The following is a 144,179-nucleotide window of genomic DNA, read 5'->3' as shown; positions in this document are numbered from 1 at the left end:
AGTGCAGACAGTGGCGTAGCTAGGGTTTTTGGGGCCCGGTGCGGAGATCGATTTAGGGGCCCTCAAAATTAAGGTGAATGCCGTTTAAATGGAAAGTGCTATTGTGAAATCGATGGAACTTAAGTTGATATGTTGTTGGTGTAGTTTGATGGCATAAACGTCAATTAATGAGCCTACAGTTCTTTTTTCCTAAATTCTTGTTCAGAAAAACACAAGTTTACTGAAAATCATCGCGAAAAAAATCATTTGATGAATTACCATGGAAGAAGAAATATACAGCTCTGGAAATCAATGATTCGAATAGAGCTTTAATTGTGTAGGTATTCTAGGAAAATTTGGACGATTCCTAAATTTTGTATTTATGAGTCGGGATTGCTTATTAGATTCTTGACGAAAGAAATGCCTTAAAAATGAATAAATTTGCCCAACGTTTTCTTGTAATAAATTTCAAACAACATGAACTCCAAAAATTTTTTCAGAAGTTCGTTTTGTAATTTTTACGATCTTCCTAAAGGCACTGTTCAAAAATTAAACGTGGTATTTTTCAAATGATTAACTTAGAAGTTACCTCATGGTTCTTTCAGATTTTCTTTTCAAGAAAACCATAAGTACTCTAAGATTGTATTCAATGATTTGACCATCGTTTTCTTAAAATTACTGTCATGGTCCCGTTTACAGCATCTTCAAGATTTCAACAAGTATTTTCTCCATGGATTTTCTAGAATTCCGTTCAAAATTATCGTTCAGATTTCATCCAGAGAATTTCTTTAGGAATTACTCCAGAGACTGTTCATAAGATTCTTTCAGGAATTATTCTAGAACTTCTTGGAGAAATTTCCCAAAGATGTCTTTAAAAAATGTCCCCAATCATTTTTCCCAGGAATATCTCCAGAAAAAGGGGAAGGATTCTTTTCAGGAATTATTGGTGATATTTTTCAAAAAATCAGGAGATTTTTCAAAATAAAGTATCATCTGACGAAATTTGAACAAGTTTGAAAGTAACCCATGATGAACTCCCACAAAGCTCTCTGAAGGTACTCCAGGGCTCTTGAGAAAGACTTGAAGGAGTTCAAAGATAAATTGGTTAGATGATAGGAATTACTAAATTATTTACTGTAGCATTAGGTAGTTTTGGCAGGTGTGCAATCTGAGATGAACTTTTAAAGAAACCATGAAGATTTTACTTGAAAAAGTACACGAGAAATTGTTAGAAAGAACCGCAGAAAAAATTTCGCATGAAATGTTGCCTTCATGAAGAATCCTAAATCAAAGTTAAAAAGGAATTCTTGGAAGAGTATCAAATATATTTTCTTGGATATCCCTGGAGCAATTCCTATGGTAAATGTGAATGCATCATTGAAGGAGTAAAAATAATACACCTAAAAGGATAACTGGAGAAACTGGCATAGAAATTCTCGTAGATCTTTTTGTAAAAATCTCCGAATGAATTTCTTTAAGAATTACAGAATTTTTTTTTCCTTAAAGAACTCCTGTAGGAAACTTTGGAGATCTACTAAAGTTACAACTGGGAAAATCAAAATTATCAAGAAAAGCGTTGTACTGCTCATGGATTTTCTGGAGCAAATTACGATAACAAAATCCTCTATCCATCCCTTGAAACAACGCTGGAAGATTTTTTGGGAAACCTGGTGGTGGAATCAGTATAGACATTTCTGAACGAGATCCCAGAAGTATATCTGAAGAGATTTTTGTAGCAATCACTAGAAGAATTCCTGAAGTTTTTCCTCGAGGAATATGATAACAAATTCCTGAAGAAACTGTGAAATAGTCTCTGAAGGTCTCCCTGGGACCTCTTGAAGCACGATTCACTTCAAGCTTAATAAAGAAAAAAGTGACTTTAGAGACCATTTTGGTTAAAATAGACTTTTAAGACCTTTTGCCAAAAATAGAAACTTGCATTAGAATAGAGACTAGCCTTTAAGAAGATATCTGCTATCAGCCTTGAATGTGTACAAACCATGTCCCGAAGATGGTAACTAGTTTATTAGGCATTTCACGGCGAATTCCTCTCTCTCTTTTGCTCGTAAACAAAACTTGAAAACAATGGTGCCAGTACCTGTAAACTTTGACAGGTACTGGCACCGTTGTTTTTACACTTCCCGAAGGAGAGAAAGAGAGCGATTTTTTGATGACGTCACCATGCAATGGGCAATTGTTTCAATTATAATGGATCATTGCAGGTCACTCATTTGGCATTCACCTCATCACAACAGCGGCACCATCGTATATGGGATTAAACATTGTGAAAGCATTGCTGTTCTGTGAAACACACAAGTCTATGGTGGCACTATCTATGCATTTCATAGCAGCCGTTTTGGTTATTGAAATGATTCATTGAAATGAAAATCGGCTTGTTTAAGAATATAGTCTGTAAATTTGGAGGCATGTTCCGGATACGATTATGGGCCCGCATATTCACGTAGATCCGCCTGAAATACAAAAGTAAACCGATTTATCGAGAATTAATTTTCAATATGTATTTAAGCTACTCTAATCACTATACCATTGATCATGGGACTCCTACACATTGCCGATCAAGTTCATCTTTAAACTGAATTTTTATCTACTTGTTTATGTATTAGCTTTCTAGAAACCAAATTTATAATATTAAATGAAATTCTTTTCAGCATTTGGGGGCCCCTATGAACTCGGGGCCTGGTGTGGACCGCACCTACCGCAACCCCCTAGCTAAATCAGTCAAATTCTCTCGACGCCACGCTTGAACGATATTCAGCGTGTGTGCCGGTGTACCGTCCTGTTGAAAGACGTAATAATCCTTCCCGGAAAGGTCCCGAAGTCCCGGGGCCACAATCTTCTCTAGAACCTCTGTCTTATCACGTTTTTCTCGATGAACACCTGTAGTAGCTTCCCACGCCTGGATACGAGCCCCCCAAGTATCATCGAAGCGGCGCTTTGGAACCGCGGGATGTTTATGAGGTACGGGGGGATGCTTGCAAATGTCGGCGCACACAGACGATCATTTTAGCATTGAGAGTTTTTCACCAGAAAACACGAAGTCTTGACCTGCATGCCGCAAAAGTATCAGTTTGGCTCTGTGCAGCCTCTTCTTCGTTATTGCCTCCAATACTCCGTGAACCTTGTGTTTATTATATGGCTTGTATCCTGAGATCCTTCGTCATGATGGTGTGAGTAGTCCCGATCTACACATCCATGTCAGCAGCGGTCTTCCGGATCAAGCGGTTCATTTTTCGGCGAACCCGCTCCCTCACCACCTTGATGGCTACTGGCGTCCTCGTTGAACGCGGCCGCCCGGATCTCACGAGGTTCTTGGCCGAGACCGTCTCCCGGTATCGACGGATGGTGGTATAAATGAAATTTTGCTTCACCCCGTGGGATTTCAACAGGCGGAATGTGTCACTGAGTCGCTCATCTCTCGCAAACAACTTTACTACGACGTGGCGATACTCTTTAATCGTGCGCGGTAAACAAAGAACAAATGACAGCAGGTAGACATCATGCGAGACGGTTAGCCTACAAGCTAACATGAAAGTACCCATTAATGGGTAAAATGGTACCCATTCCTAGAAAAGTGACTTAACTCATTAAAAGAGTACAATACCCATTCAAAAAATGCGTATTATTCACTCCTGGCTTCACAAATGAAAATGAGTAATAGAACCCCATTATTTTATGAGCGATGCTGGCAGGTTTTAATTTTTTTATGCATGGATTCTATTAATGAATTTCCTTTGCATAAGTTACAGAGACTTCAAGCCTCTATTGAACATATATCCTGTAATCGAATGACGAACGAAAAAATGAAAGTGCTGCATGTGAGTGACAATGTACCATTGAAGCATCACGGGTATGGCTGCAGCTGGCTATCCTCGCAGTCATCCGAAACCTGCTTGAGAAAATTGATTTTTATAAAGATGAACTTCCCAGAAAGTGATCAATAATACTACTTACAGGTCGGAACATAGCATGTTCGAAAACGTAATTTTCACTGTCAAATAGTTCTTTTCTGTTCACACCGAAGTAAGAAACTGGAGCTAAAGCATGGCGCTTTTGCTGTGAAAACAATCATGAACTTTTACACATTATTGATTCTAGTAAGGGCACTTCATAATGAGGTTAAGGTACCCTTTTTATGTCATTGAAAAATACCCTTAATTTGACTATTTCACATTGGCTATGAAATTGGGTACTAGGAACTCATTAAATCGGTACTTTAATGTTAGCGTGTATATACTAGGCTAAAGATGACAGCAATACCAATACACATAATGCACATGGTCTGCACAACGATGAAAAATTGTATTCGAAATTATTGAACACCCTGTATATAAAATAATAAGTACAGTGAACTCCGTGAGTCAATGTCCTTCTCTTGGCATGAAAATTCAAGATAATCCAAGTTTTTTTTTTCACATTTTTCTGCATCGAATGATTTTTCTTCTCATTCATCAATAGAGATTGATCCTTCTTATCTTAATCCGATGTATTTGATCTCTAAGCATAATTGGATGACTAAATTGGATTAGAAATTGCAACTTTTTTTTTTTTGCCGACAGCGTGAACCAAGTTTCAAAAAGCAATTAACCTTTACAGTACTAAAATCTAGTCTGATACACGATACAGAAGACGATTTTACAATTGAATTACGCGTATCTGTCATAGGATACAAACTCTAGTGGAATTAAATTGTGTAGTAATAAATTGTATGATAATTTATTCAAAGGTACTCCAAGCTCGAAGGTTTATTATTTATACAGTACAGATTGTCGACATCAAATTATTACTACTCTATAACTTCGTTATCATGTGATTGACTATGATGCAATATTCAGGAAAAATCACAAACAAGTTATATATATGAATATTGGTATTAATACGGGGAGGGGGGGGGTGGTTTACACAGATCATACACCGCCCTCCCCCCTTGGAAAGTTCAAGGATTTAGGTGCAAGCTTGTCTGGGTACTGGTTGGATAACAAAATATCGAAGGAAATAAATTGTAAAAAAGTCGAAACGAGAGAATTGGAAGTGACCAAACATTTATTGAAAGAATTGTTTTCTGGCTAAAGATCAAATAGTTTGACATTTTGTATCTTTCGATGTTTCGGGATTGACGTTATGACATTCGACCTTTTGAAGTTGACAACGTGTCGAAAGACAAAACGTCGAATTCTAAAACGAAAGGATGAAAGGTCGAATAGAGAGAATGGAAAGAAAATTAAAATTATGTAGAAGAATGATTCTCATTGGAAAGTCTAAATAATTCATTGTGTGTGAAAAATGAATGACGTAGCATATTGTAATTTTCACGAATGATTAGACTTTTATGACGAAATTGAGAAGCTGCCAATAATGTACTGATGGTACATTTTCGAACAGCATCAACCTTTCATCCTTGATTTCAGTCACTACCAGTTGGTTTTGACACAAGAACACGATGAGCTGGAGCATGAGAACAATGACGATGACTGTAAACATCGGACGACCAGCTGGTTTTGTTGTGTACACAAGACCAGCTGGTGAGTCGAGAACGAAGAAAAAATAGTAAACATTGAGCCGGCCGAAAAAAAAACTGTCATGAACATCAGGGCAATTGCATGGGCGGCGGTGATCGAAAAGGGGCAGAGAAATCTGAGAAAGACGAAATTCAGATCACTAAAGTCTTAGTGGTAAAATAAATCGCAATATTTAATCCAAAACGATGTGGAAAAATAAATCTGTAGAACATTTCCAATTAGGTTAATGAACAAAATGTCGAATGCAAAACATCGTATCCCAAAACGTCAAAAGGACAAAATGTGGAAAAAACATTTCATTTTGTCGTTTTGCTCTTCGACGTTTTTTCCTTTCGACGTTTTGGCATTCGACGTTTTGTCATGCAACCTTCCAAATCATTGTCGAAAATAGGCTGCTTTCGACGTTAGATCCCATTCGACGTTTTGGCATTTAACGTTCTGACTTTCGATATTTTGTTCTTAAGCCGCAAAATTAATCAAATAATAAATGTCGAGAAGAAAATCAAATGAGGAAACGAAATTACTTGGATTAATGATTCTTTTTCGAAAGAATAAATAATCCATTATGTGTTAAACCTTATTAATGACATATTCAATTGAATCCAATATGAAATAAAGAGGTCTGGCTATCACGTTGAAAATTCATCGCTTTCAACGTTTGAAGATTCAACGATTTGGCAATCGACGTTTTATCGTTTGACATTTTGTCCCTAAACCTTTTGGGGCGCCATCACCGAACGGGTTGGAGGACAAATCGACCAAAGACAAATGTCGAATCCCAAAACTTCAAACGCCAAAACTTCGAAAGGACAAAACGTCGGAGGGACAAAACGTCGAATGGACAAAACGTCGAAAATAGAGAATAGGAAGGAAACGAGCATTTTTTAGAACAATTGTTCTCTTCGGAAAGAATATATAATTCACTATGTGCCAGACGTTATTCATAGTATATTTAATGGAAAAAGGCATTTAGAAAACAATGTTGAAAATAGACCGCCTTCAACGTTCTGTATTCGACGTTTTGTCTCTGAACCCACCGAGTGTCCGACAATGGTCAAAAACACTTCATAATTCATGACATGATATGTTATCGCTTCTGGGTAAAAATCACATATGTCATCAATCAAAAGCTGTATAATTTCATATAAGTGTCTGTTTAGGGTCCGATATCCGGTGACCTTGTTCTATGAATTCCATCGAATAGATCAATGTTCCATTTATTTTTTAAATAATTTGATGAGGATTCTTGCCTTAATTTCCATATTGAAATACCTTTGGTCAATGCTGTAAACATTCGACATGTTTCGCGACGATCGTTTCGCTTCCATAGTCAATTGATTTTCCACATTCATCCGCTATCGCCACCCCTCATACACAGCACAAGCGGTAGAAAGAACATCGAAGAACACTAAAACTGTAAAATGAATGTCGTTGACATGATGACATTTTTATAAATCATAAAATATGCGAAGATTTCAGAAATGCTTTAACAACAATGATAGTTCATTTTTATGCCAAATATGGCACACATACAGTGAAAACGGGAAAAATATAGCAATAAATAAAACCGTACCGTTTTCTTGTGATGCCAGTTGCATTCATTTGACATTTTTTTTTTTCATATTTCGTTTGACCGCTCGTGTTGTGAATGCTGGAGGCAAAGGCTGTCGAATGCAAACGATACCATGTCGACTACCATTATTGCTTACATTACTGTCTTTGGGGTCATGCACAAATTACGTCACGCTCTAAGGGAGGAGGGGAGAAGGTCAAGCCATGCGTGACAAATCTTACAAAATGTTTGGAGAACTCATACAAAAAACGTGATAAAGGGGGAAAGGGTCAAAAAAGTTGAAATTTAGCGTGACATGATTTTGTATCATCTATTTGGTACCCCAATAAATTTGAACCGGAATCATTTCCGAGTTAAACATTTTCAATCCGTGAATCAAATATATTACTAATTTGTGATTTTTCCTGAAGATCTCATCAAACACGGTCAAACGATAGCAAAACTAGAGAATTCTGAAAGATTGATGTCAGAACCCAGCATTATAAAGGTTAATTGATGGTTAATTGCGTTTTTTTTTGTCGTTTTCGGAGTCCGATACAAGTTTTTGAAGTTATTTGGTATCTGTGTATTCTAGAACCCGATTATTAGACAAATGCACTTTGGCTGGCACTAAGACAAAAACAATTTATTTATTTTTTTTTTTTTTTGAGACAATTGTAGTGATAGCGATTTTGGAATTGAAGATAAGGATTTTAAAAGAATTCTATGACACTGATACCCTTTGGCGTAGGAACATGGTGCCCCTCCATAAATTTAGATGATGATAACAAAAATAATAATTAAAAATCAAATCACATTGTGAAACATAAACTTCTGATCAATTTACATGTCTTTGATTATTGATAGAAACTCTTCAATAATTGCGTTCTTTTATTTTGTACAACATTAGTGGAGAAGCTTTACTTGTCGTTCACATAATAAACGTAGCGGTTCTTTCATCGCATCGTGACAAATAAATGGAGGATGGCCTTCTCGAGTTGCCCTGTGATGATGATTACCCTTATAAGAAATCATTTAAGAAATTCATACATACAACCAGTGTTGTGAAAAACTCAATTTCTCACACTAACTAACGCTTGAGATTTTTCATGCGTGAGTTGTCAACCATGCAACTCAGCAGTCAAAAAATCATGGATGAGTTTGCTCACCTTTTTAACTCATTGTCTCGTATTTCCATAGTTAACTCACACACGGCAATAATTTCTTGTTTGTCTGGTAAAAATATGTTAATCCTTTCTAACGTAAACAACATCATTCGGGTTTCAAGAGTTTTTGCCGGGTTTTGCGACTGAATCATTTTTTACGATTTGAGTTGATTGAGTTGATTTTGCATCAAAATCTCAAGCGTGAGATTTGCGAAGCAGATCTCTAATGAGTTTGCTCTCACGGGAGAGCGTATTGATTGAGATTTTGAGTGTGACAAAATAATTAAAAAAAATAGGCCAAATTTCCGGAATATATTCCCGGATTCAACTAAAACAAACCTTAGCCTTAGCCTTTTAAAAGTTCAAAGTTTTTCCTGTTCATTGATCCTGTCAAATCTTATACTTCGTTAAAATTTCGATTATAAATTCCTTCGTAAATTCTTAACCCCTTCGAAAAGCTTTCCCAATATGTTTATTACAAATTAAATCCAAAGTCCTGCGGAAATACTCTCAAAATATTTCACAAATTTTTCTATGATTTTTTTTTTTGTGAAACTCTGCTTTAAATCCCACGGAAGAATTGTTTATGAAAAATCTTTTCAAATGTCTCTTGATTGCAAATCTTCAGAGTAAATTCTTTGAAACACCCTCAGGAATATTTTGCTTCCGATATTTGCATCGCGGTAAAGGAAACTGTGGAGAAATAATGTGTAAAAAAAAACTGGATTGGAAGACGATATTCATTGAAATATTTTTAAAGAAAGTTGTAATTGTCGCAGTGGTATCATGTCCCCACAAAGGAAAAAAAAAAAGATCTTCTCAAAACATGTCCTTAGAAATATTTTTTCAATTGTTGGCAAAAACCATATTCTGTAATAATATTCTTGTTCAATTCCAGGATGGTATTCCAAGAGGCTTTGTTTACACACCAGAAGTCAAGGAAGGAATTCTAAAAAAGATTCTCAAGCAATCTCTTTTTTTTAATGTTTTAGAGATTCTTATTGTCCTATAATTTTTCACCTCTAGAGAAAAGATTATAAATAACTACTTATCTTTCCATGCTTCGACACTTTTTTGAACAACTTCATAAATAAATCCTTTCAAACTGTTAAAAAAACATGAAATAATCTAATAAAAGAGTAAATTCTAGGAGTTCTGCTAAATTTCAGAATTCTTATACGTATGGTTCCTAATTTCTTAATTTTCAAACGAAATTTCTCAACAAATTTTCAAAGTATTTCCTCCAAGATTTAAATTTAGTAAAGCTTTATGTAATGAATTCTAGCAATGTTCTTTTAAAATGCCAATATTTTCGCGTTAATGTTGTACAGTTCTTACCACAATAACACAATGTGTTTTTACACCTTTACAAAAATAATTGGAATTTCTGCAAATATGCCAAAAAATGATTCATCATTATTCTGTTCACCATAGTATCATGCAAAACATTTTCTAAGATACCTTGGATAACAATTCCATTCCTTTTAACGCCAATCATTTTTATTACAAACGATGAATAAAGCAATCAAGAATTTTTGTAGTCAATCTTACAAGCCACTTTAGCTTTTCTGCCAGCTATGTGACTTCCAAGTCGAAGAAGAAGCAAACAAATAAATAAATACATTTTATATCATATGAAATTTTATTTAAAAGTTTAAGAATTCTACTTTTAATTCTTGAATTTGTTGACATGATTCTGTTTTTTTTCCAAAATTATCTGAATAATTTCTTAAGAAGTTCTTGAAAAAAAAAATCGTTTGTGTTACTCTTGACATTTTATATGAATTGGATATGGATATGTGGTGATTTATTTAGTAATTTGTAAAGAAATCCTTGGAAAAATGATTCAGGTTTTCTGGAAGAATCGTTCATCGTACCTGAGAGAGTATTTGATGCAATTTCTGGAGAAATGTTTTAGAAGTTCTTGAATGAAATACAAAATCCTCAGAAGAATTGCTTGTTGCTGTTTAAAGAAAAAATCTCTTGAGAATACTTTGATGCTCTTTGGTCATTTTTTTTTGGAAGAATCCTTGGACGACATCCCGGCAGAACAATAATATAATCATTTAAAGAATTTCTTGAACAATTGATTGGGAAATTTTCCAGTATTTTCGCGGAAGAGTTCTCTAAGGTATTCCGCAAAAACCTAGGAACGTTAGAAATTTTAAAAGTTTTCTTGGGCAGGCAGCTTTGAAGAAATTTTAAAATAATATTTTCGAAGATGTTTAAAGAAACGCGGGGAGTGACATCATTGATATGTAGAGAAATTTCAAGAGATGATTGTCTGTAAAAAAGAGCTAAACTTTCAACTCTTCACTAAATGCACTCTGACTTATCGTCGACCATTCAAAAATAACAAAAATATAAACTATTAGCTAAGTTTTGAAACATTATGTTTTGAACATTTTCCTCAAAGTTGTGTCAAAATTCTATCTACGATGATGTGCATGATCATGCTTCATTTATGTTCCCCATTATGCGGTTGTTAAGGGAATTTCTTAAAATTTCGTGATTTATAGAAGTTTTGCAGCGTGTGATTGAAAAAAAAATGTAAAGATTTACGAAGGTTTTTCGTAAGAAGTACCCAGTGCAGTAAGTCACATAGAGAGGTGAGAGAAAATTTGAATTGTATCATGGCGTGGCTTAGTCGATCGCTAATTCAGATTTTGCTCGGTACGTTTTCGTCCATACGATTTCAGAGAAATGTGCAAGGCAAATAATTAAAATGGACTTATTTATGAATTTGTTTGTGACATTTTTGGTGCACAAGTGGACAAAGTATTACAGCTTTCACGAAATTACACTTGAAAATAATTTATATTGAAGGTAAGTTCGAATCAAAGTTCAACTGCGAAAAAACTACGAAAAACTGTAAAGATAGCCTGTTTATTGGCGCAGTTAGATATTGAAGAACTAAATCCTCATATTTACAGATATAAATTCCATTTGAATCATCACAATTATAACAAATTACGATTTGTATTTTATTTGTAGTATTAAAAAAATAAAGATTAATGATTTTGATGATTTGGATAAAATACATAAAATAGTTTAATAGGTTTCTTTTTTGTACTTATGTTTTGCAATGATTGTTGTAGACTCGATCAGAATATTGAGCTATCACAACACCAACATTAGTTTCCATTAGTTTCCATTCCCTGCTCGGGATAACCATCTTCACACAGAGACCGTTCGACGACGGATGAAATGGAAAGTGAAAATCTTGCAAACCGTTTTCCGCTAACAACGCGTTAAAAGCGAGCACACGGTGCCAAACTCCTCCAACGCACCCGTCGTCCGACCCAAGCCGGAAAGTGACTTGGGGGAGAAAGATGATTTAAAAATTTCGGATAACCACCACCAAATTGCTCCAAAGTTATAATCGATACACTTTAGTAGCTGGTGCTGCCGCGGACTTGCCCAAAGCTTGCTTGGAATGGTAACTTATGGACTCGGATAGGAAATGAAGTCCAGTTAAGTTAATCATATTCACGTATAGCATTTAATTAGGCACTCGTTTGCGCTACCCTGGCGGCGGCAGCTGCTGCTGGAAAATGGTAAAGCAAAGTGCTAAAATGGAAAGCGAAAACAACGGTGCCTCTCCTCAATTATGGCTGGGGAGGGAGCAAAAAGCGCTTATGCAAATTATGTGGTCTAGTTGCCATTTTTTCTGTAACGAACTAACTTCTTGCGAAATTATGTACAAATCGATGGAAGAGCACTTTCCTCGGGTAATTAACTATATTGGGAATTCAGTTCAGTTTATGAGGAGGGGTTTAAAAAAATAATATATTCAAACGAGGTAATGATTTATTTGCGGACTTGATTGAATGGTTTATTTAGCTGCGTTCTGATTGTTGTTGGTTGTATTTTTTTCATGTCTTGAAGTTTTACCACAAATTTTAACAGTTATGGAACCGAATGCACGAAGGTCAGAATGAACAGTTAAACTAAAAGAGTATGTTTTCCACTATCTGTGGATACGAGTAACTGACACTGAAGAAGGCTACAACTGGTAGTCGAAATACGCGTATCTGCCAAAGATAAGCAATTAAGGCGGAGTTGAAAGGTACAAGGTACTCCAATCTACTTTTTTGATTCTCTATTGAGATCCTGCTCAGAGGGTTTGAATATATTAAAAAGAGTTTTAAATTCATTTGGTCAGCAAACTGAGTTTTCCTCCACGTTTACTACATTGTCACTCACCCTAACTAATACCTAATCTTTCCAATTTCCATTTTCAGTCGCTACCCACGGTTAAAACCGCATCCATCTCCGGCCGAAAACAAGGTCATTGAAAAGTGAAACCAACCCTCTCTCCGTTACAACAAGGTGGTATCCATCCACCGGAATCGGTCACTATCTCCAAAAGTGTCGGTTCGAGATTTGCTACGGAGAGCTAATTGCAGAGTAGGTGGATAATTTCGCCGGCCTCCCAAGTGTTTGAGCAGAAGTAGCAGCAGCAGCAAAAATCAAAAGTGTAAAATCATCATCATCCGCCAGTGGCAGAGCATCGTTATTCAAATCACCGAACATGTGGTCAACGGTGGCAATGGCCATTGAATGACCCTGAAAAGTGCACCCTGAGTGGTAATTTCGTGAATTTCGGTGAAAGCGCGATCCGTCTAGCAATTTGAGGTGCTCGTTTTTTTTTTGTTTTGTTTTTAATTATGACATATGTAGCATGATGTTCACGGAAGAGATTTTGCTACCTTGTGCGCCAAAATGGGACGCTTTTTGTCCGAACAGTTTCAGTGATGTGTGTTGGGAGTTGAGCGTCCAAGTGGCCGCGTAAATTTGAGGAAAAAAAAGGCATACTCCACTTATCACCGGAAACAACTGTTCTGTTACAATTTTTTTGACATCGTTATTGGGTAAAAAAACGTTTTGGTCCAAACCTTCCCGTGTTTAGAGGAAGAGAATTAAATTTGCATCAACTGCAGCAACAAAAAAAACGGAATCATCATGGAGTCCATTTACGGAACAAACAAGAACAAGTACATGCAGAGTCTGAATGCCGGAAGTGACTTCTACAGATGTCCCAGTACACTAAGACCGATGGTAAGTTGAGAATCAATAAAATTCTATTAGTTTAAACCTATTTTCAGGACAGTTTCCTTATTTTCACCAAATGATCTATTTTAAGACAAATAAGCACAATATTTTGATAACTCTTATGAATAGTTAGGGGCAGAAGTAAAATTAAAATTCAGTATACTTGTACGAAGGATTCAGAGTTATATGCCAAAATACAAAACGATCCAGAAACAACTGCTAATATGTGTAGATCTCAAGTCAAGAACCAAAAACAGCGGTACGAATCAAAACGATACGCTGTTCACTTATGTGAATGGCTACCCAAGTAACCAGTAAGCATTTGAATAAGCCGTGCAAGAGACTATTGTCAGCATCTGAACTGCTTGCTGCTCTATCAAAGCAGTTTGATTGCTTTGCTGCCTTGAATCAGCAGAAGCACTGCTATTGAAAAACTCTATGCTGTTGATAAGCATTTTAACTGCCCGAACTGTTTTAGTTTTGAAGCAATCAAAATGCTTTCTTGTTGCTGCATGAATGCTATGCTAGAGACGTACAGATAATATGTTACTGGTTTGAGAGTATACCTTGTCTCTGTCGCACGCTTTCCTCGTTTATATAGACTAATTTTGTCACCTCCATGACTAAAAGAGATCGCAAATCGCCCTCACACTAACAAGAAACGTCGTAAGGAACTGTCAACATGTGCGAGAACAAAACGCAAAAAAAAGTTGCACCTTCTCGCTCACAAAGCCAAGGAAAACTTCAGCACCTCTGAGTTCAGAATAACCGATACCGATAGGGGATATGATCAAAATGAACATTAATGGTGTGAACCAGCCAGCGAAAACCTTTCACTCTTTTGCTTTACCGGGCGGAGGGTTTTATCGAAAATTAAACATAACCAGCTTATCTTCTATGATTTCTGTTTTATTCACACTGCAGAAATCAATGCAAACAAAACGTACCTTTTAAAAGGTAGAAAATCTTCACGCAGCATAAAATCCTCTGTAGCATATCCTGTCGCGTGGATAGAATATCACCAAGGCCACTCTGCGAAACACCGGGTCGTTGGCTCAAATTCCGAATATAGATGCAGCTAGCAAAAAATATGTACAACAACGAAGAGCATCCAATACCCAAGACAAAGACCAGCGCGGGAGAGAAAAGGATAACATAATTTTATTTTGTTCAGCTCTTTTCAGGAGGCGTTACATTTTTTGACAGTAATTGCAACGTTCCTGAAGGTGTAGCATTGAAGCAGCCCGTTATTTCGCCAAAAGCTGCTTTGAAGCAGCACTAAAGGCAGATATAGGGGAAGTGGTGGTAAAATGAACAGGGGTGGTAAAATGAACACCGTGCCTTTTACCGAGAAAAAACGAATTTCGATAATTTTTTTTCACGCACGGACGATTTAGAGCATAAATCTGAGTGTTCGAGTTGATACGGAGGTCAATTGAAGTGAAAATATCAACGAAAACTAAGATTTTAGAAAACCACGTTTGAAAATTAGAACTGACGTAACTTTTAGCTCGGAAGACTTGAGGTTTTTCAGTGAGGTGAATATCGTTATGATTTGATGTCAAATCTGATACCTTTAGAATTCTTTTTCAATGTGTTACAATCATTAATGGATGTATTTTCGGTGGGGCAATGAAAATTTTCAGAAATATTTGTTTTGCTCACGTTTTTTGCATGGTGTTCATTTTACCACCAACCGCTGTTCATTTTACCCACATAGTGCAGGTAAAATGAACATTTGCATCGATTTTTGATAGCGATGAAAATATGTGAAAATTTACCTATTTTAGTCTGAATCCATGTCGCTGCTATAGATTACATCCCTATTTTTGATGTTGTGCGATATAACTATACAAATTCCTCGTTTTTCTATCCGAAACAAGATAATTTCCTTAAGGTGTTCATTTTACCACCCCTTCCCCTACGTTTTGCGAGCATTTAATACTTTGCTTTGTAGGCGCATATAATGCTGAATGAATGCTTGTTTAACTGCTCAATGGTTACTTGGGTAAGAATCTGTGTCATAGTCAAACCTTGCCAATAAATCACTGGTTACTGTTTACTTATATGAGTAGCAAGGGGTTTGTGCCATACTAAAAACCATGAGAAGATTGAAGTTGTTCCAGGAAGTTGTTGAATAAACTAGAACATCAGTTGTACTAACTAAGTTGCCAAAACGGTGATAACGGCGATACAAACGGTTCTTAAATATCAAAAAAATCTTCTAGGGTCCAGTTGTATAAGATTTTCTCCTTCTTAGAAATGATTAATTGATCTCCATTCACTCATGCCCAAACTCCAAGGAATTCTTGGAAGACCTTAATATGTACACATTTTAGCCTGATTAAGAATTAAATAAATCAGTACTATACTTAGGTTACTGAAATAGTATATTTTCTCGAGAGGAAAAAAATATTTTAGGAAATATAGATCCTTCGTTTCACGTACTGATTCAATACCCCGATCTAGATCGTATATTTGGGTTGCAATGTTTTTTTTACGAGGAGGAAATCTGCAAACAGACGACTTGGAAGGTAACTCAGGGAGTGTGGGATGCCGCATCATCGACAACCCACTAAAGGGCTGGGCTCAGACCCTAATTTCCCTTACGGTATTTCTTCCGAGAGGGGCCAGTGCATATAGCATACATGTGTTAAGTGTAGCAGAAGTGGCCTAGGCAAACTGCTTCTTCTAGCCGACAAGGGACCAGCCTAAGCAAGGCTAATCCTCTGCAGCCAACTCTTGGTTGTCCATAGGCGCTGCAATTCTAGCATAATGTGGGTGACAGCCGTAGTTACTGTATTCCAGCATTCGGCACCCGCACACATTCTCTCTAACAGGTAAACAGGTATAATACGCCCCCCCCCCCTAAGGAAAAACTACTCTATCACAGTAGCAAATGCACTACTTCTATAGTTTTCAGTGTCAAAGCGTTATTTACTTAGTTGGTCATGCTCTGCATGCAGCTTTCTCTTGCCAGCTAACTTCTAAAAAGAGTAGAAGGCGTTTTCTGTAAACGGTCGAAATCTTGACGTTTCAAAACAAATCGGGCAATATGCCCCTCCCGTTGAAAAAAGTTCCGCAGCGTTTGTAGAAATGTTTCCAAGGATAATTCCACCACTTGCTAAGCTTAAAAGGATCCATTGGCAGTCGTCTTCCTGTAATAGGTATTTGTTATAAGTACAATAATAAAGGATGGGTTTCATTTACAACGAGGCTTGCCTGTCGGACCCAAAGTTTAGCGGCCAAAAGCTGATTTTCGATATTTTGGGTATTTCTATTGGTTGTTTATACTTCACAAAGATCTAATATGCGCAACATCATTTTTTTCGCGGATATTTAAGATATGCTATCATATCTACGTGTTGAATAAGCCTCAATCCCTTGACAATGAAGTGGGGCGTATTGTCCGGTTGAGGCGCATTATACCAATTTACCCTATATTGTCGGGGGACGTGTCCCCTCCGCATGTAGCGAGCATGCGATCTCTCACAATCACTACTATGAAACGGAAGCAATCGAACACGACATGCTCCGCTGTATCCTTCACAATTGGAACACGCGGAAGATTCGGAGTTCCCGAACCTATGCAAGAACTGCCTAATAGCGTGGGACAACATTTAGATTCTCGCTCCAGTCCATTTTTTGGATTGCATTTAGGTCACATTCATGGTTCATCCGCCTTCTCCACGTTCCGTCTTCCATGTGCACTCCGCCGTAGATGGTCCGCAACACCTTCCGTTCCATGTCCATGTTTCGTGCCCATAGAGGAGTACCGGTCTAATCAGCGTCTTGTAGATGGTTGACTTTGCGCGATGGCGAACTTTGCTCGATCGGAGCGTTAAAATCGATGAATAAATGATGTGTGGGTACATTGTATTCGCGGCATTTCTGCAACACCCGGCGGATTGCGAAAATCTGGTCCGTTGTTGCTCATTCACCCATAAATCCTGCCTGATATTGTCCAACGAATTCTCTAGCAATTGGTGATAGACGGCGGCATAGAGTTTGGGGGAGTATCTTGTAGGCGGTGCTCAAAATTGTGATCGCACGATAATTGGCGCAATCCAACGTGTCGCCCTTTTTGTAGATGGGACACACGACACCTTCGATCCACTCCTCCGGTAATACTTCCTCCTCCCAAATCTTGGAAATAACCAAGTGCAGCGCTTTTGCCAGTGCATCACCACCGTATTTTAGCAACTCGCTCGGTAGTTGGTCCACTTCAGCGGCTTTGTTGTTTTTCAACCGTCTAATCTCCGTTTCTACCTCTTGGAGATCTGGAGGCGGAAGTCGTTCGTCGTCCGCGCTTGCTCCCAAAGTTTTTTCCGTGCCACCTACGCTACTGGCCACATCACCATTAAGGTGCTCGTCGTAATGCTGCCGCCACCATTTGACCACCTCAAGTTCGTTCGTGAGAAGATTTCCGTCACAGTCTCTGCACATGTCGGCTTGTGGCACAGAGCCTTTGCGCGAACGGTTAAGCTTCTCGTAGAACTTCTGTGTGTCTTTGGCGTGGAACAGCTCTTCCATCGCTTCGCGATCTCGTTCTTCTTGATGGCGCTTTTTTCTCCGGAAGATCGAGTTTTGTCTGTTCCGCCCATGCTGCATTCTTCTCATTCTTCAACTGCTCGCATTCACCGTCGTACTAGTCGTTTCTCTGATTCGGGGCCGCTGAACCTAGTGCTGCTGTTGTGGTGCTACCTATGGCGCAACCGAACATCGACGCCCAATGACGATAACTTCTCCGTGCTTCGCTTCGCCTTCAACACTTCGGCGTATTTCGCTTCTTCCGTGATAACGAGGGCCTCGCCAAAATACCTACGTTACGCTGTTTTCGGATTAACATTCTCCTTGAGATCCGTTTTCGGTTTTCTCCTTTCTTTTGCCGACTCGTATCCACGGATTGCTGTTGCCTTGCGCCCGTTATTCCTGTGGAGCACTGCCTGGTTCGGGCTATCCCGTGGCTCTTTTCTCTCGGCTTTCTTGACCTTAGGCTTGGTGTTGGCCTCTCCACCGTTGCCATGTCCTCTTGATCGCGGGTTTTGGCTCGTGCCAGCTTTTCCGCTCTGGAGGGAGGCCACGTAGGTTTTTTTCCCTTAACAACCATACGTCTTATCGCCAAGTATTCATTAATATCATCAAATATATTCACGTTACCTGTGAAAGAAAACACTTCAGTCTGACACGACTTAGTGTCTCTTTTGCCTCCTACCTTGCCAAGTTGTGCCTTGACTTTCTGGTAGTTGGACTGTTTTCGCAATTTCAGTAAACTTGTTTTCAAGTTTTGCTCTTAACAAATTCGATGATGATATCGAGTTGCTCAGCAGCAACCAGTATTCTCGGGAGGTACTCCCTATTACGATTCATGGCCTCGATTAGTCCCGGGCCATCAAACACCTCACATGTTACACTGGAGCGGTCAGTGCTTGCCGTTTCCATAGTGTCTAGGCTTTTGCCCAAACTGTTCTCACTTAAGTTGTTGTTGGTTACCTCCTTTTTTGACGGGAACCTTAGCCAGTTACTGATAGGTCCAGAAGCCTCTTCTTCACATTCCGCTAGTTGTTTGTTTTGATGGATCATCTCTTATGAGTCCTCCTAACAGCCTCGATCCATCTCCGCTGGAATAGTCGCCTTTGTGATCCCTTGGTTATCTATGCAAGTAGGGAGGCCATGCTAGGGTTGACATAGTCCTTCATGGGGTACGTTGTTCAGAGCCGGACCGGCGCAAGTCAAGTAATGGCATCTGAGACAGCTACCGCCCATTGGAACAACCAGGCGATGGATTTGAAACGTACTTTAAGGCGTGCCGCGATTTTACGGGACGGGGGCAGCCTGCGCCACTAACCCAATCGCCGTTTCGGGCCAGTATCTGTCAGCCTCAAAGCATATTATCCAGTACATATACAGCCATTCCATGAAAAATCGATCTAGTAGGTCTCCGAATTCCGTGCAAATTTGCTATTTTGTTCCTTATCCGAAATGAGGATACACGTATTTTTGGATTTTTTGATTAGGGTGACCAGAAAAATCGCGATTTTGCAAAAAACAAAAAAAATATATTTTTAAAAAAATTATAACTTTTGAACCGATGACCGATTTTCAATCTTTTTGGACGAAATGAAGGCTAAAGATTTTGACTTTTCGGGAAAAATATAAAATTTCACAAGAAGTGTGTTTTTTACATGGAAAAACTCAATAGTTTCCGTTTTTTCGTGTTTTGAAGGCCTCTGGACCAAAGGGGCTATTGCTGTTCTCATTTTTTTTTTTTTTAAAGTTCGGAAAATTTTTTTACGTTCACTGTCAAATTTTCAGCGATGTATGTTTTTTAGTTTTTGAGATATATTTTTTTGAAAATAAAAAATCAGTCATTTTTCATCGGCACACACTGTAGATCTCAGCGCATTAAATTTTTAATGTTTAAAAAAAATCATAACTTTTGAACAGCTCAACGGATTTCCAATCTTTTTTTATGGAATGAAAGCTTAAGATTTCAACTTTTCAGAAAAATAGTAGTATACGTAATTGGGGCCGTACAGGCATTGGTCCCAATGTGCTCAAAGCACTCCTACTCGTAGTTCCATGCCATGTCCGTTTGTATCGCGACCAGTATGCCATAATCAGGATCAAACTGGCATCAAGGTTCTATTCCATTTCCCGGAATGACCCATTTCCCGGAAAATCATTTCTCGGAATACCCCGATTCCCGGAAAAATATTCAAATATGATTGAAATAACCAACATAAAAAAAACAAATGATGTGCCGTCGTTTGGAGAGGCATTGAGCCTCAAGGGTGACTATGGACCACTATTTTTAAAGTAAATTAATATCAGAATCATGAGAACAATGTGGCAAGTTACAAGAAAACATCGTTAATATTCACTGGATTGTCATAGATTAGTTTTTTGACGTTCATTCTAGCCATCAAAATGGGTGGTCAAATGGAACTGATCTAGTGTAGGGGTTTGAATACACACCTCTCACACCGAGGTCCTGGGATCGAAATCCATTTCCGTGATGATCACTTATAATGAAAGAGTTATAGTGACGACTTTCTTCGGAAGGGAGGAAAAGTCGTTGGTCCCGAGATGAACTAGCCCAGGGGTAAAAATCTCGTTGATAGAGATAGAAAAAAAATGTGTAAAGCTTCCCCACCTTTGGAATGAGACCTTGACATGACCTTTATGCTGTTATAAGATTTTTTTTTAATTGATATCATCTTTTTCTTTCTGGCATGACGTTGCCACTGGGATAGAGTCTGATTTTCGGCACGGTTCTAAACCATATTCGGGAAAGACATTTCCCGGAAATCATTTCCCGGATATCCCATTTACCGGAATAACCCATATACTGAAAAATCATTTCCCAGAATACCCCATTTCCCGGAAAGATATTCAAGAATAATTAAAATAATCAATGTCAATGAAAACTTTTAAACAAATGATGTTCCGTCGTTTGGTGTGAATTTGGACTACTATTCTTTTCTACAGCAAAATAATATCAGAATAATTGAACAAATGGGGCAAGTTTCAAAAATCCTCTATAAACAGCCACTAGATTGTCATAGTTTAGTTTTTTGACGTTTATGCTTGCCATGAAACGCTTCAAAAAGGGTGGTCAAAGTCATACCACACGCAGGCAATATTTCATTGGTGTACCGTTTATAAAATCCATGCTTAATTGCATCCTCTTCTATATATGTTGAATTGAAATATTTAGAAATTCATCAATTTGCCAACAGTCAACGTGATTTTAATTTCTGTTCTCCTCTTTGATATTCTGATTTAAATTAAATATTTGCAGTTATAATGATTCCATCCACCATATACAGGGTGTACGAAAATTATCCGTACAAACTTTGAAGTCATGGCTCTATGCAACTAAGCGGAATAATGTCAGTATTCTTGCATGGTATAATACATTGACCTATTATATTCTTCAGCAGTAAGTTTCACACATTTCCGATTTCAAATATTTGTAAAACCAAGACAAAAGTGTTGAAAGGTCTTAGAGAGAGCCGTTTTTCGAGCTTTTTGACGAAAGATAAAAGTCCATAAAACTCACAGGGTTTGAACTGTTTCATTTTCTATTTCCAACCTAAATTGAAGCCAAGGAACTCTAGATTGCTTCAAATAGTAATAGAAAATTTGGATTAATCTATTTCAGATTTTAGGGAGAAAACATCTCTTAAATGACTAGCGGCCCTCAGGAATAACGTCTCCGAAAAATTAAAATTTGCCTATCTCAGAAAAAAGCAATTATTTCTAAATTATTTGAAATTTTATTTTGTGTGAACATATGGATGTATTAAAAAAGGAACACGGTCATTGATTACTGAATCGTTTTAAATGTGAGATCATCTTTCCCATATTGTGTTGTTCGGATAATTTACGAACACCCTGTATTCTGTTAGTAAGCGAGGTTAAGAGTTGGGTTAGATTTGTTTATTAGATCGAGAATTTGTGCGGGTAGGATTTTTACCAAACAATCCGATTGCAAGCTTAATTTAGTCTATTAATATATCATGCAGACCAATTTTCTGGATCGCAAACTCCTTCCAACTGTAGACTTACTTTAAAACTAAATAATCTCATGACGTTTTACACTACTATGGTACTATGTGCAGTCTGTGAGGAACTTTTCTGCCAATCTATTTTCGAGTCATTCTGGTAGAGTTTATATTGTCTATGTTCATTGGATAGTTGTCCTTCTTTCACACAAAGGCTGTTCTTTCAATTTATGCCATAGGGACAAATGGCAATGTTCAAACTGATAAACAAATCCATAAACATGAATTCCAATTATAGGTACTGCCATCTTCATAGAGAATCACCCTTATTTTGAACTTTAGCCGTTCTTCCGAATCATACCGACAGAAAAATGTTTGGCGAGAAGGCTGCTAATATTAAATATCATATTTGTTTCCTTCTTTCAAACTAAGGTTATTAAGTTAAGTCATTGGATTATACACAAATTATTTCACACAAAAATTTGACATGTCAATGATCTTGTCAATTTTGTAAGGCTTATGACGCTTCCCACAGCTCCTTTCCCACCTTTGGTTTGAGATATTAGCATGAGCTTTATGCTGTTATGTGGGTTTTCAATTAGTATCACCTTCTTCTTTTTCTTTCTGCCATGATGTTCTAACTGGGCCAGAATCTGCTTCTCGGATCAATGTTCATATTAGTACTCTGACTGTGATTAACTGAGAATATTCTTCGCCAATTGACAAGGATACTCCCTGTCGAAATGCCCTCGAAAGTAGAAGAATTTTCCAACCCGAAAAGATTATTGACCGGTGAGATTAGCACCCGCGACAATTGGCTGTGATCTTGCTGAATAATTGTACGTTAATCTTCACAAATATTACAAGCAGGCAAATGGACTATCGAAATACATACAAACCCGTTACGAAAATTCGCTACGAGATATCGGATTGAAATTCATACATTTTTCTTATAAAACCAAGATTTCAAAACAAAAAATGTTTTGGCGGTAACCTGAATTCGAACCAAGGACCTTGCGTACACCACTTTCCTATCGACGCCTTGATATGGAGCGATGGCAAAATATATGAATTTCGACAGTCCAGTTCGCTGCGTGTAGGGATCTTTTAAGCCTTTCAATTCTGACATTCACATCGCAAAAAAAACATCTGCGAAGGCTCATTTTTGGTGCATTCCGGGAAGTGGCATTCCGGAAATTGGGTTTCCGGGAAATGGGTCATTCCGGGAAATGAATTGCGGGAAACGGCATTCCGGGAATTGGTTTTCCGGGAAATGTCATAGAATCTATCGGCACATTATTCATATCAGCACTTCCACATTGATTAATTGACAACATTCTTCGACGTTAAATTCACAAAGAAATTCTACGACTTCAAAAGCAGAAGAATTTTCCAACCCGAAAAGATCCTCGATGTGTAGTTGCGCGTTTATCGTGTTCTAACATGGCCATCGCAAAAAAAAAAAAAAATTTTTGGTTCATTTCAGAAATAGCATTCCGGGAAATGGTTTTCCGGGAAGTGCAATTCCGGGAAATGGTTTTTCGGGAAATTTCATAGAATCGACATCAATTCTGATGTGCCGGTTGGCACTCTTGTTAGTTTGGGCTAGGGTGCTTTGGTACTTTAAGCGGCACCGGTCGCTTTGACAAAGTTGCATTCGGATATTTGTGGTTTATATGAAGGTTCATCAGAGTTCACTGTGAACTCCGCCACATCCTGGGCAATACCCCAACTCGCAGAGATTCTGAGGGGTTCCGTTAAGCCCCTGGACTTTCGTCCCTGTTGCCCCGGTAGATCTCACCTCGTAACGCACCACGTAAAGTTCATCTACCTGCGTTAGAGGAAAATGAAAAATTGAATGGGTCTTAAGATCATTGTGCACAAATTGAGAGATCAAATTTGCAAAGTCAATAACGGCGCTGGCCATGTACTTACGATCATAGGGGAAGGGTAGGAATGTTAGCTAGACCACCATTGTTACTAGAGATCGAGTACGTATACATCTGCATCTCCACAGCTTTCATGGAAAGGATATTGGGCTAGTGGGATAAGGGATCTGGGAGTCACCTTTGGTTGGTGATGTGATCCATAAGAAATTCACGCCTAACTGGATTTTATATATAAATGAATAAATAAATAATAATTTAATAACCACATTGTACGCCGAACAAGTGATCGTCGCCCATCCTCCCAGGAGCAAGCTTCACGATCAAAAGATCAAACACTATTAACGATCTGCCGATGTAGATAAGTATGAATACTTCTCTGAAAGTTTGTTCAATGGCATCGATCGTGTGAAAAAAAAAATATAAACGAAAGTTAGCTCTACGGCAATTTTCACGCTTCAAAAAAGCCATTCAGTTAATCAAAAGCTCGATCGTAATCGATCACTTCCGAAACAGACCAGGTGGACTGACTCACCTGCCATCAAGTAAAAACCCCATTGCCTTCACCGAACAAAATGCTCAGATTTCGTTTAATCAATCCCATCAATTTTCCGTCGAAAATTTTACCAACACCAGCCGATAAACCACCCGAAAAATAAAAACTTTCCTTTTCTATCACGATGCTGCTGCAAAACATTTCCCCTTCGCTCTTGTAGCCCTGTCTTAATCTAAAGCAAATGAAAGTGTAACGAAATTACCGCGCAGAGATCATCGACTGCCCGAGAAGCGTCATCATTACAATCACGAACAGCACCGGAACAAGTGGTCTTGTAGTTTATTCGGTTTGACCCACTAAGCATTGAAACGCGTATTCAACGGCGACGCACCGGCTAGCTATGGAGGGTTTGTGAGGAGGGCTGAGATGGCACTTTAATGTTGCGGAGCAGCCGCGTGTCGTGTTTTATCTCATTGCATCTCGCGTCACATGAGGTGGATTTCCCGGCAGGCGGATCGCGTAGACGACCGACCGACGCCGCATAATGGGACTATTGCAGGAAAAGATGAGCAAAAACTTCAAGGCAACTCTCATACTGTTTTGTCTTCGCCTCCTTGAGGTAGATATTTTTCCTTGTGGCTTAACATCAAGCCTAGTACGGACACTGAAGGCTGGCTTACAGCTGAGGTCGAATTTCGCGTATCTGTCCAAGGATACAAACTCTACTTGAATGACATGGTATAGTAATAAATTCGGTTTTCATTTATTTATCCTCTGAACATGTTTTCTAAAGGCACCGATGCTCTAAAATTCCATACATAACCCCTCCAAGGTTATGATCGCCTTTTTCAGAAATGGTCCCATTGTGCCCCGGTTGATACCATCTAATATCAGCCGCCGCTGATGGTGAAACGTCTGGGGACACACGCATCTTGTCGAACCCGGTGAGAGTCTCTAACAACATGCATAAATTTTTCCCTCGGCGTGGAAATGTACCGATAGTGTTCGTCGTGGTGGGAGATTTCTGGTCCCACTACTGATAGCGCTGTCTAGCTGGAGACACGTTCCATCGGTGGTGTCGGTGGTTCGTGACATGCGTGTGCGTTTCTGTGGTATGGCTTTGATGATGTCCAAATGTCCCAGATTCTGAGGGAACAACAACAACATCAACAACAACAAGTGCCTGCGGTGGACAATTTGCATAATTAGACACCACCTTGATTAGATGATAGTAGTTAACAGGAATCGACCTCAAAGCAAGCACAAGACACGTTTAGATCAGGTTAGATGAGATGGTTGTGTCCTTTGGAAAGCTGATTGATTTGGGTCGTTGGTATCAAGTGGAAATTAAATGATTTAAATTTCCTGAAACATGGAAACTTTAACTATGATTTGATTGATTATCCGATGAACCAGCTTATTAGGTAGGAAAAATATGAGAAAGCCTTTTTTTCATGCAAAATGAAGAAACACAGATCCTTTTAAGGGGGCACGATCCGTCATTGATTTCAAAATGTTCGAAAGCTGTTTTTTCGTTCAAAATCAAGAAAACTTAGACGAACATGGTTTTACTCTATTTTACTTTCTAACCGAAACATAGTGAACGAATTCTCATCGAATAAAAAAGCGAAGCATAATCCTGTCGACACTTTTGCAATAACATTCATAAGATTTTCATGGCGTGTTATTTGCGAAATCAGAGTTGAGATTTCAATGTCATTTCAGAAACAATCATGATCGAAAGATCAATTGATGGACCATTCACTTCGTAGTTACTTCTCCGCGATCAATCAGGACCATTTTCACATTTGATGTACATAGAGTTCTTAACATTTTCAAATTGCTAACAGCATCGTTCACGTCCCGAATATAAACCTAGTAGACGAATTAATGTTAATTAGTTAGATATTGTTACTAGAAAACCGGAGAGTCTCATGTATTTCCCACAGCTACCTTGGGAGTGCTTTGTTCGTGATGGTTGGGGTATTCGACCTTACAAGAATTCTACTGTGATGAGCGATTAAGGCGATTTTAATTCTGTTTACTGATGAAAATTGATTCCATCATCGAGAATAAAGCAGATATATAGGGAAAGATAGCTATTAGGAAGAATGTTGAATTGCACTCGCGATCCTGCTTTGAAAATTATATGGCAGGATTTGCAGAAAGAAATCAAGAAACGTTTTGCTCAATTAGGAAACAAAAATTTTGAAAATAAAATTTCTCAATTGGACCCTGGCTCTAAGCCCTTTTGGAAATTATCTAAAATCTTGAAAAAACCTCAGAAGCCAATACCGGCATTGAAAGAGGAAAACAAATTATTACTAACTAATTGCGAAAAAGCTCAAAAACTTGCTATGCAGTTTAAAAGTGCGCACAATTTTAATTTAGGACTAACTAGTCCAATCGAAAATGAAGTTACTCAGGAGTTCGAAAATATTCTCAATCAAGAGAACGTTTCCGAAAATGCCTGGGAGACTGATTTGGAAGAAGTGAGAACTATTATTAAAAAATTCAAAAACATGAAAGCTCCTGGCGATGATGGAATTTTCTACATCCTCATCAAGAAACTTCCAGAAAGTAGCTTATCATTTTTAGTTGATATATTTAACAAATGTTTTCAATTAGCATATTGTCCTGACAAATGGAAAAATGCTAAGGTTGTTCCAATTTTAAAACCAGACAAAAATCCTGCAGAAGCTTCTAGCTATCGTCCAATCAGTTTGCTTTCCTCCATCAGTAAACTTTTTGAAAAGGTTATTTTGAACAGAATGATGGCCCACATCAACGAAAATTCAATTTTTGCCAATGAACAGTTCGGATTCCGCCATGGACATTCGACCACTCATCAACTTTTACGTATAACAAATTTGATCCGTTCCAACAAATCTGAAGGCTATTCAACTGGTCTTGCTCTTCTAGACATAGAAAAAGCATTCGACAGTGTTTAGCATGAAGGTTTGATTGTAAAATTGAAAAACTTTAATTTTCCAACATACATTGTTAGAATAATTCAAAGTTATCTGTCAAATCGTACACTTCAGGTTAATTATCAGAATTCCAGATCTGAAAGACTTCCTGTAAAAGCTGGTGTTCCTCAAGGCAGCATTTTGGGACCAATATCATACAATATTTTCACATCTGACTTACCTGAGTTACCTCAGGGATGTCAAAAATCTTTGTTTGCGGATGACACAGGCCTCTCCGCCAAAGGACGAAGCCTGCGTGTCATCTGTAGTCGATTGCAAAAAAGTTTGAATATTTTTTCTTCATACTTGCAAAAATGGAAGATTACTCCTAATGCTTCCAAAACTCAACTAATAATATTCCCACATAAACCAAAAGCTCTTTATTTGAAACCTTCAAGTAGACATGTTGTCACGATGAGAGGGGTTCCAATAAATTGGTCAGATGAAGTTAAGTATCTAGGGCTCATGCTAGATAAGAATTTAACTTTCAAAAATCACATTGAGGACATTCAAGCCAAATGTAATAAATATGTAAAATGTCTCTATCCCCTTATTAATAGAAAATCAAAACTTTGTCTTAAGAACAAGCTTTTGATATTCAAACAAATTTTCAGGCCAGCCATGTTGTATGCTGTGCCAATATGGACTAGCTGTTGTAATACCAGGAAGAAAGCTCTGCAGAGAATTCAAAATAAAATTTTGAAAATGATTCTGAGGCTTCCTCCCTGGTATAGTACCAATGAGTTACATAGAATATCCAATGTTGAAACATTGGAACAAATGTCAAATAAAATAATAAATAATTTCAGGCAAAAATCGTTACAATCTTCTATTGCCACGATTAATGCGTTATATGTTTAGGTTAAGTTAGGTTAAGTATATTAAAAAAAATTTTTTTTTCACTTATAAGCAGGTGAAATCAACTCACCTGTAAAAAATCTGAACTGCTACGGCAAATGAAATATAATATGTTGTTAACAAAATGTTAATTAATTCTTAAATTTGTTTTACCAAATTAGGATGATAGTGTTGTCTAATGACACAGAACACATAGATATAAGAACTTATGAATGTAATGTTTAAAATGATACTAATAAAGAAATTAAAAAAAAAAAAAAAAGAATGTTGAATTCACGACCTCTTTGGTGGATGTATTGGATGTACTCATTCGAACTTGAAAATTTCTTTTGAGTGGTGCAATTCACGGATTCAGCAACATGAACTCTCAGGCAGGACTGACAATCGTCGGATTCGTCACCGACTAGTGACGAAATAAAAAAAAAAACGTCGTCATCCACAGTATAGAGTAACTGGAGGCATAACGCGACGTCTAAGGAAGGAAGCGTTTTTAGCTATGAAGTACATTATTATAAGCTCTTTTTTAAACATTATCTGATAGACAAACATGTGTTCTATCAAATAGTAGAAACAGCCATCCATTTTCATTTTTTCTGGAGTTAAGAAATCAATTTAAAATAAAATCTTATTTTGCATTTTTATTTTTTGCGGGGTGTAAAGCGCCACTTGATCTCGGCGTAGACGCGAATTGCAAAGCGAAGCGAAAATATTATGGGAAGGAATAACAATTATTAATGGCTCTACCCCATTTGACATAATGCCATTTGGCATAATAGCCATTTGGCATAACGGCCATCTGGAATAATTAAAAAAAAATATGTATCTCACACATATCACATTTAACGTTCAACGCTCCGTCATTGTAATCATCGTCATCATCGAAACTTCCAAAGCAGTTTTTCTGTTCAAAACTGAAAATTATTCGATGAAAATGTGTTCACTGTGTATCAGTTGGAGAATAGAATACAGTGAACACATTTTCCTGTAAATTTTCTTGATTTTGAACGAAAAAACTGCTTTCGAAAATTCCGAAATCAATGACGGATCCTGCCCCTTAAAGTGCTTGAAATGTTTGTCCAGTCAAATTGACTGGAAAAAGGGACTAATATTGACAATGATTTTTAGTCCAAAGAAGTTAATTTGAAGTAAGTACGAGGAAATACTTTAAGATAGGCTCGTCCAAATAGTGCGTTTGAGGCTGATGATAATAATATTACCAACATTATTACTTGTCACATCTGAGGTTGAGCATATCGCTGGAGAGGCATCCCATAACATATGGGGTAATTAATTTAGATTAGGGGTCGTCCATGAACCATGTGGTCATTAATGGGCGGAAGGGGGGTTTGGCCAAAGACCACAGTCCATACAAGTTTTAAAATTTTTGTGTGGACAACTGACCACAGGGGAGGAAACAATTCGGTCTGAAATTCCGAAAAAATGACCATGGGTTAATGGGCAGCTCCTTAGTAAAATTCACCTTCTTTCAAACATGAGCCGTTCTTTTGAGTTTGCAGTTTAGCGAGTCATAACGAACTGTGGACGCTGCGAATGCCGGACAGTGGCCTTTTCGCGATGTTTTTAAACTAAATTCCGACTTTTTCGTCTAAAGTCCATTATTACCACATCCTTTAAATTCTCCATGCATAAAGTAGAAGAAAAATGACTTTTGGGTGAATTAAGGACTGTTCATTCTATAAAGTGGACACCTTGTGCATGCTGTATCTCTTTAATTTATCAATGAAATTTCAATCGGTTTTCTGCACATCGTTCGACTAGTATTATACAATGTAGTGATAACAAAAATTCTCCAAAATAATTAAATTTCACAAGAATACGGGATAACGATTGGAACAATCGATTTTTTGAGATTATTAAAATCAATAATTGTTAGAAATTGGCTGGAAAATTCGACAATTTATATTTTTTATTTTTTAAAAGGGCTTGTTTTTCAAAAACATCATCAATCAGAAGGCTGATGGAAAAAATCAAGTTATTTTTGGAGCAACAATTCTACAGATATAATAAAATTATTTTTCCCCTGTATTTTTTGGAGAAAGATATTTTGAATTTGAAGGGAACTGCTATGAGTAGTATTTTTTGATTAAAAGTAAGTCCTGACGGAAGTGCTAATATAGTATTAATATGAAAAATAACTGACGCCTTCTTAGAGTTACTTATTTAGTCCCCACTTCACATTTAAAGCACAATAGAAACACAATTGCTTTATTCTAAGAAGACCTTTCAAAGTACATTTACAATCATCAAAACTGGCAGCACTGTTGTTATAAAATCGATTTTATTTTCCATATATTATTTTCATAATATGTTATTCTGAGATTACCAATTGAAATATTCGGAGAAACCCGTTTACAATTTGCTGTAGATCGATATATATGCGTACATGATTTTAAAGTATGAGACTTTTTAGTAAAACTACCATAAACAGTAAAATTTATACCTTAGGCTATGTTTTTAACTCACGATTTAGCTCTCGTTTATACAAATATAGTTTCTTTAGTAATCCAAACTAGTTTTGAACACGCTTTTTACTTTTCTCTTTTGCTGGGAGTGAAATGATGGTGTATCAGCAAATTTGGCTATAAATGGGTAAATCACTAAAGTTACCTAATGACAGAGAATTGTGGAATATAATTGATTTTTTAAAGGATACACCTTTATTAGAATAGTAAAGAACACAAACATACAATTTGTTCATAAAAAATAGGATTTGTGTTTTGAGAAAAATAATGTTAAACTTTGACGAACGTTAGGAGTTTTTGGAAAAACTATTTAGGTCTTCAACCAAAAGCATTTTCTAAGATCTTATATATTCATAGCATTGTAGAATAGTAGTTGAACGATGCACAGAAACCCGATTTCGATTTTATCACAAAATAAAAAATATATAGCATAAACAAAGTGTCCACTTTATAAAATGAACAGTCTTTAGGGGCAATGCCTGGGATTGAGTAGTGTTGAGTCCATTGGATGTGTCAATTGCTCCAGTGGGAGCGAGCGATGGGACCAGAAGCATACTCGTTTGGCATGTAATGCGTAACCGAGTAATATCGGAAATCCGGTTAGTCGTGATCATATCATGGATCTCACCACTGAGTCGTGCTCATTCAATTAAGATAAGTTTCCGGAATTTGAAGTGTCCAGGAAATTTGAATCAACACGGTACCAAAGGCATCCGATTTAATTAAAAATCGATCATGGCGTGTCCATGATTCACTACGCTGCATACTAAAAGAACAGCTTATGTTTGAAAGAAGGTAAAATTTCTAGTTGGGTAGTTCACCAATTATTGAATGCATAAAATGCTCGCTTATTGTTGAACATTTCATTAGGAACACACATATTCTTCAGTAATAGGCGAGATTTGAGGCCGTTCAGCAATAGGCGAAATATTCTGCTTAACTAATAACCGTGTATCAACTGATTGTTGTAGCATTTAAGACAAAGCATCTCTCTTGAGATTTTCCTTCTTTGGAACATTGGATGTTCTTCATATTTAACTTCTGTGCCCTAAAAAAATCAGTATGAAATCGTGGCACCCAAGCGACGGCCAGAAATCGAGCTAATGCTTTAAAAATAATTAAAGACAGACGTTCAAAGAGCATAACAAGAATGATAAAAGCCGGCTCACTCTACGGTGCCTAATTTTTACTCCTCATAAAACTTCTTTATGAAGTTACGTGAATAAAATCTCACAGCTACAAGTGTGACTTGAAGGGCACTGGTCGAAAATCGAAAATGATTCTATTATGTTGTCTAGAATGGACATGTATTTCATTTAGGCTGATCATTATCAGGCCAAAAATTGAGGACAATAATTTGAGGAAATGTATTCTTCAAATTATGCCAAATGGCCGTCATGCCAAATGGCCGTTATGTCAAATGGCCATTATTCCAAATGGCCACTATGCCAATTGGCATTTTGCCAAACGGCATTATGCCAGATGGCATTATGCCAAATGGGGTAGAGCCATTATTAATAATGAAATGTCAAACTTTAAAGGATTTTCGCATCGCTTCGCGTGACGCGTCTACCCTGGCCGACACCTTAGTCGTACGCGCGTACGCATGCGCAATAATGCTTGCAATTCGCATCTCTTGAAAAGGGGTTGAATTGATCTCAATCAGTTTCTACAGCGAGCTTTCAATTATTGCTTCCATACAAAAGACATGCTGATTTTTTACCGTGTACATAAGGGCGTTTGATCGGCTCCATCCCATTACCCCGAACGCCATTACCCCGAACACCATTACCCCGAACGCCACTACCCCGAATGGGTCACTACCCCGAAAGCCATTACCCCAAATGAGCCATTACCCCGAATAGTATGAGATACATTGCTTTATCTTGTTTTACGTGCAAAAATGATGACTTTACTGTTATAGAGGATTGACCATTCATGAATGCGTCTCTATTGTAAACTGGTAATCAATGGTGTGTATAATTCATCGGTAAAATGTTCATCATATATTTGCCCTTCTTGCATATGTCAGAAATTCCTCCGAAATATCTTGTTGGCAACTATCTTCTTTTTTTCTGAGACAGTGCCTGTTGCTTAGCTCAGTGGGCACTTCCGCAGTTCAAGGGTTCATTCACAAATTTCATAACGAAAAAAATTGCCATTTTTGACATCCATCCACCCCTCGTAACCATTTTGTATGGGAGTTCTACAAATTGTGTATGAGGTGTAACATTTCGATGACAACCACCACAACCCCTTTCAGCGTTATGAAATTTGTTAATGGGCTTTCAACAAAACAAGCCTTTAATTGACTGAGAGCTTTCCTTGTCAATTAACCACTTTTGTTAACGTGTCCCTAAGCCCAGGGATGTATAGGAACTTTTCAATGCAATGAGATTGGAGGCATTTGAACCCTTACCCTCAATATGGTCTTGCTGAACAGCTGCATTCCGGTGGAGGAAGGCTTCCGCGCGATACTCCGATCGTGGTCCAACGCTCTCTGGTCTTCTTGCCATTTCTGTTGCAGTGATGACATGATATGCGATTTCGCTCTGTTCACCACGTACTTAGGTGTTGACACATTTTCTGTACGATGTTGTCGGGGTTTGAATCTCCGTCCTGCTTCCGAGCATTTCGTTCCGCACTTCCGCGTATCTTGGACAGTTAAAAACTACATGTTGCAGTGTCCCCTTGATGTTTGGGCAGTCTTAGCAGTATGACGACTCTGGGTGCCCGAATCTATGGAGATACTTTCGGAAACATCCATAACCTGATAGGAACTGTGTCAGGTAGAAGTTCACCTTTCCATGCTTCCTATTCATTCTCGTCGACAAGTTTGGGATGAGCTGATGGGTTCATCTTCCTTTCTCCGCGCAGTCCCACTCGTGCTGCCACCTTGTCATAGAAACGACTCTGGCCGTTTTCCGTACGTTCCTGACGTCTCTTCGTTGCTAGCACTCGATATCCTCCGCCTTAGTGATGTAAATGGGGATCGTATCGGCTTTAACGTATACAGCATCTGACGATATCGTTCTATACGCACTGACGACTTGCATTGCCATCAGCCGAAACGCTCTGCTCAGCTTTTCACAGTTCCGCTTTGTTTCTAATGCTTTGCCCCAAGCAGGAACTCCATACCTCAGTATCGATAACGCTAACAGGCGCCTTCCTTAGCCGAGTGGCTAGAGTCCACGGCTACAAAGCAAAGCCATGCTGAAGGTGTCTGGGTTCGATTCCCGGTCGTTCCAAGATCTTTTCGTAATCTCCCAATGGCTTCCCTGGTATGGCATCAGTACCAGTTTCAGGATCTTCCATATACCGTAATCCGGGTAACATTGATCATTTTTCTGAATGTTTCTTCAATATTTCGTTTGAAAATGCAAATGTTGCAGGTTTTATATTTTTAAAACAAGTACTGCCACCCATAGCTCGAGACTATATACTGTATTTTGTTTATTGAAAAATTTAAGCATGTTAAAAAAAATGTTTTAGGCGATTTTTTGATTTAGTTGATATGGGGTAACATTGATCACCTATATAAACAACGTTCGGTTATAATGAAAATGTCGTTACTTACTTAAATCATGGCCTCTAAAGCCGAATATGAAGACCAAACGCTTACAAGTCATTTACTTTTTGAGTTATTTTAAAATTAAAAACACCTCGAACCACGGAATACGCCTAAAGGTAGGCAATTTCCAAAGGGAACTTTACATTCCTAACAGTAATTCAGTAATGTTGCCTAATTGAGCATACTTATAAGAGTTTTGACAACGGAATCGTTTTCGGCGATGTCATTTTTAGTAAGAACCACATTTTGCTTGCTTATATCGTTTGCAGAACTTATGTGAGACATGAATCTTCGGTAGTGTCATCCTTAACAATTAAAATCATTATTTCGAAAAGTTGACAAATTCACGCATAAGGTAAACGCAATTTTCACAAAAATATTAACTTTTATTAGCTTATGAATATAAGAAAGAGAAGCACCATTCATGATTTGAAAATGTTTCATCAATAAATGATAATACGAACTTTTGATGAGGTGAGCCATTCCGATCAATGTTACCCCGCTGATCAATGATACCCCGGATTACTATACCTGGAAAGTTACCTTCGTCAAGGGACTTTTGCAACATTTTCCTGAACATGTTCGAATATGCCAGAATTTCAGCTTTCAGCACTACGTTCGGTATTCCATTTGAACCAGGGACTTTCTTCGATTAGTCGCTTCGCCGCTTCTACTAGTTAGCCGTTTCTCAGTGATTGCTACTGCATCTTCACTGTACGGCGTCGGTGTCCAGGACGTTGGATCGTGCTCCGGGAAGAGACCCTCCGTGCTCTTAGACAAGCAGCGCGAAGCGTGCTGAGCGTGTCATTCCACCAGTAAGCTGGTTGCAGTTAGTTCCACGGCTCCATGGTTCGCGGCATCGTTGCATCATAAGCCTTCCTTTGTGTTAGCTCGGTGGCGTCAATATCCTCGTTATAGCCGCCTTGACGAAGTGTATCAACAAATAGTTCCATGTTAAAGGCTTTCGTCTTCCATTTCCGCTCACTAGTTATCCTTCTAATTGTTGGCAAAGGGTTCCATTGATTGATGCGATAGCGAATCGCTAGATGGTCGCTATGGGTGTACCCCTCACAAATTCTCCAGTTCATATTCGCCGACAGTACTGGACTGCAAAACGTAACGTCAGTGATGGATTCCCTTCCGTTTTTCCGAAATGTGCTAACGGAACCTTCCATGCACAATCGTACATCTAGCTTCCTGCAGGATATATCCTCTTGCGTTGGTCTCTCTGCTGCCCCACAACTCAGCCTAGGCATTGAAATCTCCTGCAATGAGTATCGGCTTCCTTCCGATCTACTTATCAGTTAGCTGATCCACCATCTGACTGAACTGCTTCACTGTCCACCTCGGAGTTGCATAACAACTTCAAACATCAACACCGTTGATTTTGGCGATGACGAAGCCTTCCCCTGAATTGTCCACCACTTCCTGGACAGGGAATCTGCCCTTAACATGTACCGCAGCCGTTCCCGTACAATCCGCTACCTAGCTGCCGTTATCAAGTAGAACTTGATACGGCTCTGCAATAATCTCCACCTCACACATATTTTCTGTCGTTGAGTGTCACAACAGCTGCTGTGCAATGTCGCAGTGGTTCAGACTGATCTGGTTTATCTACATTAACATTGGACTTTTATCGCCCTCTTGTAGATAGGGCATTTGAAGTCACCCGTTTGATGGTCGTTTCCATCCTTTGGAGTGCATAGCATGCACTTTGGGCTCTGTGTGCAAGCTTTCACAAGATGACATGTTCCTTCGCAATTCCGACACATTTTGGATCCGTGGCAAGTGCCAGCCCGGTTTCCAAAGCTTAAGAACTTGAAACATTGCTCTGGTTTCTGGTTCACCTCCTTGGTGTACAGACGCTTAAGGCGCATCTTCTCACTCTTGCTGATATCAGAAGTATAACTGGCTGCACTACCAGCTAAGTACGCAACTGTTACTTAGCTGGCGGGCTTTATCATCGGCTGACCCGTAGAAACATGAGGTAGGTACTTGTGAGGACCAGAGCTATATAGAATGCTTCTTCCAAGTTGTCGGCTCACCATTTTGCAGCCGAAGAATATTCTAGGGAACTCATAAAATTCCAAGGTGTTAATTTCCTGGTTTATTCAAAGAATATACAGAATATAGGTGTTTATAAAGTACTACAGGCATCACTGCAATGATTACCAAACGCATATCTTGAAGAAAAAATAAATCAAATATTCCCTGAGGACAATCTGCAAAGAAATGTTTGATGAAAATGTTGGACCCAGGTTTTTTCAAAATGTCTCTAGATTAGCTCTTGGAAAAATCCCCATATCCTTAGTCTTTCTAAATGTTCTACCTATTGGTTTGAAGCGCAATTTGTGGATAGCTCTCCTTAGCTATTTCTTATTCTTAATCTTATTCATTTTTACTCCTTCTTTGCTTGCATTCCCCTGTGAAACATTTATCAACTAAGTACTTTGTCAAAGCTGCCGTTTTTGTATTCATTTGTTATATGTCAGACACTACGGTACTTTAAACATAGGCAAATCACTCAAATTGTCATTACCATACGTTCCTGGACCCTCCGGGAATAGAACCCAGACACCTTCATGAAAGCTATTCTTTTAAGCCACATACGTTATCACAAGGCTAAGGAAATTCCTGCGAAGTCAACTATTCTCATCAAATTAGTACATGCAACTTCCATGTGAAAGCCACAGTTGTGCGTAGGTAGCTTTTCCCCCATTTTCATTTTAAAACTCGGATGTAAATAAATGTGCCGGAAATTTGCACTCGTTTCCATCCAGCCGTTTATTTGCCCAACCTGGAATAAACCACCCAACTCAATTTCTGATGTTTCTAATGTTCCAATTACTGCAATCAAGCGCGAAACCCATTGCTAATCGCCCTATCAAGCCGAGGTGCTGATGATGAGGATGATGATGATAATGGGTAATGATGATGATGATGACCATGGGAGGGAAAGTAAGGTTATTTGCCGAGGGATAACTGCTTACTCATGGCGGCGCTCGCTCTGCGAACCGTACTTGCCACTTGCCCAAAAACAGCGTAGTTAGGTGAAAGTGAAGTTTTTAATCGGATCGTACATCAGCTTTGCAGCGAACCACACACGCTAAACGAAACGATTTGGGGTCAGGGGTTTTGCAGATCACACGTATACAGTAGTGGACAATACATCTGCATTTTTTTCGATTTTCCATACAAATCCAATAACTTTGGTAGGCTGAATCTCAGTTATTTGTGAATTGATTTGAATGAAATTGACACAATACATCAGATACAACTTGAATTTCAACATATATTTTTAAGCGCACAATTTGTCTAAAGTGAAATTGTAATTGTAATTTCAACATATATTTTTAAGCGCACAATTTGTCTAAAGTGAAATTGTAGTCGAAAATATTAAAATGATTTTTCTTATAAAAGACCTACATAAACACTGTATTTAGCAAAGTTATTCATCTTGTCTAAAACTACAACCTTGCTGAAGACGTCATGAAACCCAAATAACGAATCAACAATCTTTTCGTTCTCGTGGAGATTTATCAATGTTTTATCCCGGTTATGAGAATTCTATAATAATTGGAGGCGACATTTCAAGTTTGCTAAAAGTATAAATTTTGTATACTTTATTAAAAACCGACCAAAATATCACTTACACCCTTTTCCGTTTTGTCCCCATAATAATTATGTCCAAAAAACAACACTTCAGCTAAACCGTCATTCCTTGAACTTGTGATTGTAAAAATCACTCAAAAGAATTGAAGCTGTGCCTAAAAAAACTGTAAACATTATATACAAATCGGTCTTTCGAAAATCGTTCAAATGAAAAACGTTGCAGATGTTTTTACCAATACTGTAGCTCCTCCAGTAGTGAGCAAAACAAACTGCCGGCTGGCGATCAATCACCAAAAATAATCAGAACCAATCGAACGGAAAATGGAAAACACATTTTTGTACCGTTTATCACGAAATGGATGGAGAATCGTTCGCTTAATCAGATGCATCGTTCATTTGCCTGTGTGCCGATATTGGCTGCTGCTGTCTGAATCAGTGGCCACGAGGACCGACCCAGAGATAGGAGGCTGCCTGGGCCAGTTTTTGATGATACGGTGGTTCCGTTCGACCGTTCATTCGACAATCTGATGTTGAACCAAAGCACTGCAGTGCAAATATCTGTGTGCACAGAAACGCTCGGCCAGGTATTTGTTTCCCAAGATTTGACAGCAGAGTCGATCTGGGTGGTGGTTGAAGAGTTGAATTCAACCACCCGAGGAAATTTTACTGCTGTTCCGGTTTTTGAAAAATTTCATTTAATCAGTGCAAAATTACATCCAATGCATTGCAACGTCTCTGCATCAGTGAGGAATTGGAAGCGTAAGAAAATTTTTGGCTGCTGATGACATTGACGTTAGTGGTTCAAGTTTATGTAAATTCATTTCCCTTTTTATTTCTCTAATGTTTGTGAATTCCCTTAACCCTTGCGCATTTATCTGGATCAAAAAATTAATTTATAAAGCGATTTTTTTTTCCTAACAATCATATTGAATTTCTCGCTTAAGTTATGATCTCGCCTTAAAATTTATTGGTAACCCTCTACGCAGTTTCAGTTTTTACTGCAAAAAATATTCAAATCGCGATAACTTTTTTGTATATCGATATATTTGCACCAGTCCCTCAAGAAACATTGGTTATCCAGTTATCCCGATTTGAATTTTATTTTTACGGTGAAAAATGAAACCGCTGGTAAAAGGGTTAAAATTATTCAATAGATTTAGAGCCTGTTAGATGTTCTTTCGGAATTTATAGAGGATTTATTGTAAGATGCACATTTGATCGACATCGATCGGCCCTCTTAAAAACCAGCTTGATGATCGCCGATAAAGGACTCTTCAAGTAGTCTCAGTCTGGTGAATGGAAAACGAAACATAACTTTGTACGCTGAATTGAGAAGAGTTATTCCTTATAATTAGCGCATAGTAATAACATGTTTTACTAACATGAATTCATTTTGTTATTCTTTGTTATAAATGGAAAGGCTTTTGTTATTAACGAGTTTGGGGTTGTCAGATCGAAGAAGCCATCGACGAGTGAACTCGTGAGATGTTTGTTTTCATTTTAAGAACCTTATAACTAAATAATAACTTAATAAGTTACCAATGGAAGAAATTGATGCTCTACCGTTCGTAACATGGCAGTCACCATCAGTTTATCTGTCAGAAAGTTACCTCCACGGCCGTTACACAAGACGGGATACGGCGCTATCTTCATTCGCACGCCATTGACAGTTTCGTAAAAAGGTCGCAAATCGTTCTGCTCCATACTGATTTGCGCCACGGCTGTCATCTCTTCGTCACAATCCTTTTTCATTCTACGATAGATTCACTGTTTGGTTAAATTTGCTTCCCTGTACCGTGCTCAATTTAGCCTGATACCAGACGCTAACATCCAACGTCTGGCATCGCTCTTCTCAACCATCACTCTCTGGCACTCCAAGGGCATCTTCCAGCAATTCTTATCACTTCTCGCGCTGTTTCACTCATCAGTCCATGGATTGATTCTCATAGGTTTTTGAGGTTTTTGCTCATGTAGATCTCACTTATCCACTCATCTAGTTTCCTTCCGGCGGTATTCGACTATAACACTTTCTGTTGATGAGCGCTGGATATTTAGTCGCATTGTTCGCTATAATTTTGGGTACGCTTCAGTTGATAACCGTGCTTGAATTTTACTGACATTTATTTAGTGATCCAAGTTAATATTGGGACTCTTGAAACTTTTAGCACCGTTAATTTCTGACGTGTTGGCCATCCATCAGGTTATGGTCTATCTGGTTGCAAATATTACCATTTAGATGCCACCATCCTTGTGTGCAAAAGTTTGTGCTGCTCTGGCAGCAGCGAAAGTCACTTCTAAAGACTTCCATTATCGATGATTGGACGGAAGAAGTCCTCTATTCCGACCCGAGCGTTCGCATGATCGATGAGCATTCTCCATACGGTAGAAAGGCTTTTATGAAACGCTTCTTTCAAGGCATTGAATTTATCGTTTGACGGTGTATAGATATCAACCAGGTTGAAGTTGAAGAATATGTGTCGCTCCTCAGATTCAATCGCTAATCTTTTTCATATCTTCATAACGCGTTTCATCTACTTCTTGAACACTATGATATATACTTATTCTCCGCATTATCTCCATTGCTGTGATAAATATTATATTTAAACTAAGTGTTGGCAACACGAATTGAATCCTGAGAAAATTTAGAGAATCTCTCACTTATTGCTCTCTTCAATAATCATGGTTTGCAGCACATCATGAGAGCCTGCTTATTGTAAACTACTACAGCTCTTATAAGATCGGGGGGTAGCAGTTCATATTAATACCACAATAAACAAGATCCAAACCTGGGGGATACTTTTGCTATATCGGATGTTAGGGAATTCTTTATCGTGTCAGTAAAATAAAAAACCTACCCACAATAGTAAACAAGAGAGAAAAAAGGATTTTATCATCGCTCTCTCTTTGGGACTCTCCTTCGCTGCTCTTATTTATCAAATTTGCCCTACAACTTGCGATACATTGCTTACCATGGGGCTCTGTACTGTTTTGATTTTGTATGGGATTTTGACTTTTACTGGCCTTGTTGTTTACACATTTTGTGGAGGAGTGAAAGAGAGAGGAAGATTTTTGTGCAGAGGCCTATAGACCGCTACAGATGGGATGCTTGCCTTCGCTTGCTTTGATCGTGCTTCCAAATCAAATGAGAACAAAGAAAATTCACGCTGTATGGATCAAAGCCACCACGTCTCCATAGCAGACACGCCAACTCTAACATTCTGTAGTTCACGAGCCAAAAGGCTGTCTAGTATGGGTTCATTTAACGTCCTGACATTCCAGGTCAGGGATGCCAGGTGATTTTTTTTCGAATGTGTTCCAATTGCACGGGAAAATGTCTTCCAATGCACACTGGGCCAGGAGCAGAATTTAGCCAGACAAAACCTCTAGCGCTTTAGGAGTGCATTTTTCTGGGTTGGTGTCAAAGGAGATTTATCTTGAATTTGTTTGTTCTTCAATTTGATGATAAAAGTTAGTTGGAAATTTCGCCGCATAGGTGGCGCTGCGATGCAAACTATTTTGTTTTACGTCCTAGAGCTTTTGCGTCTTCGGCAATGTTTTATAACGTGTAAAAATACGACAAGTTGTCGAAGACACCAAAGTTCTAGGACTTCAAATAACAAAGTTATGGTAAAAAATGTGTAATTCACTTAAATTTTACGTTTTTTCTACTTTTTCTGTCAAAATCGTAAAATGTTCCATTTTAAAAACCATTCGTCACTTGATTTCGATAACATGCATGTACTGTATGAAAAAAATATCTTATTTTAATATAAATATTTGAATTTTTGAACAAATTATTGTAAAAATATCATAATTTTTAACAAAACTTTACTCAAAAACTTGCAAGTTTTTGCAAAAACTTATCAATGATCCTTAATACTGTATATTTTATCTACCAAATGTCAAAGTTTGCCGGATGTATATTTTGATATATTTGAGATATCTGAATTCAAAATAACCACTTTTTTCATATAAATAGAATAGACTTATTATTATTTTTATCATTGCACTACAAGATTCTCAGAATATTTAAGAAGATAGTTGTTTTTAAATGTCTGTTTTTGCTTTAATTTGTTTGTAAATTTTGTTCGCTTTTATTGTTTGATTAGTGACGTTTCAAGTACTTATTTTTTTTATCATCATTTGGGCAACTCAGCCTGTTGATGAATACCAATAAACACCAACACCAATAAACAAGATTGTTGACACATTGCGTCAGTAAAGTTTTATCAATCAAATACTTTTTGTTAGTCTGGTCTTACAGTATCTAGATATTTTCATATTGTTGTGTAGCTCATTTGTCATCTCCAGCAACAGTCTAATTTGAACTTCGGTGTGGCCTGTTATAATTATTTTTTTTACATCCTGTTATGACCGTGTCGAGACAGTTCTCTCTGATATAAATAACAATTTACAAATCACAAGTATCAAAATAAAAGTATTTGATTAACAAATCTTATTTGACGCAATGTGTCAAAAATCTTGTCGTATAATGATAGAATTAATAATAAGTCCATTCAATTTATATAAAGAGATGGTTATTTTGAATTTAGATATCTCAAATATATCAAAATATACATCTGGAAAACTTTGACATTTGGTAGATAATTATATTTAAAATATAGCATATTTCGGAACATTGATAAGTTTTTGCAAAAACTTGCAACTTTTTGAGTAAATATAGGAGAAGGTTTTGACCGTGATTGTTTTAAATTATTATTGTTCTATGGCTATATCGGTCATGCGACTCAAAGGTAAAGGGAGTCTATAGAAGCAAATGATGGAAAGGGATAGGTGCATAGGCGTCGCAAGGGAGCGATAAGATTGAAATTTTAATTAGGTGGTGAAAATTGAGCAAGCCATTTTAAAGTCAGTAAGCATCGAATCGTCCTGTATTTTGCCTAGCTTCTGCCTATGCACCTATCCCTTTCCATCATTTGCTTCTATAGACTCCCTTTACCTTTGAGTCGCATGACCGATATAGCCATAGAACAATAATAATTTAAAATAATCACGGTCGAAACCTTCTCCTATGTATATAAAATTTGGCTAATAAGAAAAATGCAGTTCTAACTGGATCATGTGGTGACTGGTGGGAAGAGCACACATGAAAGAGACAAATTCTCTGACTGCGTGTCAATTCCCAATATCAGTCATCGATCGATAGAACCGTTCGGTTGATTGCCGTCAGTATAAGAGCACATTGAAGCCTCCTGTATTTTGCCTGTGTTGGTAGCAAAGCTCAAAGCTTTGAGCCAACCCTTTTCCAGTAGAGAAGCTAGGCAAAATACAGTACGCTTCGATGCTTACTGACTTTAAAATGGCTTGCTCAATTTTCACCACCTAATTAAAATTTCAATCTTGTCGCTCCCTTGCGACGCCTATGCAGCTATCCCTTTCCATCATTTGCTTCTATAGACTCCCTTTACCTTTAAGTCGCATGACCGATATAGCCATAGAACAATAATAATTTTTTGAGTAAAGTTATGTTAAAAATTATTATATTTTTACAATAATTTGTTAAAAATTCTAATATTTATAAAAAAATAAGATATTTTTTTTTCATACCGTACATGCATGTTATTGAAATCAAGCGATGAATGGTTTTTAAAATGAAACATTTTATGATTTTGACATAAAAAGTAGAAAAAACGTAAAATTTAAGTGAATTACACATTTTTTACCATAACTTTGTTATTCGAAGTCCTAGAACTTTGGTGTCTTCGACAACTTGTCGTATTTTTACACGTTCTAAAACGTTGCCGAAGACGCGAAAGCTCTAGGACTTAAAACAAAAAAGTTTGCATCGCAGCGCCACCTATGCGGTGAAATTTCCAACTAACTTTTATCATCAAATTGAAGAACAAACAATTTCAAGATAAGTCTCCTTTGACAACAACCCGGAAAAATGCACTCCTAAAGCGAAGTATGCACTTCAACAGAAAAGTAATCGGCTATCTCGATGCGTGGGAAATTTCTTGCAAGAAATGCTCAAGAAAAGCAGTTTTCTTTGATCGCAGTATGCAGTCGAAATGAAATGTCATTTCAAATGGAGCTCGCTGTAGAAAATTTCTTGACCATTTCTTCCGCAGAAATTTTTACTTTTCTTGGGCAAAACAGCATACTTAGCTTAAAGCGCTAGAGGTTTTGTCTGGCTAAATTCTGCTCCTGGCCCAGTGTGCAATGTCTTCGATCCCATTTTTTTAATTATTAGGATAACCTTACTTAGTATACTGTATATTTGCCACATTTTTTGGTTAAGTCAGAAAATCAGGCTCTTCTTTATCATATTTGTCATTATTTTTAACTGATTTCTTCGGACCCCTTTTAAACAATCCGCTACAGATAATATCTCTAGAAAATTGCTTTAAAACCATTAATGTCATCTAGTTGTGAATCATCATTCTTGAGAATTCATCAGAAGTTTGGCCAGGAATTCATTGAAAAACTCCTTCACATATTGCTTCATGAATCACTCAAATTATTTCTTCAATTATTTCTCCACGGGATTCTCGAAGGATTCTTCCAAGATATTATGAATCTATTCCTCTTAGCATTCCAAAATGGATAATTTCATTCAATAAAATTTATCAAAGCACCTCTTAAAGATTTTCTTGAAAAGTTTCTTCAACATTTTTCTTGGGCTTTCGTTGGAATTATTTTCTTTGGAAATGATTTAAAGCTACTCTTTCATATTTTGTTTGTTTTTATTATTCCTCCAATAACTTCTTTAAAAGTTTTATCAAGGATTTATTTGTTTATTGGGTTTCTAGCTTTATCTGCTTTTGATTAATGAAGCGTTTGATGAGGAAAAGCTTATTTGAGTAGACCAAAAACACGCGACTTTCTCAAAAAGGTGTAAAAACCTCATTTCTTTTCAACATAAACAATACAATCATTGTCAGTAACAATTACATACAAAGTCAATAAATACAATAAGATCACAATTACTTTTTTACAAACATTGTCAATCATCATAGAACTTAAAAACTATTCGTGCATCATCCATGCATCCAAACATCAAGGTCTACAGGAACCATTACGATGATCTCTGGTCCAGACTCGGCGACAATAGTAATCGAGAATGAGAAAAAAAATCTGATAGCACTATTTACAACCTTTAGAGTTGTTAGAGAGGAACTCACCTGTTCAATGACGGTAATGAGCCTTGTAATTGGCGTTTAAATGCGATTGTAGAGATGTTAAAGTCAAATACGTGAAATACTTCGTTAAATCTGGCAGATATGGCGTGGCTCAAACTGTAGAAAGTTGTGCTGGCGTAGAATTTTTTCAGGAGCATAGATGTTCAATCGTCCTTAAATTTCAATAGAATCGACTTCTCCCTGCAATGTTTTTCCAACAAACACTGCTTGGCTAATACATCTCCCTTCTTCTAATGTCTGCAGTCCGAGTAGTCGGCAACGATCTTTGTACGACGGCAAGTCAGCGGGTCACGCCATGGAAGGCTTCGAAGCGCTTGCCTGAAAAAATTTCTTTGTATGGCCTCTATTCTGGAGCTCAAATTCGCCTGATATGGGCACCATTAGATTTCAAAATTGAGCGAACTAGTGCACAATATAATTCCCACAAAAATTGAGGATCATGGAACTCACTGATTAGTTAAGGGATGAAACCAAGTTGTTTGTTGGCCTGCAACAATTTATCCCCTTGAATTTCTCCAGAGATTACTGTACACATTTTTCAGTGATTTTTTAAACATTATTTAAGCAATTATCGGAAATTCTATGATTAAAATATCATGGGAATTTTTCATAGATCCATGATTTATTATTGGAATTTAAGATTCTTAAGGATTTTTTTCGAAAGTTTTTCAAAGAAGTTGTCCATGAACTCCTCTTCGGATTGTCCTCGAGATTTTTCTAAGAAAGCTTAAGATTTTCGAAAAAAAATCGCGATCAAATAAACCTAAACTTTCTTTAAGCATTTTTTTTTCAGAAACTATGTGTCTATGCCTATTATTTCAAGGATTCACCCTGAATTTTCTGTCATGGATTTCACCAAAAATGTTATTCACTATAAATTTCTCTGAATGTCCCTGATGACATGTATTACAGTTAAGGTGAAGATGAATCGAAGCCAAAGTTCAAATTTTCAAGAGCACGGATCTGGAGAACCCAACATCTGTTTGAGCTGAATGGATGTTTGGTTCTCCAGATCCGTGCTCTTGAAAATTTGAACTTTGGCTTCGATTCATCTTCACCTTAACTCTCCCTTACTCGATATTCCGTTAGAGAACCATATGTCGAATTCGTTTTTGAACCTAGGTTGGAACTGGCGCAACCCGTTCTGAATCACAGTTTCAACCCCAACCCGATTCAGGTTCGACCGAACTACAATTTGCTTGACGTTTGTTTGTTTATGTGTTGATCATCGACCCAGTTCCTAAAAACGAAAACGACAATAGTAAATGTTGATTTTCATGGCTCGATGGTCCCTTCGATCGCACTTGCACTAGTTTTGTGTTCTGTAACTTGATACCTCCATAACTCGATGGTCCCTTCACTATAATAGATTTGTCCACAGATGATTGGATTTCAATGCTAGTAATGGACCTCTTAGCAGCTGAAATTAATTTTCGACGCTTTTCCGTTATGATATCCCAGACATACATACGTTTTGTGGAGTCTAACAACAAGTTCAATGTCTTCACTTCATAGTACGCCTAAACATTCAAAATCATTTGAATTTTTTCAGCGAAATATACATTTGGGAAATTGTTGTCCAAATGCCTATTATGAACCTTCCCGGGGTCTATAATAGGATTTTTTTTTTACTAATTTCATGTTTCCTTTTATGGACCCTCCATTTGATACCCATGTAATCCATCTCGCTGCCGACGTGCCTATTATGGACCCACCTGGAAATGCTAATTATGGACCCTCTTAAGCGATTTCATTTAAAAAACTGTTCGAATATCTGTATTAATTCGCCTCAAATCAAATATTTTGCCTGAAATTGAAGTTCCTCCGGTGGATTTTCATTGGAATAAGGTTGCTTTGAGTGTTAATTTTTTTTCTGTAGGGGGTAATCCCTCAAAAAAAAAAAAAGTGTTGTTATAAGGAGTTGTTTTATGCATTTCATCTTGAAATCCTTCAAAAAAACCTTCTACGGATTACTGAAGGGTTTTGCAGCGCAATCAAACCAGGAGTTTGATTTCAGATTTGTTTTCTTCGTTCAGGTTTTTTTAAGGAATAACATGATCAAAAAAATAAAGGGTCAAAGATTCTCGAAAAATTTCACCGCATTTTTCAGAAAACTTATAGGATTCCTCCGGGAATTCCTGAGGTAACTAATAAAATTCCAAGAAGGGACTTCCTTAGCCGAGTGGTTAGAGTCCACGGCTACAAAGCAAAGCCATGCCGAAGGTGTCTGGGTTCGAATCCCAGTCGGTCCAGGATCTTTTCGTAATGGAAATTTACTTGACTTCCCTGGACATAGAGTATCATTGTACCTGCCACACGATATACGAATGAAAAAATGGCAACTTTGGGGAAAAAAGCTCTCAGTTAATAACTGTGGAAGTGCTCATAAGAACACTAAGCTGAGAAGCAGGCTCTGTCCCAGTGAGGACGTAAATGCCAAGAAGAAGAAGAAGAAGAAGAAGAAGAAGAAGAAGAAGAAGAAGAAGAAGAAGAAGAAGAAGAAGAAGAAGAAGAAGAAGAAGAAGAAGAAGAAGAAGAAGAAGAAGAAGAAGGGAACTTCATAGTTTCTAGACAAATGCAAAAAAATACAGCCAACATTGAGCTATTTTTGTAAACCTTTCAAAAATGTATAAAGTTCAACGATAATACCTAAAGAATAAAAAATCCTCGATATGGTTCCAGTAGGAATCCCCTTAGAAATCCTACATTTTTTTCTAAATGAGATATAATTTTGAAATACATTCTTGGTAAATTCGATGGATTCAAAATTTTTTCCCACTGGAACTTCTGAAAAAATAAAGAACGTTTTATTATAGTTTTATACTGTTCTGTTTCTGAAAAAAAAAACCTTCAGAGATCTTTGTCAAAAGTCTAGATGGTTTCAGAAAACTCTAGGAAGATTCTTCCATAAATTGCTGGAAAAATTTTGGGAATACTGACTATTGTATGCTCTGAAAGAACGTTATTAGAAATTGATAGATTTCCTGAAGAAGTATCTGGAAGAACTAATATAAGAAAAGAATTCATGGTGGTGGTATCAGTGGTGTTTCTGGGCGGATTTGTGAACAAATACCTAGCATTAATTCACTGGAGATCCTTAGTGCAGTTCAAGGCAAAACCTAAGAATGAGTACTTTTTTATTATAAAATAATCCTGAAACATTTATTAGATGAATTGTGAGTGCCAGAAGGAATTTCTTTAAGAATCTCTAGACAAATAATAAAAGTTATGGTTAGTGAAATTCTAGAATGAATGTTTGTTTTAACTAATAGAAGCCCTTGAAAAAAAATCAGAGAATTTTTGGGAAGAGTTTGTACAGATTCTGAAATCAGTGCTAAACTTTCGTGAAATTAATTTGAACTTTTTTTACCCGAAATCGAGGTTCCTTGGATTTTTTCTGTATTGTAGGGTTGTTTCCAGGCTTTTCTAATAGCAAATCTGTGTGTTCTTTTAGGAATTTATCTGAGAATCTTGGTAATATTTTTTTTCCGGATTGCATCCGGTTCTTTATGTTTTTTTTAAAAGATTCCTTTAAAAAATAATTTAATAATTGTATTATGAAAAAAAAAAAAACTTGTAGTTATTGTTTGAAATATTTTCAAATGTCTGTTGAAGTAATTGTGGAAGAGTTTGAGATGAAATAATTCGAAAAAAAAAATCTTCTTCTTTCTTAGATTTGTGGAAAGTTAGAGATTCGATAGCCGCTTTAAGCTAGAACAGACTTTGCTTGAGCAGAACTCAATTGGCGAACAGATGCGCGGGTGACGCCTCTTACCATAGCTGATGTCAGAAGAAAGTATGCAATCCTTCGTTGACAGTCTTTGTCATCGTTTGATACGCAATATTGCACAGTAGAGACTTGTGAAGACCATAGCTATGTTGGACGCTTCTTCCTGGTCGTCGACACACCGTTTTGCAATCCGGACACTACACACATGCAAGCAAAACTACTCAATTGGTAAAGTGATCTCACAGTTCATAACTATGAAAGTGCTTAGAAGATTATAAACTGACAACCAGGCAAGTTGAAACATAACGCCAGGAAGAAGAAATGACTTCCCAGAATTAGACTATACTCCGAAACGAGTATCAATAGTGGAAGTTATCATTGATCCCATGGTTTTTCGATTTTAAATTCCCCACAAAGATAACACGTTCAATCGTCATGTTCGACTCTCTACCGCCGTCAAAATGGAACTGTGAAATGCCGACACTTCAGTAAATTATTGAACCGTCCGGTTGTGTGCCGCAATGGTGAGCCTCTTATCGAACTTTAAAAAATTTGATCCGCACAGGGGGCAACGTTCCCGACAAACTTTAACAGGAGTGAAATCCACCGTCCGAACACCGCTAAGCCAATATCCGATTCACCTGCAGTTCAATTTTGCTGGACCAATCCACGGCCGGAAGCTTAAGTAAAAACAAAACCCCCAATCACCTCTCGTACTCATACTCGCGCACCCCTGGTTGTGTGCATTATTGGTGATATTGCGGTTGGATAAAATGTAGAAATTTTTCCGACAAACAAACGCTTACCACATCATCAACGTCATCATGATCGTTATAATCGTCAACATGGTGTATGGGGTGTATGGGCGCCACCAGATACTTCATTCACTCGAAAGCCATTTTTTGGTCACGGTCACCTTCTTTCCGGCCTTACATCCTTTGTGGTGCCGAGATCGCTCTCAGTTGAGAGTTCTACGAAAAATATTCAACTTACTTTATGGAAATATGACAACGCTTAACTAAGAATCGAACTCTTGTTCATTCCTTTGTGGTCGCGCCTTTTCACGGTCAGCTACGACAGCCTCCATGTGGCGAGCAAAATGAGCGTAATAACGATAATGGGCGTCAACAAATAAAAGGCTATGCTCCTACATATCTGGGTAATTTACTGACTGTGCGATATGGGGTGGTGGAACTTGTGGCGTTATGTCTGCTTATTACCTAGGCCAGGTGGCAGTCACGTGTAGCACAACAACGGTTCCCCGCCAACGTAACAGTGCGGAATGTTTGCCTAACGGAATCGCTGTTGAGGTTCCTGTGAGTAGGATGGATAGGTATTACTTGAGCTTTTGAACTGAAAACCGTTTCATTTAAATATTTGAGCAGAGATAGTGACAAATTGGAATAAATTTTTACATGCTTTTTCTCCCTTTTCTTTATGGAATGACGTCCTCACTACGACAGAGCCTGCTTCTCAGCTAAGCGTTCTATGTGCACTTCCACAGTTATTAACTGAGAGCTTTCTTTGCAAAGTTGCCATTTTCGGATTCATGTATCGTGTACCAGGTACAATGATACTCTATGCCCAAGAAAGTCAAGGAAATTTCCATTACGAAAAGATTCTGGACCGACCGGGATTCGAACCCAGGTACCTTTAGCATGGCTTTGCTTTGCAGCCGCGGCCTCTAATCACTCGTAGAGACAATGACTTATTCCATACTCTAGTTTCATGTTTTTTTTTTTCTTATTGCACAAATCTGTATGTAAATCTTATGAAGCCCACGAGTTTCCTTCTCAAGTGTATGCGTTCTTGCTCAAAAGAGTGTTCCATTCTTCCATTTAAAATTTTCACTGCATGAGCATCAATAATTTTTACCTGTTTGCCTAGCATGCAATCTTCAATTACCAGTTCATCAAGAATCAATTTCAATACGGTAAAGAAACAATTCAAATCAAGTTGAACTCATCATCGCTGGCTTTTATTTTCTTTCCATTTAACTTGAACGATATCCATCTATGCTCCGCAGCAAATAGTTTGATCAATTAGAAATTTGCTTTTCATCTCTACATCACAAGATTGCATCATCTTTGGCACAAACGGAGAAGCTGATCTGCAGTGAAGTGTTTGACGCCTGTGGAGCTATTTGATGAAATAGAAACTCAAATAGATAGTGATAGTTATGATCTTGGAGATTTTCTTCGATTGAAGTGTTATATCGAAGATGCTTCAGTATTTACGATGATGATTTCGTAGATTAACACTCAGAGCGTGTTTAAAAACATAATGGATATTAACATTGATGTAAATATCAATGATGTATGTTAGTAATGTACAAATTTAAATTTAATTTCTGGTAAAGCAGAACAAAATTATTCGTATTACGTATGAAATAAAATTTCAGAAGGCTGTTTACGTTTTTAGAGTCATTCGTATATATTAGTTCTAGAAAACCTGAGATTACACTATTTTTTGCAAAGCAGGTCAAGCTTGAATCATTAGAGCAACCGTCTTAAGCTAGATATCAGTCGATGATGACACTTAATTCCTCCACCTCTAATTTTTTTTCCTCAGTACGACATCGTCACATCCATAAACCACAGTCAATCACAATCACCATAATGGAATTTTATTATCTACAATGACGACAGCAACATTCCAATTTAGCCGTGAATTATTTCTCACCACAGCAGCACATGCATCGAGCGGTTTCGACAGTTGGTGATGCTCAGTTCATAAATTTGCCGTTGTCTCTCATGTCACAAACCCATCAAACTGTAATCACAACCCATCAAAGTTTGCCTCATACCTTCCTGCCCGGTCGATTCAACCCCATCACCATCACCGGTAAAGTTCAATCCTTCGCTTGGTTGCTGTTTGTCTCCGTCAGTCGACCTTTGTCAAAAGCCACCCCAAAAGAGAGTTGATACTAATTTTTCATAAACCACTCTGTATTGTTGCTCCACAACAAAGTGATCCGTGTTCTAAGAAGAATGGAGTTGTGTTTCACCGACGAAAGTTGCTGCTTCGCAAAAAAAAAACTTTTGCTGTAGCGTGAAATCGGAACAACCGGAGACAAGCGAAGGGGGAAGATTTTTCTGCCTGCCTTCTCGGTTGCCGTGGTATCGAACTATGTAACTACAACCTCATCCCAAGCCTCAGAATCGACTGGTTTTGTAAGAATCGTTCTGCCGTTATACGCATAGTTGTCCAATAACAATAACAATAGCAATAACAGTTTGACTAAATTATTTTTTTGACAAACTTCAATAATTAACAAACCGTTTTGATTCATAATGCGAACAGCTTCAAATTTCGGATACTCTACTTTGTACCTATTGGGAACATTTTAAACGAATTGTTTCAATTTTTGTCGTTCAAAAGTTCTTCACTTTCGAGCCTCGTTTTAATAAAAAAAAATCATGAATATCTATGAAAAACTGTAATGCCATCAATGTTTCTGGTTGAATAATGTAACTTTTCTTTCGACGATTTTCATGAGCTGTCCGGAATTCGATTCAAGGTTTCCTGAATATGAGGCATAATTAAAAAAGCGCCGGGATAAGAATCACAAAATTTGACACATTTCTATTCATTTAAAATTCATATTGCGGAATCCAAATGTTCACCCATTATCCAAAAAATAAGTTATTTGAAAGCTCTACAACGCGGAAGAATCGTACAGAATGATTTATTTTGTATGATTTTTCATTAGCAATATTTAACAGAGGCCTTAAATATCCATAACATGTATGGAGCTGCTAAGTAATAAAATGAAGGAATAGCTGTAGCCGACGCCGGCCGATCCGGGGATAAATCTTGCGGTTTATGCACCGCTCCGTTGGGAGACTGCAAGACAAGGTCAAAATTTGCACGGTTGAGACTCGTCAGGGCGAGTCCATTTGAAATTCCCGAATAAATCAAGCCAGCGTGCCTACAACCTACACAGGAACTGGGGAGTCTATCCTACGCAACACCATAATCTGTCACACTACCGAATTAATCCTACAAAGAACGCAATAAGACGTCACCGACACTGTTGTCGCACACTACTGTCTCCACACTGCACAGTGATCCAAAAAGCAGTTTTACGTGGAAAGATGTATTTTGAGCTTTGGAATGAAACATTAGACGAAAACGGTCTTCTGCAAAGTTGTTTGTATTTGTTTGGTGTCATTGAAATTTAGGGTGGTCCGCATTTTCAGGGAAATGGTATTACTAACTTTCTTATTTGAAGAAATATACGCCCCTCTTCATTTTCACGGGATTGAGGCTTCTTTCACACGTAAATATGATTACATATCTTGAATATTCGCGAAAAAATGATGTTGCACATATATGTTCTTTGAAAAGTATAAAAAATCAATAGAAATTCTAAAAATATCGAAAATTAGGTTTTTGGTTTAAAATTTTGCTTTTGATAAGCAAGCCCATTCTTTAGTATTGTACTATAAACAAAAACTTTTACCGGAAGACGACTGCTAATGGACCCTTTTAAGATTAGCAGGTGGTGGAATTCTCCTTGGAAACATTTCTACAACGCTGTGGACCTTTGGAAACGTAAACATTGGGACCGTTCGCAAAAAAACATCGTGTTTACTTTTTTTGAAGCAACCTGGAAAGCGAAAGTTTCGTGCAGAGCATGGCCAACTTAGTAAGCAACACATTGACATAGAAAACTTTAGAAGTGGTGCATTTGCTACTTTGATAGAGCAGTTTTTCCTTAAGGGGGGGCGTATTACACCTTTTCACCTTACATGCTTCAGCAAAGTTGTTGACCATCAAACTTCAAGCAACTTTGCCGAAAGAAGTTTTATGTAGCTAAAAAATTGACCGTTTAAGAGCTATTTTCCTGTGATGACAAAGGGTGATCCAAGAAAAACTGGTTTTCTCTCTCTAGCGTTTTCAATTCTAATGTCTCATCAAAGTAGTCTATGAACCTCTTTTAAAGCTTGGAAAAGCGCGTAATTTGGCAGGTGAAGTAACTTATTATCTTTTTCCATTTGGGAGTTATTGATGTTTTTCTTGCAAAAACGAGCCTACTTTGATTATGAATATTTCTAATTGGGGCAAGCTTAAAAAAATATCTTCTGACGGCATTCAATAGACAAAATCAAATTGTATATCATATCGAAGAGCTATAAATGTGTTGTTGTGGTAACTCTAATAAAATGTCTTTATTTTTTTCTTTTATCACAGAAACCTCAATAACTTTTGAAACGAAAGAGATATCAGCAATCTTTTTGTATGAAAATTTGCGTTTTTTTATGTTCTAAAAATCGAGCATGGACTGTTTTTTCGAGAAATCTAGAATAAATAAAATATGTGAACAAACCTATTTTGGATGCATTTTTAAATATTTTGCATTCATACAGAGCATGAAAACCAAATTGGATACAAAAACGGTCTTCTACAAAATTGTTTCTTAAAATGTATTCTTTTATATAGTGTTTTATAAATTTAGGGTGGTCCACAATATCACATAAATAATATGATCTACTCTTTATTTGCAAATATAATGGTACATACTCTTGAATGAAGTTGTAGAACGTCATATTTCAATCAACTTTGCCAATAAAAGTTTTTCTGTAGCTCAAAATTTGACAGATTTATAGCATTTATTCCTCAATCAATATTGGGTGGTCCAAGAAAAATAAGTTTTTTAACTTTTGTATATTCAATATCAAATTCTCGTGAAAGTATAGACTACATTTGGAACGACTGAACGACTTTTAAAAAAAAAAATTTATTAGGATTACAAAAATAACACATCTGGAGTTTTTTGATATCGTGTACAAATTTATTTTGTCTATTGAATTCCATCAGAAGATATTTTTTATGTTTGCCCCAATCAGAGATGTTCGCAGTTAACGTAGGCTAATTTTTGCAAAAAAAAAAAATAATAATAACTCCAAACGAAAAGAGATAATAAGTTCCTTTACACACCAAATTAAGCAGTTTTTAAAGCTCTAAAAGTGGTAGTCTATGAGCTTTGATGAGATAATAAAATTAAAAACGATGGAGACAGAAAACCAGTTTTTCTTGGACCACCCTATGTCATCATAGGAAAATAGCTCTAAATTGGTCAATTTGAAAACACAAAAAAAATGGCATAGTTGCTTGAAATTGGATGGTTTACAACTTCGTTGAAGCAAGTATACTATGATTTCTTCAAATAAGAAAGTTAGTAATACCATTTCTATGAAAATGTGGAGTATCCTAATTATCAATGACACCAAACAAAGGGCCTAACTAATACAAACAACTTTGTAGAAGACCGTTTTCGTCTAATGTTACATTCTAAAGCTCAAAATGCATCTTTCCGCGTAAAACTGCTTTCTGGACCATAGTGCACTGGCGGCTCCACTACTGGCCACTGGAGGTGCGACCAGTGTAATGCAAATTGCGCCACGCAAACAACATTCAACTCACACGATGTAACGGGACAACATTTCCGTACTCTACTAGTTTATTCTCAGGACTCATTCATAACTACAAACAAAGAGTTCATTGACAACAAGAGAACATACATTGAAAAGATAATTTAAACGATTAATTTTATTATAATTGCATGCTAATTTTATTGCATTGATGTGTATTATTTACATGTGTTCATTCTTCTGCTCTATCGTCCTACTCTAGTGCGTTTTTACTCTCTACTTTCTACCGTGACCATGGGTTAGGTGACAAAACGTCGAAAGACAAAACGAAAATTTGCTGCTTCCGACGTTTTGTCCTTTCGACGTTTTGTCTTTCGACATTTTGTTCCTAAACCCTATACATGTGCTCTCTCCATGCTAACTGGGTCCATTCACTCAACGATGCGACAACAACCACCCAACCTCAACATTTTACGGACGCTTTACTGGCCAAACGTCCACATTATACTCGACCTTTCGTCGGCTAAATAAATTTTGATCAAATAATAAATCACTTATGAAATTGATTCAATCCAAACCAGCCCAATCGTTTTAAATAGCTGGTCTAATCTCCGAACTGAAATTGAGTGGCGGGCCAAAATTTTCAATGTGCTATGAATTTCAGGATTGTCAAAAAATCGATCAAATCAAGTAGTGGAAGAAGAGTCGTTTGGAAAAATTTAACAATACATAAATTACTCTAAGCATCCTTCTAAGAGTTTTCTAATAGTAATTTACGCAACAAGTTGCAAAATGATGATTTTTACAGTACGAGTTTTATGTTTATGATGTACTGTAAAAATCGAGTTCTAAACGTACAAAATTTTGTTTCTGCAATTTCGTATAAGCCCAATTTTGTATAACACCACTTGAGGGTATCAGAAATCATATTGGGATGCATTCTCCATTATTTTGCGATTTCAGAAAATTATTGTGAAAAAAATCATTATGCAATTAAAACAGTTTGATAACGGAAAAGCTTGCGTCATTACGCAACAAATAACGATGAGAAATTTCCAAAACAACCCTTCTCGGTTTTTAGATAAAATCTTGCCCAGGACTCTGTGAAAATTGTTAATTTACTCATCAATACATCAAAATCCTTTCAAAAATTCAGCTCTGATTTTTGTAAGAACATTTTACTCTATTACCCGAATCTACCATTATCCCGAATTCCATCACCTCAAATACTATTTCCTTGAATGCTTTTTCCCCGAATTTACGAATTGATGACGTTTCCCCATGATATTGGAATTCTGGGTTATGGGTCGTTCGGGGATATGGATTTCGGGGTAATGGCATTCGGGGTACTGGGGTAGAATCATGTAATGATGATGTCCATGAGTCTATTGGAGACTTTATCAGAGTGCGGTAAAAAAGGCTGAATTAAATCCTGGAAATATCAAAAACTTCTGTCCTGAGCTCAGAATCATGCTCTGGATCTTGCCCAAGATTTTTCTTAAATGTCGTACAGGGTTTTGTGGAAATCGTGCCTAGGATTGTCAAAATCTTGCACAAAATTCATTTTCTGTAATCTTTGAGAAAGCTACCGAGGAATGTAATGCGGATATAGTGTTTTTTCTAAGATTCGAACGAATTTGTCTAAATTTCCTTGAAAATTATTTTTGTACGAAAATTCATATTTTCATGAAAATTCTGGGAAGGAGTCTGAAAAATCTACCACAGAATTCTGTAAATTTCCTTTCCAAGAATCTGGTATAATGATGCAGTTCATTTGAGTTTGATCAAATTAGCCTCTCTGTGAAAACTTTTTTGATTTTTAAAAAAGTTTGATAGCAATTCGGATTTGTTTTCAAAATATTCAAGAAAGTCATACGAGATAAACTACTGCCGCATTTCTAATACATTCAATGTTATTATTGAAATTTTTACCTATTTCTTATGATTGATATGTGTATGACAATACGGATGGCATATTGAATCCCAAAAAGTGTGGTAAAATTCAAGAAATTCTAAGCTTTAAAGCTACGCTTCCAGTAAGCTTCGAAGAAACAAATTTGTAATGTACAAAGTTAAAAACTGAAATATTAGTTGGAAATTTAATCAAGATTGTAGACTTGGTGTGTTTTAATTTAAAAAAATAATAAATGTATTCTACGGGCCAGAGTCTTGATTCTGCAGAAAATGAATCCGTTAGTCGTGGGTTAGGCAACCAATGTTCTTGAAGCTTTCTCAGTCCTGTGATAATGACCAACATGAGCTACGCAATAACGCTTCCTAAACGATAGCAGTCTAAATAAATTAATACTGATTGATACTGATCCTGCGGATTGGCATCATGCTCATTTATCTAAATTCCCCATTTTATAACGTTTGTATGAAAGCTAATAATGAACTGTTTATATAACGTTTTCTATGCAACAATAATCAAAGGGAGAGAGTGCAGGAATTAAAAGTTATCGTAAAGGTTGTCATCATGCTCATTTTGTCTAAATTATCTTTTATTACCTGACCCATGATAGGATTTCTCTCGATAGGAACCTTTAATGAGTAAATTCTAAGCATCAACAGTCAAAAAAGTGATGACACAGGTTCGATATTATGCTCAGTTCATCTATATTTCACTTCAAGCACTCATTTCCATTAACTGTTGTCACTTCGACAATGGCATTTAAACTGTTTATAAAGTTAACCTTTTTTATATAAGAGGGAATATTATAAGTCCTTTCAGAAACCTGATCATATGGGAAATTTGGGTAACATGATCATGATACCGTTCCTTGCGATCAGTTAGAGTTCCTGCAACCACTTTCCCAGGTTGCTGTCGTCATTAAAAAGTTATCTCAATAGCTGACTATCAGTTTCCCTGCATACAATCAAGCTTGACAGAAACACATGTGCAATTCAAAAATGAGTCGATTTTGACATTTTTATGAGGAGCGAAGGAGGTCTTTAAACAATTCGAGTGAGATTGCAAAAAAGCGAGGATTAATTCTAACACTCTTTCTCTCTTGTTACCCACATTTAAAAAGGAACTCTTTAGTGTCCCGCCCACACAAAATAGGCCTCGATGGCACTCTTTTTTATGGAATTTTGCTGTGTTGTGTTTCGTGCCAAACCTTCCTCGCTCATTTTTCGTTGCCTCTCTGATTAGTGTTTTGCGCTCCTTTGCAAAGAGACAAAACCAGCAAGTTCCTCTAGAGCATAGCATGATAAGTCCTATTCAAACTCATATATAATGGGGAATTTGGGTTAAATAAACTTGACACCGATTTGTGTGGTCAATTTCTATTTCTGAACTCAATAAGTGAATTTAGTATGTTGTCGCTTAAAATAATAATTTCAGTAATTTATAATTAGTTTCCCTGTATATAATTTAAGAAGTCCTATCAAACTCCTGATGAAATTGATAATTAAGGCAAAATGTATATTATAACGATCCATGCGATCATTTTAAAACCAGTACTCACTTTCTCAGACCCCTAGCACTTTAAAAATGTTATTTGAATAGCTCCTTAACAGTTTCCTTGTACTGCGAAATGCTGTCAAATACCTGATGAATCGGGGAATTTGGCTGAAATGAACATTGTAGCAATCAGGGGGTCATCCATAAACCACGTGGTCATATTTTTGGATTCTCGGTCCCAAACCTTCCCCCTCGTGGTCTTTTCAAAACACACATTTTAATATGTGTGTGGTCATTGGCCACACTCCCCACCCTTCCCAGCACATAATGTGAGAGATCTTATAAAAAAAATGATAAAGATGAGGAATTCGTGTGAAATGAGCATGGTAACAATTCCCAAACTCTCTTACTCAGACTGCTATCGCTTAGAAATGGTACTTACAGTCAAAGTGAGAAGGACATCTACAAAATGAATTTCAAAAGACACAAACTGCAAAACTATATATTGAGCATTAACTTCTGATAAGCGTTCGTTCATAGCATTTGGTAGATCCAGAGAAGTTTCTCTACTCTTCCATTCTTCTATCATCCTACCACGCCCTTTCCTCACGCTTGATGCTGTCTGCTAACCAAATAGCAAGCCTCTTTGCCATATTATTACTACTCCTAAACCGCCCGCATATACTGGCGTAGATGCAGGGGTATGTCCGATCTACTGTGGTCCAGTTTTAAATGCATCATCAATTCTGCCCACTTGGTCTGCATTCTGACGTGGCAGGCGATATCGTTGCCTAGAAATAAAAGATCACCAGCACTGATACACTGAGAGTGTCTTTGTGTAAGTGCAGCTGATCTGGCGATACTGGAGTAGCAACCACGGCCGGCCAATCAAGCTCAAGTTCAAGCTTAGATGAGATCAATGTACTGTAACCAGTTACGCGGGATGGAATATATTGTCTTGGTATGCTTTTTATAGAGAATCCGGACAAAGTTTAATTTGTGTGTTTCCCAAAACTGTAAGTAAAACTGAAATGTTCTGTGGAAAAAAGTCGAAAACAAACACAATGTAACATAAGCCAAATATGCGCAAAACAGCACCGTAGCCATAAGCCACGTTCGACGGAAACGACGACAACGACAACCAGCAACGATTGGTATAAATTTTGTGAAACAAATTTGTGCTCATTTTAGCGTGAAAAATAATTTCTGATTTTGCCTTCATTCTGAGAGCTGTCGCTTGCACCGAACCTCCTTCTGTATGCTGTCCCCCTCCTCACCTGCTGCGACCGGATGGCAAGGTGTAAGGAAAAACGGCATCAGCGCCCTCTTCGCCATCGTCAACGGAAGTTTCGCCAACTTTTGCTTCGTCACTCTTTTGTGGATGATGCTCCGGTTTGTTCGGAAGTTGGTAGGTTTATGTAGGCACCTAGGCATCGCCGACGAGTGGAACCCAGTTCAACTTTATTGACTGCTCCGTCGCCGTTTCCATTCCTTGTGCCCGGCGCTGAGACTTACAACATGCCACGGCCGTGTTGCTTCTATTCTATGCATCGGTTCACTGTCAGTAAGGAACCGTTTGCGACGGTTTTGGAGCCAGAGGTGTGCTTAGGGATGTATTTGGTTATGAATCATTGCACAATCACAACGAAAACCTTAATTCCAAAGTGATTCTGAATAGAATCTTTTGAGACACTTAGAACGAAATACTGATATAAATTTTAAAATAAGTCCTTTGAACGAAATCTTCTTTGTATTTTTTACGGAAGCCTGTAAAGATTCCAGACAAAATCCTGTGAGATTTCAGATAATATCTTGTGAGGAATATAGATAGATTCCTTTGTGAACTCCGGATGGAATCCTGAGAGTGTTCCAGATGGAATCCTGAGAGGATTCTAGATGGAATCCTAAAAGTATTCCAGACGGAATCCTGAGATTATCCCGGACGAAATCGTGAGAGTGTTCCAGACGGAATTCTGAGAGGTTCCCAGACAAAATCCTGAGGAGATTCCAGGCGGAATCTAGAGCGGATTCCTGATGGTTTACTTAGAGGATTCCACACGAAATCCTGAGAGAATTCTAGACGAAGTCCTGGGAGGATTCCAGACGAAATCCTGAGTGGATTCCAGACAGAATCCTGAGACGATTTCAGACAGAATCCTGAGAGTGTTCCAGATGGTATACTCAGAGGATTCCACACGGAAACCTGAGAGGATTCCAGACGGAATTCTGAGACGATTTCAGACGGATTCCTGAGAGGATGCCAGACGGAATCCTGTGCGGATTCCAGACGGAATCCTGAGAGGATTCCAGACGGAATCCTGAGAGAATTCTAGATGGAATCCTGAAAGTATTTCAGACGGAATCCTGAGAGTTTTCCAGACAAAATTCTGAGAGTGTTCCAGACGGAATGCTGAGAGGTTCTCTGACAGAACCCCGAGAAGATTTCAGACGGAATCTTGAGCGGATTCCTGATGGTATACTCAGAGGATTCCAGACGGAATCCTGAGAGGATTTCAGACAGAATGTCGAGACGATTCCAGAGGGAATTATGATAGGATTCCAGACGGATTCCTGAGAGGATTCAAGACTGAATACTGAGAGGATTTCAGACAAAATCCCGAGAATATTCCAGACGGAATCCTGAGAGGATTCCAGACATTATCCTGAGAGGATTCTAGATGAAACCATGGGAGTGTTCCAGACGGAATTCTGAGAGGATTTCAGACGGAATTCTGAGACAATTCCAGACGGAATCCTGAGACGATTTCAGACGGAATCCTGAGAGTGTTCCAGATGGTATACTTAGAGGATTCCACACAGAAACCTGAGAGGATTCTAGACGGATTCCTGAAAGTATTCCAGACGGAATTCTGAGATGTTTCCAGACGGAATCCTGAGAGTGTTCCAGACGGAATTCCGAGAAGATTTCCGACGGAATCTTGAGCGGATTCTTGATGATATACGGAGTCATGTGAAGATTTCAGACAGAATCCTGACACAATTCCAGACGGAATCCTGAGAGGATTCCAGATGGAATCTTGAGAGGATTCCAGGCGAAATCTTGTGAGGTTCTCAGACAGAATCGTGGAAGGATTCCAGACGGAATCCAGATAGGATCCTGAGAGGATTCCAGACAGAATCCTGAGAGTAACTCATAGGGAATTCTGAGAGGATTCCTGACGAAATCCTGAGAGGATTCCAGACGGCCTCCTGTTTGGATTTCAGATGGAATCCTGTAAGGAATTCAGATGGAATCTTGTTAGGATTCCAGATGGAATCCTGTTTGAATTTCAAACGGTTTTGAGGCGTTGCCCTTTCGAAGCATGTTCCTAGATGCACCGCTGCCTACAAGTTTCACACCCCTTCCAGTGCCTCTGTAAAAGCTGGTCGAGTTCATAACTCCAACAAGTACCCCTATACTCCTACGTACAGTAGTGTGCTTTATAGATGGCGGAAAAATTCTTCGTAATCACTTTACACTCTTCGGAAGTGTCAATAAAATTTGTGTTATTCCTCGAGCCTCGGCCTTTACTGGCGACGAAGTCAGTCTTCTAGTAGTTTGCCGTTCCATCAATGAACCAACACCATCGATTCGATTTTTTTGCACTGAATGATTACTATCGGCACCCACAAGTAGGGGTGGAATCTCCTTTGTAATCGTGAATAATTGCGATCGGAAAAATAAAAGTGCTGGCTTCCGTTGCAACAGTAAACGTGAGACGCTCTCCGTTGTTGGTCGATGTCTAGTTAGACGGTACTGTTTTTTGTCGCCTTCAAGAACCGTAGATATAGGGGCTTCGACAAACTCTAACGATGACATAAACGAGACACAAACGATGGGAACCAACTAGTCTCATTTACTTCATCATAAATCTAGATTACGACCGACGGTGCAGTAGCTGTTGCTGCACTTCCTCAAGGGTGCAATAAATCACTCAATGGCGGATTTGAAGTGGATTTTTCTTGTAACGCTAATTACGGAGACAAAATCGATGTAACAATGGGCGAATCAAGATTGTACGAATCGCGCTGAACCAATGGTTCCACAGACATTTGAATAATTCAAGCGAAAGTTCACACTATCAAGCTTAATAATTTATTTCCATTACCTGTTGGGCGTTTCAACCTGCTTGTCGAGAATTCCAACCTGCGGCAGCAGCCATCCCGAGCATAAATCAACCGGGATAATTGCACTTGGTGGACATTGTTGCACTTGCCGGGGTGGGCCTTAATTTCGACAATTGCTGCACACGCCAAGCATCTGTTACTCACTCTGGAGCACAGTGGCGAAATAATGGACAAAGGGTCCGAAATTTATATGAAAATTTAATATTCAAAATAGGAGTTTTCTTGTGTTTCAAATCGTTCAACTAACAAGTTTGTACCTGTTTGGCTACAGCGTAGCATCAAACCATTGTCGGGCGTATTGTATAGCTCCATCTTCGTCAAACTTGGGTGATACTTCTTCAGTTGCCCCAAACGTTCACGGTCGCCATGTCTTCTTCCACTGCATACAGCCAGCGTATAAGTGGTCTACCACGAATTTGCCAGCCTTTACCTGATTCCTTGCTGTAAATTATTGTCGCAATTCTTTCTCCCGACATTCGCATCGAGTGATCAGCCTACTGATGTGACGTATTTCAAACACTTAATAGTATTCGCATCTTTATATACTTGATACAACTCGTGATTCATTTTTATGGATATTGGAGATGATTAATTGAACTTACAGCTATGACTAAAACAACGTATGATAATACATATTATGTAGAAATCACGCCAGCAAATGGATTCAGTATAACAGAGTTTTTTCAACTTTTGCACGGAGTCCCGCCACTGTGCGTCGGGACGGTCAGTAGGACGGAACTGACGGAAACGATGGCGCGGAAGGTGGCGTCACGACATCCGCCCTAATTACGACGACTACTGTGAGTGAGCTGAGCACGTGTGACCAGTGCGTTGAATTTCCAATTCGGTTTTAAATGTACGGGGCCCCGGGCCTCCTAGGTTACCAACCGTTCGTCCGTCCGTCCGTTGCCAGAAGTGCTGATCGCAGCACAAGAATTAATTAATCACACGGAAAAAGTCCATCGTGTTCGTGATGAAATTTTAATAGCAATTAATTATCTTCGTTAGCGTGATGGAAATCATAAGGTGAAGGAAGATGAAAATGGATTGTGTGTGTTGTCATTTTTAAGTATTTTTTTGACAAATAGTGCAATCATTTATTGTGCGATCCAATGGAATCATAAATATTGAAAAACTACCTTCAGTTAAAGATTTTTGTGTTGCATTTAATTTATTCTTCTTTTTCTTCTTCTTCTTATTGTAATTACGTGCTCACTGGGACAGAACTTGCTTCTCAGCTTAGTGTTCAAAAGGCACTTCTACAGTCATTAACTGAGAGCTTTCTTTGTCACACGCTTTCTTTGTCAAAGTTGCCATTTTTACATTCGTATATCGTGTCCAAGGAAGTCAAGGAAATTTCCATAACGAAAGGATCCTGGTTCGACCGGGAATCGAACCCAGACACCTTCAGCATGGCTTTACTTTGTAGCCAGATGCTCTAATCACTCGGCTAAAGAATACCATTTCATGTTAAATCCCAAAAAAATACATTGAAAAATTTTCCTTCAAAAAGTATTCCGCAGAAATGAAGTTATTCGTTTTGAGAATACTTAGACTAATTTGGACATGGTTCAGAACCTGCGTTTGTCTACCCCCATATTAACCACGATAATGCTGAGTATCACAAACAACGTTTTTTCACATATGTGTGGAAATGGAGTAAGGTGGGGCAAAAGTTCAACCCTAGCGTTATAGTCAAAATTAAAAAAAAAACAGTTTTAAATAAAAGTTTTGCTGCACAAACTTGTGTTAAAATATTTATACATTTTGAGCTATAACGGTTTCAAAATTGATTTCTAAAACAAAGTTCTGCTCCACCGGTGGGGCAAGAGTTCGATTCTAGTGGGGGCAAAAGTTTGCTAGTTGAGACACAAAATATCGGCACTTTAATGACAGACATACTCTATACCAGCCGTAAACTTTTCGTTTCTAAAAATTACACACTAAATGTTCATCAAAAAATTTTACATGTGGGTCAAACTTTTGCCCCACTAAGAGCCAAAAAATGTTCAAACATTTATGCAAAAACTAATACACCTCCAAGCATCCTTATGATAGGCCTAGAAACGCCCAAACAAAAAAAAAGTCCAATACGATTGGGTCCATGCACTGAAATTTTGACCAAATATTACAATTTTATTAATATAGTTTCATTGTACATATTTATTCTTATAGCCCGAACTGTTCTTTTATTGAAATTGTTTACCGGCGTATCGGTCTATTTTGCTCGAAGTAAGAGGGAGCATGGAGAAGAAAGCAATGAATACTACGTGGGCTTTGTAGCCGTGCGGTTAGTGTCACCAGGCATTTAGCCGCATCGTGCTAGGGAGTGTGGGTTCGATTCCCGCCTCAGGCTGGTAAACTTTTCGTGAGAAATGTTTTCCGACTGTGCCACTGGGCGTTGCATGCTAGTCCGTTGTCTAGTGTGGTGCTTCCTTCAAAGGGCATAAATGCCCACTGGAAGCATAAACGTGTCAGTGTCTTTTTAAAATACTAGATGGATAGGTACCGTAAGGGAACGGCGAGAGAAATTGGATTAGATGTTGAAGAGGGCATACCATATGAAACAGTATTACTTGAAACGTCCTTCCTTGTGGCTAACGTCCCCTATAGGAACGGCTTGGTGTGTTTTTAGAAAGACACTACCAGTGGCTGTTACTCAGCCGCTGGATGCCAGAACAGACGCTGTTTGAGCCACACATCCTTGGTGGACACACGCTTGAAACGCACCTCCTTAATCTTGCTGATGTCAGAAGGACAACGGTGCCCAGGCTGCACTACCAGCTAAGTACGCAACGCTTAGCTGGCAGTATTTGTCATCATTTGACCCGTGGAAGCGTGAGGTAGGAAAGTGTGATGACCAGAGCTGTGTTGCACGCTCCTTTCTGATTGTCGACTCAGCGTTTTGCAGCCCTCAACCCAAAATACTATTTGCTAAAACAACACTTCCTTTAATCCGATAAAACTACCTGGTTAACCTTCCAACCCCAGCCCCTCTCCTTGCGGCGTGGCTTTTCGTGGTCTTTCGACCGACACCTCCTCAATGACCCCGTAATTTATGGACAAATACAACAAATAAGGAAAAGTCTGCAAAAAACATTCTCAAAAAAAAATGCATCTTCAAAAAAAAAAAAATCATAAAGATTTTACTTAAGTCAAAATAAAAATCGTGGATTAGTAAAACTAGTGGCCACTAAAAACTCAACGTTTTCGAACTAAATTAATTGTAAACGGCTTCATCAAACCCATTTTGAAATCCACACGATTTGTTATTTGTGTTAAGAACACAAATCTCCTTACCTTTCAACTATTTCTGCGACCCTTTCTCTTTAACCCGTCAACCTCCAGAGGGAACCGTTGAATCACATCAGAGCATACACTCGGGCCATTAGCGAAATCATCCAAGACCTCTGTGCCATAGCTGTACATTTAAACTTCTCACCTTCCGAAACCGACACACTCACACCGTGTGGGAGAATTTATGATTAATGAATCCAATCTAATTACAGTGCGCAAAACGGTAGTCTTCCATTTATTTTCCTACGCTACAGACAGATTTCCTCGTACCAAGTAAACACGCATACGGCGGGCAGCAAGCCAGCAGCAGAAGAAGCAGCAGCAGCAGGTGTGTTATGTATGCAAACCGTGCCGTACTGATAGTGGTTCTTTCTACGCGGCGTTCTCATATTTACCCGAATAGAGGAACATAACAAAACATGATAAAATTTGATCAGAATTATGATATGCATCTCTTTTCTTTTAAGCATTACGTCCTCACTAGGACAGAGCCTGCTTCTCAGCTTAGTGTTCTTATGACCACTTCTACAGTTATTAACGGAGAGCTTTCTTTGCCAAAGTTGCCATTTTCGCATTCGTATATCGTGTGGCAGGTATTTGCAATGATACATTATGCCCAGGGAAGTCAAGTAGATTTCCATTACGAAAATATTCTGAACCGACCGGGAATCGAACCCAGACCTACAGCATGGCTTTGCTTTGCAGCCGCGGACTCTAATCAACGTTATATGTTGTTTACAAAATGTTATTAAAAGCTTAATTTTATTTTACCTAATGGTATTTTGATTTCGTAGCATTCTCCTGTGGAGTAAGCGACGGTATCAAGATCAATCGTGTTTGGTTTGCGTCATTTGATTGCGAAAAGATACCCGGGTTCAGTCGAGGATGGATTGCCAACTGGTGAGCTCGTTTCATGCTTATGATACCAAGTTTTTATCGTGGGAACATTACATTCATGTAATTTTCTAGCAAACTATGAATTGTTCGTCACTACAAGTGTCGACATACACTCTTATTCATGCTTCATATTATTTCAATATACACATACTTTCTTTTACGTCATTATCAAAAGAAAACTGAATAGTTCGACATTCTGAATGCCATTATACTTTTTAAATCTTCTATTAATCTCCACCAATTTCTTTTCACCATGAGCCAAAAATTTAAAACCTTTAAGTAAGACTCGTTTTTTCCTCCTCATTCAAGAATTGCATCACCGACCGAGATCTTCTTTCTCCCTCACTAATCAATACCCTTCCCGAGATGATTGTGGAGATACAGAGGTATTCTTGGTCTTTAGAAACAACAAAAATTACATACTAACATTCTTTCCTAAACCCAATTGGCTGTATGGACTTGGCCTGCGCCGTTGTTGATCAATAATATGAAGACTGCTAAAATGTGCAATTCGAAAGTAAGCGGTAAGTCTTTTTCCTTATTCATTTGAATCAAAGTGCAATTCTTACCAGTTCCGATAAATTACAGAGTAGCAACCATTGATATGTACAGCCAGGCTATGTAATGCTATGCTAATAAGTATGTAACTGATTAAGTTACACAGTTTATGAAACAGTATTCATTATATTTTTAATAGGATTGAAACACATTTAGTTAGCGATAAAAAAAATTATCATAATAACATAATTTGACAAAACTTTTTTATCCACCTATATTCGGGTAGCCCCCGTGGTGTGGTTCTAACTGTGCATGTTCGTCCAGATTGTCAGTTTCCTCATCCGTGCGGTTTTCCCATCACGCGCGCTGGAGAGAATGGAACTAGGTAGACGGAAGTGCGCTATACCTACATTGGCGGCGGAATAGCCACTACCAGTAAGTAAGTGAATTCTGCAACTGCATCTCAACCGACTGACCCCATTCACTCTCGGAGTCAGTCAAGTGCAATCGGATGAAGGTGGGTACTTATCACGCATGTGTGTTTACTCTCTGTAAACGTTGTTATATTATCATCTGCAGTTTTTTTATCGGTAGGAAATTAAAGAGAGTAATCGAGATATGGGTCATGGTGGAAACACTCTTCTAATGTCTCTATTATGTAAGGTTTCACATGATAGTTGTGAGAATGGGCACTTGCTACTGTGTGACAGTCAAGACACTCTTCTGCCATATTACACTTCAAGTGATTTGCATATTCATCTTCTCTGTGACATCACGTACCAATTGGAACTGCCTAGCGTTCTCATAAGCTTTTCCACAGTTATAAAGAATGGCCCGAATATCTATTTTTGAAGATTTATTCGTGCTGTTCGGAATTTGAATCAAGTTGTTCGGAATTTGAAACAGAATGAATACAGTGTTCGGCATTTGAATCAAAATGTTGTAACATACCGTTTTGACTCATATTCCGAACACTTAAGGCCAACAGTGACTTCAAATGCATCTGATTGGCATAAATTGGCTGATATATGTATACATTTTAATTTCTTCGCAAAATCTAACTGTGAGATGTTGGGTGTACCAATAATAATGTTGATTTAATTAGTTATAGTAGTGTTTTAACGTAAAAGTACGGAACAACATTTTGATTCAAATGTCGAACACTGTGTTTGTTCTGTCTCATATTCCGAACACCTTGATTCAAATTCCGAACAGCACTAATAAATCGTATTCAAATGAATAAATTCGCAAATAATTTCTTCGGAGCTTGTTCTACTGGTCTCAAACTAGAGAATCACAACTAATCCCGTTGTATAAATTATATTAGATACGTTAAAATTGAATTGCAATTGACTACCATTTCCTTGTTATTTGGTGACATATTTAAGCGAAACATTTCAACCGAATCGCCATACAAAAACCGAGTGTACGGAATATGAGTCTGTTCGGAATTTGAGACAAAACGGTACTTTTGCGTAATAAAAATTCTAAAACTTATTGAATCAACATTATTGTAGACACAGCCAACAGTTAAATTTTGCGAAGAAATTGAAATTTTCACAGTTATTTGTTAATTTATGAATATCAGATTTGAAGTCACTGCAGGCCTTAAGTGTTCGGAAAATGAGTCAAAACGGTAGGCTCCAACTACGTGGATTACACGAGGAAAGGAATCGATGAGCTAGTCATTTCCCAAATTACCCCAAACATTGATCGCTCGCTATCAGAAGAAGCGGTGTCTATTATAAGCCATCCTATTTGGATCTTTCTTTCAGTGCTTGTTGACGTCAACGTCAACCGGGACCTCGGTGGGACCCATCAAAAAGCCCATAATAACAAGGCGCAGCCTGTTTGTATCGACTGGAGATGAGCCATCGGAAAATGAAGCATGAAAGAAATAAAATCAAACGGAACATCCATTCCATCATCGGAGCGGGTCTTTGGACGTCTCACTCTTCTCCTGGGAAGCATTAAATCATATCGATGAGGCCTCATCGCTGCTGTGCAGCTAATGTAGCTAATACCTGAACTTACAAAGCTATGCTGATGAAAAGGGGGACGAATCGGTCGTCTGGAGTGGCCCCATGTCTCGTCACGGTTTGAAAAGCCTATGAATCAGATCATCTTGGATGCTTGGGTCGCGTCATCGCCGTTGGTTCGTCATGTAATCAGGGACTGATTGTGGACGGTTGAGCCTACCTCTTAAAGCGATGATGCAAACCGGTTTAAAGAGTATGCTTTTGATACATTTCTTCGAGAGATAAGACAAAATAAAAGTGGTAAGATTCTTCCTATTAGATAGGTAGGATCATATTTCACGATTGACAATTACCGTTTTGTCTCAAAGTCGAACAGACTCATATTCCGAACACTTAGTTTTTGTATGGCGATTTGGTTGAAATGTTTCACTGAAATATGTCATCTAATTACAAGGAAATGGCAGTCAGATCCAATTCAATTTTGACGTATTCCAATCTATTTTATACCTCGGGAGTAGTGACGATTCTCTAGTTCAAGACCAGTAAAACTAGCTCAGATAAACTTGTTTGCGAAATTGTTCATTTGATTATGATTTATTCGTGCTGTTCGGAATTTGAATCAAGGTGTTCGGAATATGAGACAGAATAAACACAGTGTTTGGCATTTGAATCAAACTGATGTTCTATACTTTTACGTAAAAACAATACTAAAAAGGTTCAAACAAACAATTTCACTGGCACACCTAACAGCTAACAATAAGGCTTTGCGGAGAAATTAAAATTTTCACAAATATCATCTAATTTATGCCAATCAGATGCATTGGAAGCCACTGTTGGCCTTAAGTATTCGGAACATGAGTCAAAACGGTATATCTAATCTCAATTTTAAAAAAAATGGAAAAAACTCTCGGAGTCAGTCAAGTGCAATCGGATGAAGGTGGGTACTTATCACGCATGTGTGTTTACTCTCTGTAAACGTTGTTATATTATCATCTGCAGTTTTTTTATCGGTAGGAAATTAAAGAGAGTAATCGAGATATGGGTCATGGTGGAAACACTCTTCTAATGTCTCTATTATGTAAGGTTTCACATGATAGTTGTGAGAATGGGCACTTGCTACTGTGTGACAGTCAAGACACTCTTCTGCCATATTACACTTCAAGTGATTTGCATATTCATCTTCTCTGTGACATCACGTACCAATTGGAACTGCCTAGCGTTCTCATAAGCTTTTCCACAGTTATAAAGAATGGCCCGAATATCTATTTTTGAAGATTTATTCGTGCTGTTCGGAATTTGAATCAAGTTGTTCGGAATTTGAAACAGAATGAATACAGTGTTCGGCATTTGAATCAAAATGTTGTAACATACCGTTTTGACTCATATTCCGAACACTTAAGGCCAACAGTGACTTCAAATGCATCTGATTGGCATAAATTGGCTGATATATGTATACATTTTAATTTCTTCGCAAAATCTAACTGTGAGATGTTGGGTGTACCAATAATAATGTTGATTTAATTAGTTATAGTAGTGTTTTAACGTAAAAGTACGGAACAACATTTTGATTCAAATGTCGAACACTGTGTTTGTTCTGTCTCATATTCCGAACACCTTGATTCAAATTCCGAACAGCACTAATAAATCGTATTCAAATGAATAAATTCGCAAATAATTTCTTCGGAGCTTGTTCTACTGGTCTCAAACTAGAGAATCACAACTAATCCCGTTGTATAAATTATATTAGATACGTTAAAATTGAATTGCAATTGACTACCATTACCTTGTTATTTGGTGACATATTTAAGCGAAACATTTCAACCGAATCGCCATACAAAAACCGAGTGTACGGAATATGAGTCTGTTCGGAATTTGAGACAAAACGGTACTTTTGCGTAATAAAAATTCTAAAACTTATTGAATCAACATTATTGTAGACACAGCCAACAGTTAAATTTTGCGAAGAAATTGAAATTTTCACAGTTATTTGTTAATTTATGAATATCAGATTTGAAGTCACTGCAGGCCTTAAGTGTTCGGAAAATGAGTCAAAACGGTAGGCTCCAACTACGTGGATTACACGAGGAAAGGAATCGATGAGCTAGTCATTTCCCAAATTACCCCAAACATTGATCGCTCGCTATCAGAAGAAGCGGTGTCTATTATAAGCCATCCTATTTGGATCTTTCTTTCAGTGCTTGTTGACGTCAACGTCAACCGGGACCTCGGTGGGACCCATCAAAAAGCCCATAATAACAAGGCGCAGCCTGTTTGTATCGACTGGAGATGAGCCATCGGAAAATGAAGCATGAAAGAAATAAAATCAAACGGAACATCCATTCCATCATCGGAGCGGGTCTTTGGACGTCTCACTCTTCTCCTGGGAAGCATTAAATCATATCGATGAGGCCTCATCGCTGCTGTGCAGCTAATGTAGCTAATACCTGAACTTACAAAGCTATGCTGATGAAAAGGGGGACGAATCGGTCGTCTGGAGTGGCCCCATGTCTCGTCATGGTTTGAAAAGCCTATGAATCAGATCATCTTGGATGCTTGGGTCGCGTCATCGCCGTTGGTTCGTCATGTAATCAGGGACTGATTGTGGACGGTTGAGCCTACCTCTTAAAGCGATGATGCAAACCGGTTTAAAGAGTATGCTTTTGATACATTTCTTCGAGAGATAAGACAAAATAAAAGTGGTAAGATTCTTCCTATTAGATAGGTAGGATCATATTTCACGATTGACAATTACCGTTTTGTCTCAAAGTCGAACAGACTCATATTCCGAACACTTAGTTTTTGTATGGCGATTTGGTTGAAATGTTTCACTGAAATATGTCATCTAATTACAAGGAAATGGCAGTCAGATCCAATTCAATTTTGACGTATTCCAATCTATTTTATACCTCGGGAGTAGTGACGATTCTCTAGTTCAAGACCAGTAAAACTAGCTCAGATAAACTTGTTTGCGAAATTGTTCATTTGATTATGATTTATTCGTGCTGTTCGGAATTTGAATCAAGGTGTTCGGAATATGAGACAGAATAAACACAGTGTTTGGCATTTGAATCAAACTGATGTTCTATACTTTTACGTAAAAACAATACTAAAAAGGTTCAAACAAACAATTTCACTGGCACACCTAACAGCTAACAATAAGGCTTTGCGGAGAAATTAAAATTTTCACAAATATCATCTAATTTATGCCAATCAGATGCATTGGAAGCCACTGTTGGCCTTAAGTATTCGGAACATGAGTCAAAACGGTATATCTAATCTCAATTTTAAAAAAAATGGAAAAAACTCTCGGAGTCAGTCAAGTGCAATCGGATGAAGGTGGGTACTTATCACGCATGTGTGTTTACTCTCTGTAAACGTTGTTATATTATCATCTGCAGTTTTTTTATCGGTAGGAAATTAAAGAGAGTAATCGAGATATGGGTCATGGTGGAAACACTCTTCTAATGTCTCTATTATGTAAGGTTTCACATGATAGTTGTGAGAATGGGCACTTGCTACTGTGTGACAGTCAAGACACTCTTCTGCCATATTACACTTCAAGTGATTTGCATATTCATCTTCTCTGTGACATCACGTACCAATTGGAACTGCCTAGCGTTCTCATAAGCTTTTCCACAGTTATAAAGAATGGCCCGAATATCTATTTTTGAAGATTTATTCGTGCTGTTCGGAATTTGAATCAAGTTGTTCGGAATTTGAAACAGAATGAATACAGTGTTCGGCATTTGAATCAAAATGTTGTAACATACCGTTTTGACTCATATTCCGAACACTTAAGGCCAACAGTGACTTCAAATGCATCTGATTGGCATAAATTGGCTGATATATGTATACATTTTAATTTCTTCGCAAAATCTAACTGTGAGATGTTGGGTGTACCAATAATAATGTTGATTTAATTAGTTATAGTAGTGTTTTAACGTAAAAGTACGGAACAACATTTTGATTCAAATGTCGAACACTGTGTTTGTTCTGTCTCATATTCCGAACACCTTGATTCAAATTCCGAACAGCACTAATAAATCGTATTCAAATGAATAAATTCGCAAATAATTTCTTCGGAGCTTGTTCTACTGGTCTCAAACTAGAGAATCACAACTAATCCCGTTGTATAAATTATATTAGATACGTTAAAATTGAATTGCAATTGACTACCATTACCTTGTTATTTGGTGACATATTTAAGCGAAACATTTCAACCGAATCGCCATACAAAAACCGAGTGTACGGAATATGAGTCTGTTCGGAATTTGAGACAAAACGGTACTTTTGCGTAATAAAAATTCTAAAACTTATTGAATCAACATTATTGTAGACACAGCCAACAGTTAAATTTTGCGAAGAAATTGAAATTTTCACAGTTATTTGTTAATTTATGAATATCAGATTTGAAGTCACTGCAGGCCTTAAGTGTTCGGAAAATGAGTCAAAACGGTAGGCTCCAACTACGTGGATTACACGAGGAAAGGAATCGATGAGCTAGTCATTTCCCAAATTACCCCAAACATTGATCGCTCGCTATCAGAAGAAGCGGTGTCTATTATAAGCCATCCTATTTGGATCTTTCTTTCAGTGCTTGTTGACGTCAACGTCAACCGGGACCTCGGTGGGACCCATCAAAAAGCCCATAATAACAAGGCGCAGCCTGTTTGTATCGACTGGAGATGAGCCATCGGAAAATGAAGCATGAAAGAAATAAAATCAAACGGAACATCCATTCCATCATCGGAGCGGGTCTTTGGACGTCTCACTCTTCTCCTGGGAAGCATTAAATCATATCGATGAGGCCTCATCGCTGCTGTGCAGCTAATGTAGCTAATACCTGAACTTACAAAGCTATGCTGATGAAAAGGGGGACGAATCGGTCGTCTGGAGTGGCCCCATGTCTCGTCATGGTTTGAAAAGCCTATGAATCAGATCATCTTGGATGCTTGGGTCGCGTCATCGCCGTTGGTTCGTCATGTAATCAGGGACTGATTGTGGACGGTTGAGCCTACCTCTTAAAGCGATGATGCAAACCGGTTTAAAGAGTATGCTTTTGATACATTTCTTCGAGAGATAAGACAAAATAAAAGTGGTAAGATTCTTCCTATTAGATAGGTAGGATCATATTTCACGATTGACAATTACCGTTTTGTCTCAAAGTCGAACAGACTCATATTCCGAACACTTAGTTTTTGTATGGCGATTTGGTTGAAATGTTTCACTGAAATATGTCATCTAATTACAAGGAAATGGCAGTCAGATCCAATTCAATTTTGACGTATTCCAATCTATTTTATACCTCGGGAGTAGTGACGATTCTCTAGTTCAAGACCAGTAAAACTAGCTCAGATAAACTTGTTTGCGAAATTGTTCATTTGATTATGATTTATTCGTGCTGTTCGGAATTTGAATCAAGGTGTTCGGAATATGAGACAGAATAAACACAGTGTTTGGCATTTGAATCAAACTGATGTTCTATACTTTTACGTAAAAACAATACTAAAAAGGTTCAAACAAACAATTTCACTGGCACACCTAACAGCTAACAATAAGGCTTTGCGGAGAAATTAAAATTTTCACAAATATCATCTAATTTATGCCAATCAGATGCATTGGAAGCCACTGTTGGCCTTAAGTATTCGGAACATGAGTCAAAACGGTATATCTAATCTCAATTTTAAAAAAAATGGAAAAAATGCAAAAAGCTATCAATTTTAACAAAACATATTATCTGTGTACTGCCGAGAATCGCAAATCAGTCCCATCTGTAAAAAGTAAGCATTGAGAAGATGTACTGAGAAGTCTCCTAACTCGTTTTCTGTAGAAATATTCATGAAACACCAGGATATTGAAGCAGGTTTGAATCTCAATGAAATTGTCACAACTTGCTTATCACTCCGACACCGTTCGAGAAAAATATAAAGATGACCAAAACACGGTTCATTTTTGTGTTACACGTAGCAAGACTCTGTAGTGGGACTGTAATGCGGTTACATTTCATTATGAGATAATCTGAGTTGGTGCTTTTTCTCAATTTTATCGATTAAATTGCTGCTCGTTAGTGCAGCAGAAAGATGTAACTGACTTGCGAATAAATACGAAAATGTATGAAAACAACAATTACAAATTATTAATCTTTTTTTTTCTTATACTTTCAGGTGAGTTCACATTACACAGCCATTTAACAATAACCACTTCAGGTAAATAAACCATAAAAAACACATAATCAATCACTTCGACAAAAACAAACTGAATTGAAAATAGGTTGATAGTAAATGTTTTTTATATTATCTCACATGTTCAAAGTTTATTATTTGATCTTTTTTTATAGAAATGCGTTTAAATATTTAAATAACAGAAAGCCAATTGGAAAATGTAGCATAATGTGTGAAACTGTTTATCTGTTCTGAGAATTTTTAATTCGTAAGCTAGTCATGGTAGCCTTCTTAAAACACAAATTTGAAGAATCTTATTTGCCATAATCCAAGGGTTCTTGGAATAGTTTGCAAGTAATAGAATTCTACCGAAAATTATATTGCACGTCATGGAGCCTAAACTGTTTGAAAAAAATCATAGTGATTCTTCAACTCTTAGTGAGCGGGCTCTGATGAAATCTATTCTCGAACAGATTCTTTGTAGTTATTCCAAAGGAGTCCAACGGGGTTTCCAGGAGTTTCCAGAGTTTCTTAAGATAGCTGAAAGTACGACCGGAAGGTTTGTCAAGAAGTTCCCGTAGTCACCCAGTATAAATCTTTTTGCAATTTCTCATCGTACTAGGCGGTTTGTCATCACATTATTCTGTCATCTTCCCTACCATCCATACCATAAGCATAATCATTAGAGTGGTTCAAAAATCGTTTTTGCTCCACACCGCTCATTCGATTCTAGATCAAATTCTGAGTGTCCTCCCAAAATTTTAGCTAATTTGAATGAAAACTGAGACTGCATAAGCCCTTTAAAGTTTATATGGAAATTACTATGAAGAAACCAAGCAATTCACTCAACCGGTCATAGTTTTTGCCCATGTGGGGATCAGAGCAACGTTGATACTGTGAGATACAATAATCAGCTACAAATTTGCCGAAGACCGTTTTTAAATCGGACGTTTCGGCTTGTGCAATCTCAGTTTTCATCCGAATGAGCTCAGATCAAAATTTGGGAGCACACTCAGAATTTAATTTAGAATCGAATGAGCGGTGTGGAGCATAAACGATTTTTTGAACCACTCAGCCGTTGTGTTGTGTTTATGTTATGGATGGTAGCATAAGCATTGATGACCGTACAATTCGTAGTTGCTAGTCAGTGATTGACCAGAATAATCGAAGTTGTTGTAGCTTGGGAGTAGTTTCTCATGTTCAATGCACACTTTCGAGAGCTTTAAACATTAAAAAGTCAATAACGGTGCCGGCCATGTCCTTACGGTCATCGAGGAAGGGAAGGAATGTTAGTGTGACTTCCATTGTGACTAGAGAACGAGATCACCTCTGCATCTCCATTGTTGTCATGGGAAGGAGTTATTTTAGAGGGAAGAGATCATGCTGCATGATAAGGATTCACCTTGATAAGTGATACGATTCATGCAACCTCAGTTCAAAAAATCACATTTCGGTACTCTAAAGACAACGTTAACATCGGTAAGTAATCACTTTTAGTATCGAACCATTCCTAGATAATTTTTTATAATGATGAAAATTAGCTAAAAGTAAAGGTATGGTGTTTTCAATGTTAATGTACAAGAGACTATGTCGACACTTACAGTAACAAACCGTTTTAACATATTTTGTTAAATCAATTCATTTAAGTAAGCTTCTCACCGTTGTCATGATAAAAATACGTTTCATAATATATGGTACATTTAAATAAAGGCATGGAACGAGCTCACCAAATCGATCACCCATCCTTGACTTGACACAGCAGCTGTAATCAGCATGCTCATTTTGGAAAAGCAAAATATTACTCCTGCGACGCGAAAAAACTCAATTGCACTCAGAACGCGCGCAACTGAAACGAGAAATAAAACTTCGGTAATGCGACGACACAAAAAATCGATTTTTGATTGAAAAATTGATTTTCCTGGAAAAGATGAAACGAAGCCAAAAGTCCACTCTTCAAGAGCGCAAATCTAGAGAACCAGACAGCGACAATCAATCCCCCAGCCCGATTCGCAGTCTGGCTCTCAAGATCTGTGCTCCCGATGATCTGAGGCTTTGCTTCGATGCATCTTCATCTTCTGCTTGGGCTTTAACGAAGTACTGCCCAGCCGAACGCGTGCAGAATAAACCGTTTTATTTCCACTATACACGCAAAATAAAAATCTCTTGCAAAAATTGCAAGGTCCTACCTAATACAATCTCTGCATAAGAACAATACAATAATTGTATTGTGCCTACCGGCAGCTCATTGTATTATAACGTTTTACTTCATTTTATCCAACACATGCAAACATCCCCCTTTAAACTTAAACGCACGCAGCCATGTCTAAAAATAACTTCGATTCTCTTCTGGACGAAGTGGGATAGCATTATGTGATACATCAGCTCCACAGTATGCTTTCCTCCTTTCGTGTCCAGTTGACATGCGAATACAGTCGGGTCTCCAATTAGGTGCACTACTACTGCGCGAACATTAGAACTTATGAGAATGCATTTTTTTAGGTATTATTGAATATCTCGTATGTGCTAAGAGATAGCTCAATGCTGTCTTCGACGGAGTTTCAGTACTCTTTAAATCTACCTTAAAGAGTTAATGATCATCCTTTTAATTAAGAACTTGGCCAGTGTTCCCAACATAATTTATATAACTACAAAACATATGTATGGGACCTTCCTTAGCCAAGTGGTAAAGTCCGCAGCTACCAATTAAAGCCAAGTTGATGGTATCTGGGATGGATTCTCGGTCGGTCCAGGATATTTTCGCAATGGAAATTTCCTCGACTTCGCTGGGCATAAAGAATCACCGTACCTTGCCATACGATATACGAATGTGAAATGGGCAACTTTGGCAAAAAAGCTCTCAGTTAATAACTGTGAAAGTGCTAATACGAACGCTAAGCTAAGAAGTTGGCTATGTCCCAGTGGGGACGTAATGTCAGTAAAGAAAGAAAGAAAGGAACATGTACACGCAAGTGGGTAATGGAAAGTGTATAGTTGAGAATCTTCAAATTCTAAAGACTTTAAATTGAAATAAATGAGGTATATTTTTTAACTTGACTACAGCCAAATATAAGCGGTATGCTCAATTGATTTTTATGTAAAATTGAAAAAAAAAATACAGCCAATGTTTTGAAAAATGTATTTATCCTTTTCGCTTGTCTCACAAATGAAGCAATTTAAATGTTCGTTTAAATGATTCGACAACAATATAACTACAACAATTTCAATGTTGAATTTTACATCATGAGACAGCAATTGCATTCCTGCTCTGTAGATTTATTATTAATCTGTTATTTGTTTTTACGAAAGTTGGAGATAACGTCGGATAACTCTTTGGAAGAAATCGTTTCTTCGTTTCTTGAAACGGAATCATTAAATAAAGTACTCAGAACCTTTTTTTAAGTTGATAGACCTATACCCTATTTTATGTTTTGAAATGGCTTTACGACATTCACATGTGTTCTTATATTGGATTATTTCAATTAACGTCTTCCTTTCATTTGGCTGTCCGAGGTAGACACATTAATATCGTAATGTTTGGCAACCTCTTTTAGAGAAGTTCCATGATTTCTTAAAGCTTTTAAGGCTTTGAGTTAAGTGTTTGTTTGATCAGCACGTACTTTTTTTCTACAATAATTGCAAACTTTGTTTACTTATAGCTACCTAAAGAGCAAACACAAATTCAATCTCTAATGATAAACTTTTCACTTGCCCCACGTTATTAGAAAATTGACGGTGTGTCAACCTAGTTATTTTTAGTTCAACGTCAAAATAATTCCAAAAACTTTTTTTTTATTTCAGTTTAAAACTGTTACGGAAAAATAGTTGACAGGTTTTATGCAATTATGCAATAGTGGTTGAACAATCTCAGGAATCACTTATCCATCGTAATGATATGAATGGCCTCAACGGTCTACTCATGATTTTAAACCGTAATTCACATATTCAGTAAAATATTCATATCATTTTCACTTATTCCACGCAGTGTTGTAAAAAACTCAATTTCTCACAAGTCACGCTTGAGATTTTTCATGCGTGAGTTGTCAATCACGCAACTCAGCAGTCAACAAATCGTGGATGAGTTGGCTCACCTTTTAGACTCATTGTTTTGTATTTTCACAGTTTACTCACACACGGCAATAATTTCTTGTTAGTCTGGTAAAATTGTAGTAATCCTTTCTAACGTAAACAACAACATTCGGATTTCATGAGGTTTAGCCGGGTTTTGCGACTGAATCATTTTTTACGGTTTGAGTTGATTGAGTTGATTTTGCATTAAAATCTCAAGCGTGAGATTTACGAAGTAGATCTCTAATGAGGTTGCTCTCACGGGAGAGCGTATTGATTGAGATTTGAGTGTGAGTCTATCAACACTGATTCCACGGTTCCTTACAAAAGATGCATTGTACTACTTACTACAATCTCTGCATAAGAACTTTTTTTTTTTTTTTTGAAATTGTTTATCGGCATATCGGTCTATTTTGCTCGAAGTAAGAGGGAGCATGGAGAAGAAAGCAATGAATACTAGATGGATAGGTACCGTAAGGGAACGGCGAGAGAAATTGGATTAGATGTTGAAGAGGGCATACCATATGAAACAGTATTACTTGAAACGTCACTTCCTTGTGGCTAACGTCCCCTATGGGAACGGCTTGGGTGTGTTTTGAGAATGACACTACCAAGACAGCCAAAAGGAAGGAGGTCTCAAGCGCCCTAATACTGTTTGGCGATCAAGCAGGTTCTATCGATCGATGGCTTATATTATTGGGGAATCATTACACAATCATGGATGGTTTGTCCATATCATGTGTATTTCTCCCCGATAAGCCACACACATGATCATTATTTATGAACTGCGTTTTTATCTTTTTAGCCGTTTGTTATTTTACATACAAAGGTATCGACCGTGATGATTTTATTTTGAAATTGTTTATCGGCATATCGGTCTATTTTGCTCGAAGTAAGAGGGAGCATGGAGAAGAAAGCAATGAATACTAGATGGATAGGTACCGTAAGGGAACGGCGAGAGAAATTGGATTAGATGTTGAAGAGGGCATACCATACCATACCATACCATACCATACCATACCATTCCCTTACGGTACCTATCCATCTAGTATTCATTGCTTTCTTCTCCATGCTCCCTCTTACTTCGAGCAAAATAGACCGATATGCCGATAAACAATTTCTGCATAAGATCTGTACAAGATTTTTATTGTCTCCGCTGTTAGCTCATCGTATTTGAACGATTTACACCATTTTTTTTTTCAATACATGCAACCATTTCCTTACAGCGTGGAACGGACGAATCCATATCTAATCAGCAATAAATGACGTTTGTCAGCTGGCTTTCAGTAAAATATTTTCTGCAAACAAACACCACGCATTGTGAGATCTCGTCGAATTGAGTTTCAAGCCTGTGTTCGGTGTTTTTCAGAGGAACATGCTGTATTCTAGTCTGAGCATCCAGTGTGGTTAGAACTCATAACACACTTTTCAGTTATCCCTCTAGCCCCTTCTTAACATCGAGTTTAGTTAAGTATTTTTAGGAGAGGCATGTAAGATTCTTGTAGGGGTGTCAGCGGAGTCAGAATTGATAACTCACTTTTCTGTAACCCTCCCAGCAAACCAGAGATCATATAAATATGTTAAATTCAAATTGTTTAAATGTGCAGTTTACGTTGGAATTAGATACGATGCAAAATGTAATTGTTTGAGATTGTTTATGGAGCCAATAATATGATCTGACCTGAATTTGCATCTTATCAAATTCAAATTTCATTTGGCAAAATATGTAACTTCAAATTATCATCCTCTTAAGATTTTTATTTCACTTCTATTATAATCTTCAATGTGAGATTAGATATGAGTTCATATGATGCGCATATTGAATCATACAGGGGGAGATCACTCTTTGCCGGATCCATCTCAAAACCAGGCAAAAGTGATATTCATGCATAAATTAACAAATATCTAAGTTTTACAGTAACAAAAATTACTTCATTATCAGGTGGATGCAGTGGGAGGCGACTGCGGTTCCTGTTTATTGTAAATTTTTGCCATTCTTTTTTTTTTCCACTTATTATGGTATTTTTGGCCTAAGTATTTTCCGCATTTTGGTATTTCCGCCTTTTGATTTTTTTTATTTTGTTTCAAAATCGGAAAAATTGTATTACATAATTAATGAACAACCCCAAAGGAAATCATACGTTACATATTTGTGGGAGCCCAGATAGCCGTAGCGGTAAACGCGCAGCTATTTAGCAAAACAAAGCTGAGGGTCGTGGGTACAAATCCCACCGGTCGAGGATCTTTTCGGGTTGGATATTTTCTCTACTTGCAAAGGCATGGAGTATCTTCGTACATGCCACCGATATGGACATGCAAAAATGGTCAAATGGCGAGGACAGCTCTTAGTTAATAACTGTAAAAGTGCTCAAAAGAACACTAAGCTGAAAAGCCGGCACTCTCACAGTTGGAATGTCACGCCAGGAAAAAAAAGAAAATACTTCTTCTGTAAGGTTCACATTAATCTATTTAGAAGCAGCACTCTTACTGGCCAAGGTGTCAGCTAAAAGGATAATCCTCAACTCTTCAAGGTAGATCGTATCATGTACTAAAACATCGTCAAAGACAGTACTGAACTATCTTCTAATACATATCAGATATTCTGGGAATATTGTCGAAGATGAAGTCCCATGTATAACGCAGATATTTATTACGCTCCTCAACCGTGTGCCTAATTGGAGACCTGACTGTAGTTACTTCCACTCTCCGGTTTCGCCAACAGCAGCCGGGTGTTATTTATAATTGTCTTCAAACATGTTCTCGTTAAGATACTAATATAGCCGTGATGGATGGCGCGTCATGTGATAGACGATTAGACGATGACTACCGGTTCGATTCCCAACCGCGACGGTGAAATCTTTTTGTAATAATTTGAACTCATTACGCCTCATGGCTGCGTAATGTCGCAGCCAACCTGTTTCTCATGCATCTCGAACTCGAAGCGAACACAAGCGTATTTTTCCGATTTCTTTCGCTTCTTTCCATGTTCTTTGTTATACAATGCCTTGTATTGTCGACCATTACAATTTCTGTATATGCAACGATCTAATACAATTTCTGTATTAGAATCATGCAGAATTGTAATGAAATCTTACAGGCTCGGGTTGCGTGTACGGATTTAAATCCGGTTGGTAAATGGCTGGGCATGGCGTACCATTGGTACCTCGCGTACCTGAAGGAATAAAATAGACCTCTCTGTGCGGTCCTTAGCCTCTTGCTGATAGGCGGAACCGAGCGCGACAGAGCCCGCCTGGGAAGCAGTGTTACGATAGACGGGGATACTTTTGAGGTGGTTGATGAGTTCGTCTACCTCGGATCCTTGTTAACGGCTGATAACAACGTTAGTCGTGAAATACGGAGACGCATCATCAGTGGAAGTCGCGCCTACTATGGGCTCCAGAAGAAGCTGCGATCGGGTAAGATTCACCCCCGCACCAAATGTACCATGTACAAAACGCTTATAAGACCGGTGGTCCTCTATGGACATGAAGCATGGACCATGCTGGAAGAGGACCTGCGCAAGTACTTGGAGTGTTCGAACGAAGGGTGCTTAGGACGATCTTCGGCGGAGTGCAGGAGAACGGTGTGTGGCGGCGGAGAATGAACCACGAGCTCGCTAGGCTCTACGGCGAACCAAGTATCCAGAAGGTTGCGAAAGCCGGAAGGGTGCGCTGGGCAGGGCATGTTGCAAGACTACCGGACAACAATCCTGCAAAGATGGTGTTCGCGTCGAATCCGGTTGGCATAAGAAGGCGGGGAGCACAGCGAGCGAGGTGGCTTGATCAGGTGCAACAAGATCTGGAGAACGTGGGTCAAAATCGAGGTTGGAGAGACACAGCCTTGGACCGAGTAAATTGGCGTAACATCGTTAAAGAGGTTTTATCAAATTAATTGATGTAACACCAACTAAATACAGCCCTGTCGTCCTGCTTAGTCGTGCTTAGTCGACGACTAAGAAGCTTTTCTCAGATTTTTTTTTAGAATTTTTCACTCGAAGACATAAAAATAATGTGCGGAATCAACAACAATCTAACGCCCCATAAGACATCAATCGAAATTTCCAACCTGTACCTACCAACGCTCTGGAGTAATTTTACCCTATTTCATATAGAACTTCATAAATAACGGGCATATTACCGCCCTGTAGGAAATCAATCGAAATTCACGAGCGGTATCAACGCCCTAGAGTAATTTCACCATATCTATCGGTCTGTAGAACATCCATTGAAAATTTCAGGCTTTATCAACGCCCTAGAGTAATTTGACCTTATTCCACTCCAAGCAGTATCAACGCCCTGGAGTCATTTCACTTTGTCCCATACAGATCTGTAGCATTCTAACGCCCTGAATGCCATCAATTAAAAATTCAAGCTTTATCAACGCCTTGGAGTTACTTGACCGCAACTTATGTAGACCAAGTGCATCTTTACGCCCCACATCACTTGAATGTTCCAAACATTATCATCGCCCTGCATCTTAACGCCATGTGGGACAAATGTCAAGATGTATAAACGCCCTTGACTAAATTGACCTTGTCTTACGTAGATCAGGTGCACCTCAATACCCTGCATCGATCAAAAACTCCAATCTGTATCGACGCTCTAGAGTGATTTGAACTTGTCTCATATAGATCAGCTGCATCTTTACACCTTGTAGGACATTATTTGAAAATTTCAAGCTACATAAACGCCCTGGATTTATTTGACTTCACCCCATGTAAATCAAGTGCATATTGACACCCTGTATGACATCAATAGAAACTCAACTCTATCAACGCCCTGGAGTAATTTGATCTAATTCTATATCGATCAAATACATCTCAACGCCCTGTAAGACATCAATTGAAAATTCTAGCTTTATCAGCGCCCTGGAGCAATGTGACTTCACTTTACGTAGACCAAGTGCATCTTTACGCTCTGTAGGACATCAATTCAATATTCCAAGATTTAATAACGCCCTGGAATGATTTGACATTGTTCCATGTAAATAAGTTGCGTTTTAACGCCCTGTGGCAGAAATTTCAAAATGTATAAATGCCCTCCACTAATCTGGCCTTGTCTTACGTAGATCAGGTGTACCTCAATACCCTGTATCGATTGAAAAATCCAATCTGTATTGACGCCCTGGAGTAATTTGACCTTGTCTATCGTAGATCTTAGATTTACGCCATGTTGAAAATCAATATAAATTTCTTAGGAGTATCAACGCCCTGGAGTAATTTAAACCTTATCCTATGAAGATCAGGTGGTGGTAGGTCATTTGGCATAAAGTCGTTTGGCATAAAGCCGTTTGGCATAAAGTCGTTTAGCATAATGGTCATTTGGCATAAAATCGTTTGGCATAATGGTCGTTTGGCATAATAATCGTTCGGCATAATATTCGTTTGGCATAATGAGTTTGAAACCAAGGATTTCTCAATTTCAACTGACAAAAGGGCGGCAATCGATAACATTGATCTGCTCAAATTATCAGCGAAAAGGGAAATCGATTACTGCAGTTACTTCGATGGGTTGTGCTAATTTCCCCGAATGTCGTTTTCCCGAACGCCAGTTCCCCGAATGCCAGTTCCCCGAATATCCCGTTTCCCTGACTAACCCACTTCCCCGAAGAGTTTTAGCACTCATAATTGTCGTAACTTTATACATTTCAGGGTGGTGAACGAACTGGCCATCTAATATGCACTCTTCTTTATTTAATTGGCGGTTCTTTCGAGTTTTACCGTCCTCAGCATTTTTGCCAACATGTGTATAGCCGAGAATAACATACTACATCCTTCTTTAGACTGTTTATCGTTTTTTCTCGTCACCACTTTTCGGGGAAACCAGTCATTCGAGCAAAAGTAGCACAATCACTTTGATGATTCTGAACGCAATTTTCATGTCTTTTAGTTTTACTATACCGCAATAATTTTTGGCGTCCATACTTCTATTGGTTTAATTGTAAATTTTATTTTTAATTCTATTTCTTTTAAGAATAGGCTGTTCTTATATTTATACTATTTTATATTTTATTATTTAGTAAAGGTACATGTTAACCATTTTTATATTTTGCTGTTTTATCAATTCTTGCCAGATGCGTTGTAAGAATGATAATTTCTTTAGAACCTGCCAATATTCAACATATATTTTTTTGAGACAAACGCGTGATCTCCTTCCTAGATATGCTGGAAAAAAATATTATTTCAATCACAAATTTTCCCTTCGGTGTTTTTGATGTACACTTCCAAAATTAGAATGTATATTGAACCGTTCTATGTTCTGAGTTTTATTTAGTAATGGTCTCCAATGTCACAACAATTTTTGAAATTCTAAGCTTGGAAAATCTCTTAACGAACACCACGCTTGTTTAGAACCTACCAACAATATTTGCTATGGGCTCGGTGATGTTAATCTCGGTAAAATCTTAAAAATGACGATATTTATTTTAAGTCAATCATTATTCCAAACGGCCATTATGCCAAACGACCATTATGTCAAACGACTTTGTGCCAAACGCCTTTATGCCAAACGACCTTATGCCAAACGGGGTACAATCAGATCAGGTACATCTCAACACCCTGTATGTCATTAATTGAAAATTTCAAGCTCTATCAGTATCCTGCAGTAATTTAACCTTAGTCCACATTAATGAATTGAATCGTAACGCCCTGTAGAAATCAATCAAATTTTTGAATCTGTATCAACGCTCTGAAGTGATTATACTTTGTTTCACGTAGATAAGCTGCATCTTAACGCCTTGTAGGAAACCAATTAAATTTTGTTTGTTTTATGACCTTAACAAATGTATATCAAGTGAAGAGTAATTTTTGGTCCTTTAGTTGCGTCGTCTGCTCTTGCGGGAACGAGCAAAGCAACCAGGATCAATGTTGATTAGCGTATCGTGTATGCTGAGCAATTTATTTATTATATTGGTGAGTTCTTTCCGTTTTATATCTATATATCTATATTTTGTCTCAAATAAAAGTAGCACAATCGTTTGATAAATAGTATGGAAATATAATTCCATACTATTTATCAAACGATTGTGCTACTTTTCCTCGAATGTCGTTCCCCGAATAACCCTTTTCCTCGATCCCCTTTTTCCGAACGACCTGTCACTTCGAGAAGTGATGCAGTTCATGAAGGTGACTGGTCCGTTCACTACCCTGAAATGTAGGAATTTGTGAAACGGGATATTCGGAGAACAGATATTCAAGGGACTGGCTTTCAAGTGAACGACATTTGGGGAATCAATATTTAGGGCAAAGTAGCACAATCCCTTAATTAAATGGTTATTACTATATAAAAGCTTCTGCCTACAGGGCTGTATGTACGTATGTATGCATTGTTAAAGAAACTGTTGATTAAATTATCTCGAGAGATCTTTCGATAAAAGCTCGTGATCATTAAGGGGCCCAAGACCACTCTCGAAGCTCGATGAAATATGGTATAGTTTAAAGCTAAAAAAGTCTTCAACTTTTATGTTCTTAAGTTTATTTTGGACCAATAATTTTCATTTGATAGGGATAAATTTCATTAAGTATGCATCAAGAGCAGCATTTTTCTGTTTTTAAATTTGATGAAATTTGTTTGAAAACCATCTGAAATTGATACTTGGCAATTCCAAGATTCACGAATATATCTAACGTAAAACAACAAAACATAAAATCATAGCGAAATTTAGAAAACATGTTGACTTTTTTCTATTTTTTTATCACCTTGACAGCGATGTTTTATTTTTTGAATTGAGGCCATACATTTGACTGAAAATCAAACAGCTATTCTTTATGTAAAAAGTAGTTCAAACGTTCTAGATGTCCTGCTTTTGGAAAACTCAAGAAAATCTTAATGAACTTAATTATTTGATTTTGTTTAAGAAAAAACATACATTTCTCTAAGTATGCTTCATATATTACTTTACTTACAAACATAATCAACCATTCGAAACATCAAATGGTAGGTATGAATTTATTCATGTTAAACTTTAAAACTTTTCTCTGCATTTTAGTCAAGTGTCTATTTTTTTCTGGTCTGGCATGACTGAGAATACGCATAATATTTTGTTTAAAAAAATGTTCCGAGTTATGGTTGAGTAATAATCGCTGAAACGGTATATATAATTAGAATAACAGTTTGCGTCGTATTTTGCTTGAATTTTATAAAACTAAAGGAGAAGCATTTTGGTTGACTCAAATTGCTGGACTTTAGGTTGACAGTTTGCAAAAAAGCTCAGTTTTTGATAAATTCTATGTATTTCTTAACGTATCTTCTTCTCATATATTCCCTGAAAGATAAAACAATTTAAGGGGAAATTTGAAGTCTAATTTAAAATAATGTTGGCGACCATTTTGAATTTGGCTCCATCTTGAATTTCATCAGAAAAACGTGATTCACCGTTAGCGCTTCGTTTCGAAGTCAAAGATCAGCATCAAAAAGTATATAAAAAACTGAGTTAGAGCAGCTGCAAAAACTGTACAATAATACTAACCAAATTAGCGATTTTATAATTAAATGCAAACATAATATATTGTACAATGCCATTTTATTCTTTTTGAATTTATCAAACAAAAAGAAATACAATATCGAATAATAAAAAAATCATACAATTCAGTTGTATCATCAAAATTATGCTTTTGACTTTTGAAGAGCTATATACGGGCAGAACAGTACCAGAAACATAAATATTCGTTACTCGAAAACTGTTGCATCAATTTGCTTAAACTTTTCATAATTTTGTTTGAAAAGCGATAACAATATATCGTTTAAAAAGCGAAATGCTGAACATAAGAAAAATTTGAAATTTGAGGCACACACAAAAACGTTTACAAATAAACGATTCAATGTGGTTTTTAGATTGACACTAGGTGATTAGTTTTACACTGAGTGATACGACGTTCTACAAGACTGAGTTCATTTCATGGATTGAGATTTCCATTTAAAGGGCACATCGTAATAGTATTAGTTGACCCTAGAAAATAGTCGCATAGCATATACAGTAAACATTGTTAATGTAGTTAATTGAATAATAAAAGGACAAAATAACTTTCACTTTTTACATCAGCAAATTTTTTAACTAAATTATGTTTAAGCCCATGTACTTGATCTCTACGTTCCATATTTTAATAGAAATGGAACACAAAATAAATACGTTCAAATGTATATTGGTTTTCGTTTGTCAGGAATGTATATTACAGTATTTGTGATATTTGTAATTGTTATGTATTAAAATGTCGCCAAGGGTTTTCGGATTTCCGTTTATGATCTATATAGACTGAAAGTCGAAAACCCATAGCAACAAAATCTACATCACAGCTGATATCTATATCTTAAAATATTTGTGATATTTCTTATGCGACAACATCATCAACGAGTGGGAATAGAGGCGCCCTCTGGGTTATAGCGGACTGGGTTATAGGGGGACGTTCCTCAAAAAGGGACGACTAAGAAGCTCAAATTTTACGACGACAGGGCTGACTAAATAAAATAATAACGGATTTAAATCCCGTACGGTAGAGCCAAACCTTCATGAGTCGATGTTCCATGACTTTAAATCGACTCTTGCAACCATAATAAGATCAAAATTTCATGGTTACTTTGATGGTCCCCTGAAACAGCTTTCCAAAGCATTCCTGTTCCATAAGTCGATGGCGGCCCCTTCTGATGTCGACTCATGGAGGTTTGACTCTACGATGAGACCTTAAATGTCCGTAATATTAAACAAAAAGCGAAATAAGACGCAGTGTTCTAATTTTTTTTTAACTTTTGATGGATTTTTGACGGGCTTGGATTTTTTTTCATATGGATACCTTTTGTAGTTTTTCAAAATAGTCCACCAAACGTATCTCCGAATAAATCTTCATAAATTTTCTTTTGATGTTATTTTTCCTGTCAAGTTATTTACAAGAAGATTCAAGTTGTTTTTTAAGAAGATTCGGAGATAGTTTCGTCCAGAATTCTTGATAGAATATATTTATGGATTCCAGGTATTCGTTCAATATTGCTATGCATATACTAGAAGTTGCTTCAATATCTCAATGTGATTTAACGAATGATCCCTCCAGAGTTACCTTAGCAATATTAAAATGTTTTGCAAGGTTTAACAGCAAATCCAGCTAATTATTTAAGGGTAACACTTCAAACCTATTTACAAGAAACTGATTAAGGGACTCTGAGATTTTCTTGAAAAAAATCCACAGGACAATCTTTTAAAGCTTCCAGAGGATTCTTTTCGGGAAATTGGCTAGGATTACAACAGGAATATAAAAGTTCCGACAGTGCTCTTGAGATTTATCATTGATTTATTCCATAAACTTCTTTCTTCTTTAATTATTTTCGATTGCATCCTTGGATTCTTCCAGGAATTTGTTCATGAATTCCTAGAGATGTCTTTAGAAATCTGCCGAGAAAAATCACTGATAAATTTTAGGTAAATAATTTCAAAAATCATACAAAAGTGTTATCATTACTTTAAAAAAAAACCTTCGAAATTTCTTGTTTGAATTTTAGAAAGAGTTTTTTGCTGTGTCGCTTGTAAAATGTAGTCGTACCTAACAGTTAACCTTACCGTAAAACTTTTCATTATCTTGTGTTCAGCTTTCATGCAATTTTATACAGCAATAGAAAAAGTTAATGTGAATTGTGATTTTTGATATTTTTTTACGGTGATATAAGACTGGAAAGAATTCATAACCAGCAGTTATCCACTAACGTGAAGATGCATCGAAGCCAAGCCTCAAATTTTAAAAAACACAAATCTGGAGAACCTGACAAACGCTTGTGCTGTAAACTTAACTCACTGGTCACTCGCTGGTGGTGACCAGTCAATCAAAATCTCAGCGTGATTGGTTATCCGGTTCTCTTGATTTGTGTCTTAAAACTTCAAAGTTTGACTACTTAACCTTAAATTCCGTAATTGAATTAACCTAATTTGTCGTACACTTGATAAAAATGTTTTTATTGTTGAAAATCGTTGGGTATACGACGTACTATTACAACTAACAAATGTAGAAAAGTTCGTTGAAGATTCTCAAGAGAATATCAAGAATTCTCAAAATACGTTATTTTACTATTTTGAAATCAAACTGACCATGTATTAGCAATTGCTTTCAGATTCTTCAAAACAAATGTTGACTTAAAAAAATAAAGCAAACACAAAATAAAATTTGTTATTTGTAACAAGTTTTAATATAATTGTGATACAATTTTGTTGTAATCCACTGCACTATGGGCCAGGGACGCAATCTGACAGACCAAAATTAATAATTCGATGACGAAGCATTTGCAAAATTTGGGGTCTTCAGCAAAGGTTTTTGTAACAACGAAGCCCATCTACTGACAGAAACATACCTTTTCACTGTGACGTTCTAGGGGCTTAACATGTACGGCAAAGTTGTTAATTTTGATTAAATAAACAACACTTTTGAAGACGTCAAAATTCCACAGCCTACTGTTTCCAGTGATTGGCAAAATTAGGTCAAATTAGTAAATAAAAGTTTTTTTTCAACCGAGCTTGACATTTTTCTGAAGAACCATGTCATATAATATATTTTGTGGGCTTCTTGACCGTGTGGTTACCAAACATTTAGCCACATCGTGTCAATGAGTGTGGATTAGATTCCCACTTCAGTCTGGAAAACTTTTCATCAGTATTTTGACTGTGCCACTGGGCGTTACATGCTTGTCCGTTGTCTAGTGTGGTGTTTCCTTCAAAGAGCAAATCGTCCACTGGAAGCATTAACGTGTTGGTATCTTATCAAATATTTTGCTGACAAAAGTACAGGTCGGACTCGATTATCCGGATATCAATTTTTATTTCACTCCGGATAATCGAATCACTAAGAGAAAAATAAAAATCTGCAATTAAAGTACTTAAGTATTATCTTTTTTTGTTGAATTATTTTTAGGAACATTAGCAGTCTTGAGAAGAGAAAACAATTTTTGACCAGCATACACGAAAAATCCCTTTTTCAAATCCCCCTTCTCACCTAAGTCGGAAACTGCTAAACTGTTCATATTGCATATTGCAATAATAAACTATCCCAAATGTATGCATAAAAACAGAAAAACAAGAACAGCAAAAAACATATTCCGGATAATCGAATCCCGGATAATCGAGTCGCCGGATAATCGAGTCTCCGGATAATCGAATTCGACCTGTATAACAAATACAAACTTAAGTGGAAAAAATTTAATAAAAGCATAAAAATTAAGAAAATATTAAAAAAAAACATGAAAAATAGAGCAAGTTTTGCACCTCAATATATCCAAAAGTGCGAAAAATTGCAAGCTCAAATTTTGTGGCAAACATAAAACAATACCAGATGAAACAGATGTCAAAACTAAGAGAGGTACATTTTACTGCCTGAAAATTTTAGATTGCATTTTTTGTGCTTTTGAAGATAATAAGGTTCAAAAACTGCTCTATCTTGCACGTTTATTCATTATTTTTGAATTTTTATGCGTCATTTTATTAAATTCCATTCAGCAAAAATATATTGCATGAAATGGTATTTGGAAAAAATGTCCAAATCGGTGAAAAACTGTCCTTTTTTCACTAAATTGGTCTTATTTTGCCAATAACTCGAACATAGTAGGCTAAAGAATTTTGACATCTATGAGAGAGTTGCTTATTTTATCAAAACAAACAACTTTACCAAGCATGCCAAGTCTCTAGAACGTCACAGTAAAAAGTTACATTGAGACGCCACCTATGGGACGATTTACGAACTATCCTTTTATGTCAGTAGATGGTCCTCGTCGTTACAAAAAACTTTGCCGAAGACACCAAATGCTTCGTTACCGAGTAACTTAGACTGTCCCGGTAGATTGCATTTCTGGTCCATAATGCACTGGTCGGGAAGTATAATAATTTCCAGAAATTGTAAGGTGTTTGTAAAGGGATGTCCAAGACATTCATCAATAATCTCCAAGGAATGTACAAAACATTCTCAGAAGTCCCAAGAATGTGCCAAGGCGATCTCAAAGAGCTTTTAATGGTAGTCTACGCAACAAGTTGCAAAATGATGATTTTTACAGCACGTGTTTGGAACACTTTTCAAAGTTTCTGCATAGTGATTTCCATATAAACCTGCATTGTCTTTGGACCACCTTTCAATCACCACCGAAAGAGCTAAAAAAAAAAAGAACACTCTTTTTTGTGGTAAGGATGGTATGAAAGATATGAAAAAAAATTCTCCGCAAATTATAAGATTCGGCTAGTGCAGTTTCTGAAAAAAATATGTCTACACGCAACCCGAGCCTGTAAGATTTCATTACAATTCTGCATGATTCTAATACAGAAATTGTATTAGATCGTTGCATATACAGAAATTGTAATGGTCGACAATACAAGGCATTGTATAACAAAGAACATGGAAAGAAGCGAAAGAAATCGGAAAAATACGCTTGTGTTCGCTTCGAGTTCGAGATGCATGAGAAACAGGTTGGCTGCGACATTACGCAGCCATGAGGCGTAATGAGTTCAAATTATTACAAAAAGATTTCACCGTCGCGGTTGGGAATCGAACCGGTAGTCATCGTCTAATCGTCTATCACATGACGCGCCATCCATCACGGCTATATTAGTATCTTAACGAGAACATGTTTGAAGACAATTATAAATAACACCCGGCTGCTGTTGGCGAAACCGGAGAGTGGAAGTAACTACAGTCAGGTCTCCAATTAGGCACACGGTTGAGGAGCGTAATAAATATCTGCGTTATACATGGGACTTCATCTTCGACAATATTCCCAGAATATCTGATATGTATTAGAAGATAGTTCAGTACTGTCTTTGACGATGTTTTAGTACATGATACGATCTACCTTGAAGAGTTGAGGATTATCCTTTTAGCTGACACCTTGGCCAGTAAGAGTGCTGCTTCTAAATAGATTAATGTGAACCTTACAGAAGAAGTATTTTCTTTTTTTTCCTGGCGTGACATTCCAACTGTGAGAGTGCCGGCTTTTCAGCTTAGTGTTCTTTTGAGCACTTTTACAGTTATTAACTAAGAGCTGTCCTCGCCATTTGACCATTTTTGCATGTCCATATCGGTGGCATGTACGAAGATACTCCATGCCTTTGCAAGTAGAGAAAATATCCAACCCGAAAAGATCCTCGACCGGTGGGATTTGTACCCACGACCCTCAGCTTTGTTTTGCTAAATAGCTGCGCGTTTACCGCTACGGCTATCTGGGCTCCCACAAATATGTAACGTATGATTTCCTTTGGGGTTGTTCATTAATTATGTAATACAATTTTTCCGATTTTGAAACAAAATAAAAAAAATCAAAAGGCGGAAATACCAAAATGCGGAAAATACTTAGGCCAAAAATACCATAATAAGTGGAAAAAAAAAGAATGGCAAAAATTTACAATAAACAGGAACCGCAGTCGCCTCCCACTGCATCCACCTGATAATGAAGTAATTTTTGTTACTGTAAAACTTAGATATTTGTTAATTTATGCATGAATATCACTTTTGCCTGGTTTTGAGATGGATCCGGCAAAGAGTGATCTCCCCCTGTATGATTCAATATGCGCATCATATGAACTCATATCTAATCTCACATTGAAGATTATAATAGAAGTGAAATAAAAATCTTAAGAGGATGATAATTTGAAGTTACATATTTTGCCAAATGAAATTTGAATTTGATAAGATGCAAATTCAGGTCAGATCATATTATTGGCTCCATAAACAATCTCAAACAATTACATTTTGCATCGTATCTAATTCCAACGTAAACTGCACATTTAAACAATTTGAATTTAACATATTTATATGATCTCTGGTTTGCTGGGAGGGTTACAGAAAAGTGAGTTATCAATTCTGACTCCGCTGACACCCCTACAAGAATCTTACATGCCTCTCCTAAAAATACTTAACTAAACTCGATGTTAAGAAGGGGCTAGAGGGATAACTGAAAAGTGTGTTATGAGTTCTAACCACACTGGATGCTCAGACTAGAATACAGCATGTTCCTCTGAAAAACACCGAACACAGGCTTGAAACTCAATTCGACGAGATCTCACAATGCGTGGTGTTTGTTTGCAGAAAATATTTTACTGAAAGCCAGCTGACAAACGTCATTTATTGCTGATTAGATATGGATTCGTCCGTTCCACGCTGTAAGGAAATGGTTGCATGTATTGAAAAAAAAAAATGGTGTAAATCGTTCAAATACGATGAGCTAACAGCGGAGACAATAAAAATCTTGTACAGATCTTATGCAGAAATTGTTTATCGGCATATCGGTCTATTTTGCTCGAAGTAAGAGGGAGCATGGAGAAGAAAGCAATGAATACTAGATGGATAGGTACCGTAAGGGAATGGTATGGTATGGTATGGTATGGTATGGTATGGTATGCCCTCTTCAACATCTAATCCAATTTCTCTCGCCGTTCCCTTACGGTACCTATCCATCTAGTATTCATTGCTTTCTTCTCCATGCTCCCTCTTACTTCGAGCAAAATAGACCGATATGCCGATAAACAATTTCAAAATAAAATCATCACGGTCGATACCTTTGTATGTAAAATAACAAACGGCTAAAAAGATAAAAACGCAGTTCATAAATAATGATCATGTGTGTGGCTTATCGGGGAGAAATACACATGATATGGACAAACCATCCATGATTGTGTAATGATTCCCCAATAATATAAGCCATCGATCGATAGAACCTGCTTGATCGCCAAACAGTATTAGGGCGCTTGAGACCTCCTTCCTTTTGGCTGTCTTGGTAGTGTCATTCTCAAAACACACCCAAGCCGTTCCCATAGGGGACGTTAGCCACAAGGAAGTGACGTTTCAAGTAATACTGTTTCATATGGTATGCCCTCTTCAACATCTAATCCAATTTCTCTCGCCGTTCCCTTACGGTACCTATCCATCTAGTATTCATTGCTTTCTTCTCCATGCTCCCTCTTACTTCGAGCAAAATAGACCGATATGCCGATAAACAATTTCAAAAAAAAAAAAAAAAAGTTCTTATGCAGAGATTATAGTAAGTAGTACAATGCATCTTTTGTAAGGAACCGTGGAATCAGTGTTGATAGACTCACACTCAAATCTCAATCAATACGCTCTCCCGTGAGAGCAACCTCATTAGAGATCTACTTCGTAAATCTCACGCTTGAGATTTTAATGCAAAATCAACTCAATCAACTCAAACCGTAAAAAATGATTCAGTCGCAAAACCCGGCTAAACCTCATGAAATCCGAATGTTGTTGTTTACGTTAGAAAGGATTACTACAATTTTACCAGACTAACAAGAAATTATTGCCGTGTGTGAGTAAACTGTGAAAATACAAAACAATGAGTCTAAAAGGTGAGCCAACTCATCCACGATTTGTTGACTGCTGAGTTGCGTGATTGACAACTCACGCATGAAAAATCTCAAGCGTGACTTGTGAGAAATTGAGTTTTTTACAACACTGCGTGGAATAAGTGAAAATGATATGAATATTTTACTGAATATGTGAATTACGGTTTAAAATCATGAGTAGACCGTTGAGGCCATTCATATCATTACGATGGATAAGTGATTCCTGAGATTGTTCAACCACTATTGCATAATTGCATAAAACCTGTCAACTATTTTTCCGTAACAGTTTTAAACTGAAATAAAAAAAAAGTTTTTGGAATTATTTTGACGTTGAACTAAAAATAACTAGGTTGACACACCGTCAATTTTCTAATAACGTGGGGCAAGTGAAAAGTTTATCATTAGAGATTGAATTTGTGTTTGCTCTTTAGGTAGCTATAAGTAAACAAAGTTTGCAATTATTGTAGAAAAAAAGTACGTGCTGATCAAACAAACACTTAACTCAAAGCCTTAAAAGCTTTAAGAAATCATGGAACTTCTCTAAAAGAGGTTGCCAAACATTACGATATTAATGTGTCTACCTCGGACAGCCAAATGAAAGGAAGACGTTAATTGAAATAATCCAATATAAGAACACATGTGAATGTCGTAAAGCCATTTCAAAACATAAAATAGGGTATAGGTCTATCAACTTAAAAAAAGGTTCTGAGTACTTTATTTAATGATTCCGTTTCAAGAAACGAAGAAACGATTTCTTCCAAAGAGTTATCCGACGTTATCTCCAACTTTCGTAAAAACAAATAACAGATTAATAATAAATCTACAGAGCAGGAATGCAATTGCTGTCTCATGATGTAAAATTCAACATTGAAATTGTTGTAGTTATATTGTTGTCGAATCATTTAAACGAACATTTAAATTGCTTCATTTGTGAGACAAGCGAAAAGGATAAATACATTTTTCAAAACATTGGCTGTATTTTTTTTTTCAATTTTACATAAAAATCAATTGAGCATACCGCTTATATTTGGCTGTAGTCAAGTTAAAAAATATACCTCATTTATTTCAATTTAAAGTCTTTAGAATTTGAAGATTCTCAACTATACACTTTCCATTACCCACTTGCGTGTACATGTTCCTTTCTTTCTTTCTTTACTGACATTACGTCCCCACTGGGACATAGCCAACTTCTTAGCTTAGCGTTCGTATTAGCACTTTCACAGTTATTAACTGAGAGCTTTTTTGCCAAAGTTGCCCATTTCACATTCGTATATCGTATGGCAAGGTACGGTGATTCTTTATGCCCAGCGAAGTCGAGGAAATTTCCATTGCGAAAATATCCTGGACCGACCGAGAATCCATCCCAGATACCATCAACTTGGCTTTAATTGGTAGCTGCGGACTTTACCACTTGGCTAAGGAAGGTCCCATACATATGTTTTGTAGTTATATAAATTATGTTGGGAACACTGGCCAAGTTCTTAATTAAAAGGATGATCATTAACTCTTTAAGGTAGATTTAAAGAGTACTGAAACTCCGTCGAAGACAGCATTGAGCTATCTCTTAGCACATACGAGATATTCAATAATACCTAAAAAAATGCATTCTCATAAGTTCTAATGTTCGCGCAGTAGTAGTGCACCTAATTGGAGACCCGACTGTATTCGCATGTCAACTGGACACGAAAGGAGGAAAGCATACTGTGGAGCTGATGTATCACATAATGCTATCCCACTTCGTCCAGAAGAGAATCGAAGTTATTTTTAGACATGGCTGCGTGCGTTTAAGTTTAAAGGGGGATGTTTGCATGTGTTGGATAAAATGAAGTAAAACGTTATAATACAATGAGCTGCCGGTAGGCACAATACAATTATTGTATTGTTCTTATGCAGAGATTGTATTAGGTAGGACCTTGCAATTTTTGCAAGAGATTTTTATTTTGCGTGAGTTATGGACAAAGTGGTTCCCTATTTCGACAGACGTGATTACTTTAATATCATCAAACATTAAAAATGTTTGTGAGTTGCAGTAGTTAGATTTAAGATATATCTTGATGTTAAAGCATTCAAAAATATTTAAAACTAGTGGTCCCGGCAAACTTCGTCTTGCCATCAAGTAGGCTGTTGAAAAACGATTTGAATCACCCCATACAAAATGACAGTTCCGTTCATTCTCGTTTTTTCGACTCTTCTGGTGAATATCCTTGGATTTTGATACACACAAACACGTCGGAACCCTTGTCGAACGAATCGGAGAAAGAATCATCCAAATCCGTAAACCCGTTCGTAAGTTATTTCGTGACATACAAACACCACTCCATTTTTATTTATATAGATGTGAAAGTTAACAAAATGTCACATATGGCCAAATAGGGAACCACTATGGCCATAACTGGTACACTTTCCCTATCTACACAAAAACTGTTAGTTTTTAAGTAGCTTATTGGCCTATCCTAAACTTGACATAATGGTGAAGATTTGTCAGGAAAAAACTGAAATAAAAAGAAACATTCAGCTAGAACATAAAGCGTCCTTCATATTTTCAGCAGTCATTTACATTTCGATACAGTCCTTAGTCCTTAGGACAAGGTCTTTGGTCAATGAGACCACTACATCACTATCACTTTCGAGCACTTTTCGAACTGAGAACGGCCTTTGCTTCAATCTTTATAATGTAACTCAGATACAGTCACCCCACAGTTATGGATAGCACACAGATATGGATCAAACTTGAACTAAAACGGGAATATCTCATCAAATAGAGTTGAAATTACGCAGAACACATTTTACCTACATGAACCATAAATCTGTACAGCATTGCAATCAATTGTAATACGCTTAATCATATTTTTTCCATCCATAGAAAATAAAATGTCAACCATATTCCCAGAAGCGTTGATTCATAATAGTGGGACATTGGAAACCATACCACAATTATGAATCAAAGATAAGACGATTCAGAAACAAACGCCAAAACGTATGCTTTCACTATAACACCATTCATTTACCTCGCAGATAAATTGCTGTTATTGTGTTTGATCCATAATATGAGTCGGTTTGATCCATAATAGGGATCCTCCTCTCCCACTGATCCACATTTGTGGGGTGGACAACGTTTGAAATTTCTGCAGAAATCGACACTTCTTCGTAAATAACCGCAAATTTTGAGGTAATTTTGTTTTGTACAGCGTCACCATGATTTTCAATCATATATTGATCTGAAAAATGACCCTTAGTTGATCCATAACTGTGGGGTAACTGTACCTTATAATAGAGCTATTCGTTTCCTCAGTGTTTTCTCATTTTGCAAGCAAGAGAAAGAAGGCTGTCTTTTAAAGTGTAACGATTCGTATTAAAAAAAAACGATAGCATAGAATGTCCAAACAGTCTTCCGAGATCATTCGCATCCTCGACAAACAGTGGCCAAAAAACCATGATCCATACAAATTTTAAAACTGTTGTATGGACAAATGATCACGAGGGAGGAGGGGGTGGTTTAAAGTTCGGGAAAAAATGAACACGTTGTTAATGGACAATCCCTCTCCAATTATTTCACCAGATTTTGCAAAAATTCTTCCAGGTTCATGATCTGATTACATATCCTTCAAATATGCTATAATGATTCAACAATCAAATCTCGTATAACTGATATTCTCGCCCTTAAAGTAATTGGTAACCGGTATATCAAGTAGCTCGTTGGTTTTAGGCAAATGAATGGACTAATACAAAATCTGTCACCTCTGGGAGTTAGAAGGAGGATCTTCTCTTCATCTTAACATTGCCAAATAAAGTTTAAATCCATTTAGCTGCTCAGTAACTACAAGCTACAGACTCGATTACCAATGGCTTTTAGGGCGAGTTCATGAGGTTATGAAAAATTGATTTGGGCTTAAGTTATAGTCATAGTGCAATAAAAGCCAATTGTGTTATACACCGTAACTGTTAATTAGTGTAAAACGTATTGTGTTTAGTAAAATGCATTTGCATAACAGAACTACATTTATTTATTCATCAGAATTGATTTAGAAAGTCCAAGAAAAAAATCCTCATAATTTCAACTCCATGACTCATATTCCAAGTAGTGATGATTTCAAAGATTGTACTTAATATTTTCAGAACTTATAAATGCAGATGACTTGAATCAAAGAAGAATTAAATGTCCTGTGAAGAAAGTTGAGTGTTTTTCTACACTATAAAAAGACGAGTGTTTGGAAATTGAGATAAATCGGTACACGTTATTTGGTCAGGATATTCCTAATTTTTCCACTATCATGTGAAACCAGTATGATTTGCCAATTTAGGATTCTTAACCTTGATTGATGAATGTGGCCAAAATTGGCTCTCGTGGCTTATATTGATCAAAGCGATTTTCAATGAAAAAACATGGTTTATGCTCTGTTTCGATATTTTCCGTTCATAATATAGACTTATTGCTTCAATTTGGCGTATTTGCGGTACATATTGGGCTTTCCACATATTTTTCATTATTAATTTAATGAAAAGTGCTGGCCAAAGCTGGTGTTTTTTCCTATTACTGCTTGTTACTGTGTAAATCATACGTAATATGAATGGAAAAGTCGGTATGATCAAAATCTCATAACCTCTAAATTCAAAAAGCTTCCATAAAACCTTCTTCATTTACATCGTATACAACCCTCTATAAGTTCCACCACAAAACGCACTCGCAAATTCGCATGTAATTGAAATTTGCACAAAACGCAACCGTCCAAATGAACCGTTTGCCATTGGCCCAAATTTGACCACCCGATTCAAGGTGTAAGCCTACCGTGAGAACGATCCACCACCTAATTTTCCAACCACTTCTAGTCGCGACGACACCGCTAGCCTTTGGGTGAGTATAGAGTTCAAGGTTAGCGCACATTTCCCACCACCCATGTGTGCCAATAAGAGTGAGGAGGCCGGCGAAGAAAATTGGTTACCTAATTTGCGGCGTATCCATTCACGGAAACCAGATTGGGGCACGGCTCTCTAATGGGGGTTTACAATTGTTGTGGAGTGAGCGTTTTCATACTTCGGTAGGTCAAATGGCGTAATATTCTTGAACGAGTTTCAGTTGTTCCCTTAAGAATACACTATTATAGAATTTCTTATGAGAAACAAAAGATATATGTTAAGGGTATGCGATATGGATTTTTTCCATGTCGATACGAAACGAAACGATACGCGGAATATCTTGCGCTGATAATGACGAAACGAAACGAAATTTCAAAATGTTTCGTGTAACTCGATACGAAATCAAATATCTCACGGAATTTTTCGAAACGAAACGAAATTTTTGAATTTGTTCCGCGGAATACACGTTTAAGTTTTTTTTTCTTGTCAAAAGCTGGAAATTTGACAATAGGCATAAAAAACGTCTTTTTAAATCCTCTATCATATGGAAACCTTAGCGTTGCTCAGCGGAATCCTTACATGTTTTGGTAAGACTTTTTTTCTGTTTGTTTGGAATCTTCTTAATAACTTTATAAGGTTTCATTTCAATATATCTGACACTCATACAAGGCAATTAGTGGGTTTAATTTAAATGTTACATCTAAGCACTTACAAACATTTAAAACAATCTAAAAAATATTGAGAGGAGCCCAAAATTAATTTGATTTTTAGAAATGCCTTACAATTTTTTTAATCATGTGGATGTGATGTTATGCTAATATATACCATAAAAATGGAATAATGATATTCATTTTTTTGCTGTACTTTATGCTTTGTGGCTTGAATGAATGTGATTGGAGACACAAGTCGATAAGTGATCATGAAAACACTAACTGAGAAGCAGACTCTGTCCCAGTTGGAACATAACGCCAGAAAGAAGAAGAAAAATAAGTAAAACAGAGGAATCACTGGAATATTTGCTTGAGTATTTGCTGGAGTATTGAATTAAATTAAATTTAAAAAAATCCATCAACACATACCGTTAAGTCACCAGTCACCGTGCGGCCTCCATTCACCGTGCACATATACAAATTCATACAGAATATTCATACAATTTTCACAAACTATTCTATTTTCAGCAAAATAAGATAAAACTGATGAAATGAAGTAGTTTTTGTCACGAAGCATTTTGAAAAACCTTGTTTATGTAGTCAAAATCATGTGAATTCTGTTTGATAATGAGATTTTTCAACACTCTTAGTAGAAACGCCAAAAAATCACATTTTTCAATTTAACGATATGGTATTATTTTTTTCTAAATTTCAACAAGTTTTCACTGCGGATACTATTAGTAAGATGTATTTCATCGTATGAGCAATGAGATTTTATGCAAATTAGAATTTTTTATTGTGTCTCAGTCGAAACCAAAATGCACGGTGAATAGACTTTTTTCAATATATATGGTTCCTATTACCGTGCATTAGTGTGAAAGGGATGAAATTTTTCGGTAATATTAGATTTATTGTTATGTCGTGATTAAACTACTTCATATTTAGGTTTTGAGTGAATATGGAATGGCTTGGACAATACAGTCAAACCTCCTATAACGATTCGAATGAAAAAATAATTATTTAGCCAATTTTTAAACTTTTTAAGGTTTTTATTGTAAATGAAGATTTGAATACTCTTAAAAATAAATGCGCACGCAACTAGCAACATAGTTGCTCCATCAACAACGTTTTTTCAAGATACGAAATAAAATCATGACGAAAACTATATGCACGGTGAATGGTGCACTTGTGTGCACGGTAAATGGTGACATAGAACGGTACGAGGCGACCTTAACATGAAATTTTCAAACATAATTTTTTAGTAAGTTTTTGATTGATGACATATCGGCAACGCAGTCTTTTCTGTTAAAAACGAGTTTTATTATTTAACCCGACGTTTCGACGCTGGTATGGCGTCTTCTTCAGGGGAAACTGTAATTATTTTATTGTTTACATAAGGCTTTAGTGTTAAATTAAGACAATTACTTACAATGATACGTTCGTTTTGTGTCTAGGGTTGTGGCTAACTTTAACTGTCAAGTGTAATAATTTTTGGTACATGCTGTAAATTTGGCGAAAGATCGTTATTTTTCGTTTGAGAATCACTGATGAACTTTTAAATAAACTTACACTCAATTGCAATGAACTTTAGGATATTTCAGGCTATTTTTCGAAACAATTTGCGCGCTTTATCTGTAGAATTCTTAGTTGGACCTTCACTGTTATTTGTTGCAACGATTTTCTCTTGCATGAAACATTTCTCAGTGTGAATTATTTCCTTCTATCAATCTCGTCTAATTTCACAGTGGGTAAAATTCTTAATACTATGAAGTAAGGCTGCATATGTAGTGTTCAATCCTTCTACATCTGTACGTTTGTTGACTGTGTTGTCTGTGTTAGATATGTGGCACATTTCCAAGAAAGGCAGTGTATTGGTTTTATAACTATGGTCTATGATCTTTGTGTGGTCTAGATTGAATGTGTGACATCTTTCTACACTATGTGTTATTAAAGCTGTTGTGGTTTCTGCTAAAGCTGTTACTGCTGTGTCTGTGTGGTGTGAATTTAACAATCTGTCTAGTTTGTTGATGTTTGATTTATGTCCTGCTAGTCGTTTACGTAGATTATTTTTGGTCATTCCTATGTAACAACCTTCGCAGTTGTTGCAAGGAATTTTGTAGATGATGTTTCTTTGTTCTTCTTTACTTACAGGAAATTTTACTTTGCTGTGGATTGCTTTTATGGTACGGATCTGTCTGGTGGCTATTGCTATATTAGGATAATCTTTGCTCAAGATTTTGGTGATGCGTTCTGATAGCGATGGAACATAAGTAAGTTTTTGTTTTGCATCACTAGTTTTAGATTTTTCCCTGAATTATGATACAATTTCACGCTACGTAGTAGTATTCTAGTACGCTTCAAATTATTTGGAAAAGTTATATAATTTTTTGAAGTGCAAACTTTTCTTGAATGCACGGTGAATGGTAGCTTGACGGTACCGTAATCCGGGGTAACATTGATCATTTTTCTGAATGTTTCTTTAATATTTCGTTTGAAAATGCAAATGTTGCAAATTTTATATTTTTAAAACAAGTACTGCCGCCCATAGCTCGAGACTATATACTGTATTTAGTTAATTGAAAGATTTAAGCATGCTAAAAAAAATGTTTTAGGCGATTTTTTGAATTATCTGATATGGGGTAACATTGATCACATATATAAACAAAGTTCGGTAATACTGAAAATGCCGTTACTTACTTAAATCATGGCCCCTGAAGCCGAATATGAAGGCCAAACGCTTACAAGTCATTAACTTTTTGAGTTATTTTAAAATTAAGAACACCTCGAACCACGGAATACGCCTAAAGGTAGGCAATTTCCTAAGGGAATTCTACATTCTTAACAGTAATTCGGTAATGTTGCCTAATTAAGCATACTTATAAAAGTTTTGACAACGGAATCGTTTTCGGCGATGCCATTTTTAGTAAGAATCACATTTTCCTTGCTTATATCGTTTGCAGAACTTGTGTGAGACATGAATCTTCGGCAGTGTCATCCTTAACAATTAAAATCATTATTTCAAAAAGTTGATAAATTTACGTATAAGGTGAACTCAATTTTCTCAAAAACATTAACTTTCATTAGCTCATGAATATAAGAAAGAAAAGCACCATTCATAATTTGGAAATGTTTCATCAATATATGATAATACGTACTTTTGATGAGATGAGTCATGTCGATCAATGTTACCCCGCTGATCAATGATACCCCGGATTACGGTACCTAAGAAATCAATCAAGATACATTTAAAAGAACTGCAAAAGTAATAAACTCCAAGAAATATTGCGACAGCAACTTAACCAGGATTGCCTGTTAGGGTTAATTTTGAAATTCCTAATAAATTTTCTGGAAAAGCCTTACATAAACTGTGAATTAATTCTTGAAAGGATCAAATCTGGATGAATGCAAACTTTTAGAGTAAACCTTGTAGAAAATACTGAAGGTATTTCTATTATTTTGTAGAGCAAATACTGGAGAAATGATCCTATTCCAAAATCTGTGAAGGAATTTCTGGACGATTTCTGGAAGAATTAAGGATTGTTGATATTATCTCATTTTCAGATTATTTGTTTAAAACTGACTACAAAATCACATTTTCACTAAATTTGGAGCCTCGAGAGTATTTTAAAAAAATATTTGAAAATTTTGAAAAAAAAGTTTTGAACCTGGACTACATAGCATAAAGGAATCGCAAATAAAATTGACAAGTTCACCCATGTTCGTTCAGACAATCCGTCTTTCAATTAGCTAATTTTAATGTCTGGCTTATTTTTTTTCTCGAGATTTAGATGTGCGAAAATCGAAATACAAAATTGTTGCGCGTTTCCATTGTTAAATACCCTAGGTACCCCACCAAACTTGAATCTAAATCCGGAACAAATTTTGATGTGCATGCAAATTTATAACTAATTTGTGATTTTTACTAAAACAAATCATCAAAATCGATCGAAAGATGGCGAAACTAGAGAATTTTGTAATGATATATTATGAACATTCGCATTTTTTTTTAATTGGGGGTCGTGAGGAAATTATGTCACGCTATAAGAGGAGAGAGGGAGTTGGTGGTGTGGTACAGCGTGAATAAACCTAGATTTATTTTTCGATATAAAATAATGTATGCATCTTCCTTGTTTAAGGTGAAAATAAATCGAAGGCATACCTCAGAATTTCAAGAGCACAAATCTAACGTACCCGACAGCGGTTCAAGCTGAACACTTGATCGATTGGCCATCGAGTAGCCAAACGATAGAGTTTTCAGCTTGAATGGACGTCTGGTTCTTTAGATTTGTGCTCTTGAAGATTTGAGGTGTGGCTTTGGATCACCTAAATCAACGCGATTTTTACGGCAACAGCGACAAACAATCGCTGCGGTTTCGCTGCTACATGTAGAATTTCATGACACAACAACGAAATCGCGGAGACCCTTTACTCATTGATGCGTGCTATTAGTTTTCTCTTCTATTCTTCCGCTGTTTTTATGCAGAGTTAAAAGTGACGTCATAGCGGGAAAGCAAGAGAGAGAACTAATGCGCGCATCAATAATCTGCACCACCTGAGCAAATCCAGAACGTCAGGGACTCACGCTCCGCAGCTTTTTTGACATTTGTGTACAAACAATTTTTGCGATATATTAACGGATTTGCTCAAAAAGACACGCGATGTTCCACGGAGGAAACCGTGGTTATGCTCTCTTCATTCTTATGGAAGATAAAATTGCGGTAGTTCATCAAACGCAGTTGTTCCTTTCCTGGGCTATTCGCCGCGAGGAATTTAGGGCAAATGGGCGTTTCTGGAAACTTTACAACGGCAGTGCAGTTTATCATATCCTGCGGACTACAGTCATCCCACAGTTATGGATAGCATACAGATATGGATCAAAGTTGGATTAAATGGAGAATATCTCATCAAATGCTAGTCCGTTGTCTAGTGTGGTGCTTCCTTCAAAGGGCATAAATGCCCACTGGAAGCATTGACGTGTCAGTGTTTTTTTTTAAATAGAGTAGCAATTACGCAGAACCCATTTTACCTACGCGAACCATAAATCTATACAGCATCGCAATCAACAATAACTATAGAACGAAGCCACACCTCAAATTTTCAAGAATACAATACTTGAGAACCAAACAGCGCTCCGCAGTTGAAAATCTATTCTATTGGTCACCACCAGCAAGCAAGCATTTTGATTAATTTTCAAAGCGAACTGTTGTCAGATTTTCTCGTCTTGTGCACTTGAAAATTCGAAGTTTGGCTTCGTTTTATAATCACCTTAAACACATTTGTTCCATTCGTAGGAAATAAAATGTCATGCATACAGTCACCCCACAGTTATGGATAGCACACAGATATGGATCAAAGTTGGATTAAAACGGGGGATATCTCATCAAATAGAGTTGTAATTACGCAGAACACATTTTCCATATGTGAATCATAAATGTGTACAGCATCGCAAGCAATTATAATACACTTAAGCATATTTTTGCCGTCCATTGGAAATAAAATGTCAACCGTATTTTCAGAAGCATTGGTTCATAACTGTGGGGCATTGGAAATCATACCACAGTTATGAATCAAAGATAAGACGACTCCAAAACAAACGCCAAAACGTATACTTTCACTAGCACACCATTCGTTTACCTCGCAGATAAATTGCTGTTATAGTGTTTTGATCCATAATATGAGTCGATTTGATCCATAATACGGATCCTCCTCTCCCACTGATCCACATCTGTGGGGTGGACATCGTTTGAAATTTCTATCAAAATCAAAACATTTTCGTAAATAATCGGGTATTTTGAGGTGTATTCTCAAAAACAACTATATTATGCAGTGCCTGGGAGGTAATTTTGTTTTGTACATCGTCACCATGTTTTTTAATCATATTTTGTTCTGAAAAATGTCCCTTAGTTGATCCATAACTGTGGGGTGACTGTATGCCTAGAAGCGTTGATTCATATTTGTGGGGTATTGAAACCCATACCACAGTTAAGAATCTAAGATAAGACGATTCCTAAAAAAACGCCAAAACGTATGCTTTCATTAGCACACCATTCGTTTGCCTCGCAGATAATTTGCTGTTATAGTGTTCTGATCCATGATATGAGTCGATTTTATCCATAATACGGACCCATTTTTGACTGTAGCTAGGAGTAGAAGCGAACGCTTTGCTTATTTTTGTTAGAAATTAAACTCGAGTTTCGCGAAATTCCGTTTTATTCCGTTTGTTTTCAATTTTCCGTGGAAATATTTTAACAATTTGGCGAAACGAAACGAAATAGCAAAATACAAATTTCGCCTGTGCAAGTTCCGTGGAATTCCGCGGAATTTCGTTTCGAAGCGTATTTGACGGAATCATTCGGTATTTCGCATACCCTTAATATATGTGTGATATGCCTGGCAGCACCGGCACAGTGACGGCAATTCATATTTGTACATAGCACTGATCTCTTTCAAGTTGGCAAAAAAAATATCAAATGATGCATCGTTTTTTTATATTTTACCAATAAAAAAGGTTCTTCTTATTGGCATTAAATCCTCACTAGAATATTCTCATGAGCACTTCCACAGTTATTAACTGAGAGCTTTTTTAGACAATTGATCATTTTTGCATGTGTATTTCGTGTGCAGATACGATGATACTCTATGTCCTAGGGCAGAGAACATTTTCTTTACTAAAAGTTTTACGACCGGCAGGATTTGCTGAATAGCTGCGTGTGCACTGCAGCTTTAAGGGGGCAGGATCCGTCATTGATTTCGGAATTTTCAAAAGCAGTTATTTTGTTCAAAATTAAAAAAATTTTCAGGAAAAAGCGGTCACTGTTTTCTTTTCTCTATCCGAAACAAAGTGAACATATTTTCATCGAATAATTTATAGTTTTGAACAGAAAAACTGCTCTTGAAGTTTCGATGATGACGATGATTACGATGACGAAGCGTTGATCGTTCAATTACCAATCTGGCTTGTAATTAGGGTGATGTGCTAGTATCCATCGTATTAAGCATTGATCAGTGAGAGCTGCAATTTTCCCAGTATTGCAGTTAATGATGCTGATACAAACCGATGCCAAACAATTCTTTCTCAAAACGGCTTTAGCATTGTACAATAACATTTTGATAAATCTTGACCTGTTTTTGGAAATAATGCAAAGAAAATGCATCTTATCGTATTCTCAATCCGTCGTATCGTTTTCAACTCCGTCGCAATCAGTTTCCAGATTCGTCCCACAACTTACGGCTCACTGTAATGTATTGAGTGGTTAAAACACAATATATCAACGCTATAATAAAATGTTTTACTAGAATATATAGATCTACGGGCATCTCCCTCCATTTCATCAGCATGATGGAATATACTAATTTCCTTTAAAATTTTTTGTTCGTCATCAAAATTCAGCCCAAACATATGAACACAATTCTTTTTGACCGTACAATTATGGCATTTGCTCACAGTACAGCGAAAACAACACAATCAAAGGAACCGTATTTTTACGTCGAGCGTCGCGCACACATTGATGCGCACAAGCTTTTTTATCTCAGTACGACGGATTGAACTTTGTTTACATTCTCAATTATACGCGGCGGTTGAGGAAATTTCGTAAAGTTTGGTGATTAATTGAAGTTTTACGGCGTGTGATTGGAATGAAATCCTTCAGTGAAGAAGTACGAAGGTTTTCCATAGTGAAAATAAGTGCCCGGCGAAGTAAGTCACCCACGGGGGCGGGAAGAAACTTGTGTTCGAAAGTGGTGTGACTGATGTCGATCGCTAAGCATTTCTCTCAAATCGTGTTCGTCCATGCGATTTCGGTGAAAAAGTGAAAAGTGGATAAATGAACTGAAGTTATTTATCGAAATATAGTAGTTTCATTGCATTTTTGGTGTACAGGTGGACGAATCATAAAATCTTTCACAAAATTACATTCGGAAAATGAATCTATGTTGCAGGTAAGTTGGAATACCCGCCGTAGTGGAACATTTTAAGTTTGATACGACGAATAGTAGCTCTTACGACGAAGTAGAACGAAACCCTAGTCCTTTGTCGATTTCCGAAAAGCTCTAGCAACAAATTGATGTTCATCGATTGAATCACATCAAAATTTTAAACGTTGAATTAATATATCGTCCTCTTTTTGGGCCACCAATAATGGTTTGACATGTGATGTATGGGCTCTTCACTACGCCGAAATGGTTTCATTGATGTTTCAATTGTACCGCAGCTGGCAGCTGATTCAATTATCAGTTCAATGTTATGTTTGATCAAAATCTTTGCTGCTGAACTCATTGTTGCTCGGTGACGTTCATTAAACGCCTGTTTAACTGTTGATCGATTCGTTTAACTGCCCTCTCACGAGTCCTCCATCTTGCTCCGGACCCGAAAACCGGAAGCTCATGACAACGCAGAAGCAACCTGACAAGGGGCTAACAATGTTGTCCGGAAACGTGTGCGGCGTTGAATACGGTTCGTTAATTTGGTTTAATTGGACCGCCGGAGTTTTAATAAACGGCTGCTCGCTAAAATTCAATCAGGTGATGTATCATTTTTGGTGGAAGAAGCCTTGTTATGGCATAAGTAATTTGACCGCTTTATTGTTTGCAAATATGCCTGTCGATTAGTTCGAACCAGATGTTCCCTAATGAATGTCGGTAAGATAACACTGCACAATACATTTTCGTTATGGCATGAAGGAGAAAAAATTGTCCTCAAACAATATTGATAAAGGTTAATTTAGGAACAAAAACTTTCAAAGGAGTTCCTACTTTAGAAGCTCCAGAAGCTTATCCAGAAATTCATTCAAATCATACAGTAGCGGACATATAAAATGCACCAAAGTTGTTCATACTCGCAAAAAATAAGATTGCTCTCAATGCTTCCATAGTTCAACTTAGAACATTGTCACATTAATTCTTCTTCTTCTTCTTCTTCCTGGCATTACGTCCCTACTGGGACAGAGCCTGCTTCTCAGCTTAGTGTTCTTATGAGCACTTCCACAGTTATTAACTGAGAACTTACTGTGCCAATGACCATTTTTGCATGCGTATATCGTGTGGCAGGTACGAAGATACTCTATGCCCTGGGAAGTCGAGAAAATTTCCAACCCGAAAAGATCCTCGACCGGTGGGATTCGAACCCACGACCCTCAGCTTGGTCTAACTGAATTGTTACATTGTCACATTAATCAAAAATTCGAAACTAGAAACTTTTTAACACGACATTTTCAACCTAATTGTTGCGAAATTCCCGATGGACTTCAATACCAAATTTGAGAACACCTGCCTGGAATTTGTCCCATCCGCGTTCCTTTTGTTTAGAATTTCCAGCTTGCAATAACATATTCGCTTGTTATTCCGTTCGCTACTGCATACATACAGTATGACCCATAAAAAAATGCGAAAATCGTCATAACATGTTTAATGATAGTTTTTACATAGAAAATGTGAATGAAACATAAATATTATTCATTACTTGTATTGTTTAATCTATTAAGACTCAGTTGTTTGCTTTGGACATGATTTTTATCTGTTACTTTCACCTTACCAGAGAGGAATTGGAAGCATACCTTCAAATTTTATCATGCGGACGTCGAGTTCAATATCTGTGTGATGAAAGCTTCTGAAACTTCAACGATGGCGTGAGATTCTTCACAGACCTTGTCTCCAGCATACGCCCATATCAAATGATAGAATTGGTTCATACTTGGATCATTGGAGACTTAAACATTTTTTCGAAAAAACGGCTCATTTTGGACAGCTTTCATTGAACCTCCATATAAGTGTGATAAGCGGCTCCGTTTTGCTCAAAACCTATGAGCTAGTATTGATATAAGTTGTCTCTAACCGAAGGAACAAATTTCATCCTCAAAAATCTGTTATAGGCCTCCGTGTTTATTTTTTACTAAACTTTAACAAAAAATAAAGGCATATCAAACCTATGAGACGCAAATGCCATCAAAACTATGACCCTGGAAAAATATTTTATTGTAACCATTAAAAACACGTTCTCTAAGAACTCCTCCATCTTCTGATACCAAACAAACTAAAATTTACAACAATAAAGTGTGGTTTTTGAAGGTGGAAAGTTTATCACCAGAGTATACGACAATCAGACGCTGTTTCTAGCTTTGGGTGGACAAAACCTTTGAACTTCTTTGCTTTATTACATTATTTAGAACAGTAAGAAAAATACGACAAAAATTGTCCTAGATAGCGAAGTTATGTCAGAATATACTACAATAAGCAGAAATTACATTCACTAGCAAAAACAATGAAAATAACGCGTGTGGATGCTAGATTCACGTTCAAACAATTTTCGCATTTTTTTATGGGCCATACTGTATTATGCCGAATTTCGACGATGCAAGGGCTAACCCAACAATGTGCCCATTAATGTTCCAAGCTGAATGCCCCTTCTTGTGGAAAACTTCCACTGGCGAGAGCTCGGACGACCGTATAGGTGGGTCACATTATCTGATTACAATAATGCCGTCACACTGATCACTTTACCTTGGACACATACGTCCATGGCGGCGGTCCAGTTGTTGCCATGCTGTGGATGTCCTGCTACCATATATATGTACCCTAGGGTGGGCCATAATAATTTTACTACAAAAAAATCTTTAGTTAGATCAATTTTTTTTATTTTGACAACCAGAATATAAGCTTAAGAAAATTCAAGCGAAAACGTCAACTCTAAATGTTGAACGAGCTTGAAGTTACAAATAAAATTGACCGGTTCTAATTACATTTTCGACCATAGGTCGCGTTCTTCTATCTTTATAGCACGCCTTCCCTGACACCAGATACATAGGCAATCTGCTATCCAAAAGCAAGCCTCTCTGCCTTAACATTGTCTCACCCTTATACCTTCCCGCATGAATCGGCGTAGATGCAAGGGTATATCCGGTCTACTATGGGTCAGTTTTAAATGCAATATAAATCCCTCTCCCTTCCCCTCATTGGTCAGCATTCTGACGTAGCAGGCACCATTATTGCCCAAAAATAGATGATCACCAGCACTTACACACTGAGGGTCCTTATATATGCTGACGACATGAAGCTATTTTTAGAAATAAAGAATGATGACGATCATAATGTTTTTAAGAATGAGATACAAATTTTCTACACGTGGTGCTGCAAAAGTTTATTGGAATTGAATATAAAGAAATGTAACCTCATAAGTTATAGCAGAAAACGAACCACACCAAATATGTCTATTGTTTCAGGAAACTACCATGTTAATAAATGTGATAAAATAAGAGACTTAGGAGTTATCTTAAACTCAAAACTATCATTCGTAGATCACTATAATGCAATAATTCATAGAGCAGGAAATATGCTCAATTTCATAAAACGATTTGGCCAACACTTTCGTGATCCTTACACATTAAAAATACTTTATGTTGCATATGTAAGATCAATATTAGAATATTGTAGTATTATTTGGTCACCTTACACAAAAAAAAACATGAAGAACGTATAGAATCGATACAAAAGCAGTTTTTATTATACGCACTACGTAATTTAGGCTGGTCAGTACTTCCTCTACCATCATATGAATCACGATGCATGCTTATCAATATGAAATCACTGAAAATGCGTCGTGATTATGCTATGGTTTCTTTTGTTAACGATATTGTTTCAGAGCGCATTGATTCTGCTGATATACTTTCAAAACTGAATTTTTATACTCCAACTCGTCACTTGCGCAATCGTTACTTGTTCACAGTAGGTCATCATCGCACGAATTACGCTAAATTTAGTCCGTTGAATCAGATGATGACTATATATAATCAGCATTGTGGAATGATTGATGTTAACATGTCTCGAACAAAACTGAAAAAATACTTTTTTGATATACAAAATAATAGTAACTGAGAAATGTATTATGAATCGAGTATACTCAACAAATTTATAATATATAAACACATAGATATTAAGAACACAATGTAATTTAGAATGGTCTACAAAATGCTTGACGTCAAATAAATAAATAAATAAAATAAATAAATATGTTAGTCCTAAGTATTTATCTGGTTTGTTCCTTGTGTAAGTGCAGCTGATTTGGCGATACTGAAGTAGCAATCACGAGCGGCCAATCAAGCTTAAGCTCAAGCTCAATAAAAATGGGCCACCTCAATGAACCCACTCGCTGTTCGGTCGCCATGAACCGGTAGGACTTTTACACATGCAATGGTTGCTCTCGTCATTCTGATGGTACACTGAACGAAAATCAATGTTAACATAATTTTTCCATTATTCGGCTCATATCAAATGATTCGATGTGCCTAGCGTCCACGTTGATCTGGAATTCTGAATTGATGGCAACAGAATGATGTGGAGTGTAAGGTGGTGGAAAACTGAAGTTTAGCAAAATTTTGCATTTTAATTTAAACACTGTTAAAATTCCTTCAAACCGGTCATTTTATCTATACTTGGGTTCTCCAAGTCTTCTTCCTAACAACAACTTTTGAATAAAAAGTATTTTCCGCTTAGAATTTGGCCGCTTTTGTTTTATCACTGGTGTGCCTCTATTTGTCAGAGCGAGAAACTTGTCGAATTATTTCGAGCTACACAACCTACCTAGAGTCTGCTAGAGAATAACCAAATTTATAAGCACACTAGCGCCACGTAGCCGCAAAATTACTAGCTGAAAACATGAACTTTTTAGGTGGTCAGGATAATGAACTAGGGCCTGCTTGAGCATGATATAATTTACATTCACACTAGTGACATGAGGTGGTAAAGTTGCTAATCAAACGCTGCTGCCTCGAATTGCCTTCAAGCTTCTAAACAATTTTGCTGAAGACAAACATTTCACACTTCACAAGATGGTCAAAATCGTGTGCTAGAATCTGCTAGAAAATAAAAAACTGTACATGCACACTAGCATCACGTAGCCGCAAAATTGGTAAACAAACAGCGTTTCGTAAAATTGCTTTCAAGCTTCTTAACAACTTTGCTGAAGGTCGTCGGGATCATGAGCTAGAGCCTGCTAAATGCATGACCAAATATAGATATAGACACTAGGGCCACGTACGGCAAAATTGCACAATAAATACTTCACCTTTGGCGCCGTCCACAAATTACGCAACCTTTGAGGGTGGGAGAGGGTAGGCTCAAACGTTACAGCACGTTTAAAATTTTGGAAATTTTCCTCCAAAAAGCTTTACGTAGGGAACGACGAGGTCGAATATTTCCATTTTTGACGTAACGTAATAATAAATGGACGGCTTCAGAACAGCTTTGCCGATGCCTGCAACTTTTAAGATAATCATGATTCCGAGATATAACATCATAAAAATTAAAGTAATTAGGTGATGCTATTTTTTGTGGGATGCTGCAATATTCAACTGGGGTGTGACAGTACTGGATTATGCGATTCCATACTTATAATGGGTAGTGTGGGAAGCATAGATGAAATTTTTCGCAACTGAACCTTGGAACCCTCTTTGGGCTCAAAGGGTCAATAAAAGACATGTAAGCTGTATAATAGCACTATATTAGGACGCAGGGCGAATTAAAGTGCTATTTGATTAATTGGTTATTTTTGAAGATAAATAAAACATATTTGAGAATGTTGAGTGCCTTAGTTGTAAAAATAGCAACTTATACAAATCACTACCTATACAAATCCTATTTAAGCATCGAGTAACAATAACTGAATATGTTTGACAAGCCCAACAAGTGGATTCGGTTTTTGCATCGTTGGAGTGGAAGTTTTGATTAAGACGAATCCCATGTCAAATCGATCAGTCACAGAACTCGACCATCGTCGATTTGTAGTAAATTTTGCACATGTTTTTGCTATGATACAATAAATGTTTTCCATTGAAAAATCAATAATTTTGACTCGATAATAACTTATGAAAATGGCCTATTCATTTTTGCTTGCAACTTAATTGAAAAATTCTAATTCCGGAACTGTTGATTTTAAAGAAAAATGTTCTATAAAGAAGTCGTAGTGGAAAAATATTTTATGATTTTTCATGAAGAAATTCAACCATAAAATTTAAATTTTAAATAACACAAAACCCCATTCTTAATATTACTTAAATTTTCACCGTAGAATCTAGATAGTGAACAGATGTTTGGGACAAAGTTTCATGATGGAGAAATTTTCAATGAAAAAGTTTTTCCAAGAACAACTTCCGGTTGATTTTCAAAATTTTGTTATTCTTTTGTCAAAATGAATACCTTTTGATAATACAATAAGAATCTTGAAATTATTCTGAACCATAACGATTATATGAATAATTTCTAGAAGTAGCCATTATCGAATTAAATTAAGTTTAATGCAAAAAATATTATTTAAATATTTAAATAAGCGATTTTTATTAGTTATTCGGGATTCTCCATCAATAATAATACGTTCTCGAGAGTAAAGACCTTATTTCTTTCCACTCACATATTTTCCTTGATGGAGAATCGCAAATAACTTATGAAAATGGCCTATTTAATTACTTAAATAATATTTTTTTTTGCATAAACTCGATACAATTTGGATATGGCTACTTGAAGAGAAATTATCCATTTAATCATTATGGTTCAGAATAATTTCGAGATTCATATTTTATCATCAGAACGTATTAGTTTTGACAAACAATCAAAATTTTGAAAATCGGCCAAAAAATGTTTTTATTAGAACTTTCTCCATTATTAAATTTTGTCCCAAACGTCTGTTAACTATCAAGAATTTATGGTGAACATTTAAAAAATATTTAAAATGGGGTTTTCGTGTAATTAAAAATTTATTATATTAAAATAAAACAAAATATTTTTTCAGTGTATATTTTTTTCTTATAGTCCAAACGGTTTAGTACAACTTCTTCATAGAACATTTTTCACTAAAATCAACAGTATCGGAGTTAGAATTTGTCAAATAAGTTGCAAGCAAAAAATTATAGGCCATTTTCAAAAGATATTCTTGAGTCAAAATGATCAATTTTTCTATGGAAAACACTTATTCTATCATACCGAAAGCATGTGTAAAATTGAATCCAAATCGGAGACTACCTAGCACGATTTTTATTTTTTTGACTCATTCTGGGTGGAATTCGTCTTAACTTTCTCGTTTTGTTGGGCAGCTACTTGATACGCAATTGAATAGGGAATGCAAACCGGTAAACTCGTTTCATGCTTCTACCAGTGATGCATCTTAAAATAAACGCGAGCCAAAAGTGAACTGAACGCGATTTAATTTTGCAAGTGAACGCAGTAAACACTGAACTCTCGTGTAAGATTCTGACGCTGCGCACGATCGTTTTAAAATGCACAGTGAAGTACAAAACTTAAAAAAACGACTGTAGTTTAACAGTCCATTCATATCAAGCACAATGTATGACATTTTAAATGTTCCTTCACATCTTTAGTAAATCTTTCTGCTCGTAAAAAAGTTTAAAACCAGGACATACCTGGCATTCGGGGAACTGCCATGAAAACAATGTTTCTTTTGCGTTCATTTTTTAGGTCCCTTGGGTTAAATTTTTAACTGCTCAATGTTCAAGCCTACTTGATCTCTCGTTCAAAAATTTGAACTGAAATGCAAACTGAACGCATTCAAATGTAACGCTGGTTTTTACAACATTTTAAATAAATATGATGATTCACATTAAACGTAGCATATAATATACTACGTCTACGTGATCGTGCTACTTTTTCCCGAATGTAGATTTCCTGAACGCCAGTTCCCCGAATGATCCGTTTCCCCGAAAAGTAGAGCAGCTCGACTGATTTCAAGTTTTAATTTAACTTAAGCACTTAGTTTTATGATTTTGTTATTATAAACATTATATTTTTACTTCCATTTTCTATGTACCGTAATCCAAGGTAACATAGATAAGTTTCTTGGATAATTATTAAAAATTCCAAAATTCAAAAATTCGATCTTAAGATGATTGTGTAGACGTGGCCAAGGTCATAATTGACTTTATGCACCCAATATTGCCAGGTTAGATGTATTTAGTCTAATTAGAATAAATATAAATTTGAGGCTGATAAAATCGGGAAAAAAGGATGTTAAAATCAGGGGTCGACAAAATGGGTTAAAAAGGGTGCTAAAATTGGGGGTAGATAAAATCGGAGGTAAACAAAATCGGGTCATTCGGGGAACTGGCGTTTGGAGGAAAATAGCACAACCCGTTTATGTATCGGTTTAACAATTGGTTCAAGTTTTTAATTAAGGTTAAGGTTAAGGTGGAACAAAATTCAGATTCTCGCTCCAGTCCATTTTATGGATTGCATTTGGGTCCCATAACAACTGTGCAAAATTTCAGCTCGATCGGTGGAACTATATTTACGCGCCAGCCGTTCAAATTTTGTATGGGATTTACTATGGCAAAACTTACTTTTGCAAAGAAAAATCGCCAATTGACCTCTATAAAAATTCTAAACACAGACCACGAAAGGTATTTCTACGATGAAGAATATTGCCGAAGACCGCGAAACAGTCCGACACTTGTGAAAAAAGTTACTCAATGAAAACCTATTAGCAAGGCGACGTTGATTAACACGTGAAAAAATAACAATAATGACAAAATTGGGCAAAATTTCCGAATAGTATTTGCTTAATAACTTTTTTCACAAGCATCGGATTGCTTTGCGGTCTTCGACAATGTTGTTCATTTTAGAAATACCTATCGAGATCTGTGTTCAGTATTTTTATAGAGGTCAATGGGCGAACTCTTGCGATTTTTCTTTGCAAAAGTATGTATCCCCATAGTAAATCCCATACAAACTTTGAACAGCTGACGCGTAGATATAGTTCCACCGATCAAGCTGAAATTTTGCACAGTTTTTATGGGACCCAAATGCAATCCATAAAATGGACTGGAGCGAGAATCCAAATTTTCCATATAACCGTGTCCCAGGCTAACGATTAGCATAACACAAAACCTTCGAATGGTTCGTCATCAAAGGTCGACATATTGCCCCTAGGGTGCGGCTTAGTTTTAGAAAGTTCTCTAAACCAAAAATTCGTGTGATTGTCTTAATTCAAATCGTATAAAAAGCGAAACCTGGAATTTTGAGCCAAAAATTTTAAGATTTAGAGGTGGTGCAAGCGACTTGAATGTGAATATTCAAGTTATGAAACATGACCTTTTGTGAAATCTTCATAACTTTGTTATTTTCTGACATATTTTAAAGCTCTTGGCTTCATTCTTTTCAAAGTCAAATTTCTGAAAAGTAAGTACATCAAATTTGTCTACAATCAAAACTTACCTCAATTTAAAGCAGTTTTACCTTTTTCTTTACTAAAAAAATCATCTTTGTTTGACCATAACTGCATGAATACTCATCCGAATCCAAATCTTTTTACATGCTTTTGAAGCAAATTTAGGTGTTTAAAAAATGTGGATGCAACATATCAATTTTAAAATAGTTTTGATTTAGTTATTTAACAAAAAAAAAAACTGTTCAAAAACATTAATTTTAGAAGAGAGTGATGTTAAGAGCTTCCAAATTGATTTAAAAATAATCATGTTATGAAGACTGCACTGAAGGCCATATTTCATAAATTGAAAATTCACATTCAAGTCGCTTGCCCCACGTCTAAATCTTAATATTATTGGCTCAAAATTTGAGGTGTCAATTTTTATGTCATTTGAAATCAGAATAGCACACGAATTTTTGGTTTTGAGAACTTTGGAAAAATAAACTGCACCCTAGAGCAGACCCGGATTTGGAGGAGTGCCATGGGGGCAAATGCCCCGGCCTCCCCGATAAAGGGGGCCCCCGAGGAATTAAAATTAACAACAATAACATTCTAAAATACCTTACAATAGTTTCTAACGTCAAAGTCAACTTTCCAATATTTTAGTTTTTTGTTCATTACCTAATCTCACTGTATGGTCAATTGTTATCCTTCAATATATTATACAAAAATCATGAATATTAAGCCAAATTCTTCTCTAATTAGTTTAAAAAAAAAATGTTCGAATTGAAAATGCGCTTAACGTTTTTTGCAGGGTCTTGAAAATACGGCTGCTGCCTCTGCTTGCCTTTGAAGAAATGCTCAATTAAAAGAGTTTATCTGGTTCCTACCAGAACATTAAAATTTCAACAGATTTGCAATTCTATCAGAAACATGAAGCGTAAAGGAAATTCTCTATGATTAGTTTTAAACAATTTATATTTTGTTTTCCGTAGTTGATGGAGTTTTCTTTGAATTCAGTAAAGGCTTAGAGTAAACTTTGAATTTAATTAATATAATACAAAGTACTTCCAAGAATAAAGTACATGAAGGCCGATTTTCATACAAAAATGGTTAATTTTAGGGAACTTTATAACATTTCGAACAAACCGATTGACCTGAAATTTGAACTACATCTCATAAAAAACTTGAAATTTGAAAACAAATGTAATTCCATTCAAGAGTTTGGAAGCTATAATAATGTTTTTTTTAGAAAAAAGCCGAAATTTTCAAATTAGAATATTTTTGAAATGTGAATATTTTGTAAAAGGCATGCTTCTGCAAATTTGTTCACTTAGATGAAATGCAAAACTTTGTGAAAGATTATACTTATCCTAAATTGTTTGTTTTCAAAGTATCAAAATTTTGTCATTTTGTTAAAATGGGTGGATTTTAAGAACTTAGTTACTTCTGCATATAATTTGATGGTTTATTTACAAATTTAATTTCAAATTTTTTTTCCAGCGTGCAGTTCAATTTTCAGATCAATTGGCCTTGTGTACTGTATTCTTGCCAGTACTGTAAATACTTTGTATTTTTTTCTTCAGAGAATGCGGCAACAAGAGACAAACAGGAAACTTGTACTACATAGAATCAAAAGGAGCTTTGGAAAGCACTCTTGGAAAAGTTATAATTGACTGTTTTTTTTCCAAAGTATATACTGTCGATGGGGGTAACAATGGGTCTGGGGGTGAGATTGGGTCAAAACATAATATGAGCTAAAAACGCTGATATTACTTAAATTTATAATTCATATGTAAGGGGGCATATTATTACACATAATTAAAGACACGGACACCGTCTTCAGCCATTTAGCTGCACAGACTGTAACTTAACACTAGACAACGGACAAGCATGCTCCAGTGACACAGCCGAGAAACATTCCTGACGAAAAGTTTCGACGGCTGAAGCGGGAATCGAACCCACACCTCATGACACGAAGCGGTTACTGCCTGGCGACACTAATAACTCGGCCACGAAGCCCACAACATTAAATTTCTTCTATGTAAAGCATAACGCATGTACTGTATTTTCTTTTGTTATATTAGTAGAAGGTTGAAAGTCTTTTCATTGCACTTCATACGTATTTTCCGGAATCTATTTGATTTTTCCACAAAAATTTTATTTTTTTCCACACGGTGTCTAAAACATTAAAAATGGGGGTGAGATTGGGTCAAGGAAGAACGATGGTGAATGAAATCACAAGTCTACGTTTTTGTCGTTTCACGGTAACGTGTGTACTCTTTCTTCATTAAGATGTGTTTATTCTTTCTAAATACAGCATCGCTGAAATATCAAACAAGTCTAGTTGAGGATTTCGTGCATTGAATAACAATGCAACGCATTTTGACAGCTTCTCAAACCAGCAGCTGTTTTTCGTGCGCAACAACATCGTAATATTTTATCAAAGGTTTTTTTTTAAATTTAATTATTTATTAGTGTTTTCATATCATAGAAACAACATACGTTAGATCGTTTACGAGTTAGATCGCTGAAATACCGGGATTATGACGTCAACATCTGCCTAAAATGTATTAATCGTGGAATGACGTACCGAAATTTAACTACTTGCAAAGGTTCAAAATAATCACTGCTTCTGCAAACTTTTGGGGAAACTGAATAGGCTTTATGGCAATGGGAATGAGACTTTGAAAACAATTTGAGGGAAATAACAAGAAAATTTTTGTAAACTGGACCATAAATGCTGGGTATACATATTTTTTCTCATAGCTTTTCAATTTTTTGCTATAACCGTTCTTTAAAGTGGGTTTAGCATACCTGTGAAACATCTTAAATGTCTTTTAGTCTTCTTTGCATCGTATTTCATCAATATTTTTCAGCTGTGAATAGTTCTGCAAACATATTCTCAAAACCAAGTTATTTCAATTGCAGTGACTCAATGTCACCCCCTCTATGGGGTGAGATTGGGTCATTTTTCGTTCACTTATAGCGCCGCAGTGAATAAATATTTTTCTATAATTTTTTGGTCAGTTGTTAAAGTACCATCAAAGTACATACACACCAAATTTGAGGTTTATTGGAGTTAAATTGCAAAAGTTATTCGATAAATAAATCGTACTTATCCTTTTTTGACCCATTCTCACTCCCAACGACGGTAGCTCACAACCGAAAATGTCACTTACAGTACTTTGAATTTGGGCCCCTCATACGTTTGGACCGACCATCTCGTTCAAAACTCAAATTCAATACGTTAGTTTGTGGAATCCCAAAACGGTGCTGAATATTGTATAAAGGGGCCCTCTTTATGTGATCTGACCCCCCCCCCCCCCAAGGCCCAAATGCGGCACTGCCCTAGAGGCAAGACACTGCAGATATCGGGATTAACTTCTAATCTGAGAGAGACTCGCGAAGTGGAAAAATATCAACGTCATATGCAGCCCTGATTCCGTTGTCATGGATAGTGAAATGCAGCCCGTCGTTTTTATGGCTTTAAAAGTAAATACTCATGACTCTCCATAACTCGATATTCAAGAGACCATCGACTTATAGAATTATCGAGTTATAGAACATACCGACACACAAAAAATATAAAATGAAAGGAACATGTTTCTGTATTCTGTTTTATGATCACTTTTGTATGAAAGCAAAAATATAGCATTGTAAAAAATCATATTTCAACACTTTTTCAAAATTCTGGAGAAATCGCTTTCGTTTTATTTATTTTTTTTTTTTCAAAAAATCAATATTTTTATTTTTATGTTTTTCAACATTCATCACAACTTGCAAGTCTGTGCTCACTTCCAAACCAGAAGTGATCCATGTTCTCATGTATCAAAAGGATTTTCATCTGGATATCGAGTAATGGAGGGAAATTTGCCTCATACGTGACATCGACTAGTGGAGATTTCGAGTTATAGAAATATCGACTAATGGGAAGCATGGTATATGGGAATTTAAAGGGACCGACAAATCCATCGAGTTAAAAGTATATCTATCTATCTATCTATCTATCTATCTATCTATCTATCTATCTATCTATCTATCTATCTATCTATCTATCTATCTATCTATCTATCTATCTATCTATCTAAGCTCTGGCACAGCCAATAGAGTGATTCCAAGCAACAGCACCAAAATTTGATAAATTTTTTAATTCATTTTTTTCTATTGAGCTGAAACTTTGCACAGTTTTCCAGTTCCATCTAAATCGTCATTTTCCGATATCAAATCTTCAAGTTGAGTCACGACTAACTTTTCAAAAGGGTGTATGTGAAAATGGTTCAAAAATATTCAAAAAGCTGCACAGCAAAAACGGTTCGTTCGATTGTTAGACAACTAAAGAAACAAAGTTAGACAACTAAATAAAGATTCCAAAAAAAATACACACAGTAAAAAAAAATTTTTTTTGCATTAAAAAACATAATTTTTGACACAAAAACTCAAATATCTCAAAACCCTATCGGAATACCAACGTAATTTTTTGAGGGAAAACGGTCCATTATATTAGCTATCTACCATAAAAATTTGATGATGGTAAACCAATAAACAAAAAAGTTATGACATTTCAAACATGTCACAATTTTCACATTTAGTAGAAAATAAATATTTTTTTTCGGTGTAAATTATTACGGGAACCGCAGTTTGTTGCTGATTTTATTGTTAAGGGCCTTGCGTGAATTAAACAAGTCGTTTTCATGTATTCATTAGTATTATGTATATTATATGTATAAATATTATGTATATGTATATATATTATATGTATATGTATATATGTATAAATTGAAATGAATTAACAGATTACACGAAAATATTTTTTTTACCAGGATATTTTTTTTAGAGTATGATCGATGAGTTTCTAAATGTTATATAAAAACTTTAAAAGTTTTGGATTTGGGTATGCGTTATGAGATCATGAAAACATTTTATTAATACTTATTTATTTATTTATTGTTATTCAATTTTTTTACAATATCGAACACTTTTGCATCATTATCAGTACAGTTCGAGTATAGTTTTGCTTTAATTTTATTTTCTGACAATGGAATGAAACAGTGAAATTTTTGGGTTCCTTGGATCGTTTTCGCGTTATTATATTGCTCGCTGAGCTCTGATGCCGTTAATTCGTACTCTTCAGTAGTAGTAAAACAAAATGATAATTTTGTTGAATCTTCTTCTTTTCTGCGATTCGCCCAATCAAATAGTTCTTTTGCAGTTTTAATTGGATGCTCACGTTCTTTGGCTAAACTTGCTCTTGTGGCCATGCGCTTTATAGTTCCTCCAATAGCATCACAAGGACCTTTGCCATGTGACGTAGCAAAGAAATGCCATTCTGCATCAATTCCGTACTTTGATTTAAATTGACATAGGCTCGAAAAATTCTTACGGTTTTTGTACTGCGATGCTGCTCCATCAGACATGAAATATATCTTTCTGATTTCTTTATCCTTATCAACGCGTAAAAAGTTAATCATTTTGGCAATGCACAAATTTACAGATACTGAGTCGTGTCTTAAATCTTCGGAAATTACAATAAAACTAAAATGTTCAATTTGCGTACTTCCATTGAAATAAATAACGAATGGATGAATTGTAGCTTGTGTAGTGATGGGACTGCACTTCATCTTGCAATACAAAGCTATAGTTTTCAGAAAAATCACAAATGACTAAAAATTCACCATCTTGTAATGTATTTTTCGTATTTTTTAAAAAGCGGGATTGCTCTGTTTTAATAAAGTCGTGAGGAATTAAACTTTCTAATTTCAAGCAAAAAAATGACACAAACTCATCTACAGGTTTTACAATAGTTTCTAGGTCACACCTATCCGTGGTCACCCATTGCTCAAATGATAACTGATCAATATAATTTTCTTCAAACTCAGCGAATAAAGTATTTTCCAATGATGAAGAATCTGGACAATCCGAACAAGATCGTAGATAGCAATTTGATGTTGTATTTTCACACAAAAGACTACCAGTTAACATTTTAATATCCTTTGATAAATTGATTCTTTTCAAACTATGTAAGATTAGGTTAATATTTTCGTGTGTTGTGCACACACAAACATTATGTGTTCCTGAATTGGATAGAAGCTTGCATTGCCTTGGACGAAGGCTTGCAAATGAGGAAAAACCTACCTTAATATTTTCGTTAATTTCCTTGAAGCGTGTATACGCTTCTTTCAAAGTAGTCATCATTAATCGTTTTTGGATTGCTTGACGCTTTCCATCTTTTTTTACAGATCCATAATCTTTTTGAACAGGCATAGCTCTACTTACTTCATCGTCTTCAAAATATTGAATTATTTTTTCTTTTGGTTTTTTTAGCATTTTTGGTTGCAAGACAGTTATTTTTTAATTGTTTTGCCTCTTTCGCTGTATTTCTATTGGTTTTGAACTCATCAATGGCGTCTTGAATAGACCACGAGCTTGGCAGCATCGACAAAATCAATAATTTTTCTTTCCTTGTCGTGGCTAGATTCGAGAACCTTTCCTTCATATTCATAATTACCTCATCGTAGTCTGTATTTTCCACATCCTCAGGTCCTAATTTGAAGAGGTTTCTTCGTACAGCTTCGTTGATTTCACGGTATTTTTTCTCGGGATAATTGACGTAACCCATCTTCGTCCATTTAATCGGAGTCACTTTTATTCCAGCTATCCCTTCGTTGAAGCGTTCGATGTTGACCTTCTGGATGCACTCATCTTCTGATTGATTTGTTGAAACAGATGTCGCTGATGGTACCGTGGCAAGACTATCTGCACTTGGTACTTCTGGTAACTCCTCAGTTGTTGTCGGTGCATCTAGTAATTCCTCAGTTGTTGTTGTTTTCGAACTTCCTGCAACCTGATCCACCGATGATGTACAGATTGCCCGTTTGTCAACGTTTAAACGGCAGGACGTACAAATGCGTAAATTTGTATTCAATGTAGACATTGGAGCATAACCAGCCGCTTTCAGTTTATCTATGGTGCTTTCGGTGAGATTTCGTAGCTCTTTCGAACACTTTTTTTCTGCAAACGGCCTGCAACAGTTGAGAAAGCGACTACTCATGTTGCTCGTTAGATTTTAATAAACAAAATCACTTTTAAGTTTTTACTGACTAGTTTGGTGTCGTTTGCTTGACTGAAGAAAAATTTTACAATTAAATCTTTTATAACCATAGTGGTAGTATATTTTTAGCTTTTTCGTGAGTATGTTCATGGTATGTACCTATCATGTTTTTGATGTTGTTGAAGTCACTCGCTTTCTCCCAAATATGACTAACAAAGTCTATTCTCTACCAAGGCGGGTCTATACCCAGATGTAATCAGATTTTAACTTTGTGGAGAAAACCAGTGCCGAGAAAACCGACCTGCTTTACGTATACTAGATCACCTGGGTATAGACCCGCCTTGTTCTCTACGAGGTAAACTTTTTGCAGGTAAACTAGTCGTATACCTGTATAGATAACTTTTTTTTGTAGCTTTTGTCTTCAATGTTAGATTTCTTATAGGTTTCTTTTATCAAAAGGTTTCAACACTATTGAGAAAATTTTTCTTCAGTTACGTACAATAAAAAATATGACACTATCAAGACTTTAGATCACAACACTGGATCGCGTCTAACTTTCTAATAGATGCTATAATAGTTATGAATAATTAAATAAAATATCATGAAAACGACTTGTTAACCTCATGTGGTACCCTTAACAAAAAATTCAGCAACAAACTGCGGTCCTAAAAAAAATTAACAATGAAAAAAAAAATTCACTAAGTGTCAAATTTGTGAAATATTTGAAATGTCATAACTTTTTTGTTTATTGGCTTACCATCACCAAATTTTTATGGTAGATAGCTAATATAATGGGCCGTTTTCCCTCAAAAAATTACGTTGGTATTCCGATAGGGTTTTGAGATATATGAGTTTTTGTGACAAAAATGATGTTTTTTAATGCAAAAAAAAAAATTTTTTTTTACTGTGTGTATTTTTTTTTGAATCTTTATTTACTTGTCTAACTTTGTTTCTTTAGTTGTCTAACAATCGAACGAACCGTTTTTGCTGTGCAGCTTTTTGAATATTTTTGAACCATTTTCACATACACCCTTTTGAAAAGTTAGTCGTGACTCAACTTGAAGATTTGATATCGGAAAATGACGATTTAGATGGAACTGAAAAACTGTGCAAAGTTTCAGATATTTTTGAAATGGTCGATCAGAATCGACTTGCATGCCTCCGTGGAATCCCTCAATATTGAAAACCAGCCTGAAAATACCTGAATTCCTTCTGGTATTTTCTTGTCAGCACATCGGTAATATGATACAGATATTAACCCCTCTACCGGCAGCTTCATATTTTAACCCACAAAAATATTCAAACAGCGATATCTTTTTTGTTTTTCGAAGTTTTTGCATCATTTTTTTACAAGCCTTCAAAAAACACTTCTATTTTAAGTATTTGTGTCGATATTGATCATATTGTCATCTAGATCGGGAGATATTCCGAAATTTCTGGGGGACCGACGTTTTTCCATAACCTACATAAATATCTCAAATCACAGAATTTGTGTTATGTTCGGTCAAACAATACTTCAATGAACATTTATGTGTCTGTTAGCAATCTGGCCGTATGAAGATCCTTAAACCTTCAAAGAATATCGTTGTGTAATTTTCAGATTTCTTCAAGACAACTCTACCGATTTGTATGATTTTTTTCAGAGAAGCTCCTTATAACCTGACGTTGTATAGCCCACATTTTAGTTTCTTGATAAATTGACAAAAAACAAAATTAAGCCCAAAGATTTTTTGTATGGAGAATGTCGGTCCCCCAAGGAACATCTGAATATCTTCGAAACCATATGACCAATGATCAATATTGCCACAGAGCCTAAAAAAGGAGAGGGCTTGCGAAGAAATGGTGCAAAAATATCGAAAAACAAAAAAGTTATAATAATAAATCTTCGAGCTGTTTAGTAAAATACCTATAAGTAGATGAAAAACCCGAATTTAGTACTATACCATTTAATTTCACTAGAGTTTGTATCCTTTAACAAATACGCGTATTTCGACCTCAACTGTAAGGCCGTCTTCAGTGTCGTGTACTAGACTCGACTCGAAGTCGCGCATATTATATGTAATCAATTAGGGTCTCATAAATATCTCGTTTTAGTCGAATTCCCTGAAAAAATGTACTTAAAACTGGAACGTTCGACTTAGGTGACTGCAAACCCAGGAAATTCCAGAGTGATCTATAAACTCAGTCAACAGCATTCCGTGATATAAAACTAATAATACCACAGCGTAACAAAAATAACATTTTTGCGTGTAGCATGGATCATATTGTGTATTTCTTGTGAATTTGGGTTTGCTGAATCTAATTCTGTTCTTAGAAATGTTCTTGCACGGCACAATTTTGAGCTACAGTGTAAAAAAAAGTAAAATAAAGATATTCAAACTTATGTGTAAAATTTAAAATGCCATCAAGATCATCTGTAAACTAATTGCGTTATAATCAACTGAAAACAACAGATGCTTTCATACATTTCACTCGCAGCCAGAAATCATCAGGAAGCAAGCGTAACTTTCCTGCACTGCTGATGTGCATTAGCATTCGAAAGCTTTCAACTCTTAATATCAATCACGCTCATGCTGTGTGCTCTTGCCCTCTCCTCCCCTCCAGCATACGTTGCAATCGTATCCACCCGGTCATTCATCTTGTGACTCGAAATGATCCAATTTTCCCGCATCTCAGCCCGCACGTGGTTATACACATAGTGGTGGTAATCTTCCCACGCCACCGCCGCCGCCATCATCAAAGCCATCTTCTTAACAGTGGGCCACAACGATGCACGATGGTCTAAAGCTGGCCAAAATCCGAATAAAAAAGTTGACAAATTCTTTCACTTATATTATTTTTGCTTTCCTTTTCCTACTTTGCCTTCATTTAAAATTTCATGAAATTTGTTTTAACAAAACAGCTCTTTGTGTACTAGCTTCCAACCGAATCAATCTCTAATTGTCTCATTTGAAATAATATACTTAAGTGAAAAGGTTAAAACCATTTTCATAGTTTCTGTAGTATGTTTGGAAAACACTTTTGTATGATCATTAGACCCTTAATATATCACTAATATTCCATAGTTTTCGATGTACTAAGGCTTCTTTTGAGATATGAAAATTATTAGATTTGATACACGGTGAATTAGATCATCGGACTCGTTGGCAAGTCATCATCAGCTCCAAAATTGTTTTTAAAACCACAAAAATTTTACAACGATTTGCTTCTGTGAAGAAGGTCTTACACACGTTTTTTTTTAAATTAATAAGGAAAAATCCGTCTTCAAACAAATAATGCCAAATAAACCGAACATTCAAAATTTATTAATTCGTCAGCCAATTCTAAGACAATTGCCTTGAAAATTCTTATTTTACCAAAGAATTAAGATTATAGAACAAATCGAGCTAGATTTGTACTATTGGACATTATTTGTATTAAGTGCGCCCACTGTGCGACAGCGGAGGTGGCGGCGGTACCATATGATAAGCCATCGACAGAGGCACTTTCACTTGGACTTGATGGTCTCAATTATCATCTCGCACTCAAGGAAAAACGTAGTGCGGTAGCTGTGAGACACTCGTGAGAAATGCATGCAAGTGCAGTGCTAAAATGATGATAACACCACCACGGCACACGTTCAAAAGGACTGCATAGTAGATGGTGATCATACTTAGCGCACGTGTGTCACTAGTTATTTATATGGCGGTGCATCAGCACACCAGCAACGTCATCATGGTCATTAGAGACCCACGGAATCAGACAGACTGCCGTCGGTCGGCGACATTCCAGCCAGAGATGGACGGAATTCAAATGGATTTCGTCTGCAATCAGAGTCGACTCCAAGCGTCTCGTTTACAATTTCAATTGATTTGTTTTATTTTCTATTAATAGCACTTTGCCTTTGCCTTTGCCATTGTTTGAACAAAATGATACCACAGAAAATTGTTGGTGGAACTTTCCTTAAATTTCGCAAGAATTTCTTTCTACGTCTTTTCCAGAACTTTCTCTATCAGTTCCCACTTCAACAGAAATTATTACATGTCAGATACAATTTTGAAAATTCTTGAGGAAAGTCCTTAGCGAATTCCTTGACTGAATCATTCGCCACCTTAAAACGTTTAAAATTATGAAGTTATTGATGCCAAAAACTTTTTGGAGAAATGGGCTATTGGGGGAAGCTGGATGTTCGGAGAACTGGTGTTCGGGGAAATGAAATTCGAAGAAAAATAGAACAAACCGTCTAGCAGAGCCGACCCTGTTCACAATCTGAGTCAGACGTCGGATTGAATCGTGTGACCAAATGTTGGAGAAAAAAAAATGTCAACGACTCCCACCAACGAACAAAATTGTTTCTCAAGATCTTATCAATGCGTCGGCAGCTATGATCGGGTGCCGTCTCGTCTGGTATTAGTGTGAACATAATTTGATTTCTCCATCTGTATGTAGATGATTATGATGACTTGTAATAAGTATTCGCGAAACGCTTTCCACATTCGTTACGTAACAATTGTCACAAACATAAGATTAGGATTAGATTCACATCAACACGACGCGATGGACTCAATGGAATACCAATTCTTAGTCGTTCAACGGACTCAAAAAATATGACAACAGATAAAAGAAACTAAACCCTCATGTTCGTATTTATGAAGAAATTGTCGTCTACGTACCCTTCTATGACGAAGCATCGGCGTTACAGCTCTTTTTAGCTTCCGAAAAGTCTGTTTGCAGACTACATAGGCAAAGGCGGCGGCGGCTGTGACGTAAATGGAATTTCATATTCCATACACGTGCCAAAAGGATCTCGTGCCTAGGAAGCTTTCACGCCATGCTTCCGATTATTTTTGGCTGAATCGAGCCCAGTCCTTCCCCTCAACTGATTCAACGTGACTGTGCAATGCAGTGCTATAACCGAAAGTTTTCACTTCATCTTGATCGAATTGCAATGTTTAGCAAGTCAAGATGTAGAATTTTCTAGCCCTCAGTTTGAGACAGAACGGTAACACAAAATCATACCCTCAAAACTCTTCTCATTCATGGACCAGTGCATCTCATGTTCTCAATTGTGTGGTTCAACCCGTTGGCACTCCTTCCTGTAAATCACTTTATCTCCACCCATGGGCGTGCCAAAGATTTCCGTCAGGGAGGGAAAAAGGGTCCGAGTGACAAACAATTTTGCATGAAACCATAAACTTTGAAAAAATCTAGATGATCAGCAATTTTACCATGGCCAGTTATCGACACGGGATACAAGAAGCTCAAACAGTTCCTTCAAGAATTCCTAAGTTAAATTCCAGCATCATTTATTTCATAACTAACCCAGATAATCAGAATGTCCGTATAACGAAATCACCTTTTGCGTTATACGATGCCTATATGTGCAAAGTTTCACCTATAAGATGCCGCCAAAAGGTCTTATACGTACATAAGTGGAGGCCATATACGTGCATATTTTATTTGATTAAATGTGGCGTACAATGCAAGTGTCAAGATTTTACTACGATTTAGACTGTAAGATTATGCGATTTAATTTATTATAAAAAATTATTTGACGGTTGCTACGACAGGTGAACTATAGATGAACAAATGAACTCAGAGTAGGTGTTCAATTCTGAGAAAATTGAGAATATCTCTCACGTATCGCTCTCTGAAACAATCATGATCTGCAACACATCATGGGAGTCTATTTATCACCTTGACATCTTTGCTTTAGATCTGATTTTAACAGGGAGATAACAGTGCATGATAAAACCCATTTTAATAAGCTCCAAACTAGGGGGCACTATTGCTATAGGATGTTCGGGAATTATGTCAGTAAAATAAAACACCTACCCCCAATGGTTAATAAGGGAGAGAAACGGGCTTTACCATTGCTCTGTCTTTGTGGGACTCACGTTCGCTACTGCTTTTTATCTATGTTACAACTTGCGATACATTGCTGACAATGAACTGATACAGATAGGGTGTCTCTCTGCACTTGATTCGATCGTGCTTCAAAAGCAAATGAGAACGAATTCTGCAATGCCTGACACAAAGAGTAACATTTTATGTGAGTCGAGACAAGATAATTTCTATTGGATGCAAACTAACTTTTGTCACCTGAGTCAACTCGTTTTACCTCACCCAATTTACAGAATAAGCAATTTTTTCCCAGTTCTTTTCGATCAAACTTTTACTCTGTGCTTTCATTCGAAGCTTCCACCGCAATATACTTTTTAGAATTCTTCCAGAATAACAACCTACAAGTACCCCAAAAATCATGAATCACTTCTAGATCACCAAAATTCCCACAAAGGTTCATATAAGAGCTTTTTTACGGATTTATTCAGAAAACCCTTAAATTTATTTTCACTGGAGCTCTTCTAAATTCAAAATACTCCTCCACAGCTTTTTATAAAGGATTCTACATCATTTTCAAAGATTTTATGAAAAATTTATCTAGGCGTTTTTTGGAGATTTCTTTTAAAAAACTTCCGAAATTCTTGTGAAAAGTCTTTCAAAGATTCATTCATTTTTTATATAAGAATTTTTCATCCCGACACTGCACCAGTAGGCTTTACGAAAATTCTTATTTCAAACGTTGAATTTGTGTAGCACTTTTATTCAATCTTCCCGGTGAAGTTTGATAAAAAAAAATCTAGACAAACACGTTACTGCCCTTGAACAACGCAATAGTGAAAAAAGTGAAAATTCGTTGACCTTCTGTCAAGCCATTTCGTGACATACAAAAACCATTCCATTTTTTTATAAAGAAAGATAGAAGATAGACATTAGGGTGCGGCTTATTTTTCAAAAGTTCTTAAATCCAAAAATTTGTATGCTCTTATGAATTAAAATCACATTTAAAGAGAAACCTCAAAGTTTGAGCTAAAAATATTAGTTTTAAGAGGTAGCGCAAGCGTCTTGAAAATGAATTTTCTATTTATGAGAAAATGGCCTTCAGTGAAGTCACCATAATTTCGTTATTTTCCAAACAATTTTCAAACTTTTAGCACCATTACCATGGGGTAAGATACTCATTGATATTGGTATTAATATATGTTAATACGGATTAATATATATTATTTTTATGATATCATCGAGTTGCCTACGATTTTCATAAAGACATCTGACAGAAGTATCTTGAATTTAAGTCAATGGTGGGGGTTTATAAACAAGAGGCTGAGATTGTGGATTGTATGTCTTGCCGATCTGACATACCATAGGAGACAAATTGCATCGGAATCGAGTTGCGGAATGGCCCGGAAACCGTAGAAAGATGTGGGGCATTGATGAGAATGGAGCTTCACTGAATGTGATGCATCCTACAGGTGCCAATCTCCTTCTAGCCAGACTACCAGATGGATGTTGGCATCAAACAGTGTGGTCTATGTTGAATCGGACGGATTTTTCATATATTTTGCTCAGATGATCTGACGATAAACACATCTTGTTTTTTCATATAAATAATCAATTTGCCTTAGCAACTCCGGCAACAGGCAAACTGCAAAAATCCATGCATACTTGATAATCTTCTCAATATCAATATTAATTTCATTAATAAATATTAATATTTTAATACTGGATCTAGTGTCCTGCCCAATGACCATTACCTTCAAAATCAATAACAATTTATGAAAACTCTGTAGAACACCAAATTTGTCTAATATCAAAACTAACTTTAGTTAAAAGTAGTTAACTACAATTTTTTCCTCATTATACTAAAAAAAAAATTCGTTTGACCATTACTTCATTCATATTCTACCGATTCCGAATCTTTTTGCAAGCTTCTAAGCTTATTTAAATGTTTATTAACTGTTCATACAACGCATTTTACTAAGAAATGGTTTTGACAAAGTTATTTAACAAAAAATCATAAAAAACCTGATTTTTTTAGCAAAAAATAACAGTGTTTTATTTTTAAATTTTGCCAATTAAACAATATCTCTCAAGCTGAAACTGCTTTTTATCATTTGTTAAACCTTTGAAAAGGACTTTGCAACAGTTTTTAAATAATTTGAAACAAACATATTTATGCATTTGTTAAAACATATATGCACTTTTCAACTCGTTACTACAACAAGATGCTATATAAATTTGTGTTTTATAGGAAAAATGTAATTTCCGGCAAAAAAACTTAAATAATCCAGAGAAATTTGACTTTTTCATTAAAAAATCATGTTTTTGGGAAGTATCTGTTAAAAAACTAAATCAAATTCATTTTTTTGAAAATATGTTGTGTGGACAATTTGAAAACAACTTAATTTGCTACATATGCATGTAAAAAGATTTGCAATCGGTTGAGTATTTATGAAGTTATGGTCAAACAAACATTAAGTTTTGAATAAAATGAGGAAAAAATTAGAGTAAACTGCTTTTAACTAAAATTTGTTTTGATTTTAGACAAATTTGGTATTTAACAAAGATTTTATAAATATAATTTTGAAGATAATGGTGCTAGAAGTTTGAAAATTGGAAAGAAAATAACGAAGTTATGGTGACCTCACTGAAGGCCATTTTTTGGAACTTGCAAATTCGCCTTCAAGACGCTTGCGCCACCTCTAAATCTTTATATTTTTAGCTCAAATTTTGAGGTTTCTCTTTTAATGTGATTTGAATTCATAAGAGTACAGAAATTTTCGGTTCCTAGAACTTTTGAAAAATAAGCCACACCCTAATAGACATTCCTTGCACAAAATAAAAGAATCCTAGAAGTAATATGTTAAGACTTTCTTGGAACTCTGCAGATTAATTTTGTGGTAATGTTATTAGCGTTATTTATAAATAATTTAAAATCATTAGAATAAAACGTAATGAAAGTATTGGATGATGTCCCGATATAAATTCTGACCTATTTATTAATGTATCTTTAGAATTCCATTATAAATATTTTGAGAAGTCACAAAATTAATTACAGGAGAAATCAATGCGAGATGTTTTCGGTATTCTTTGATGCAATACCTGTTATAACACTACAGGAACTTGTGGTTAACTTCAGAATTTGAAAAGCTTTTGTATGAATTATTATTCTCAAAAAAAAAGCCTGAAACAATCCCAAGTAGACTTTTCAGACAAAACTCTTGGAAAAACTTCTGATGGAATCTTAAATAAGTGCCTGGAGATATTCTCCCAGGAATGGTTGAGAGATCATTTTATGCAGTAAATGCTGTAAATTGCCAAAGGTAGCACTTGGAGATGTCCTGAGTGAAATCCTTGGTTTGTAATTTTTGTATAAATTCCCAAAGAGAAATTGAATATCTGGAACAATTTCCTGAAGAGTTCTTGAAGGCTTCTCAGAGTTTTCTCTGAACAAGCTTTCTGATTAGTCACAGGTTTCATATAATCAAGGATTTATTGAGAAACTGAATTTTCGAAAAGATCCTTAAAGCACTCTATGAAGTCTTTAAAAAGCAAAACCTCAAGCTACATCCAAAGCCAGTTATCAGGATTAGTTTCTAAAACTATTACTTAAGGGATTGCTAAAGCTATTTGAACAAAAAAATGATGAATTCTATAAGGAAGAGAAATGTTGAAGTTACTCCTAGAAAAAGGAAATTTCTGAAGCATAACTTTGCATGTAATTTCCAATGAAGTTCGAGAGGGAATGCATGAAGAAATTTCCTAAAAACTTGTTGGAGAATTCACGTACGACGAAGAAAAATCCCAACAAGCTCCATAGTAGGTTCTTAGCTTGAATACCTGAAAATTCATTATCCAATTCCTTCCATTTTACAAACAATGATTACATCATGAATAACTTTTTTAAAAAGTTATAAAGACAGCAAAATCTTTTGAGCAGGTGTTGAAGACTCGATTAAACATTTAAGCTACACCCAGGCAAAATCGTCCTTTTTCTGAGGAGTAATTGTACTCAACATTTTCAACACAGATTCTCAAACAATTCGAGTGAGAGTAAAAAAATGTGAGAATTTTTTTTTCTAGAACTCTTTATATCTTATTGCTATGCTCACCTTTACCCACACTTCATTAAAACGAACTGTTGAGTGTCCCATCCGAACAAAACAGCCCTCGCGCAGTATAGTGAAGGCACTCTTTTTTGATGGAATTCTGCTCTGTTATATTCTGTGCTGCATCTTCCTCGCCCATTTTTCGTTGCATACCTGCTTAGTAAGAGGCAAAGGCAGCACGCTACTCTAGAGTTTGTCTCAGAAATCTGACGATGTTGAGAAGTCAGATCAAGCTTGCTGAATAAATCCCCTGAAAGATCCAAAGGAAAATATCTGGTGGAAAGTTGGGAGGAATTCTAGGATGAATTCCAGGCAAATATGTGGAGTTTTCTCGTATATGATTCCTTGACGATTTGACTAAGAATTAAAGGATGAACTCATATCAAAATAACTTAAAAACCTTAGTAATAATAAACCTTTAAGATTCATAACAGATTTTTGGCAGATTCATTGCAATATCCATTGTGAATGTTGAATAAAAAACTTTGGAATGATTTAGGACAGTAGTCTGATTTCGAGCTGGGACTCGGAAAAATATTCGAAAAATTCTAAAAGTGGTAACAGGATCTCGGAAATGTTCCTGTGGTTGAAGTTAATCCAGTAAGTCACTGGGCCAGGTCGGATGAAAAGAGTGCTGTTCTTTATTGCTCCTAAAAGTAGGCAGAGTTCAAGTCACAAGTTTTCGAAACCTGCCATAATGTGGCCAATATTCAAAGAGTTTAAAGAAGAGCGCCTCAGTTTGAACCTGTTGAGAAACGATTAAATTGGATAACCATGTTCCTACATTTGATTGATCCTACAAATTACCACTTTCAAGTCCCCTAGACTTGATTTGAAACGGATTATATTCAACAAATTTATAACCTGTTTTTCAGGACAATAAATCCGAGTGGCCACATTCGCATTCTAGACGGTTCAAAACTTTTTATTCATAGTGTTCAATATAAGATTTTATTGATTTATGCTAAATCATTGACATTGCAAATACACAAAAATAATTTGACATGTCCCAAAAATCCTTTTCCTCTTTAACCCGTCCCAATGACCGGAATAACTCCGGAAAGCTCCTCTAGTTACTTTTAGAAGCAAGATAAGTGCACCAGTACCGTAATCCGGGGGCAAATTGATCACTATTTTACAACTTTTTGTTGTGTTATCCTTCGGAATTCAAATATTGTCAAATAAAATTTGACAAAATCAGTACTCCATAATTCTATATTAAAACATGTAATCTAATTTTCATAAAATAATATTTGACTATATTATAAAAATATTTTTTATATGAAAAAAGGAAAATGACACATTGGGGCGAAATTGATCACCATATAACGAAGCAAGTTTAATAATACAAATTTTCCCTATCTACTAAATTCGAATCTACTAAATCTGAAAATGATGTCAAAACTCTTACAACTCGAGTATTTGATCGTTTTATTGCAAAACTAAACTTTGAAAATCTGCCTAATACGCCTAAATGCATGCAATTGCTCTTGAAATAAGCACATTATTTGTGAATAAATGGTTTTATGAGCAAAACAGTACATTTGCTATGCTGTATGATATCAAAAATGAGTTCAGCAGTTCAAACTCAAGCTAATACAACATTTTAAACACTCAAAGTTGACATGTTGGTATAGCATTAGTGGATTGATTATCACGGACATTTCCAACCGGATTTATTACATTTTCAAAAAGTGTGAGTATTTCTAAGCAAAACTGACCCTAATAAAAATGAAATAGTGCAAAATCATCATTAGACATCTATAAACTAGAAAACATGGAACTTCTGTAATGCCTACAAAACCTTCAGCATCCTTGGAAGGAAATGTTCTTTGGTACCGAACTGATCAAATTCGCCCCAGTGATCAATTTGCCCCCGGTTTACGGTACACTGACAAAAAAAGTTTTGAGTACGTTAAGCATTCGCTGAGTGGTGAGAGTTATAGTAATTTTGCTTTCACTTAAGCCTATACGGAATCTATGACAAAAGGTCGAAAGGACAGAAGGTTGAAAGACAAAAGGTCGAAAGACAAAAGGTCGAAATGACAAAATCTCGAAGAACAAAAAAGAAACGACAAAAGGTCGAAAATCTTTTTTCAAAAAATGAAGAATTTACCACCAAGCAAATCGTTTTCGACCTTTTGTCCATAAACCGCCTATCCTGCTTAAAATTTCAAACAAAATACTCGCCTTCGTTGCAAATCAGCCTCCCTGACTACGCCCACTTTTCTGTGTGGGTCATGCTCTAATAGATCGGGTTGATGGCGCGGCAGCGGAAACTCGTCTACACTAACGTCATTATCATGGAAAATCAGTTGTAAAAGTGTGACATTTTTCCCGGTTCGGTCCCGGTACGTGACGTTACCCCTTTACAGCTCAACGGAATCCCAAAACGGGCGAGAGATAGTATTGTGATGTGATTGTGCTCTGCAGGGATAAGTGGAGTTAAAGGGCAAATGGGGGTTTGGTCTTTTTTTTTGGTACCGTCATAAAGTTTTGAAGGAAAGGTTGCCTTTGACACCTCATTGACAGTTTAGGGGGTTGATGAGTGAGAGATTGCGCTTGATTGAAGAAATCTAGGGGAAAATGGTTAGGGATTATTTAGGTGAAGATTGCTCAAGTACACATAAATAAATATTCTCCGTACTAGAATCTCTTCATTAAACAATCACAACTAGAAGACGCTAAGAAGGGGCCTTCCTTAGCCGAGTGGCTAGAGACCGCGGCTACAAAGCAAATCCATGCTGAAGGTGTCTGGGTTTGATTCCAGGTCGGTCCAGGATCTTTTCGTAATTGAATTTTCCTTGACTTCCCTGAGCATAGAGTGTGATTAAACTTGCCACACAATATACGAACGCAACAAAGACAACTTAGGCAAAGAAAACTCTCAGTTAATAACTGTTGAACACTAAGCTAAGAATCAGGTTCTGTCTCAGTGATGACGTAATGCTAAGAAAAAAAGAAAAAAAATCAGATGCAGGGTATGCCAAACGAACAATGACACAAGTACAACATATAATCAATTCGACATAGATTTTTTTAACCGTGCATATAGCTTCTGAAAAAGAGTGCAGTAATAAATGTGCATAACTATCAATCGTCAGCTTTTTGCTGCTAATGACGAACCAGTATATTAGGCAATTATCACAAAATCCAAAATGACTCATTTCCCTGTTTAAAAACCATAAAGTCGACAAGCATTCCCCACTAATGCAACATCAGTGGTTCCTGTCCTGTACGCAAGCCTTCGGAAGTTTCCCACTAAAGCTCTATTAAGTACCCAACGTACAAGTAATTACTCCACACGGCAAAGGGCAACTGTTCATCCGTAAATCAGACCAATGAACGACCGATTTGCATAGAAATCCAAAGTGCGAAGGAAAATAAAAACCATTGGTTTAACAACAAAACTGGCTTGTGGAAAAAAGAAAAGAAAAGAACTATAAAACAAAGTCGGTAAATAGTTCAAAGCCAACCGGTTTTCCTCACCTTTTGTTAGACGAGTTGGAACAACTGCGCTGGCGAGAGAGTCTTAATTACTTTTCACCACCTCTCTCTCGTTTCCTATTTTGCACCTTGTGTAGGTACGTCACATCACTTCCCCCGTACCTTGGGCTTGTGCCTACAGTATGGTCCAATGAAAAATGCGAAAAACAAGTCATATTTCACTTGTGTTCGCTGATAAATCTTATTTCCCCATTTAGGACAATTTTTAGAAAATTAAAGTTGAATCAAAAGTAAATACAGAGTTCCAGATAACGTGAACTGTCAAAAATTCACCGTGAACTACCGTCACTTTCATTTGAACATGATCTGTGGATTTTGATTGTTTTCGAGTTCATGACAGCTGTTCATGGATGCAAGAATGGATTTTTTTTACCTTTTTTTGTAGAATATCTGAAGTTCGTTGACATAAAAGTCAATTTGGACAAATTTAGATGTAAAATTGTGAAAAATAATGGAGTCGTTCTGGTGGGTTTCGATCCAATGACTACCAATAGGGAAAGAGGTGGTAAAATGAACACTGTGCCTTTTTCAGAGAAAAAATAAATTTAATTATTTTTTTATCACGCACGGACGATTTAGAGCATAAATTGGAGTGTTTGAGATGATACGGAGGTCAACTGAAGTGAAAATATCAACGAAAACTAAGATTTTAGAAAACCACGTTCGAAAATTGGAACTGACGTAACTTTTAGCTCGGGAGTCTTCAAGTTTTTCCAGTGAGGTGGATATCGTTATGATATTATGACAAATCTGATACATTAAGATTTCTGTTCGAATGGTTTACAATCATTAATGGATATATTTTCAGGTGTGTAAGGAAAATTTTCAAATTTATTTGTTTTGCTCAAGTTTTTTGCATGATGTTCGTTTTACCAACCAAGGTTTACCAAGGTTTTTTTTTCAAAACAGCGTCGGTTGGTTTAAGCCGTAATAGACATGACAACCCTAGTTGCGTAACTTTGTGAAGAAAAAATGTGTTCTCCTGGTAAGATATATCTTACTGTTGGCTCATAGTTTTTCAGCAAGGCAGAGCCACATGAAACCTCAATTGCGATTGTTTAAGCCTCTAGCGCTCTTGATATAAATCTTTTCTATCAATTGACATGCGCAAATGTTCAAGACTAAAATTGTGATGGAAATTCCCCTGTTGAAGTTTTAGAAGCTTTGTTTCCTAAGATATTAAACTCGATGACTGCTCATCTGGTTTCTTATATGATTTCTTCTTTTCAGGAAATAAAGTTTCGTTAAAAATTTCCAAAAAGTTCCAGAATCTTCAATATCTTTGATGACTTCAAGTACAATCGGTACCTATCTTAACCACTAATCAACTTGTTGTACAAACACTGAATGCCAGGAATACATATATACTCCATAATTGAAAACAAAATATTCAAACATTGATAGTCCAAAACATTTGACATTTTTCGCGAAGTGCGTTTTCTCCTCCATGGTCAGGTCAAATGATTTCTCTAGATTCATCCACTACCGTTACCTCTCACACACAGCACTAGCGCTAGAATGAACATCGAGAACCATAAAAACTATGGAATGAATGTTGTTTGACACGATGACATTTTCATGAATCATGAATTTTGTCTATAATTGAGAAGAATAGTGTAATCTTGCTTTTTACATCCAATGTGACACACATACAATGAAAGCAGCTCTAATTACGAAAAATGATAAAAATAAACAAAACCGTACCATTTTGTGGCAACGCATCGTGATCAGTTATATTTAATTGACATTTATCTCTTATACGTTCTTCGGACCGCTCGTGTTGTGAATGCTGATGGTAAAGGCTGTCGAATGTCAACAAAAACGTGTTGACTACCGTGATTTTAACAATACTGTCCAGAACAGATATTTTTCTGCATATGAGATAATGCTTCATTTCTTCATTTAAACTCAAATTTTAGGTGAATATATGTGTAACTTTTGAAACGTTAGGCAGGAAAATTGTATGTTGAAAGCAAACCCCATGTGGCGTTTTTGGTCGGCGAAGTCAACGTCAAGGTTGTTCGAATGAGTTAAAGTTTAATTTTCCACCTGTGTTTTTAACTTAAACTTAGTTGTTAAGGTTAAATTTTTCAAAGAAGTTTTAGGAACCTGCATTGTTATGTTATTGAATAAATACAAGTTTTAATTTACAACTTTGAGACCCTATTCGTTAACTAAATGATTCAAAAACTTCATATAAAACTCAAGTATTTACCAAAAAAAAATATTTTATTGTTTGAATGAAATGTCTGAGGATTGTTGGAAGTTACAAACAAAATAATCTAGAGCAACTACTTAAAACATACACATTAGGGCGTCCCAAAATTTCATTTTGTCGGAAAACTTAGTGGCTCAACCTCCAAATGGTAGCCAAAGATGTAACAATCAAACTTTAGTATAGGGGAAACTCTGAGAAATGACTTTTAGAAGTTGCCCTATCGAGATTTTTGAAAAACGTCCGATTTTCACGAGTAATGTCAAACAAATATTTGTAAGTAAATGAAAAATCAGTTTCACTAAACCAGTTTCCTATTAAGCAGCTTGAAGATTTATTATCAAATATGTGTAGTTAAGCAAAATTTCGTCAAATCCGTAGTTTTTTTTTAATATTTTTTACAGATTCATTGTTAAATGTGTTTTGGATAAAAAAAGAAAATAAACCTGTATGTTCTGCACGAAAATTAAGCACACTGATTTTTTCAATATTTGAAAAGCATTTCTTTTTGGTGGACAGGTTTTAGCTGTTTAGTTTCGTACAAGAACTGACTGTTGGAATAGTATAAGAGCCGTTTATTTGAATTAATGTTGTTGTCTCATGTAATATATCTTAATTCGAAAAGGGTCACTGATCTCGTTTTTTCCGAATACTTTTGAAAAAAAAATGTACGGCATTTGTACAGCTTAGAGGACAGAGTCTTAAGCAATAATTATTCAAAACTTAAACTTTGAATTAAGTTAAATTTAAATGAAATGAATGTGGTTGTTTTGTGCAGTTGACCAAACATTAAAGTTGTTTTGGTTGCCTCTCATCTCTTCCTTACCATCCTTACCATAAAAACAGTGTTCTGTACAACTTTCAGCTTTCTAGGTGGCCCAAAGACAAAGTAGGTTTATGTGGAAATTACTATGGAGATATTTTGAAAAATGTTCCAAACACGTTAGCACTGTAATGTAAACTCATTATCCCATAGTGAAAACTCATTCTTCAAATCATAATGAAGAAATTTTCTGATGGATAAGTGAAGAGGTATTCATAAGTTTGTTTGCTATTATTTAGCTTTATGTGGAATTATAGCCCTGAAAACATCTACATAAATCCCAAAGAATATTAGCTCAAAAGTGATTTCTATCTTCAGCAACATCCTTCATTAAGATTTGTAGAGTGAATTTTCACTATGGGATGATAAGCTCGTACTTACATTACTGTACTAACGTCTTTGGAACATTTTTCAAAATTTCTCCATAGTACAGGGTGTCTGCAAATTATCCGTACAAACTTTGAAGACATGGCTCTGTACAATCAAGCATAATAAATTCAATATTCTTGCACGGTTTTAAACATTGGCTTATTATGTTCTTAAGAAATACGTTTGACACATTTCCGATTTGATATATTTGCAAAACCAAGCCAAATGTATTAAGGTGTCTTAAAATGAGCTGTTTTTCAAGCTTCATGACGGAAGAGAAATGTCCATAGAACTCACTGGATTTGAACCGTATAATTTTTTATTTCCCTTCTAACTTGAAGCCACTAAACTGCAGGTAACATCAAATAATAATAGGACATTTGGATTCATCTCTTTTAGATTTAAGGGGTAACACATCTCCAGTATGACTAGCGGCCCTCAGGAAAAACATCTCCGAAAAAATAAATGTGTCTATATCAGTGACACGCAATCATTTCAAAATTATTTATAGTTGTATTTTGTGTTAACACATAGATGTATTATAAAAGGTACATGGACATAGATGTTTCAATGTTTTCAATGCGAGATCATCTTTCCAATATTTTGCTGTTCGGATAATTTGCGGACACCCTGTAATTTCCATATAAACCTAGCACTATTTTTATGGTAAGGATTATAAGGAAGGTATAAAGTATTGAATTTTCGCAAATTTTTTAATGTTGAACCGCCCTTTTGTAGCATCTTTTGCTACCATTTGGAGGATGAGCACCCAAGTTTTCTGGCAAAGTGAAATTTTGAGACACCCTATCACATATTCAATACGTAACCGAATTTCAGTGTACAAGTGTATATTTTGTAACAACCTTGGCCGAGATTTTGTGAGTTGAATTCCAATTTGGCCAGCTGTATGTTTTTTTGAGGGGCGATGAGATTATTTAATTTTCATGTCATTCAAAACTGACTCAAAACCAAATTTGTAATAAGTTTTAAGCCTCAGAGCTATTAAAAAAATATTTGGATAATTTGTAGATATTTTATTCTCGACAACATGGCATCGACAAACTGCACCATGCTCGTCTAGACAACCTGGAAATCATCCTCGCACAATGTCCTCCTTTGCAGTTTGTTGAAACACTGTGCACGATGAACCGTAACCACTCGAAGTTGTGGTGAAAAAGGAGCTGTTATCCGTCTTTCAATGAGTGAATCTTTATTTTTTTGCTGTTATTTCATTATTATTTATTATTTCGCTGTTATGCTGTTTTTTTTTCAGAATTTACATTCCGCACGAGTGTTGTTGCAAAACATGAACAAATAATTGAAAAACATATGGCTGCTTCTCATAAAACATAAATAATAAATGTAGGATAGAAAATAATGCGAGATAGAAAATTTGGTCGAAAACTAGGCTGGTGAAAAGATATCGGGGTAAAATGGGTGTCCGGCCATTTGGCCGAACGCCGTTTGGCCGAATTCCGTTTGACCGAATGCCGTTTGGCCGAACGCCATTTGGCCGAATGGGTCGTTTGGCCGAATTCCGCTTGGCCGAATTACGAACAAAAAATATCAAATTACTACAACGCTTATGTGTAAGATTCTTAGGTGTTGCTTAATAATAAATCAGCTAATTAATTGACTTTAATTATGTGACGGGACGTCATGTTTTTCAATAATAAAATTGACCCGTTAATTTAGGATGAAGTTGCATCTCATTGCATCAAGACTCAAAGCTCATGGTTGTTTCATCTGGGGCTACCAACGGTATGATAGGGTTCAAGTTTTTTTTTATGATTTCATTAGAAGTTTTTCCTTCTTTTAAGCATAGGCTTTTCTTTCGAGTTATACTGGTTTCGTTACTGTTGGCAATAATTCGGCTTATATGTTAATAGGGAATTTTACCAAATCATCGGCAGTTCTTTGTAGTTTTACTAATACAAAAGTTGTTTGCATAGCACTTG

Source organism: Aedes aegypti, chromosome 2 (genome assembly GCF_002204515.2).
Source record: "Aedes aegypti strain LVP_AGWG chromosome 2, AaegL5.0 Primary Assembly, whole genome shotgun sequence".
Classification (NCBI taxonomy): Eukaryota; Metazoa; Arthropoda; class Insecta; order Diptera; family Culicidae; genus Aedes; species Aedes aegypti.
The sequence above is the reverse complement of the archived record's forward strand: the minus strand, read 5'-3'. Positions refer to the sequence as shown.